The sequence below is a fragment of the Acromyrmex echinatior genome, chromosome 10, assembly GCF_024713525.1.
Source record: "Acromyrmex echinatior isolate Ae372 chromosome 10, ASM2471352v2, whole genome shotgun sequence".
Lineage (NCBI taxonomy): Eukaryota > Metazoa > Arthropoda > Insecta > Hymenoptera > Formicidae > Acromyrmex > Acromyrmex echinatior.
The window spans coordinates 12,777,352-12,903,515 of NC_141861.1; the positions used below are offsets into that span (position 1 = coordinate 12,777,352).

The following is a 126,164-nucleotide window of genomic DNA, read 5'->3' on the forward strand; positions in this document are numbered from 1 at the left end:
TTAAGACATCACATAGTTTCACAGGTTTCTGGTTTAATAGCTTTAATAATTCATACTGTTCTATATTTGAAACTATTGTATTATTTTCTATGCGTAACTCGTATGTTACATTTTTAATATTATGTTTCGAATATTATGGTATATATATGTGCATGTGCATCATCCAAATGAATGATCTGTTAACATATGTTATGGTCTTTTTATTGTGAGCATTTAATATTTTTATTTTATTATATTGCAATACCTTATTAAACTAATGATTTTTTTATTATATTAATGCTGCATAAATAAGTATGCATACTTGTAATGTTATAATATTTCATATATTGACGCAAAATTACATTATATTTTCTCTACAATTATCATCTTTATTGATAATTACACAGGCCGACAAAATTTAGGAAGCCTTGTACTTTGAACTTTGAAAGATGTTTTCATAGTATTTTGATGCGCTGAAAATGACTATGTTGTCCGTTTTTTTCCATTACTCTTCATTTTTTAAATAATCGCAAAAACAATTTTTTTCGGAAGTAAATTTTTTATTAATTTTTTCTGGTTAAACAAAAATAATATCGAGGTCTATTTTGCGGTCTGTTTTGTATTTAACTCAGATATGTTTCAAACAATACCAAAATATTTTTTTGATGCTTATAAAAATATTTTATGCAAACCGTAAACAAAAAATTTTGGAAATATCGTAAAACCGGAAAAATTGACAAATTTTGAAATATAAAACTAAATAATTCGAAAGAAAAAAATCGTAAAAAATATTTGATTTATACTTATAGTTGTATGTTTCTAGTTCAAATCCTTTTTTGAAAAATTAATTTTCGATTATTTGTTCAGAAGTTATTGAATTTAAAACGCAAAGCAGACCGTGAACAAACGGAAATTAGTTTTTCAAAAAAGGATTTGAACTAGAAACATACAGCTATAAGTATAAATTGTGAGATATATTGTACGATTTTTTTTTTCGAATTATTCTGTTTATATTTTATAATTTGTCAATTTTTTCCGGTTTTTACAATTTTTCCAAAGTTTTTTGTATGTGGTTTGCATAAAATATTTTTATAAGTATAAAAAAAATATGTTTGGTATTGTTGGAACATTTCTGAATTAAATGTTGTAAAAAATATCGATATTCATTTTTTGTTTAGCCGGAAAAAATTAATAAACAATTTACTTTCGAAAAAAAAAACTGTTTTTGCGATTATTTAAAAAATGAAAAGTGATGAAAAAAACAGACTATGTAATCACTTTCAGCGCATCAAAATTTTACGGAAACATCTTTCAAAATTCAAAGCACAAGATCCTCCCTAAATTTTGTCTACCTGTGTGATCAAACTCTGACGATGACATTAAAATAAAACATAATTTTAAATAAAAATAGAGTATTACTCATTTGTAAACATATACATATATATGTTTACGAAATTAATCATAAAATTAGTACTATATTATCAATTTTTCACTCTTATAATCACTTAAATTTTAACAACCACACGAACTTTCGAACCGATCATTTTTAACACTAGGTCGATATTTACAAACTTTTTAAGCCTATTGATTGGTTGCAGAACAGAGACATCCGAGATCCTTTCTTTTCCGCAGCTAATCAACAGACTTGAAAAGCCTTATTGAGCGGTACGAAGTATTAAACTTTCTCGTTGGTGCAACACGTGAGTGCTTAAAATGAATGCAGCCTTTATGTATATTGTTATACATTTGTGTGTGTGTGTGCGTGTGCGTGTGTGCGCGCGCGCGTGTTGTGTGTGCGTGTGTGTGTGAGAAAGATATAATACACAGCCAATATGTTACTTACTGTACATCTTGTATGTTTATTTGCACATAATGAGTCCGTGATCTGGAATATATTAGGTGTAGTAAAAAGAAATCCATTATTTTTCCAATAGATCTCGTCTATGCGTGATACAAATTACTAAAGCCATCTATTGGAAAAATAATGGATTTCTTTTTACTACATCTAATATTAATCAATATTAACGAATCATTATGTGAAATTTAATATTTATTAAATATACGTAAATTTAATACTAAACCAAAATTGTTTATATATGGATTTTCATTTGGATGATATGCTATGATCTTTCCATCATCTAAAAGACTAGAAGTCATAGAATAACCCAGCAGAAGTACCCAGCAAACGAGAATGGATCAAAATGGATTGAAATTTTTTTTTATTCGAATGCGTATTTTAAATAGCAAATACTTTTTTTGGATTTAATTGAATTTAATTGGATTCAATCAGATTCAATTGGATGCAATTGGATTGAAAAACTGCATTTCCTATTTAAAATTTTGAATTGAGCAGCATTCACAATTGTGTTGTGCACAGAAAAAGCTAATATTATTTTTAGATTGAAAGGCATAGAGATATGCTTCATGCAATTCCTATAAATGAAAATGCATTCAAGATTAAAAAACATTTTAACATTCGTGAATATTTCTGAAAATCTGAATCCATTTCAATTCATTTCAATCCATTCTCATTTGCTGGGCAATTAAAGAATCGTGATAAATATTTTAATATTAATTCCAAACATGAAGAAATCTATATTTTAAACTGTTGCAGCAAATTCACTGTAATTAGAGAAAATACAACCATAATTAAGAAATACAAAATAAATTGTTACAAGTGAGGTTGTGACGCTAAATAGTATAAAAATTTTTGAAACGCTCTCCTGTAAAATGATTAAAGTTCTAATTTTTCATATTCTATTTTTCTATATAAATGTTTATGCAAATTTCTGTATACATTTCAAAATTTTTTACGAAGTGGAACAATTTTTCAAAAATGCTGCGAAAGTCTACAGTTTTTCTAAAATTTTTTTATATCGTACATATAAATTCTGAAATATTTTATGATTTCTTATTCTATAATTTCAGAAAAAAATTTATAAAATTCAAATTTATAAAATCTGAAAAAATTTGAGATATATTTTTTTAATCCTTTACAAAAGTAAAATTTAAAAAATTAAAGAATCATGATAAATATTTTAATATTAATTCCAACATGAAGAAATTCTATATTTTAAACTGTTGCAGCAAATTCACTGTAATTAGAGAAAATATAATCATAATTAAGAAATACAAAATAAATTGTTACAAGTGAGGTTGTGACGCTAAATAGTAATAAAAATTTTTGAAACGCTCTCCTGTAAAATAATTAAGATTCTAATTTTTCATATTCTATTTTTCTATATAAATTTTTATGTAAATTTCTGTATACATTTCAAAATTTTTTATGAAGTGGAACAATTTTTCAAAAATGCTGCGAAAGTCTACAGTTTTTCTAAAATTTTTTTATATCGTACATATGAATTCTGAAATATTTTATGATTTCTTATTCTATTATATAATTTCAGAAAAAAATTTATAAAATTTTAAAATTTTAAAAATTTTTTAAATGAGATGAAAATTTTTTTTCACCAGAAAAGAATCAAATTAATTTTTGTTTGTTAAATATTATAAATGAATGCATTGTGATTTGATTGTTCAGTTTTAAAATATCATAATTTATCAAACATCATCATTATCAAAAAAGTTATAAATATTAATTAAAAAAAAACTTTTTCAAATCATAGTTAAAATAATAGAAAAAATTATTTAAGGTCGGTTATTCACTTCCATCTTCGAATAAACTGTGTGACAATTTACCTACTAGATAAATAAAAGAGTAAAAAAGTAAGAGCATAAAAGAGTAAGGGCCGGTTGTCCACTTTTTGGTAAATTTTACCTGTGAGATAAAAAATAACGATTTGAATATATTAACTCATTAACGTGAAAAAGAATATAACAATAGATACACGGCAAAAATTTTCTTTTAAAATTTATCTTAAAAATATAGTAGTGGTGATACAATACAATATTTTAAAGATTTTTACCATGCATTTCGGTAAAATTAATCAAACTGATTTTATACTTTATTGTAGTTTTATTAACGAATAAGAAAGAGATTTATATTAAAATTCTTCTAAATACGATGTTGTCCCACGACTATCATATTTTCAGGGTGAACTCTCAGAAAGTGTTCCGTGTAGTTTTGACCTATCGTATATTTCGCGATTTTTTCTTAATGTTTGGTAGTTTAAAACATCTTATATATACGCATACAATACAGATCTACAGATCTTATTTACACTGATCACTTATATAGAGTATGTTCCAATATTCAATGCCAGTGCTGAAAATCTATAACGCACGTAACGTATACTATATAGTTTCAGCATTGGCAGTGAATGTCGGAACGCACCCAATAATATGCGTACTAATCAGTAACTTTCTATTAAATTATTTTAATTTCGACGATGCATATAGACGTATATACAATATGGTTATTTAATTAATTATAGATACATAATATATATATATATATATATTGTACCAGCTTAGTATACCGTTTTTTTTAAATGTATTGCCGAAATTAAAATAGAAAGTTAGTACATGTATCAATTAAACTCGATGTAAACTAGAACTATAGATATCTGTTTTTAACTGAAAAACTATTTATTTTTAACTTGCAACGCAACATATATTTAGATTGTGTTTCAAATTTACTGCCAGTGCTAAAAATCTATAGTTTATGTTACATACACTATGTATAGATTTTCAGCATTGTCAGTCAATTTTGGCATACTTTTGTGCAACCATAATATGTATAAAATATAATACGTATAAAAATATAATACGGAAACATATACAGCACAAGGAAAGATGATGCCTTTGAAGACTCTTGCTGTTTGTAATAGAAGTAGCGTATGTAAGTATGTACATACGTCGTCATCACGCAGCGTCCCGCTAAGCGTGCGCCGATACCATTGCGCAAACGAACAAGGAACGCGAGCGAATCGTGCTCAGCGCCGGTGACAAATCGGTGAGGTATCGGCGCTACGGTGGCGACTGCACTAGGCGACTGTGGTAAGGAGTGCGAGAACTGGCGAAGAGGCGCGGAGACGAGGCGAGACGAGGCGAGAACAGCCGAAATGGAGGAGAGTCAAACATCGGAAAGTGTCGCCGTGCTACCGGACATGTCCGAACCGTTGACGAGCGAGACCGAGGAGGCGGCTACGCTGACGAGTGAGCACGAGGCACATCCTGTCGCGGTCACGGCGAGTGTCACTACGGTATCAGGTGTTCCGGGCGTACCCGGGGTCGGCGTACCAGTCTCTCTTCCTGTGGGCTCCATCATCGGCGTAGCGAACTCGACCAATGGCACGACTTTCAACGTCATCACCTCGGATCAACTGCAGGTATGTCCATAGGGCTCGAACGCAAATACTTCTTGAGAATACTCGCGCGATTTTAAGACCGATATTCTTATTTTAAAACTATTTTAAATATCTTAATGCGACGCATCTCTGATTGATTCATAATATTTTAAGACTACTCGAGACATTCTTAAATATTATAAGAATCTCTCTCTTACGCGCGCGCGCGCGATTAAGTCCGATCTACATAGCACGCAAAACGAAGGTCGCAAAACTAGACACTAACCTAACAAACGTATTTTAATTATAATAGGTTGCAGGGGCGCAGGAGAGAACTTAGGTGTCTCTTTCAAATTATATTAACGCGTCTTTGTATCCTGCGGTCTGCAATCTATTATAATCTAAAAAACATATTCACCCTGCGACCTGTGTTGTGCATACTGGCTTTAAAAGTGCGTTCCATTTAACATTTGCAATACTTGCGAGTATCATTTTACTCTTGTCATCAAATATTAAACAAAGATGAAATAATACACGCGGGATTACGAATCGCATTAAGTAGCACCTTATGAATATCGACGCGACTAAGACGCGAGGAATTTAATCGGTGGACGTGACTTTTTGCCCTCCTACTGCTAAGGCCAGAATTCATAGTTGTTTCTTAAATGTCAAGTCTCATTCCAATCTCAAAACTCAGATTTCAAATCTCGAATCTGTAACCTAAATTTCAGTGGCTAATTATCAAATTCAGTTCTTCATGACTATTTGTGACTGAGAAATATGAAAATCATGGTGAGAATGAAATAAAGCGTGATGAAATAGTATAATAGGTTGAAAATCAATTTAGAGATTTTTAAGAAAGTGTGAGGTAAAGAATGCAAATATTTATAATATGTTTATAATATTTAAGGTTAAGTAGATATTTTAGAGTTACAAATAATGAATTTTATAGAAAATTTCAATTTTGATTGAATACATCGTGAATAGGAATCTATTTAATGTTACATTAAATAAAGATAGATTAAAATTTTTATGTATTATATAATTTGAAAATTATTATCTTTTTCAGATATAGCCATTTAGACATAGTATGTTCTCATCAAATGTGGCCTATGTTTCAAGACTTGCTCGCAGTATTCTCTACTTTAAATTACATTCATGTTGGCGATTAACCACTTTATTAGTGCAAGCTGACTTGACTTAAGCAATTAGACTTGACAAGCAGTTTTGACTTAATTTTCCATCAACGATACGTTTGAAATGAATGTCAGAAGTATTCAATTTTTATATCTTCAAGAACTGCTGATATCTTGTTAAATATATTAGGTGTTGGAATTAATTCGTAGCGTTTTACAAGTGATGGGAAGTACTTTCATTAATGTATTTTTTAATGCTCATGTGAAATAAATAACATTATTTCATTAAAAACGCTACGAATTAATTCCAACACCTAATAGATTTCAGGTAACAGTTGAATTTCTTCTGTGCGCGCGCGCGCGTGTAGTGTGTGTGTGTGTGTGTGTGTGTGTGTGTGTGTGTGTGTGTGTGTGTGTGTGTGTGTGTGTGTGTGTGTGTGTGTGTTCAGCTTTAACAAGCTGAGGCTTTTATAAGCAATTTTATTTATTGAATACAAATGGATAAAATTGCGAAAATTGGTAAGATTGTGAGAACTGTAAATTATTAATATGCGTCGCTGAAATGCATGTTAATAATTTACAGTTTCTGAAATCTTATTTACACTTATTACTTCTATGACCTTGCGTTTCGGCTCTGAAACTGAAGTTGGATAAGTCTGCTTTAAAGGATGCCTATTGAACATCAAATTATTAAATTAGTTGTAGTAGTTCAGTTGCATTTCTAAGCCCGAAAAATCAATTCGGCATGCAATTTAAATGACTACATACATAGTATATAAATTCAAATAGAATTATTTAAGCACTTAAGATACAGCTGCAATCATTATAGACATTATTGCTCACTTTGTATATTCAATAAATAAAATTGCCTATAAGACACACACATACGTACACACACACGCGCACACACACACACACACACACACACAGAGAGAGAGAGAGAGAGAGAGAGAGGAAGAAATTCAACTGTTATCTGAAATCCATATTCAACAAGTATGATATCAGCAGGGATCAGTGTTCTTGAAGGCGTAAGACTTAAATACTTCTGACATATTCATCCGAATATCGTTGATGGAAAGTCAAAACTATCAACTTTCACTAATAAAATGGTTAATCACAAGCCTACGTGAACGTAATTTAAAAGTAGAGAATACTGCGAGCAAGTCTTGAAACTAGGCCACATTTGCATCAAAATGTACTGAATAGCTATATCTGAAAAAGATAATAATTTTCAAATTACATAACACATAAAAATTTTAATCTATCTTCATTTAATGCAATGTTAAATAGATTCCTATTCATCATGTATTTAATTGAAATTAAAATTGAAATTTTTTATAAAATTCATTGTTTGTACCTCTAAAATATCATTACTTAATCTTATTATAAATATTTTCTTTACCTCAATATTTTCTCTTCCTTAAAAATCTTTAAATGGATTTTCGACCCATTATATTATGTAACCTCACCATGGTTTATCTCATTCTTCGCACTTCTTGCTTAATCACAAACAGTCATGAAGAACTGAATTTGATGATTAGCCATTAATACTGGAATTTATTTAGGTTGCAGATTCCAGATTTGAAATCTGAGTTTTGAGATTGGAACGAGACTTGAGATAGAGAGAAACCTGAGAGAGGATATGACGGCCCAAAACCTATAACGGCAAAATGCTGTCGCGCACTACTGCCCTCTGACAAAGTGAATGTAAATTACGTAGCAACGTCCACTTTTCTTAGGGTACATCGTCCAGTTTTTAAGGCTGGAGATAAATCAATATTTGATTCATATAATCGTGCTACATGTAGTCTTGAAAAGTGAACGATGTATACTAAAAGTGGACGTTGCTATGTAGTTTATATCCACTTTGTCAGAGGGCAGTAGTGCGCGGCAGCATTTTACGGTTACAAGTTTTGGGCCATCTCTCTTTTTTGTCCTCTCTCAGGTTTCTCTCTGCTTGAAATTCGACTATGAATTTAGTCCTTAAATATACTGTGCTTGATGACGATGACGAACGATATAAGGAAGCAGTAGAAGTATATTTATTTGGTGTACTGTTTGGACCAGATCGTCCGCGTCCTGTTGACAAAACTTTCCTTGGTATTAGGTGTTGGAATTAATTCGTAGCGTTTTACAAGTGATGGGAAGTACTTTCATTAATGTATTTTTTAATGCTCATGTGAAATAAATAACATTCTTTCATTAAAAAACGCTACGAATTAATTCCAACACCTAATAAAAAAAAATTGATAGGATTTCTATTAATTTCTATCATTTATATTATTTTCTATCATCGATCTCATGAACATCATAATTGATCGGATATGAATCCTATTGTATTTTATCAGGTTCTATGAGATTTATATTTAGTTCTATAAAATTCGTGTAAAATTTGATCAAATTAGTGAATTCACTAATCAGATTCTATATTCTTTCTTTTTTAAAACCCCTAATCTCTTTTAAGTCTTGATTTAGGGCCTAAGCACAAAGATAATCGTAACTGAATCATAGAACGTAAGTTGTAACTGTAGATTGGCCATACATTTTGCGTTGATCTACGACTACGACTCACGTTTCATGACTTAGTTACGACCATTTTTATGCTGAAGCCCTTAACCAGCTTTAATACATGTAAACATAAGTAGACGGCCTGAAGCTGTAAAGTATAAAGAAATACTGATAGATGACACGTGAGATTAAATGCGACTTACATTAGGCCCAAAAATAGGTCTTGATAGGGTAGACGCTCTGTTCGAAATCTCCTTTAAGTTAGGGTATAAATCAAGGTAAAAATCAGGTTGTTGGGTGTAAAATGACCGTTATTTTTTATTTAAAGGTAATGATAACGTCATTACATTTTTACAATACATAAAACACACACACACAAGAATACGATATAGTTATAGAATGTCCTACTTTAATTTATACAGCTGGTTTTCTCAAAATTCTTAAGTTTAAGAAATGTTTCAGATAAAAGTTTTATGGTTTCATAAGGGAAAAAAGTTGGTGACTTTAGTTAATTTTGAAAAGATGTCCTTAAGGCGATGCTAAAGCTGATAATAGTGACATCTTTGATTCATTTCTTATATTATATTATATATTATTCTGTCTTACTCAAACGCATATATATGTCCTTATTTAACATATGCCAGCACCATATATCACAAGCCGCGCAATTACTACACGAAATTTCGACTTCCAGTCTTCCCTATATACGTATTTTCCACTCGGTGGAAATACTTTTCTTCTAGACTTTCAATCTTAGTTTTACAAACTCGGTATCGTTCCAGTAATGTAACTTTAACTGCACGCTTATTTTTAAGATATGGACTCTAAAACTTTTATATTAAGCAAATATATATTTGAGGTGACAGCTGTACAGCTGGTCATAGAAAGGTTGCAATACTTTTTCTTTGATGGGTTTCGGAACGCAGCTTGCTCTCTGATTGATTCTTAGTCATGGATCTATAAATGAAAACTAATCGCTCGGTGAGTAAGCTGCATTCCGAAACCCATAAAAAAAAGTGTTGCAACCTTTCTGTGACTGGCTACACGAGTCAAAAGTAAATTTTTTAACTTTTTTTTTGGATTTTCTCATGAAATTCAGTGCAGCTGAAGTCTTGTTTGTGCGTATTTTAATTTTTGTAATAACATTTTTGCAATCCGTAAATCCAATTCGGAGATTTTTCACTAAGTGGAAATGTCGGCTTTAGCATCGTCTCAAGATTATTTAAAATGTTTTACTACTGTAGCTGATTTCAAGACTTTCGAAACACTATGAGTACTTTTCAATAAAAGACACAGATGACATAGTATAATACAGTGAATCCTTACATCCTTATTATTTTTAGATTAAATCAAGACAATGATCACTGTGTCACACTGTATCATTTGCTGAAAAGCAGCATAAAACATTATTTTTTATTAAGTATTTTTCAAGTTAATGAGGCTTCAAGGTAAATATGAATCTGATTTCTAAATTGTTCTATCACATCACAGTTTTGAAACCATAGCGCAGTTAATGTTGTAAAAAGGATTATTTTCACGTTATTGCAATTAAAATTAAATATGTTTGATTGTTTGGAGAGTACCATTAGTGCACATTCCGATAAGCTGCACATATCCATTCACATCGGTCGATGCTTAATAATTTTTTAGTGTGCGCGCACATCTTAGAACATACTAGAAAGGTTATAGGTGTCGATGATGATCTGTTCTTATCTAAATGCTTCACCGTATTGCGTATGCATCGATTATTATTATTATTTAGTGTTTAAGAATGTTATATTATCCCCGCTCTCGTTTTAGAATATACACATGTCATACAGGGTGCAAAATCCGGACAAATCGAACCATCTCTTTAAACAAAATGTTTTTAATGAAAAATTAAATATTACAAAAAATCGTTTTACATGGCACTTGGGGGATCCCTGTAGAGCACAATTATTCGATATATCTCCTATTAGTTTGAATGACGGCCTCTATTCTCGGTCTGAAGCGTTCGCACACACGCTATAATATAGCACTATCTATGCCGACGAATGCTGCCTCAATAGCGGTCCTTTCGAGTGATTCTTCCTCGCTGGCATACTGGAACCTTCGTTGGACTGTTCTAAAGCCGTATATTTTGCCACAATGTCATAAACGGTTGATCTCAGGTATCCAAAGAACCGAATTATTTCCGTTGCTGAGTGTCTAGCGCGAAGGCCTTCGATGATTGTGGCTCTTCGATTATACTCCGCACTTGGTTTCAACATCGCGGTCATTTTGAGAATATGACTGTTTACTAGAAGCATTAGGCTTTCTCGGACGCCAACAACTTCTGGCGGAGGCACAATATAGCGGAAAATTTAAATTGAAATTTATCCGGATGGACATTTTGGTGACGCACTCTGTACATACATACGTTCAAAGCCAAAGACATAGAGAATGGACTGCAACATCCATGTGTCAAAATGGTCAATAAAAGTAAGAGAGAGGAACCGTGGAAGATGGCCATCTCTGTCTTTTTCCATTCAATGGCGTAATGGGAGAAAGAATGAGAAGGAGATTGGTCGTCTTCCACAGTCCTTCTCTCATTATTGTCGACCACATTTGAATACTACTTAGATAGGGAGCAGTCCATTCTCTATGTCTTTGTTCAAAGCTCATATAAATCACGCGCAAGCGTACAACAAACCAACTTTCAGACAAGGACAAATAAATGTTAGAGATATTTTTATTACATTAGTTTGATACGATATGGCCTTTCAGTATGTATGTTCTAAGGCGTACGTGCTATCAATAAAAACATTTTGTAATTAGCCAATTAACGATATGGATAATCGGATCTCTTTCTTTAGGACTTTCAGATCTTCAAAAAGATTTTTAGTGTTGGCTTAGGATGAAATCGCACGATGCGAAAAACTACTATTCTACCATTCTGCGTTATTCCGAATAGCGCTAATTGGTTGTTTCACTGACGGTTGATTCTCTATCGGCAATGGCCGTTTCTACCAACGCCGTTTAAAGAGTTAAGGCTTGTCTACACGACAAGTCTAGTTCAGACTGGATGCAGCAAGCGTCCAGCAGCAGAGCAGCAATTGATCAGCGAGGCGATATTTACAGTAGCGTCAAAGATCGCATTGCTGGTTGGTTGCTGCGTTCAGTCTGAACTAGGCTTAACACGGCGTAAAGATGCAGGCACAGGCGTAAGAGAATTGTTCCCGGTCGTAGTGGCATGGCGCTATGGCGCAACGGAAATAAATTATAATTTCTGAAATCAATTAATTCATTTAAATGAATATATGTAATAGTTCAACATCTTAACATTCAAACCGTAGTGGCATTTCGTATTTAAAGTAATGAAAATAAATTAATTTTATTTTCAACACCTGCGTCCACGTTACCAGCTATTTTTGCTGGTGCGGTTATGTTATACGTGGTTACACGGTTTGGATCCTTAAAAACATGGACAAAGAAAATTATTATTAAGACACTAACATCTTAAGAGACAATAATGAGAAAGGTGATAATACTGAATCAATAGGGAATAATCTGTTAGAAGAATGTGTGATATATATGTATATATCCGTACGTTCATTAACTTTGTATCCTAATACACAACTGTATATTAAAACACTGCTAGCAAATATAAAAAATCACAGCAGTTTATTTTTCACCACCTGTTTGTATCAACGACAGCAATGTTTAAACATTCGTACGCGTCTTGCGCTTATTTTGTGCCTGCGTTCCCATGTAGAAAAGCATGGCACAGACTCTTGCATAACACATAATGCGTATATAAGAAAATGAACCAATCAAATCCTTTATTTCCTTCTTTTTCATAAAATGAAGGACTCTGGTTGATTTTCTTATGCCTCATGTTTTATGTGTTATGCAGAAGAAAATGTATCAATCAAAGTCCTTCGTTTCCTTCCTTTCCATGAAATAAAGAACTCTAATTGGTTGAATTTCTTATGCATTATGTGTTATGCGGTATGTAAAAGTCTGTGTTCCCGATCTTAAGCGGGGAGCACAGACTCTTGCATAACGCATAAAATATGAGGCATAAGAAAATCAACCAATCATGGTGCAGAATTGGCGGATCACTCGTTATTGGTCATGGCTTTATTCCGCCGATTCCGTCGTTTTCTGTTGCGCAAATTTATTTCTTTTGCGGATTCCGCCAATGCCTGCATGTGTGCGTGTACATATACTTATAAAAACTAACCTCATTAAGCTGATTTAAAATGAAGAAAATTCTCTCCAAACGCATTATTAAACATAAATTATACGTTAATCAACATACTGAGGCGTGTTCGGATTCCCACCTGGGTGTTCTCCAGGTGTTATATCATCCTTGTTTAACATTTGATAAATAATAAGAATAGAGTGATAATAGAATTTCAACATAATCCTGATAATTAATTAAGTCTCCAGATAAATGCGATGTGGTCAGAATATGAATGTATATATAGTATACAGTCGTCTATATAGTATACAGAAAGGCGAAAATATAAATCAAAATCAAAATGGGTACACAAAATGAAGTTGGGGCAATGTTCCTGTATGTATGTGTGATTTCTGATCCGCAGGAATTTAGTTTACTATGTCCTATGGAGCAGAACTTGCAGATGCGCAATCAATGCAAGTCAATGACAAACGCTATTCCGATGGATCTAATGAAACTGATCTAAGGGAAGGCTCTCGTGATTGGTCAACGCTAATTGCGTATTCCGGAAATTCCGTATCATGGGACATAGGAAAACACATTTTAACGGAATGGAATCGACGGAATGAAGCCACGACCAATCACAAATGTTTCGCCAATTCCGCATCATGGAATCCTCAGAGTCCTTTATTTTATGGAAAGAAAGGAAACGAAGGACTTTGATTGGTTCAATTTTTTGCATAATGCATTACGTGTTATGCATTATGCAAGAGTCTGTGTTCCCCGCTTTAAGCTTGCGCTGTGCCTTTACGCCGTATACATGAGCCTTTAATCCCTGATATACGTTAGCATAAGTTTTTATATAAAAATAATCTTTTGATTTTTATAGATTCTATGTATATTAATTCTATATATAGAATTATATACATAAATGTAATTGTTTATTGATATAAATAATGTATAAATTATTCAATGTTATATACATATAAGAAATGTATTTATCTTTTTCAGCTTGTAATAGAATATCAAATCTGTAAGGAATATGTTGAATAATATGAAAAGGAAATAAAATTATAAATAAATAAATTAACATAAATAAGTTAATAATAAGTTAACAGATAAATATTCATGTGTATGAAGCTAAAGGATTATATAAAAAGTTATAAATTATATTATGTAATTTATTATGATATAGTAAAATATGTTTTTAGCAATTTTTAGGATTTCTTAGTAAAATATGTATTTAACTCAAATGTATATTTTTTGTATATTATATAAAATAATTACATATATTATATTATATCTTATTATATTAGGTGTTGGAATTAATTCGTAGCGTTTTACAAGTGATGGGAAGTACTTTCATTAATGTATTTTTTAATGCTCATGTGAAATAAATAACATTCTTTCATTAAAAACGCTACGAATTAATTCCAACACCTAATAATTGTATAATTATTGTTCAACAGAATATGTTGATATTATTTCGAAATATTATTTCGAAAAATATTATATTACAAAATAGGAACATTTCTCCACAAATTATATTACTTTTTAAAATATATAAGTATATCTGAAATATGTAAGTTTCAGAATAATGTGAATATTTTTCTTAAAATATTTTTTACATAGAAATATTAGCGCAACATTTTGATTAAGAAAATGTGGAACTTCTACAAACAGATTTTATAATAAAAGATTATTGTCGGAAATGATATATATTAATAGACTGACAAATGGCTTGAACTTACAGACACAGATAACTTAAATCACACTTACATATTGAATTGCCGAATAACTGTAGGATGTGTCGTTTGACCGCGGTGTTATCTGTAGTTCGCTTTATTATTTAACTGTTAAACTGACAAGACATATCTTGATTATTCCAGAATGTTGTATTCAATCTTTTAAAATTTTAGTGTGTGACGAAAAAGAAAATCTTCAACTTCATCCTTAATTTACAATTATTAACTGGCTGTGGCCATTCTGGACTTTGTGAGGTGAGCTTGATCTCGGTTTTTAACAAATATATCTTTTTCCAACAATTTCTTTAATTTCAGCTTGAGTTCTTATAATCATTCAGTTTTGAAACCGTTGTTGGACATTAATTAATACTGAACATTAATTAATATTGAAATACGGCTTGTTATCTTCCATTTGACGACCACATTTGGAGATATTGATTTACGATATTTCGAATTAGCGGCATTACGTTCAAGAGTTATAGGCCAAAGATGACTCAAAGTTAAGTTGAAACGTTCCATTTTTTGTATTAATTTTATTAAAATTATCACGCATGTTTACAACCAGTGTTTTTTTACTCCTCAGCCTTCACAATTATATTTATTATTTTTATACAACATATTTGTAAGAATTCAATATTTTGTAGAGAAAAAACTTAAAATTATAATATTTTGGAATCTTATTGTGTTATATAAACAAAGCAAGTATTTTGAATAAAATGATTTAAAATTGTATTATGAAGTTGTAGTATACAAGATGTCCGGCGAGACTTCTACCAAACACTTTTTGTAGAGCGGACTAAACTAAGTCGAAAAGTCCTCTTTCAATTTTCGCAATAGTTAACAAAATATTAATTAATTACTAAAAATTGTCGAATATGGGTCTTTAATAATTTTTTACTCAAATACTATCAACTGTTTTTTTAATGCCGTCATCATTGGTAAAAATAGTTGCCAATAAGAAAATGCAGTACTAAAAAATTGTTGAAAAATTCTGAAAGGATTCTTAGAGCTCTATGAGAAAAAAATATAATAAGTAATTTTCGTCTCTTGCTGTTTTTCTGTAAAGTTGATAATATTTGAGCAAAAAATTATTGAAGACCAATATTTGACAATTTTTAGTAATTAATATTTCGTTAATCATTGTGAAAATTGCAAAATGGTAGAGGACTTTTCGACTCAGTTTAGTCCGTTCCATCTACAAAAAGCATTTGGCAGAAGACACCTATATATAAGGTGCATTAATTTCAGCCTTTTATATGAAAAATTTAAAATAGAAATTAACCATTAAAAATTACTTTTGTTGCTTGTTTTTTTTTAACTCCAGCTCTTTCCAATATTTGTATTTCCAATTTCTCTTTCTGTTGCGTTTCTAATTTTTTTTATTTCAGTTTCACTTTTCGCCTATAAATCTTCTATCTTCTATAAATGGCACAAGCTCAATTTTTGAGTCGCCTAATATGTTGTATTGTGATATTTTCGAATTATAGATTCTTGTCTTTTATATTGTTTGTTCCTTATTATTTCCCAGACTATTTGAAAGCTTTCTTTTTTTTTTTTGATACTTATGTTGCCAATTAGTATTTCTATTACAGACGTGTCACCAATGTTTCATTTTTATTATTTCTGCATTTTGTCCTTTTCCTTTGAATTCTTATTATCCGTGCATTACAACAAAACATGTACGTAGTACAATAAAAAGAAATGTGCATGTGGAAAATAAAATTTTATTTAAATTTATATGTAAATGATCTGTATCTAACTCTGTGCCATTTTGACTTTCATTAATATTATTTTATTGTTTATTGCTGTATATGATATATGTATATTTATGATATATGTATATTTAACATGTTGTTAGGCGACTTTTACCATATCAGCAGCATTTCGCTTTTTCAAAAACTCACTACAAATTAATACATTTAATGTATTATTACACTCGCGTTCATGTTTGGATGATGAAGTACATAGAAAATTATAACAAGCATTTCCATAAGTTTCTACTTTCGCTTTTTCTGCAAGATGTAGTAATACATTTAATTTCATGGATAATATGATAATATTTTAATATTTACATTTCAGTATATCTTCACGTATGCTGCTATTGAATTATCATTTTTATCTAACAATTTAATTACAGTTTTGTTTACTTGTTGTCATATAAATTTGTATTGGTATTTGAAATGTAGCAAGTTTGCACGAAGTCATCCTTTTGCACTTGTCATCCAAAAAAATAAAAATATATGCATATAATATAATATATTTGATATATACAGGGTCCGACAGATAATATTAAATAATATATTATATAAAAGCGGCCACGATTCTTTATAAAAAAAAAATATATATAGAATAAAATTTTTCGATTTTTTGCTTACAATTAGTTTTGAAGCGAGAAAATGCGTTTAGTGTTTATAAACAACGCTCTATGATGTCGAATACTCACGTCAGTTTTTATTTAAATATCACGACGATGAATTATACGAATAGGGAATGCATCGATATGATTCAGGGCTTTGAGAGTCTGTAATGATAATTTATCCACCGCTGCTTGCTACTACGAAGAATGATATCCTAATCGACGTATTCCGAATCGAAGAACGATTCAAGTGAAGCAAAGTCTTTTAGAACGTGCATCATTTCATCGAGATTGTGGCCGTATTTGTAGGCGAAGACAATGTTATTTATTAATTAGGATATTGCTCTCCGTAGTTCCGGCGAACAAATTATCATTACAAGGCTCTCAAAATCCGGATCATACCGACACACCTACCTGTTCATATGACTCATCATTGTGATATTCGAATAAAAACTGACATGAGTGTTCGACATCGTAGGTCATAAAAGTCATCGTAGGTTGTTTATAAACACTATACGCGTTTAAGGCGCAGGTACAATAGGGATTCGCAACTATAACATAAGAAATCGACTCCGTATAGTCTACAATGGCTGTTCGTAACCGTAACGTAAACCGTTAATTTAACGAATCGTAAAAGAATTGTTTCTAACCTGCTTCACAGTATTTTGCATTTTGACAGAAACTAAATCGAAAATTCATTTTGTATAATGAATGCTGAGCGAGTTAGAAATATAACTCTTCTGACTTTTTATTTGGTTGCAATAATGCTGCAATTACTGTAGAAAAAAAGGAAAACGATTTCAAAAAGAAGAAAATATTGGATTCGGCCAATGCTATTAGAACAAACAAAAAGATTATTTTTATACTCTTTTTCAATTCCTTAAAAATAATGATCACGAGCAATTTTTTAAGTTTAATTTTAATTTTAAGTTAATTTTTTGACTCACTTCGAGAAATTAAGTAACCTTATTTTATAATATTTATTTAAATCATTTATTTAGCGTTTAATTATGCATTATAACACTAATATTTTATTTTATATCTATTTTGTTCATAGTTGCAGTATGCAAACTACTACAATTAGCATTAACAACCCGGGAAAAAATGTTAATATAGATATATTTTATATATTATATTGGGTCATTTAAAAAGTATCCGCGGTTTTTTGTTCAATTTTTCTTTATTGAAAATCAATTTTAATCAAGTGTATATTGGCCATTATTATCTATAACCTTTTGCCATTTTTCGGGTAATTTCATAATTCCATCCGTGTAGAACTTCTGTGTGTTATCGACGAAAAACTTTTTCAAGTGATTTTCGGCAGCTCTTTTGTCGGCCAATGTTTTTCCATCAAGAGAGTTCTGCAGAGATCGAAACAAATGGTAGTCAGACGGTGCAAGATCCGGGTTATACAGTGGATGCATCAAAACTTCCCAACCAAGCCCCTTCAATTTTTGGCGCGTCATCAAAGATGTGTGTGGTCTGGCGTCGTCATGATGGAAGACAACACTTTTTCTGTTAATCAATTCTGGTCGTTTTTCCTTAATCGCTTTCCTTAATCTATCCAGTTGTGAACAGTAGAGCTCTGAATTAATCGTTAGGCCATGTGATAATATCTCATGATGGACGACTCCCTTCCAATCCCACCATACACACAGCATCACTTTATTTGTCGTCAACCCAGGCTTTGAAGTCGTTTGTGATGGTTCGCTGCGCTTACTCCATGATCTTTTACGAACGATATTCTTGTATTTCACCCATTTTTCATCGCCCGTGATGATTTGCTTCAGAAATGAGTCGATTTCGTTGCGTTTTAGTAGTGTTTCGCTGATAGAAATTCGATCAATCAAATTTCTTTGCGTTAATTCATGTGGCATCCAAACATCGAGTTTCTTGCGTAGCCAGCCTTTTTCAAATGATTCCAAACTGTCACATGGTTGATTCTTAGTGCATTGGCTATCTCCTGACAGCTCACATGCCGGTCTTGCTCGATCAGTTGCAAAATTTCATCGACTTTCAGTGACTGGCCGACCAGAGCGAGATCGATTTTTGACATCAAAATTTCCAGAACGAAATCGAATAAATCACTGCTGCGTCCTGCGTTCACTTACAGCATCCGTGCCGTAAACTTCACAAATTTTTCTGCATGTTTGTGCTGCGTTTTTGCCTTTTTTGTAGTAAAAAAGCATAGCGTATTTCTTCAGAAATTTCACTCATTTTCAAACCAATATAATTTTTGACACGATTGATGAATCACCAAACTTTTTGTTTACAAAAAATGTAACCTAAAATGTCATCTTTCAGACGCGCGTTCGTTTGACACAATCGGATTAGTGTTGCCCGATATATGACCATCAATACCATCTAGTGACAAAAAACCGCGGATACTTTTTAGATGACCCAATATATATGAAACATTTTTTCCAGGGAATATTAAAGTTATTTATTTATTATATATACAGAGTGTCATGAATATACGGCCCCACTTGTCCCGAGCAAATAGAGTGGACTAAATTGAGTAGAAAAATCCTCTACCATTTTATAATGCTCGCAATAATTAACGAGATATTAACGTTTAAAAATAGCCGAATACGCGCGTCCGCTCGACTTACTATTGTCAAAGGTAAGGCCCACCGAGCGCACGGCGCGCGGACCGCGAGGAGCGGGAATGGCTTAGCAGGCGCGCCGCGCCCTTTGAGCTTAAATACTCGCGACGGGAAGCCCCGCTCCTCGCGGCCCGCGCGCTCGGTGGGCCATACTTTCGGCAATAATTGGTTGGAAGGACGTGCATATTCGGCTAGCTTTAAACGTTAATATCTCGTTAATTATTGCGAGCATTACAAAATAATAGAGGACTTTTCTACTCAGTTTAGTCCACTCTGCTTGGAACGAGTATATTCATGACACCCTGTAGAGATACAATTTATTTGTTAAATTTACAGAAAACAGAACTCACAAAATACAGTCCCTCGATCATAGTCCCTAACCTAAATTCTTTCCTTAATATAATCGTAAGAGTTTAAATAATTAAACTCTTACAGAAGCGCTTCTATGGTGACCTACAGATTTCTTACGATAAGGTTACGAATTCCCATTGTACCTGCGCCTTTATACGTCGCTCGATGAACCACAGCCGTAACAGCATACGTATGGAGCGGATTTTCAAACTCGATCTTCTCGAAAACTAAACAGAAAATTGAAAAATCTTATTCTATATATATTTTTTTTTACTTTTTTATAAGAAATCGCGCCGTGCCTACTTTTACATGTTATTTAGCCGGACCATGTATATATACATACATATACATATACAACATTATATATCTTTATGATGATATCTATTTTCGATAGCATATTTACCTGTATTATCACAGTCAAAATTAGTTACGCCGTCAACTGAAGGTTTAATAATTTCTTGTACACGTTGAAAAAGCATGTCTAATTTTAATTCGTTTAAGATCCTTCTAAAATTTTCACAATAAAGGAACATATAACCACGACACAGGTTGTTTTTTGTGATATTTAATATATTACCAAGATTCAAATTAAACTTTGACGTTTCGGCCAACATTTGGCTATCTTCAGTAAGGATACAAAAAATCCCGCATTAGTACATCAAATAAAAACAATAAAAGAAGATTACAATTCTTCATCTGTTTTTTCAGCAATTCGATGAAATTTGTGCGTCATCACCGACAATGTAATGAATAATTAAATGGAACAATATTGTGATAGCGTGTCGATTTTGTTTGTCGTTACTTTGCTCTGTAACACATATTTATATGTACGCAAAGGCTGAGAACTTTCTCGAATTATTCTTTGGTAAGAGAGAGATCTTATTTTTAAAAAGACAGATAAACGTCGGGTAGTCCTTCAAGTATCATTTTATTTATTTATACCTCTCTTTTGATTTTTTATATGTATCATTTCAAATATCCTTTTTTTATGTAAGGATTGTTCTATTAGGTTGGTGCATATGAAATGTCGGATTTTCTTTACATATGAACGTTTGTCTCCCTGTTTTCGTTATGCTTTTGTTTTTGGCATAATCTCGTTTATAGTCATATTGTCCATTGTCAGAGGCACATTTCAACAAAGAAGATTTTCTTCAAAAGTGTTCCATTTTGTTATTTATTTTGAATTTCATAAAGATATGAATTCAACCGATATTCATGTAATTTTTTTATATGAGTATAAACTTGGTAATAATGCTGCAAAAGTTGCACGCAATATAAACCAGACATTTGGGGAGCATATTGTTAACGATCGAAAAGTGCAGCGTTGGTTTGAAAAATTTCGGTCTGGTGATTTTTTCCTACAAAATGAATCGCGTGGAAAACGTCTGTGAAAAATGACGCTATGAAAGCATTGGTGGAAACGAATCCAACTGTATCTATAACTTGCTACCAGAATGAAAGTTGACCATACAACGATATTGCGACACCTTTCTGAAATTGGCAAGGTGAAAAAAATGAATAAATGGGTACCGCACGAACTAACCGAGCGAAATAAGCTGGATCGATTGAACGTATGCTCATCATTACTAATCCGATTTCATCGAGAGCCATTTTTCGATCGGATTATTACTTGTGATAAAAAATGGGTTCTTTACGACAATAGGAAAAGGTGTGTTCGGTGACTTGATAGGAATGAGACTTGTGCTCATACTCCAAGGCCATCACTTCATCCACGGAAAATTTTAATAACAGTTTAATGGAATGTGACTGGAGTAATTCATTACTCATTTCTTCGAACTGGGGAGACAATTACGGCCGAAAAATGTACTGCCAGTACATTGATGAAATGCATGAAAAATTGAAAATTATACGCCCACTTGTTAATCGGCATGGCCCAATACTTCTCCACGACAACGCTCGGCCGCATACATCGTACAAAACAATTGCGAAATTAAATGAATTAAAATATGAAATTTTGCAGCACCCAGCTTATTCACCGGATTTTTCGCCAACCGATTTTCATTTTTTTTAACATTTAGAACAGTTTTTACGGGCTAAACATGAAAATGAAGACAGAAAATAAAGACTGAAAAATTCCATATCAGAGTTTATTGATTCTAAAGATCAGAATTTCTTTAAGACAGGCATCTATGCATTAAAATCTCGTTGAGTGTATTGTAAAAGCGTATTGAAACAAATGGAGCATATTTTGATTAAATAAACAGCTTTTGAAAAAAGATATGCATTTTATATATTCACTTAAAAATCCGACATGTGAATTAAGTTTGAGATATTTTCTAATCATCCAATGGTAAAAGAGGAATAATCATTGGGCAGCTTGACAGAGTATTATTTTTATCGTATCCAAAATTTCAGGAAAAAAATATCTCGAACTTAATTCACACCTTACTAACAATATTACTAACAATCTTACCCAGGAAAATTCCAATTGGATTTTGTTCTGGATAAACAGACCTACAATTTAAGGGAGGTAACAACCTATTTGAACGCTTAGAATCTTACTAAAATTAATCTTAAACTCGAAAAGACTTCCGAGTCACCAATCTTATATTGGATTTTGGCTCCCGGTGAGATTGTTTGAAAATTTAGTATGTTGTCTTTCTTATTGTCCTGAACAAATCAATGGGCATATTGTCCAAAAATGCTAATTTCGGCGATACTGTAATTTCCAAGCTTTATAACTTGAAAAGTACTTAATGGAAAATAACTTTATTATAGTATTTTGGAAAATTCTTGACACCACCTATTAGATTCTGAAATAAAAAAATAGGATGTTTCTTTTAAAATCGATTTGATCTGATCTTGGTGACGCCACCTAACAAGGAGACTTCACGATGTGATACCAATCGATTTCAACGAAACTCGTAACGATAAGTATTCACATCGAGTGTTACTGGATAAAAGAATAATAATCACTATTCAAGCGTTTGCTAGAAAATCAAGGTTGAAATTTTCGAGTGCCTAATAAGTCATTTCAGTAGATCATTTAATCTGCAGCCATGGTTTTGAGATCATAAGGTTCTCAATAATATTAGACACTTCTTCGTATTTTACACGAACACGCTACTTTATTACAAAAACATTAAGAGCATACGGCTCGGATCATCCGTAGTACAACGGCAGTAAAAAAGGCAAAAGTAAAAAGTTCTATTGGCGGGAACGGACAGCACTCACCCAGCTTGAGATCCGATCTCATCTTCTTCTATCACACACACGACCATTCCGGCACCTTCCTCTAACTCGCTGTTCGGCCGGTAACACGCGTCTCGCCCTCTATGTCAACGGTATTGAGAGCGCGCTTCCAACATAATCGAAGAGCTAATGTCGCAGTGGTAGCGTGTCTGACTAGTAACGTCGATGTCGTGGATTCGAATCCCGAACTTTTTTGACTTTTTTTTCTTTTGCAAAACACAATTTAATATACAATTATTACAATAATAAGATTGGAAATGAGATCGTTATGTTAGATACATTACTTTAAATACGAAGCACGTCTCGGTAGTCTAAAGGAACGTCTTAGGACACTCGCACGGAATGCAAGAGATCCGGGCTCGACTCCCGGCCGAAGCAATATTTTTCGCAATAAGTTTATTACAGTTTTTTTAAGATTAAATTTAGGAAATTTGGAGGGATTATTAATATTTCAGATAGATTGCGTTGAAAATCGAACAATCATATCGACACGGAATTATAATTTCTGAAATTAATTCATTTAAAACAATTATTACACACAATAAATGTATATCAATAGATTAATACATTTTGTATATTTATTGTACATTATAAATGCATTTTTCCGTTTGCATTCTCTGTCCAAAAAATCTGTTTATCATTTATTAATTATATCTATACTCAACACAAATAAATGTGAAATGTGTTTTATTTATTAGAAGTAGATGGTACAATAAGATGCACAAGATAAAATGTTGCGAAAATTATTGTTTTTCACACATGTTTTTATGATAAATATCATCCTCCTTATGATAAATATGTATTACCATCTATTTCTAATGAATAAAACACATTTCACATTTATTCATGTTGTGTATATAATTATCTGTTAAACATATTTCCTGGACAGAGAATGCAAACGGAAAAATGCATTTATAATGTATAATAAATATACAAAATGTGTGTATTAATCTATTGATATACATTTTTTTTGTGTAATATATTTTTTAAAAAATGTCAAAAAAGTTCGGGATTTGAATCCGCAACGTCGACGTTACTAGTCAGACGCGCTACCGCTACGCCATGAGCTCTTCGATCAAGCGATCTACTGAAATGGCTATTAGGCACTCGAAATTTTCAACTTTGATTTTCTCGCAAACGTTTGAGTAGTGACTAGAGGAGACCGGGGTCAGTTAACTATAAGGGTAAGTAAGAATCGAGGCTATATTAAAAACAAAACACGCGAGATACGCATAAACGTGTCCGAGCACACAGCAGCGACTGTCGCTCAGTCTGCTATAACATCTTATTGCTAACACATCTATGATGAAGTTATGCCACAATTTTAAAAAATCATATATTATATCTAAGTAAATATTTTTATTCTTAAAATTTTTGTTTTATAATCATATATTGTCTGAGATATATAATTTTTTCTGCTTAGATAGTAAGTGTAGTTCTTACTTAATAAAGTCCAACAGATTTATTTTGTTTATGTGTCTTTATTATCGTATATTGTTAATGTTTTTAAAAAATGAATGGATGGATAGCAAACTAATGGAACTGTATGACTCATTTAGTGACGACTCTTATAGTACTTACTCAAAATTTTTATTCCTTTAAAGAGATTTTCCTCAGTAGTAAATGTTATAAGTTTAGTTCCCTCATGTCCAATCTCGAAAACTAGGCTCATTCGAAGTGTTTTTGCATGAAATGAACAAATTTTGCAAAGATGTAGCTTAAAATACGTTAATCTTTATTTTAATAATCTTAGTCAAATTATCCCGAGGCTAGTTGAATCACATAGAATGCATTAGAAAAATGCATTTTTTTCGTATTAGTTATCAGTTTCCCTTTATTATTAAAATAGTCAAATGTAAAATTATTAGATAGTCAAATGTATGTAGTAACTGGTGTAGAATTCATTTTTTCGATAAGTCTCTTAATTTCGTCTGTAAAAATTCGAAACTGAAAAATGAGTCTATTAGCCCCGGTTTCTCCTATTATCCTTTTATCCAATAATATTCGATGTGAAAACCTATCGCTACAACGAATTTCGTTGAAATTGATTAGTATGAAGTCTCGGATCCCTTAAATATTTTGAAAAGTAAGCATTTTTGAGGAAAATGTTTCATACGAAAGTTTAAAATGGTCTATTTACTGATCTTATCAGTTTGATCTTACAAGGAGACTTCCAACATATACGTATATATAATATATATAATTAATATACCATATATATAATTCACATTGAATTATTTAAGTATTAAAGATCCCTTCGGCCAGTATAGGCTTCTAATTTATCAATTGTGTTTCCAATATTTGTCTTTGTTTTTTGAGGTTACCGAGTCAAACTTTTTATTTTCAAGAATGTCTTTATATTATAATTATTATTACTAAATTACTTATTATTACTAAAATTAACATCATTTTCTTTGCTTCGGAGAAATTCTGAACACGTTTACGTTGTGATTTATTTGCCATCTTTCCTTCATTCATTATATTACTTAATGCTTATTATAACACTACGGAGATTATGAGCAGTAGCATTCATAGTCAAATCTTATATTTAAGACCATCTTAAGTACAGCCTTAAGATGCCTTAATGAACCAATCAGAGAGCACTAGCATCTTAAAATATTACTTAAGATAGTTTATGGGAGCTGCTTTAAATATTTATAGAAAAAAAATGAATATAATAAAGAAAAGTTATGTGTAGTATTAACTAATGTTACTGCGGTAATAAAAGTAAAAATATACAATGCACTTTTTTTTCATTGTCCCAAAGATATCGACATATAAGTTAACTAACAAAAATGTTTCATTTATAATTACTATTAGTTTAAGTAAATTTGATACTTGACTTATTCTTAGTTTTTGTTATTTTCGAATTAATTTTGTTTATTATTTTATTTTTGTAAAATTTATTTAATTGTGACTGCATTATTACTTATGGGGCATCATATTCGGCCCTGGATTTTTGAAATGTTATAGTGGATCCTTGACACGGAGATTCAAAGGTACCGAAACGAAGTGTTCACGGTAGAAGGGATAACATGGTGTGCTCAGTGTCTCTCTTGGTTGCAAGCGTCTCTCTCTAAATCTCCGCCATCTCTGTCTATGAACGTCGCATAAGAGACAAAGGCTATCAACTGTGAAACGCGAAACATGAAGCGATATTCATAGTCCGTTTTTATTGTAAAACCATCTTAAATATAATATTGTTAGTAAGATTGTCTTAAGATGTTAATACAGTCTTCGAATTGACTTACATCTTAAAATTGACTTAAGACAGTCTTAAATGTAAGAATCGACTATGAATACCGATCTGTTTCGCGTCGTGAAGTCGGTACTTTTCTTGTTCAACATATTTTATGTCTTTCTATAGAAAGAGAACCTAAGATGCATTGTGAGATGATGTGTGTCAAACAAGGAAAGCAGCTTTGTCTCTTATGTGACATTCATAAGTAGAGACGGTGGAGATTTTTTAGAGAGAGAGACGCTTGCAAACTGAACACACCATGGAAGTGTCTCTATTAGTTATACTGTGGTACAATTATAAATCTCATTTCGCCTCTGACAGATTTCTTAATCTGTATAATCATTAACTTTAACGCTTAATATCTCGGTTTGCGGGGCAGGGCGACACTTTTTTCTGCCAGATTCGTTCATTTCGTGCAAAAACACATCAAATGATAATTTCATCGAAATCGATGAGAGGAAACCCATCTCCTTCACATCAACAAAAGTGCATATTTTCATAATTTTGAATTGTAACATATTCATAGCTTACAAATTAACTGTTGAAATTTTTTTAATTAAAGCGAATTCAAACGAGACTTCTTATTAATCTTGAACTAGGATGTACCCAGCAAAAAATGAAAATGGATTGAAATGGATTGAAAATTTTCAATCCATTTGAATTCGTATTTTAAATCCATAAAAATGAATTGGATTCCATATAAAAAAATTTTAAAATAAAATAAAAAGATAAAATCTTTATACGTGTAAAAGTTTAAATAAATTAAAGTAATAATTGCATGAAATTCTATAATTATTATTTTAAAACTTTTATACAAAAAAATATATGCTAGCTGTATAATGAAGGAAACGTATGAAATGTACATAAAAGCGATTAATTTATTAATTAAAAATAAGTAATTTATATATATAATATTTATTGTACATATTTACATAGTTCTTTTTTATATTTCTTTTAACTATTAAATGAAGTAAAATTCATGATATAATATTTTTATGGTACAACTTTTTTTTAACTCATTGTCAGTTGAATTAAAACGAAAAATTTCTTATTCATAATTCTGAATAAAGTAGTATTCATGCATTTTTGCATTTTTTAATGGAACAGTGGATTTTCTAATCACAATTTTATGTGAAGTTAGCACCCCAACTATAGTACTCAGGAGTTCTGATTAGAGTTCCCATTTCCTTTTGACGAGACAAAGAGTTCTATATAATTTATAACAAGAGTTCCGCTTAATAATTATTTTTAAATAATTTTTAAAAAATGGGGTGCTAATTTCTCATCGAAAATCGAGATCGAATAGTTTTGAGCGGCTCAATAGCTTCATTTCGTGAATACCTAGAGTTCCTGATGCATAAAAAAAATTTTGAAAAATCAAAAAAAATTTGTGAAAAATCAATTTTTAGATACAATAGTTCTGATTAGAGTTCCTGCTTCCTTTTAACGAAACAAAGAGTTCTCTATATTTTTTAATGCAAGATTCATTTAATAACAATTTTTAAATAATTTTTAAAAAATGGGATGCTAACTTCTCAGCGAAATTCGAGATCGAATAGTTCTGAGCAGCTTAATAGCTCTATTTTGTGAATATCTAGAGTTCCTGATATATAAAAAACAATTTTGACACACAAGAAAATTGATTAAAAAAAATTTTTTTTATAAAATAGTTCTGTGACACATTAATTGTGGTTCTAACAATTTCGAAGAGTGCTCAGCGATTAAAACCAACACAGACTCAAAAATAAAAGAGATATATACTTAAAACGAAATTTGAAAAATCGGTTGCAGAAGTATGTACAGGGTTGGCCATATTCGACGGAAAGATGTTTTTTTTTTTCAATCATGGGAAACGTCATTACTCGATCTAACATCTCTGTCAAAAGTTACAGTGTTGCCAGATCTTTCCGTCGAATATGGCCAACCCTGTATTTCCTTATGTAATCATCCAATCGCTTTCTCACCTTGATAGAACTCGTCGAGAACTGCCCAGAACTCTAATCAGAACTACTCAGTACTCTCAAAAAATGTTTCGACATCGGACTTAGAAAATTTTCGATGATAGAATTCAAATGTCTTCGTATCATACTTAAAGAAATATTTGGAGTTGAAACCTTCGATGTCAAATAACTTGTTAATTATTGATGGAATCGAATATAAATTTTGATTGTAGGGGTACTGATATGATTCTAGTTGTGATGAAAATAATGTCAACTGTAAATAAGTATGTATCTTTAATTGTGTTACATATATAAATACATGTATATATGTTTAATTATATAATATATAATTTATGTTTTATTAATTATATGAGTAATATTTTTTGTTCATCACTTGTATTGAATTTAATTTATATAATATAATATAATCACATTCTGTGTATCATATTCTGTGTGCGTTTGTACATAAAAGTAGTGTACATAAAATAAATATGTATGTGTAATAAAAAAAAACTATGTATTACAGTTTACGGAGTTTGCACTTAATAATAAACAATAAAATAAAGTAGAATAAAAAAAATATTGCTTGGAAAATAGCATATAATAAACTAAAAGAATCGCTTTTTGTGTTTTATACACTCTGTGTTACATAGATGATAATATGAGGTGTTACTATTTTTTACGGTAAAACAAAATTTCTTGTGTTTTTTAAATCGTCATACTCGTACCATTGAATTCCTGTATATACCATCGCTATATAGTGTCCTCGATTCAGTTTTTCTTTACAGTTACCGTACGAAATGTAATTAATTATTCCGCACAAAGTATTGTATTTTTGTTTTCAACGATAATAGATTTTGTAATACTATCTAACGTAGATTGGACGTGAGTTTCGTGTTCATAATTTGGGTCAGTTATTAAACTAGTATCTAAAAAAACATGTGGACCATATTCGTGCTTTCTAGTGATGAAACCATCACATTTGTTACATTTGTATGTATTTTCTGCATCGTTAAATTTGGTATCATTAATTGCTTCTTGTACTGCAGACCTTTTTTAGTAAGTATACCTATGTTAATATGTAAATGAGGAAAATATCTTGTTTGTTAAAATTACATACGTTGCAGCTTTTAATTTGTGTCGCAGTTGATAACTGTGTGTGTTGATAGCTTGTGTCGCAGTTGATAGTCTAATGAATTTGATCTTGGGTGGCGGCGCCAAGATCAAGTCAAAGTCACATCGATTTTTTTAAATAGGACACCTAATTTTTTATTCCACAATATAATAGTGAACTTTTCAAAACACTACAATAAAATTATTTTTCAGTAAGTAGTTTTCGAATTATGAAGCTTGAAAAGATTACAGTATCAACAATGTGACACAATCGAACAAATATGATCAGTAAATAGATCTTTTTAAATCCTATAACTTTTGTTTGAATCATTTTTTACAAGATATTTCATTGGTCCGTAATTTTATACTCAAACATATATATATTCAAAAATTAATTACATAGAGTAAATAAAATGTATTAATCTATCATTTTACAATTTCCAAAATAATTATGAACGAATTAATCAATACGAACAAATAAGAATGTGGAAAGAGATAAGACCTGATCTATCTATAATAATCTTTTCATTTTTATAATACATAAAAGCAAAAAATACCTTACTTACTAGTAGCGTAAATATATTAGTGTAATTATTTACAAAATATGTACATGAATATGTCTTCTCAAAATAAAAGCACTCGTTCTTTCAAAATAAAAGTACTTCAAACAGCGGGCCGAATGACAGGAGGAATGATTGTCCACAGCTAGAGCTAAGCAGGAACGATGCTCTTCAACGAAACGCAGCGTTTCAAAGTGAAACACCGCGCACCGACTTCAAAAGGCGCAAGTTTTTTGTTAAAACGTACGCGACAATAAGCGACGATAAGTGAGAAAACAAAGAAGAATTCTCCGAATTTATGTTGACCACATTTCGACAATTCGAGGCGCCATTCCATTTAATGTTTGCAATACTCACGTGCATTAGAGATCCTACATCAGAATCTAACGAATAATTTTATCAAAATCTTACGAAAAAGAAAAGTATATATAACTTTTCCCTGTATACTATTTAACTCTAATTTAGGGTAAAGTTGCCGAAATCGCACTGGCTTTTAAATCATATTACCTCGCTTAAAAATTCAATTATTGTAAGCGATTGGGCCAACAGTTTTCGAGATGTGGGGACATTTAAACTCTATCATTAAAAATTTTCTAAATCCGACGTCGAAAAATTTTTTGAGAGTACTGAATAGTTCTGATTAGAGTTCTATGTAGTTCTCGACGAGGTCTGTCAAAAAGTATTAGGTGAAAAAGCGATTGGGCCAACGATTTTCGAGGTGTGGAAACATTTGAACTCTATCGTTGAAAATTTTCTAAGTCCGACGTCGAAAAATTTTTTGAGAGTACTGAGTAATTCTAATTAGAGTTCTGGGCAATTCTCGACGAGTTCTGTCAAGGTGAGAAAGCGATTGGATGACTACATAAGGAAATACATACTTCTGCAACCGATTTTTCAAATTTTTTTTTAAGTATATATCTCTTTTATTTTTGAGTCTGTGTTGGTTTTAATCGCTGAGCACTATTCGAAATTGTTAGAATAACAATTAACGTGTCACAGAACTATTTTATTAAAAAAATTTTTTTTCAAAAAAAATTTTTTATAAATTTTCTTGTGTGTCAAAATTGTTTTTTATATATCAGGAACTCTAGATATTCACAAAATAGAGTTATTAAGCTGCTCAGAACTATTCGATCTCGAATTTCGCTGAGAAGTTAGCCCTATTTTTTAAAAATTATTAAAAAATTGTTATTAAATAAATCTTGCATTAAAAAATATAGAGAATTCTTCGTTTCGTTAAAAGGAAGCAGGAACTCTAATCAGAACTATTGTATCTAAAAATTGATTTTTCAAAATTTTTTTTTATGCATCAGGAACTCTAGGTATTCACGAAATGAAGCTATTGAGCCGCTCACAACTATTCGATTTTGATTTTCGATGAGAAGTTAGCCCATTTTTTAAAAATTATTTAAAAATAATTATTAAGCGGAACTCTTGTTATAAATTATATAGAACTCTTTGTCTGGTCAAAAGAAAACGGGAACTCTAATCAGAACTCCTGAGTACTATAGTTGGGATAACTTCACATACCCCAATTTTAAATTGATTAGCGTTCATGACTCATTTTTAATTCAATTGGATTAAAAAACTACATTTCGTATTCAGAATTTTGAATTGAGCAGTATTCATGATGCACAGAAATGGCTGATATTATTTTTAGATTCAACTGGATTGAAAAACTGCATTTTCTATTCACAATTTTGAATTGAGCAATATTCACGATGCACACAAAATATAATACTATAATATTATTTTTAGATTGAAAACTAGAAATATATTTCATGCCATTCCTTTAAATGAATAAAAATGCATTCAAGATTGCAAAGGAATAGACATTTGTTTCATGCAATTGCTATCAATGAATAAAAATGCATTCAGAATTGAAAAGGATTTATCTTAACATTCATGAATCCATATTTCTGAAAATCTAAATACATTTTAATTCATTTCGTTTACTGGATATTCATGGCTAACTTGTTTACGACATAAATATTTGGACTCAAATGAATAGAAATATGAAATATGCTATTCATTATGTTGAATTTAGATGTATTCATATCCGTATTATTTTTTGATTGAAATGAAGTAAAATACGAAAGAGTTATTCATCATGTCGAAAATCAGATAAATTCATGGATTCAAATGGATTCGAAAAATCAGAAGCGTGAATTCGATAATGTCGAAATTCATTTCTATCCATTTTTATTTATTCTCGTTTACTGGGAAGTTATAAGTTTAACTGAACGTTTTAGATGAAGTGTAAAAACCAATCAATATTAAACTGAGAGTTAACCTTAACTGAAATTTCACTAAACTGCAGTTAAAACCAAAATTGGTAAAAACAATCCTGTTAAATAAGATGTTTATGATTAAATATGGGGTCTATTGTAGGATCTATCAATTAGATCAGTGCTCGGAATTAGTTGCCCATTTCGGGCAGATTCTTGAAGCGACCCCCACTGCCACTCGAGACTCGGCGGTCGAGCCGCCGATCACTCACGTGACGCTGTGCTCCAGGAGCGTCGCGATACAAAAATATGCTGGGAGCATATCTTCCGGCAAATATTAAAATATTTTCTTTCCCACATGATTTTTATTTTAATAAATAATAAAATAAATAATTAAAATAAATTTTTTATTATTAACATATTTTATCATTAACATATTGTAGTCTGCAATAATATATAATTAAAAATTACAATATGATAATTATAATGTGGACAATGACTTTCCATATTATCTTGAAAATACTATTATTGATACGTTTTTCAAATAGTTTCTTTAGATTTATTTAACTAAATTTTAGTTAAATATATTCTGATTAATTCCGAGTACTGAATTAGATTATTGACGAATTTCTAAAGTTTTCAATTATATTCATTTAAACTTAAGTTTTTTTTTTAGATTGCATACGAATTCGATAGCAAATTTGACAAATTTAAAATCATGAAAGATCTATAGATATAAATTTTTATAACAATTGACATTTTTTAAGTTTTAACATCCATTATATTAAATAATATTTTAATATTAATATTAATATAAATATTAATATTTATTGATGCGTTTCGCGGGTTTCCTCCGCCCAAATCCATTCTTAGATTGTCAAGAGAATTGTAAGTGGGGCGAGGGGAGAGGTGGGGGAAATTGGTCGGTCTTCAATAACCGGGAAAAAATGATTTTCCATATTTTATTTATGTTGTAGCCATTATCTCTATTTAGATTATTAGGATGTTTTTTTCTCTATGGCTTCTCTATACTTTTTTTGAAAGTATGATGTAATGTTGACTATTGTGTTGAATATTGTCGTTTTGTCAAACAGTATTCGATGTTCTATTGTTTCGATGTTGTTCTATTGTTTCGATTGTGTTCTGATAATGCTAACTGCGTGGTGTGTTTTAGTCTGTGACATCACGTTGTAGTGTTCTTTTATTCGTACCTTTAAACTCCATCTATTCCTATCCGCCACGTTGCCGCATGATATCTGGCAAATCCTAGATCGTATTACATACGAACAAGCCACAAAGATCCACACACAATCCTCTGAAAGACAGAAACAGAAATACTTATAAACTTTGTCCCTCACAAAAATCCACAACCTTCTCTACTTAACGTCAAGAACTTATCCAACAAAGACCCATCTCAAGATACTATATCTGCGCTTGCCAAAGGCCTTAATTTCGCAGTGACACCTAGAAAAATTCTAAAAGAGATTATCAGCCAAATAGAGCCAACCATCTACCGATTCTCATCAGAACAAGCAGATAATATCCGCAGACAGGTAACCAATATTCTTTCTAAAGCCAAACTCTCTCCACCAAACATCACTAGACAAGAGCGATTGGGCCTTCAAGACCTGAATAGGGACACAGACATCATCATGCTTCCAGCCGACAAAGGCAACAGTCATGAAGACAATAGTCATGAACACATCAGACTATAAGAAAAAGATGAAGAACCTTCTTTCGGACAAAGCATACAAAAATTTGACAAAGATCCAACTAATATTATATAATCGTACAGGACACCAAGATCCTAGTGAAGAAAAACATTCCGAGTAAAACCAACATTAAAAAAAAAATCAAGATTAAATAAAACCTACAAATCTTCTCCTATCAAGACTATACGGGCTACCAAAAGTACACAAACCAAACATCCTCCTCAGACCGATTGTCAGCGCCATACTCCCCGACATACAACTTATCCTGCTTCCTAGCACCCTACAACCCCTCACTGGAAAATCCGAATTACACATAACCAACTCAACGGACTTCAACGGACTTCATAAGATTAAAAAATCCGACTACGTCCCACAGACCTGCTTGTAAATTTCGACGTAGAATCCCTTTTCACATAATAAAAGACATATTAAGCATAATAAAAGCCTCACCTGAAGTTCCCTCCGACCTTATCTCGCTAATAGAGCATTGCTTAACAACCACTTACTTCTCCTATAACAACAAATTTTATGAGCAAACTTCAGGAGCAGCAATGGGCTCTCCTATTTCTCCTGTAATCGCCAACATCTTCATGAAGCATTTTGAGAAAGAGACCTTCAACTAAATACCCATAAAACCAGAAGTTTGGTTCCGTTATGTAGACGACACACATTCGTGATATGGAGACACGCCAGAGCCGAACTCCGTAAATTTCTTATTTTCCTCAATCAACATCCAAATATCCACTTCACTATAGACATAGACGAAAACGGAAAACTCCTTTTCCTAGATATTCTTGTCTCTAAGAAAGTTGACTGTACTTTAGGCATCGAGTGTACAGAAAACCAATACACACAGATAGATATCTACATGCCGAGTCGCACCACCGCCCAGCACAAAAACAGTCTGCAATCAACTTACTTGTACATAGAGCTTTCACCATCTCTGACAAAGAACATCTACAGACAGAACTTATCTACCTAAAATTAATCTTACAGAAAAATAGACAAAAAAGACAACCAAAATAATCAATAAACAACGGTCTCTGACAAGCAGACGAAAGGATCCTATCCATTCTCTCATATATCAAAGGAATAACAAATCGGATTGACAGGATATTAAACAAACATAATATCCGAACTATCTTCAAACTACCTAAAAAGATAGGACAACTCTTAAGAATTCTAAAGATTAAAGACTTCCACTCAGCTTCGCAGGAATATACAGAATACTTTATTCCTGCAGATAAGTATACATTGGAGAAATCGGGAGAATGATCAATCTACGGATAAAAAAACACTAACATGATGTCAGGCTAAAACATGCCAGCATTATCAAAACACAATATCGAAACAGAACATCGAGTAATATTTGACAAAACGATCATATTACATCATACTTTCCAAGAAAGTATAGAGAAGCCATAGAACAAAAACACCCTAACAATCTAAATAGAGATAATGACTACAATATAAATGAAATATGGAAAACCATTCTCCCGATTATTGAAGACCGACCAATTTTTCCCACTTACAATTCTTTTCTTTTCCCCCCACCACTCCAACAAGTAGCATAATATAAAAAGAACGACCCGAAGGAACAGCTCAGTATCAGATTCCTCGCCCTGATGAAGTGGATTGCAAAGTTCACGAAACGTTGGCATTCCAAGAATGGATCTGGACACGGAGGAAACCCGCGAAATGCATAATCTTTATTTAATTTAATTTTTATTGCATTAAAACTTCTTCGATATGGTACATATCGATCTTCTTTGGTACATATCATAATTATAATATGAATAGTAAGTCGAAATATGTAAAAGTAGTTCTTTTGAATTGCGAATTTCTCAAAATTGATGGCGCAATTTGGAAAATGCATTCTAGAAAAATCGCCGGTCTTGTTCGAATATTCGAAAAAAGTAATTTTTTTATGCAACAGTTATCGATGGACATATTCAAAACTTTATCTACATTCAGTTATCTATAATTAAAAATGACTTCTTTTTCATGTTGAACTAAATTTAAAAAAAAGCAAAACAACCAACAAAAGACAAAATATGACAGCATCTCCACTTAAGCATCACAATTTCTAGGAATGTTCTGTTGTTGCCTTTATTTCTTTTAATTTTACTTCTCTTATATAAAAACAGGTAACTTATATTTCTGTTCCGACAAAGAGTAATATCGAGAAATATACTGGAACTTTTAGGGAAATAGACAAATAGAAACATAAATGTCACTTTATGTTCCTTTGATAGATACTTAACCCTCAACTATATGTCTCATTTTAGAATAATCTTAATTTACATGTCTGGATCCAAGTCACTTACGGCGTTTTGGATTCGATCTATAATTATAAATCTCAATGGAAAATTTTTTTCTCTTTTTTAATAAAATGCCAGAATGTATAGAATCAAAATACCAAAATATAAAAATGTTCTGATAATAATTGAAAAAATTATGCCAAAAAATACTAAGTACTACTATCTGTGAAAAGAGTGTAATAATCAATTTTTTTTAAATTATATCTTTATGATAAAAAAGGTACAAATAAAAAGTAATGTTTTGAATAGAAGAAAATATGAACTTAAAAAATACGTAATATTGATTCATTCCAAAAAATATAATTATTTGCGCGATTGAAGTGGGGACATTTTTACACATGGAAAAATGATATCGGAGGTATGTCGGTTATATTCTTTAGAAAAAAAATGCAATGAAAATATTTTATATTAAATATATAATGATATTATTTACTCAAATTTTATAACTCCGAGAAAATAAAGCAATTGTTTCACCAAGACATCTCTCGTAAAAATGCTTTTTTAACAATGAATATATGTTTTAATTATAAGAGAACACACATATATTTGAATACAACACTAATTAAGAGGCACTTACTAAAAACAAATTTTCACTTTCGGCAAAAATCTAATGAATTTACATTTGACGAGTCCAAGTCGTTCAAAATTGTACCTAGACATATTTTTCATTTCTAGCTGCCAGGTTCGGGACAGTTCAAGCAGATGCTATGTGTCGATAACGGGTTTATTTGTGAATCACGTCATGACAAAGATTCAGATCCTCTACGTTGGAATGGTGAGCTGAAAGCGACTCATATAGTGATTCAGAACAGCACAGATGAAACGGAATCAGAGCAAATACATGTATCCACACCCAGTTCTCAACCGATATATAACTGGTCAGATTCGGCAAATTTAGCAGTGCTTCCTATCAGATGTAAAAACACAAATGCGGAGTTGCACAAAAATAGATTCGGATCTGGTGGTAGGGGACGATGTATTAAACTCGGCTCGGATTGGTACACACCTAGCGAGTTTGAGGCTCTCTGCGGTAGAGCATCCAGCAAAGATTGGAAACGAAGTATTCGATTTGGCGGAAGAAGTTTGCAAACTCTTATTGACGAACAAATTTTAAAGCCTCACGCCACTTCTTGCACTTGCGCAGCGTGTTGTGATGACGAAAGTGCGGTAAGCAAATTATTTGTAATGTAATATTCCATACGTATCAATATATGAAGAGGAATTCGATAGTCCACATCATCAATTTGGCTAATTTGATATAAAAATTTCTGATTGTGTGTGGACAACGGAAAAGAGAGACTCCAGCCGATGTGTGCTCGGAATATACTAACGGGATCTTCCAATATTTGACATTGATTTATATACAGAGTGTCTCAAAAATAGGGTAAGAGCCGCATTGGGGGCAGATTAAAAATGGATCAAGGAGAACAAAAAGTCTTATACCATTTTGAGATATTCGCTGTAGTTTTCGAATGAAAAAAGGAAGCGCCATTGTCGAGTGAGGCGCGATGAGCCGTGCTACGAATTCTCGCGGCGCGACTTCACATTAGGCTTAGACGTTTCCCTTTTTAATTCGAAAACTACAGCGAATATCTCAAAATGGTATAACTTTTTGTTTCCCATTCTACGCCTCCAACGCTCTTACCCTATTTTTGAGACATCCTTATACTCGATATAAAATTGATAAACAGAGGTAAAAATACCGTCAAATTCAATTTTATGATTACTTACGGTAAAATTATAGTAAAATGCTAATTTATTAATTTAGTAATTTTGGCTATATTTATTGTCTTTTATATAGTTTTATGTACAAATAGGCTGTATTTCCCTACTTATGTATAAAATAAAACAACATTCTTTTAATGTTCCTAATAAAAATCGCTGATAGAATAACAGGGCTATTGACTAAATCTAAACATATTGTATAATTTAATCAACAAAACGTTTGTTTGACATATAGACGACTCATACTTAAGGGGATGCTGGAGTTACCAATGGAACGTCATTTCGTATTTCTCAAACCATTTCATTTTCTTTATACAGAACAAAAAATCCTCCAGAATAAAAGAAAAAAATATCCTTTGGAAAGTACAAATCGGTATAAAAATCTCCAAAAATTGTAAATTACAATTTTCTGTTACCATATAGGTTCGCTTCCTTCACATATATATATAAATAAATGCAAGACAATATCTAAACAAAAAGTATTTTTCCATATTTGAATAATTTATAAGAATAGACTTTTATTATGATTTTGAAGCTTATAGAGAAATGGCTTGAGAAGTACGATTTGAGTGTACATAATCTCGCATTCATGTGACATATAGGATATAGCAAAACAAGAAATGTACATAACTTTTACTTAATGATTTTGCTTAATGTACGTAATGTTTTAATTAATGTACGTAATATTTTCTTGATGTGTACGTAATATTTTATTTGAAATTAAAAATCTATTTTATCGACATCGATCAAGTTTGGCCGTCGCTCTAGCATTCCTTTTAAGTGTGTGGCTACTTGTCGCGCTAGGTCGCCGACTGATAGTGTTGATCGCGATGTCGTAAACGGATGTATATCAATTGCCCACATCACTAATTGGCTAATTAAAAATAATAATATAACTTATTAGTGAAGCAGTGAAAAATTACTAGGAACAGGCCGATGTGAGTAGTGTGTGCAATTAAACTGTGTTGCGCCACTCCCGTCGTAAATTGTCCCTAATTTGGCATCCCTGCCCCAAAGGGGCAGGTTGCAGTTGTGAGTTATCTAATTATTATATCAATATGTAGTATCAAAACAAAAAATTAAGTTAAAGCGTTTTTAACTTAATGACTAAATACTCTTATATCAAATTATTTTATTTTTCTAATCTTTTCTTTTAAAATTACTATTTTACCAGCCTCAAAAAATTACCAAGTAATTTACTATAATTACCGAATAAGTTATTGTCAAATTGAATCATTTTTATCTCTAATGATAAAATAAAATTTTCCATTTAAATTAATATAATTCAGACAGGACCAGTTCGCCTTTTTACTCCGTACAAACGTCGGAAAAGACCTAAGGATTCATCAGATGGAGAGACTCCCTCACGTAAGCACAAAATCGAGAATTCACGAGATGGTAGTAATAACGATGATAGTGGCGACGAGGTTGTTGTGCCTGACAAAGAGGTTTGGCCGCAATTTGTTTCTACGGATGGATTAGTTGTACAGCAACCCCAAGAACAGGATACGGTGCAGAATGCGCATCAAACAGAAAACAGTCAAAGCGATGAAGTTTTTAAAAAATTGGATGAAATGTCAAACAAAATGATAAAGTTGGCTTATGAATTTAGACGTATTTTGGAAGAAGCGAAGGAGTTAAATAGGCAGCAGAGAAGGGAGCAGGCATTGGTTGCGCAACTTGGAGGAAGGGCAGATGTCATCGAAACTGTTGGATTACAACCAGCATCCGATTCACATAACAAGAAGGTAAACAGTAAAATCATTTATAGAAAAAAATATTTTTTATTTGTATTCTATTTTCATTATTATATTCTCTGTATTATAAATATCTTTCCTCATAAATGTAATTAGAAGAGTTCAAACTCTAACTTGTAAGTATAGATAAAGTTAAGTGAGTCAAATTTTCAATATTGATGTTACAATTTCTATATGAACTCTCTAGACCTTCGACAGTTTATTTGAAAAATTGATGCCACATAAAAATAATAAAATTAAATATTGGAATAATATTTCTATATGTATTTTAAATATATTTATTTCAGATATATGATTGCGCGCCGATTGTTTTCGCAGTTGATCCTGTATCTGAAAGATTTCTTTCTATTTAAAATACGATAAATGGAATAAATATATTTAAAAAATAAAAAATAAAAGTAACATAAAAATAGAAATATTATTCCATCATCTTAGTTTGACCGTAGTTAGCGTCTCTTATTTAGGTGATTTATATAGAGCGGTCTAATTTATTAATTTTTTATTTATCAATTAGGAGAAAAGAAGATAAGATAACAAGCTAATAACATATGATGAGTCAATCAATTCATTAAACGTATGAGATACACATAATCAACTCTTGTAGTAATCAACTCTGTTTTATTTCAATATGTCTACAAAAGAAAATAATACAATAAAAAATATATTTTAGATACATTTATATATAATTTTTTTATTAGTTTATAAGGAATGACATAATTATAATAAATAGTTTCACTTTCTTTATAATAATATTTTTCGAAGCTAATACCATATGATGAGCCAATCAATTCATTAAACGTATGAAATACAGATAATCATCTCTTGTAGTTTTATTTCAATACAATAAAAAATATATTTTAGATACATCTATATATAATTTTTTTGTTTATAAGGAATACACATAATTACAGTAAATAGTTTCACTTTCTTTATAACAACAGCACATAAAGAGCGTATCAAACGTTTATGAAGTTAAATCGAATCGAATTTGAACTTTTTTCGAATCGAATCTTTTTGATTCGAAAATGAATCAAATTCAAATTAAATTTCCTTACATTAAAAGCTAACAAAGGCAAAAAATTATATTAAAAAAATAAATAATTTTCAATTTATGTTAAGTATATATACAAAAAAATAAACATGACAAAAGTGTATTTAAAAAAATCAGGAATCTGGACTGAAAGGTTTTTTCAGTTCAGTTCCAGTTACAGTTTTTAATAAAATGTCGAATAAGTGTTCCGGTTTCTTGACTGGTTTCAAGAAAACCGAAACCGAAAAAATTACGGTTTTTAACGGTTTTTTTTCTCCCATGCGGTAAGAGAGCAGTTTAAAACAATCATGAGGGGAGGAGTTTAAAATGACTGTTTTATTTATGCTATTGTATTTATGCTATGTATTCTTTTTCATTCTTAATATTTGTTTAATGAGAGAGAGAGGGGGGATATGGGAGAGGGGAGGAAGGGAGGGAGGGAGGAAAGGAGGAAGGAAGGAAGGAAGGAAGGAAGGAAGGAAGGAAGGAAGGAAGGAAGGAAGGAAGGAATCTAATTGAATCGAATTAAATCCAAAAAAAAAGTATTCGCTATTTAAAATACGCATTCGGATAGAAAAAAATTTCAATCCATTTTGCAATCCATTCTCATTTGCTGGGTGTGTAACATAGTGCACGATTCAATTGGAACAGATTGTGTATGGTTTCCATTTCGGATAGAATTAGATTGAAAGAAATGTAGCTTTTTCCGTCTAAATTATATTAAATAAAAAAAAGTAAAAGTACTGGTCACTCAACGTTCTCCAACCTCATTTATAGCCGTTGCGGTTAGTAACATTACCGACGAGATATTATTAAAGACGATATTATCAATCTTTGCAATTTTTGGGAGTATAAAAAGAACCCGGAGGTAATTGAAGACCTAACATTATCGACTATTGATAAAAAAATTGCAATTATTAACATAAATACATTTGGCTAATACATTATTAAATTCATGATTTTTTATTACATAAATGCTCTATAAATAAATATGCATACTTGTAAAACTATAATATCCTATCTATTGCCGAAAAATTACAATTTTTTTCTTTGCAATTATCATCTCTGTTGACAATTAAACTTTGACGACACACTGAAATCACAATTTTAAAGAAAAATAGAATATTATTGAGTTTTAAATATACACACCGATAAACACACAAAACTCCTATCCTATCTATCTATTGCCGAAAAATTACAATTTTTTTCTTTGCAATTATCATCTCTGTTGATAATTAAACTTTGACGACACACTGAAATCACAATTTTAAAGAAAAATAGAATATTATTGAGTTTTAAATATACACACCGATAAACACACAAAACTAATAAATCAAAATTAATACAATATTCAGTTTTTTACTCTTAATCACTTCAAAATTAACGCGAACTCCCGTAAGGATATCGGTCTTTAATAATATCTCGTCGATGATAACATGTAATTGTCACTAGAAAATACAAGCTTACACAGCCGACTTAGTAGCCCTCAACTGAGTACAGATGTGTTGCGTCTACGATAATGGACAATTGAAACGCAACTTGTGTCGCTGTGTGCAAAAAAGTGTCTAAGAATATTGCAATTGGAAAGCCCAGTGACCAGTCAAACTCCATACAGTTCATATTGGGAAGAATGACAATCATAATTTGAGCTAATGACAGCGGAGCATGTTACATTCAAAGTAACTCAGCGAAAAGTTAGTATCGAGCTCAGTAAAAAAGCGATTTAAAGATAAAATTCTATACTTTTACATGCATGTTGTTGCATTAAGCTGCGACACCGAATTCACGCCTTGCACTATTCCAAACTTGGACGTTTAATCAATTTTGCATTTTCTCATTTTGTTACTCACTTTGTTAACCATTTTGAAAATAATGATCCAGTATAATTCTCGTTAAAATATTCTTGAAAACATTTCAAACTTTATTTTACATTCTTAAACATATTTTTATCTTCATTACTTACCACGTTATGATTATTTGAAATTTGATATTTTTCAAAATTTTTAATATATCGCTTTTTGGGGGAATGAGTGTATAATATAATTTGAAAATTGAAGTATATAGGACATATATTCATATGAATTTTTTTTTACTTATGTTTAGTGTGTAGATTTACCTCTCGAAGTAATGAAATGTATTTATGTGAATTCCTATATGTCTATTAAAATTTGTTCAGTTACTTCCAACTAATATCATTTTAAACAGGACACTCGACATCATGAGTCTATAGGTGCGATCCATGTAACACTGAAGATTTTAAATCGGAAGAAAAAATTTTACTAATTGACCAATCAAAAAATGCTTCGTCGAAGAGCATTTGTAGTATTAAGTGGACTAAATCTATTCTATAAATTGCATATTTTGTACATTTATTAGTTATAAAGAATCTATTTTATCTGTTTTGCAGAATAAATAATTAAGACTATTTCATTATTTACTGCGAGTATTGAAAATCTATAATTCACGCGCGTAATTCAATTATGCGTATTATAGATTTTCAGAATTTGCAATGAATAATGGAACTTAAATATATATAACGCAACTTAAATATAAATATATAAGAGTACAATAAAAAATAAAATATAATACTATAAGTATAAAATAAAAATATATATATGTAATAAATTTCAGTGTGCCAACTGTAATAGAGAAGCGTTTGCAGAATGCTCTTTATGCAGACGTACGCCGTATTGTTCCACGTTTTGCCAGCGTAAAGACTGGGGTAGCCACCAGATAGAATGTGTGAGGGGTGCGGCCGAAACCGTGATGCTCATAGTCGAAAGCGGCAACGGGGATACGAGCGCTCTTCCAACGACTGCGACAGATCAATAGCTAGTATTTCTTACACCGATTCAAAAGATTGCAGAAAACGAAGAATCTGAGGATGTAGAAACATTGAAATTCAAAGAAGAGTATAAGATTTGAAAAATTCGTGTTGTACGAAAATAACGTGCACAATTGCGTGTACATGTATAATAGATAAATATTTTATGTGTATATGTAATACTATAATGTACGGTATACGTACGTGCGTGCGCAGATACGTACGGGCTGCATTCGGTTTAGACGCTTTCAGTACTTCTTCAATGTCCAAACCGAACGCAGCCATATGTACGTTTGTATGTATAATATATGTATGTATGTATGCGTGTACACAGTATTAATGATTATCAGATTCTGAAATACGCAATTGACAAAGAGAGATAAGAAAGGGCAATAACAACTTCTTGTAAAAATGCATAATTATATTGTTTGCATAATTGGTTGTATAATACTAAATTTGTATTAATATGAAATTGTATTGATTGTATTAATTTGTAATAATACAAATTTTATATTAATTATGTTTATTAACTATAACAATTTATTTGAACAAATTAAATGTCTTAATTCAAACGTGGCCTTCCTGAGCAATAATCGAAAATAAAAAAAGCAAGATCTTATTAATTACTCACCTGATGTCAAACAAAATAAAAACACTTACAAAACTTACACTTATAAAACTAAAACGAAATAAGTAATGTGAATAAATGTAGAATTGAAAATACTTACGGGACACTTTGTATATCGTATATTGCGATGATGTAGCACTTCAATTATAAGCTGAATTACATATGAAAGCATTTTTCATTTTTACGACTCTTAAAAGAATTCTGTATTTTCAGTTCTATATTTATTCACATTACTTATTTCGTAAACTTACGGGACTGTATATTATCTGATGATTACATAACATTTATCATTGTTTAAAAAGTTGTTTTATTTTTTTTATGCATTCGATTATTTTTTTATAATTTTATGAACATTACATACATTACAGTTGCATTTTTGTTACTGTTAATGATTCAGAATTTTTTTTTAGTCCTCGAATTTATTCTTAGTTATAATATAATTTGCTTGATACAAATATTTACTTCACCATCATTATATATCATCTAATGAATGAGTAGCATTGCTTCAAAAAATTACATTGTAAATATCAGATTTCTATTATTGTCATAAAAATTCTTAATTAAATTTTTATATTCTATTAATATATTTCTAAACTTATCATATTGCTTTTGCATATGCATTTTATTCTACCTAATTTTGTATGCATAGATGTAATAAGATTCTGTTTTTTATTTTTTTCGGTTAAAAGTAATGAGCGATTGAAAAAAAAACTATACCGCAAATTATGAACATAAGTTACTATGTAAAAATTATTTTCAGAAAATTATATTTTCTTTAATTACTTTTAATAAAAATCTAATTTAAATAGTCATCTGCCCGTATTCATAGTCAGGCCTTATATTTAAGGCTTCAGATGCTCTGTAGACTCTATAACCAATAAAAATAAGACGTGGTCTTAGACTTAGATAGAATAGACTTCCTTAAATTTATCTTCAGATGCTTCGTAGAGCATGCTTACTGATGAATATGGGCAATGACATACAAGGTTAAAAATTGAGAAACTGCGATAAATGACAATTTTTGACGATATCGTATCATTAAATAAAAAATGTGTAACATTCTACTCAATAAAACTTTAAAATAATTTAATGACTGAAAAATTTATACGTAAAATATTAAAATCATTTGTACTTTTTAAAAAATAAAATAAAATGTGTCTTTCATATTTATTTTAATAATCTCTTTCTATCTATTGAGACAATATCAATGATGCAAAGTTGTTAAAAATCATTCAAGCTTATGGGTCAGTTCTAAAGAATCATAAGACTCGTAACTTGTTCTCATAAAACTCATCAAAACTTATAACAGATATTGTAATTCTATGCGTATATATGATCATAAATATTTTACGATTTCTCGTAAATTTTACTACTAGCAAGAAGCTAGTAGCTTGCTTAGAACGACTCGTTAAACAAACACATAAATATATTAATTTTCCAATTTTCAAGTTCTTTTTTCCTCCATAAAGTTTTTTTTAATTATACTATCAATTGACAAAATTGTATATGTAAATTGGGGAAACTTTTGAAATAAGCAAAAATATACAATAAAAAATGAAGGGTTCTATTTGAAAAATTCAATCTCTCTAACCTTCACATATGATCTTGTGGACTCCATCCAAAGTTAAATTATTACTATTAGATATGTACATTTTATATAGCAACTACAATTTCTTACATATTTTGTATATAGAGTTGATCGTTTTCAAGATCGACTTTAACGTTTCTAGACTTTTAGAAGGTTCTGTATATGTACATACAGTGTCCCAAAATTCACGAATCAAAATACAATAAGTTTTCAAAAAATTAAGTAACAAAGTTATTTGCAAATTTTTATTTTTTAAGCAATAGTTTGTGAAACAATAAGGGTTTAAATATAGTCAATTATGGATTACGCTTAGCAGACTATGTTTAAACGCTAAAGTGTGCATTTACTAATATTATCGCACGCGCGATTCATGGGCAGATGGTCGTCTAAATACATATAATTTGTAATTAGTTGACTATATTTAAACATATCTTAAAAATACTGCTTGAAATAAAAATATACATATAACTTTTTGAATTAATTTTTCGAAAACTTTTGGCTGTGGTATTTTAATTCATGAGAATTTCGAGGCATCCTGTATACATTATTTAGGATCATTTGCAGGTTGCTAAATAAGTTTGTAATAACTCGATATTTAAAAAAAATATCGAGATATATTGGGTCATCTAAAAAATATCCGTGGTACTTTGTCACTAGATATATGACCATCAACACACATCTAGTGACAAAAAACCGCGGATACTTTTTAGATGATCCAATAAATAACGAAACAATAATATGTATATCTTGTATGCCCCATAGCATATAAAGATACATTTTATATGTGTGTGTGTGTGTGTGTGTGTGTGTGTATTTATGTATACTTGTATATATGTTTGTTACTTTAAAAATATTTGATTCTTAATTGTTTATTACCATGAAATGTACATAGTTCTGGACTTACTTTCAATGAATAACCAAAGGTGATAATCTCCAAAATTCTGTAAGATGAATCTGTAATTTAAAAGTTATATTTTTCGAATATACCCTGAAATATGTCATTCATTGTACATTATACATATATATCTTGCTTTTCTGAACATTCATTTACAATATTATCCGAATATTTACATATCTATGTAAAATACATAATATCATTCTTTACTTATATGTAGTACAAATATATATAAATATTAATATAGATATAAAAAAAATTAGATGTGCAGTAAATATTTTAATGCGTACAAAATCTATATATCATATATAATGTGCAAAAATCTGAAATAAGTTATAAAATATACACATATTAAGATATTTAAATAGAAAAAAAAATTAGTTGATAATCTTTATTACTTTATACAAGAATTTTCATGCCAAGATATATTATTTGCAGGATTAAATAAGTTAATTTTTTTTTAATTATGTTAAATTAAAGTTAACAGCCCTAAAATTTTAACTTACAAGGGGAACACCATGTGACAGGGTCGGGGATTTTAATGCGAGACTTTTTATAGGCTATTTTTGAGTGAAAAAAAAACGATATGTGTCTGGCCGTTTCAGCCATTAGCATATAGTATTGAAGAAATCGATTTTTTAAATAATTATCGTAATAATTTAAAAAACATACTGTAATAATGAAAATATCAACATCTTTAATTTTATTTTAACTTTATGTTATTAGTTTTAATTACTTTTTGATTGTAATGGAATTCATGAAATTACGTATTAATACACATAGATAATATACACTCATTTATGGAATATTTATTATTATCATCGTTATCGTCGTCGTTGTTGCTATTCACATGAACGCATAAATAAGATTGTAATGAAAACTGTTGTAGTTCCTGATGAAATTAGAAATTGGAAGTTATGATTAGGAACAAGTAAGTCATACGTTTATAATCTTCGTTTGATTAATATTAATCGATTTATTAATTATATATATATATATATATCGAAAATTAATCATGTTTGTAGACGTACATTGTACGGGACGATATAATTCATAAAAACAAGAAAAACAAATATTTATTGTATTATGAACATCTTACAAATAAATTTTTGTTGCAGACACAATAACTTTTCCTAATATCTGGCAAAAAGCAGATTTGACATATTATGGAAATAGCTTCTTTCAGAAATCAATTTTGATGAGAACCAAATTTTTCATTCTAAAATGAAATTCATTCTAAAATTCATTCGTAAGATGTTCACAATGCAATAAATATTTATGTATTTTTCTTATTTTTATAATTTATATCATCTTATTTATGTGAATAGCAACGACGATGATAATAATGATAATAATAAATATTCCTTAATGAATGTTTAATTATCTATAAAATTAATATGTAATTTCATAAAATTTCATTATAATCAAAAATAATTAGAACTAATAACATTAAATTAAAATGAAATTTATAAAGATACTGATATTTTCATTTATACGTATACTTTCATTAGTAATTTCAAATTGTTACAATAATTATTTAAAAAATCGATTTTTTCAAAACTATGGCTGAAATGGCCAGACACGTATTGTTTTTTTTTTCGCTCAAGAACTTGTAAAAAGCGCATTAAAATCTCCGACTCCGTCACCTGATGTCACCTGTTCTCCTTGTTAGTTAAGATAAAAGTTAATCCATGGTGACATTAATTGAATTAAAAATTAAGTTAATGAAAAAAAGTAATTGAAAAGTTAAAAGATAAATTAATTGTATTTCATAATTTCAAGCTAACCTTTTTTTAACTAAATTAAAAAAACTAAGTTAAAAAGTTAACTTTTTTAACAAACAAGGAGAACTCACATACATGTATGTATTTCACGGATCAGCTTTTGCATGATTATTCTGTGGCACCAAAAAAATAAAGACATAAATGTATGAGCATATAATCCGAGTATAAGATCCGTATAATGCCAACTGAGTCAGCATGCGATTCAAAATCAGTCGGCGGCCTGGCGAAATGTAGCGAAATCGGTAGCCACACACAAGCACGAACCCAAGTACATGTGCTCTCGGCGCGCCGAAAGCGAGCACTTGCTCAACTTTGATTATTTGTATATAATCATTTATGTCTTATTGAAAGCAGGCGGTATTAACAAATTTAAAAAATCTTATCTTGATAAGAGAAAGAGATAGAGATAGAGTGAAGGCGATTTAAATGTAATATCTGTTCCTTTACAAAGAGAAATTATAATTATAATACTTAATGTTAAAAAGTTACACTTTTTAATAAATAAAAAATTAACGTAAAAATAAAGGCAGAAAAAAAAATTAACATCCTACATAATGAATACGAAACAAAAGTATAACTTGACATGTGATACTATAATATAAACAAAAATTTAAACAATTTTGTTTTTTGAACATGAAATTTTATAATTTCTCATGTATAACATATGTATAATGTATTAGTATCTTTCTTAACTTTCGTAGCTTTGCACTGTAATAATATTAACTGTATAAAAATAAATTATAGCACTAAGTAGGTTAAAGTAATTAAGATATAATAGTTAATATAACAGATTACACTGATTATTACATTAATCTCATACAGATTTTTTTATACTATAAAAATGTTACAAAAAATTGTTTTATCAATATAATTAATAATTTCCATAATGTCTTAATCTATACAGTAAAGCAGAACCCGTTCTATTTGAAATACTGAGATAACCACTACCAGGGGAAAAATTAATCGTTTGCGACATGCCTATATTAGTTTGAAGCGTTGGAAAATTTGAGAATACGGTAAACGATGGTAGATGCATCATTCTAAATGCGTTGTATTTATCAACTGACGCCGCAGTCAGTATCTCGGAGGTCAGATTAAATTTCAGGCTTGTAACACTAGTGACAAGATTCATCCAAATCTTTAGAGGCGCGGGACTTTGATCCTCCAATACAGTTTTCATATCATAGAGATTGACTACGCCCTGTGCACTACCTGTGGCTACGAACTGTCCGCTTGGAGATACGGCGAGCGATGTACAAGATAAGCTTCCATCATCTATGGCACGATTGATGCATGTGCGAGTATTCAAATCCCATATATACATTTCACTGCCATCTACGATATGAATAACGAGGAAAGAGAGAATTTAATATACCAATCTTTGAAAATCTCGTTGGAAGATTTATATCGAAGTAACTATAAAAGCTTATACTTACCACCGTGTGAGATAAGTGTTTTACTATCTGGCGTGAATGCTAGTACCCTACATTTCGAATTCATTCTGAATGTACCGACAAGTTCTTTAGTAAAACTATGTAACAAATATATCTCGCCCAATCTTCCGCATAATGCTATTAATTTGCCATCAGGGGATACTTCGTAACGCTGAAAATATTAAAATGTATACTACAGCATCAATCTGCAAATTTATTTCTAATATGACAGTCACAGTTTTATAAACCTTCATATTTGTAATCCTGTGTGGCAAAGAGAATTTATATGTCTTGCCATTCATTAAATCGTAAGTATGACAATACGGATAATATTGGGAACCAAGCAAAATTTCTGTTCCTTCCTTCATGAATATCGCTTTGCTAATTGGATATTTTTTAAATTGCATGCTATGTAATTTATTATTCGTATGACCATCCACCTATAAAACGGAAACAATTTATTTATTAATAGTAGTCCATACTGAATAATCTAATAATTTGATTAATTTAAGACTCCTGAGTACTTAGCTAAGAACTCTGCGTTGATGGTGGCGACACAGAATCAGACAGCGACCTGGCGAAATCGGCTACACACACAAGCACAAGCCCATATGCTTGTCATGTTACATGTGCTTGTCTTGCTATAAGTTTTAATAAATTGTAATAATACTTCTCCCATTAATCCAGAATAATATAAATTATATCAAAACGCTACAGTTTACGAGATTTAATCGTTTACGATTTTTCATGCGCATTATATATCTCCTTCATAAACTCGAGTAACAAGAAGTTCGTGTGGTTGAGCTCGTAAGATACGTTATCGGAATGCTGAAGATCTCAAAATCAAATATCTTGCTTTTTTGCCTTTTTTTCAAGTTTCTTTTTCGAAATAAGTAATCAAGTTAGTAATAAACATACAGGGTGCGGCGCTAGAATCCGGACGTAAAAATGTTTCTTTGAAAAAACCTTTTTTATTTTAATTTTTATTTTAATGTAATATAAAATATGCTTTTGTATGTTTGTTGAGAGATTTTTTCGGAGCCCTCCTCGATATAATCCTCCTGCACTGTTACCTTCTCAATTCGATCTCTGAAGCGCGTGGCCTTTAATTGCGCGCAATTCACGACAGCTGCTTCCCAGAAGGGAGTTACATGGAGGTTTCTTCGCATTGGTAATTCTTTCAACAACGTATAATAATCTAAAGGATTCAAGTTAAGGCTGTTAAGCGACCAGAAATCTTTAGACTAAAAGAGCTCTACATGATCCGAGAGCTAATTTTACACCAAAAGGCTTTCGATTATCGCTGCTCTTCGATTATACTCTGCACTATTCTATATTTGTTCCGCCATTTTAGGTTATTAATACCTATATATGTAATCACATTAATGCCATATGATTTTCGGCGGGACTATAAAATAATGAGAATATCGAATTTAATTTTGTCTGGATTCTAGCACCGCACTCTGTATATTAGGTCAAATATATTTTTATGTAATTTTTGAAATAATTCATGTATGGGAGTTTTAAAGCAACAATTGTAGAAAAAAAACCCATTTCGCTTTCCAATTGACAAATAAAAAATTATTTATAATATTTTTATCATATTAATCATCATTTATCATATTATCATTATAATATTAATATCATCAGTTAAGACTTAGTAACAGTCGAAACGTTTCAGAGTGGCCAGCGATTCATTTTTTCAAATTCAAGATTTTTTATCAGTTTTTCAGGTCCAAAAATAGTAATTTTCAAAGTTCTTAATATTAAAAAATTACACACGTTATACATACAAAATATATATAATACACATAACATATACTATAGCATATAGAGTAAAATTTTCCTCGGAGGACGTTTTGAAATGTAGCTTAGGAATAGAAGATTTCTATACACGACGCAGAAAATTCACTCTGTATTTTTCATTCCGACTGCTGCACTATAAATCACAAAATCACTTACATTAATCTAAGAAGAGTTCCAAATTTTTCGGACATCTGACTGCCTGTAGAAACAGAGACGTTTAATAAAATACCTGAATTTGTGCATCATTTGTTGGTAACAAATAAAACGCAGCGCGCCAAACGATTAGAACAACGATGAACGGAAAGAATGTTGGTACACCGTCAATAATTCTGCAGTAGTCCTAACTCATCGACCTGATTTATCCATAGGATCGAGAAAGTCAATAACGGAAGTTTTCTATATCAAATTATCAATCTTGTGATCAATATATCAGATTGATAAGTTAGAGTTACTGCACGAACCTTCGAATCATTAACTGTCAGTCACGTATGGCATGTTAGACAAATTCACAAAGTAAATTCCTGGTTTTTTTCCCGGTTTTCAAGATATTCAAGATATTCGTTGGCTATCCTGCATTTCTTATGAATTTACTGATGAAAAATTAGTTTAATTCTTAATGTATTAGTTTATACATATTTAAAGATCCAATAAACGTTGCTCGTGTATTTTGATCTTACTAATTTTTGCTTAGCAATCTCGAATTAGAAAATCTTATATATTTTAAAATAGTTTTTTTCAATTTAAATCTGACAGGATAACAATGCATATAAAACAAATTTCACTGTCTAAATTGATTTTTAAAATATTGCTTTTAACATTTGACAAATTCTTTTGTATTGTTGACATTATCAGCAATATTTCGATGGAGGTGCGCAATTATTCAGGCATCCAACTAATTAAGTGTAAAAGAGATACTGATCACCTCAGGAAGAAACATTTCTATAAAATGATATGAAAATATTCTTGATCTAAGTATGTTTATTTCTCACTTGATTATTTATTTCAGAAAAGAAATTATAAAAAAGGCAAAAAAAGCAGGATTCGATCTTGGATCTCCAGCATTTCGATCTCGTATCTTACGAGCTCGACCACACGAACTTCTTACTACTCGAGTTATGAAGGAGGTATATAACGTGCATGAAAAATCGTAAACAATTAAATATCTCGTGTTGCGTTTTGACCTGATTTATACTATTCTAAGAGTATACTATTACTACAATTTATAAAAACTTATATGTTATTTAGAATGCTTCTCACCTCTTACCAATATACACCGAACGGCCGAGATTGCCGAGAAAACATTTTCAATCGCTTGAAGCGACTAGAGCAAGAAGAATGTACTCTCGCTGTCTCATTCACTCTTGGCGCGCTGAAGGCGAGCACATGTACATGAGTTCGTGCTTGTACGTGTTACAGCACCTCACTACGATAAATGGCTGAACTTATAGATGTGAAAAGTGACGTTTTGACGACGAAATTTATGTTGCATGCCATTTCGTTATTATTTGCTTAATTATGAAAATGTGACTTGTCTCGTACCTATGAAAATCCTAAGAATGGCGGACACAGTTATCTTGGAATTTTATATATAAAAGCGTATTCTCACTTATTTCAATAGCTGTTAAACCGTGTGTTCTGCCCGGGTATAGGCTCACTTTACGTATCTTTTACGACCATTTACTGACTATCAAGGAAGGAAAGAATAATTCTCGTCCATTTTTATAAATGTTTTAAAGTAATCTCGTCATTTAAATTTATCCAAATTGTCTTTATTTACAAATGGCATACAACATAAATTAACGTGTCATTCCTCGCTTCTGACGTCACGATTCCAACATGGTCGTAGTGACTACTCAGGAGCCTTAATAAGATTTCATTCAATATAGGAGAACCAGAATCAATTGACTTTGATGTATATTGTCAAGATCATAAGTAACTTTCAGAAGATTTTAGCCGTCACTCGTTGTTTATTAAAAAATTAATAACAATCAAAGTTGATTATTCTCTTTCATATTTTGAATAATACAATGTAAATTTTTACGTGAAAAGTTATAAATCCGGAACCTCATGAGTTTTCGCATTGTAAAGTATATGCATAAAGCACAGATTTCTATAAATTATACTAGACCGCTCTTTTCCTTATGTAAAAGCGTTGCCTGCACGAAATAGATGCACGAAATATATGCGAAATATATCACGTACAGAAAAAAAGATGCTACCATTTACTCCACATTTCTCATGGGGCAAAACGAGATTTATGATTCTATTGTTTCACATGAGTTTATAATAAATAATAATGAATAAAATTACAGAGTTAGATACATTTATATTGTCAACTTTATCATGGTATCCAGCAAAATCAATTTAAAGATAATTCCAGGACATTCCAGTTTCTTCTGATTCCAAAAATTCTGGTTTTTTTCAGGATTACCGAGAAAGCATTTTCAGTCGCTTGTTTCAACCTGAAAAAAACTAGAATTTTTGGAATCAGAAGAAACTGAGAGCAAGAAGGATGTACTCTCGCTATCTCGTTCATTCTTGGCGCGCACATGTACATGAGTTCGTGCTTGTGCGTGTTACAGCGCCTCACTACGATTTAGCCCATCAATTAATTTCCATTATTTGATTAATTTCATCGATTCGCGCAATATTATATACTTTATATTTAAGATCCAGCTAGAGCATTTAAGGCTTTGATTTCTATAGTTTGTGTTACCACATATATATGGCCCTATAATATATTATATTGTTTATTTACGTCACCTAAAGAGACGTTGTTCCTTCATATGTCAATTATTACGAGGAATATTACTAAGGCCTCACAATCTAAAAGCTTAGGACGCTCGCACGGAATGCAAGAGATCCGGATTCGACTCTTGGCCGAGGTAATATTTTTCGCAATAAGAATTAATTATTTACGGATTTTAATATGTTATTCAACATCATTAAGATCGTTTTGAAGATGCGAATAAACATCAAAAACTTGTTAAATTGTTAGTCAATTTAACTCGTGATATTACTGCGATAATTTAGTAGAGTTAGCATTTTCAAAACCGAAAAATCATTTCACGGTGCGCGTTTCTGGAGACTACATATGTAAATATAATATAAATTCACTTTATATTTGAGTTAGAATGCTATACGAATGAGTTAAAATGCTAACAAGTTTGAAACAATATTATTTATTGCTTTATAAATAATATCAAACGAACATTCCGTCAACACACAATTTTTCTACTATATTCTATTTTAGACATTAAAGTCCAAAATTTCTATTGATAATTTATTGCACTTTTAAGAGGGGACTTATACCCAAACAACTTTTCTTTTTATTATTTCTTTTTTTCACGCTCTGATTTTTTTTAGCGTAAAAGAATGATAATAAATTCCAAACTAACCCTGGAATTTTAGAGATTTTCCAGAATACATAAAATTTCAGTATAATTCCAAAGATATTCAATCGGTGGACATCATGTTTATTTATATCTTTTTAACAAACAACGAGTGATGGTTAAAATTTTTAAAAATCATTCAAGAAACAATATATCAAGGTCAAAGTGACTAACTGTTTCTCCTATACGCTAGCTGCGTATCTTAGGTAACACTATCTACAGTTATTTGCGCAACTTTTAAGTCTGAGAATTTAAATGTCAAATTATAGTAATCCGTTAATTAGTCAACATTTCTATAAAAAATGAATCACTCTACTTGACAGTATTGTGTTTCTGAATTATTGCAAGAACAATAAGTTAAAAAATCTTGAGCATTTGTATTCATTTCTCGATAAGAAATAGAAATTTGAACAAAAAAAATGAATTCGATTTGTGAATCGTTTAGAGTAAATACTTAGTTATTTTTGCATTAAAATTAATTTGATCAATGAAGACGCTGGTCGACACCGTTTTAGCCTTAAAATAAATGAAATTTTTTTTTAGTAGATTTTGATGCGCTGATTACGAATCTGATTCTGAAAATGTCATATCATGTCAAGTTTTTGAAATATTTTAACCTACAGATGCAATAAAAGAGGTTTTGATCATTTTCAACGACTTAGAAAATATCTAATAATTTTTTTTCAGCATCCACGTGGATGTTATATTAAAGTGTATATTAAAGTGCTATTAACCTTTTCAATGCATATTCAATTTTCATCGCTACTTTTTGCTGAGATAGAGATTAATATTATCAAATTTTTTTGCTGAGATAGAACAAATTGAATTTCTTTAGTTTTTCAACGCGAGAGGATATATCTACATGCGGGAACGGTTCACTTGCATACTGTAGCAATTGTCCACTGCCAGTTACAGCGACTTCTGCGTAGTTTTTTTTTTATTTTTTTCTAGCGCTATGATTGCGCTTGTGCGCAATTGGTTCGTGTACAATTGCTATACACTCCCTACATGCAGAGAAAGTACAAGAATTCTTAAATAATGTCTTGAAGAGGTTGGGTTTGAAAACAACATTCATTTAAAGATTATGCAAATTTTTAATTTTATTTAAAAAAAACATTCATTTAAAGTATAAACAAATTTTCAATGCATAATCTTTAAATGAATGTTCTTTTTTCTCAAACCTAACTTCTTTATGGTAGTACTATTAGGTGTTGGAATTAATTCGTAGCGTTTTACAAGTGATGGGAAGTACTTTCATTAATGTATTTTTTAATGCTCATGTGAAATAAATAACATTCTTTCATTAAAAACGCTACGAATTAATTCCAACACCTAATAGTATGAAATCATTTTCTTACGAATGTGCTAAAATTTAAAATACAAATTGAAAAGCTCTCTTTGTGTGCAATTAGAAACATATTGATCTAGTTTTTATAATTGCGATTAAAATATACAGTTTTAACATATGATGCATATACGTAACTTAAATTAACATCGGATTTTTATAGTATCCATACTATTCTTAGGCTTGTTAAAACAAGCACGTGATGGAGAAATATGAAATGGATATTATAAAAAAAAGTTATAATTTTTTATTGTTTAGTTAGGAAAATAGAGCTGCGAAAAGAATGCAATGTTTCAATTTTCTTTGGCATATAGTGGCGACTGAAGGGAGTGATGGGGAGAGGACGACCAGCATCTGATAGTACCGGCGCGGCGTTAGTCTGCGTCTATCTATATTCAGTTTCTTTCCTCGTGTGCGTGCGGCTTTGGACAGACACAATCGAAAGTTTTCTTTCTCTGATGGAAGTATAAAGAGCCTCACAGGGAGAGTGGCAAATTGCATCACATGACCGGTCGGTTTGCAATTTGCTCACTTTTTACATTTCTTTAATTTATAAAAAAAATAAAATTTGAATTAAATTTTACATAATTTTACATCTTAAAGCTTATTAAATTCCCTTCCTAATGACTATTTTTTTAATAGCGTTTTTTCTTGGCACTATCGCCCACTAGTGCAATACTCAGACAGTGTACCGTGTTTCTTTGGCTACGGTGTAGTCCAAATTTTATGCACAAAGTGGGATTTTGCTATACCGTTTGCTATATCAAAGGGTGTAGAGTCAGTGTGACATTTAAAATTTGAAAATAGAAGTCAAGTGGGAACAGGGTTTTAGCGCAATAATGATGTAATGTATATCATGCTGTGCACCACTAGTGTAGTGTAGCTGAGTGTAGCACTTACACGCAACTGGTGCGGTGCGAGGTTGCACCCAGTGTATCCTAGAGAAAACGCTGTAAATTCTGTTCATAGATTTCTAGCATTTATCCAAAATAAACTCGATATCTCATAATAGGGGCCTTTCTTCTATGTACAATAGAGGAAAGTATATACTTTCAAAATTAATAATATGTATCACTTACAATATTTACAAAGACCTTACCAATTAAGAAGGAAATTGCAGCATAAGCATACTGCGACTTTTCAGCAGTTGTCTAATTTAAATACCATGAATGGCATACCTCCACCATGATTTTATGGAATTTTGATGCCCAGGTCAGGAGACCAGATCAGAGGAGACCAGATCACGTGATGCAATTTGCCTCTCTCCCTGTGAGGCTCTTTAGTGAAGAGCGTCGCAATGGAACCTAAACTTTTGGATGGTATTGTCGCGCTAATACTACTTAAGACGTTTATGAATCCTTATACTTCCTCGATATGTAGATATATCCTCTCGCGTTGAAAAATCAAAAATTATTATATTCTTTATTATATTTTTTAGAATTTAAGCAATACATATCCCAATAAATTTACCACACTTTAATTCGAAAAACTTAATCGTAAGAGAAAAGACAAAAATGACACTAAGACCGAAAGTCATAAAAGATGTAAATTGAATATATTGTTTGAAAAATTAATTTGGTTACAATTCACGACAGATGGATTATCGGAAAACAAAGACCAAGAGATATCTTAGCAACCATTTTCTATGTTTATTAAGATCTTTTGGCTTACTTTTTGTTGTTCTATCCCTCAAAGTCTGTGACTTTTTTTTGGAACACTCTATAAATCGGGCATTGAACATCTATTTTTATTTATATTTATTTCCAAAAAATGTTTTCTTTAGATTTTAAACGAGATAAATGAGGAAAAGAATTTAAATTATTTGTTGTATCAATAAGACATAATGGAGATTTTGTTTTTCTCTCTTTTTTTATTCGAATTTTTTATTAAAGTTTCAATTTCATCCACATTCAAATCACTCTTTTTATAGCATAATGAAAAGACAAAGATACTTTTTGGATTATTTAATATTTTAATCTTTGTAAGCTGATTCCATATTTTTAGTAAATATTATTTAGCTTGAGCAATTTCTTGTGATGATAATACAATATTGTATTTGACATTCAGAAATATTCCTGCGAGAGACATCATTTTGAAGTAATTGTTACTTGATTATGTTGAATTCTTGTAATTTTTTGTAACTATATGTGCTGATATTAAACTATCTATAGATTTTAATTTATTCCATATTTCAAGTGCCAAATATAAATCTCTATTTGTAGATTCATTGCAACAGGGTTTTAATTCTATCAAGCGTTCTGTCATATCAACAGCTAAATGCCATCTCATACCACGATCTAATATTGATTTCCTTTTCTGCATCGCTATTAAAACATCTATTGTTGGTCGAACATTTTCTATTGTTTATGTTATTTCTTTATTTCTTAACTTTTATTATTTTCTTTATTTTTTAACACATCAACAATCGGTAAAGTATATATGAGCAGCACATTTTACAGATTTTATGCTATATTTAAATGTAATTCTAGACTGTATCTGTTTTTAATACAGAAACGTCAATTTCTTTGATTCCTTCATTGTTATTTTCAGTTTCAAGAGACATCTTCAAAAGACAATAAGTACAGTAATATTGATTGGACTGTCTTTTTTGACCACTTTGAGTATCCTTTTTCGTTGTTAACCGAAGAATTAGTTTGGATCTACATTTTATATACGTTTTATAATTTGGCTCAATATAACATGGCTGAATAAGTAACGCATATTGTGATTGTGGATGAGATGATCCGATTAATACATTTTTTATACCGTTATCGAAATTAATTCTTAAGTTTAATATGTTCATTATTGTTAAGGGTTTTATTTCATTTTTAAACACGATTGATGAGGACTTAATATGATCGAAACGTTCCGTGAAATGATAGAAAAAAAATAATAAAGGTTTAATGTTTACATCTTTTAAAGCTCGTTTATTGTAATGACCTGGTAGAAGCCCTTTATTTCAGTTAAAACAGTTTCCAATGTCGTAAATGCGTCATGGTTATCATGTAATTCTTAAACTGTTAACGTATGAATTGTGATTAGTAGAGTTATCATCGGATAGAAATTGTATATTTATACTTAAAAATGAATGATCCATGCATGTAGCTGCATCTAATTTAAGAGACATTAGTTTTTCATTTAATACGCAAGTTTTTCATTTATCTCGCAACGTATTTTATTGCAAATATATTCAGCTTCAGATATGATCAATTCTCAAATTTTATTAGCATTGACATAATTTCTTTTTTTAGAATCAAGAGATATCATTTCAATAATATTGCGAAATGCAAAATTTATAAGTGAAAATGATCCGCGGTAGACTGTAATCAAATTAATACATTTTTTCAATAATATATACAATTTACATCTTTTATGACTTTTTAGAGATTAATATCATTTTTGTTTTTTTTTATCTCTTAGGATTAAATTTTTTGAATTAAAATTTAGTAAATTTATTAGGATGAATGTTGCTTAAATAAAATTCCAAAGTTACTCTGTATTTTCTCTACGATAATTAACATAAACATAATTCATTCTTAATTAAATTTCGTTGGATATTTTAATTTTATATGAAGTATATTTGTTTTTATATTAAAGTATATTGATCATTATATTTATTGTATGTATATTTATTATTATATTAAAGTATATTGAGGCCCAGTTTCACAATTCAGTTAACTTTTAACTTTTTCAATTTATTCTTCATCTATGTATTTCCAATTCTAAAATTGAAAAGAGATAAAAAAATTAATTAAACCTCGGTTAAGAATTAAACTGGGCCTAAGGGAATACTGGAGTGACTGCCGAACTTGATCGATATCGATAGTACAGATTTTTTTTAACTTCAAATAAAAAAAGTCTATAATAATGACATCTTTAGTTCATTTCTTACATTATTGTTCTGTCTCACTCAAACACATACATCTGTCCTTATCTAACATATTGCAATGCCATCTCTTGCAAGATCGAACATAATTATTGCTTTGTTTATCATTCCGAATCTTCCGCTCAACATTCATACATGTCATTTACAAATCGATATAAATTTTTCTTTTTAAGTTTTTAATCTAGTTTCATAAACTCAGTATTGTTTGTACACGTAAAGCGTTGGGTACTGAACTGCCGTTTTGTATTAAGGATACATCTACATCAGGTGACAGCTCTACGAGTTGAAAAAATGTAAGTTTGTAACTTTTTTTTTATTTTAATATAAAGTCCACTGCAGCACCACCAAATTTTGCGTCTACTTTAATTCTATAAAAGGATTTTTGATTCCGTCAGTAAATTCGGAGATTTATATCAATCTGCAATGTCCTCACAATTTGGTCACTCCAGCATCCCTTTAAAGTGTTTGTATTTGCTTTTACAACCACAAATATCACTTTTTAAAAAAATCTTATCACTTAATACTTCTATATATAAAATTGTAATCGATTTAGACAGGAAATAGAAGTAATGTAATGTAACTCGTTACTTGTAACGAAGTTACAGTTACAAGTAATTTTACTGATAACTGCGTTACTTTCTTTTTGATAACTGTAACGGTAAAGTAGTTATATTTTTTGTAACGGTAACGAATTTTATAGTTACTTTTATCTTACTTTGCAGTTTGGATACAAGTCACTTATAATGCTTAAGATTAAGAAAGTCCCTAGGCATCTGTCTGCTGTGATAGTCAATTCAAAAAAAATAACGGAAAAGCAATGAAAAGTTCTTTCTCAAGTAATGATAACGGTAACTGTAACGGGTCACTTTTAAAAATCGGTAACTATTATAGTAACAGTTACTTTTTCTATTTGGTAATTGATAACTGTAACTACCCACATAGCATGTAATATCACAACAATATCGTTTTTCCATTGCAATATTACAATGAATCTAGCAAAAATATTGTTGAAATATTACTGAGATGTCATAGAATATTACAATGTCAGCGAAAATGAATCATAAGAATATTACTAGGATATATTCCAGAAATATCACTGTAATATTATGTGATAATATTATGTAATATTATGTAATATTAGATGTACAAATAAGTTTCCGTCGTTTGACAAAAGACGATGCCACTAACAAGCTATGGTTAAAATTGTCTGATGTAAAACATTATATCGTAAGGTTGGACATCTGTCAATAACATAATCTTGAAATACTAGCGATTTTGTATCAGCATCATATATTTTTTTTTGTGCGAAAATGCCGAGTTTTGAGCCGAATAAGCGTCATTTGCGGGAACTTTTGATTTACTTCTTTAATTTGAAGAAATCTGCAGCTGAGGCTCATCGATTGCTTGTAGAAGCATATGGTGAGGCTGCCTTAAGTGAGAGAAGTTGTCGTGAATGGTTTCAAAAATTTAAGAATGGTGAATTTGACGTCGAAGACAAAGAACGTAGCGGAAGGCCGAAAGTGTACGAAGACGCGGAATTGGAAGCATTATTGAATGAAGATTCGTGCCAAACGCAAAAAGAACTTGCACTTACATTAGAAGCGACTCAACAAGCAATTTCACATCATTTGAAATCATTGGGAATGATTCAAAAGCAAGGGAATTGGGTTTCATATGAACTGAAGCCGAGAAACGTTGAACGCCGATTTTCCATATGTGAAATGCTGCTTGTCAGGCATAAACGAAAAGGTTTTTTACATCGTATAGTCACTGGTGATGAAAAATGGATCCACTACGATGACCCAAAAAAGGGGAAACCATGGGGATCACCTGACTATGCTTCAACATCGACAGCCAAGCCGAATATTCATTGAAAAAAACTCATGTTGTGTATTTGGTGGGATCAGCTTGGTGTCGTGTATTATGAATTGCTCAAACCGAACGAAACCGTTACTGAGGCTCTCTACCGAACACAATTGATAAGATTGAGCCGAGCACTCAAGGAAAAACGCGCCCACTATTACTCCAGGCATGACAAAATTATTCTCCTGCATGATAATGCTCGACCACATGTTGCGACGCCGATCAACACCTACATGGAAACACTCAATTGGAAAGTTCCACCCGCCGTATTCACCAGACATTGCTCCTTCCGATTACCATCTATTTCGATCGATGGCACATAGCCTGTCTGAGCAGCACTTCACATCATATGAAGATATCAAAAATTGGATCGATAATTGGATAGCCTCAAAAGATGAAGCGTTCTTCCAACGCGGTATACGTATGCTACTAGAAAGATGAGAAAAAGTAGTGGCTAGCGATGGACAATACTTTCAATAAAACATTATGTATCGTTCTTTCACAATAAATGTTTAATTTTTGATTAAAAACAACGGAAACTTATTTGTACACTTAATATTTTTGTGACATATTTATGTAATAAATGTTTATATTTATATAACATTTATTGGGAAAAATTAAAACATTTTAAAGAATTTTTAAAAGAAATTATTGAATTGATATATTTAATGTTATTTTAAAAATTATTCCATATGATATTAACTGAGAAAATAATATTAGAAAATAATATTAATGATTGTCAATACGATAACTATTACATGATATTGGGTCATCTAAAAAGTATCCGCGGTTTTTTGTCACTATATGGTGTTGATGGTCACACATCTAGTGACAAAAAAACGCGGATACTTTTTAGATGACCCAATATTATAATAAACTGAAAAAATTATAATTAACTAAATATCGCTTATAAAATTATGTGTGTGTACATATTATTTTTTTATAACAGCTTAATGATGTCTCTAACGTCAATAAAACATCATAAAAACGATATTAATTGTCACTCTATTACTTAAGACGTCATATTGTCACAATATTACTGTGATATTTTAATGTTGGTTATATCAATGTTTAATATATATATATATGTATGTATATTGTAATATGCAATATTTCTGGTACATTGCAATATTACGTGATATTATGCAGGTATTTTGAAAAGTAACTTTCCATTTCCTAAATTTAGGTAATTATGACGAAGACGGGCTTATTCACTGATTTTATTGAAATTATAATTATTTTATGTGTTTTTGTACAAAATAAATGAATGGCAAAAAAGTGTTCTGTCCCATGAATCGAAATATTAAGAGTTAAACCGAAAAATTATTTACAAAATGTTTTTAAAGCAAAAATTGTATTTTTAAAATAGAGAATTTATTTATATTTTTGAAACAGAAAATTTATTTTTAAAGTAAAGAATTTGTGTTTATAAAACAGAGAATTTGTGTAACCCTCTATACCACAGATTTCCTAACATGAATAGTCGTCAATTTTAACGCTTAATATTTTGATTCATTTTGGGGCAGAGCGACACTTTTTTTCTATCAGATTTGTTTATTTCGTACAAAAACGCATCGAATGATTAATTTCATTAAAATCGATGAATAAGCTCTCCTTCATAATTATCTCGTTAAAAGACATATATGATTTAAATTTAAAAAATCAAATTGACTATAATCAAAATAAAATTAAAAATTAAATTCAGAGTAAATTTGATTTTAATTATTAGGTGTACAATTTTGTTTCCGTCGTTTTTTTTCCAAAATTCGAGGCTTTATTGTAAAAACTGGTTATACATTTATGATTCAAAGTCCATCGCTGGCCACTACTTTCTCCCATCTTTCGGACAGCGTACGAATCCCGCGGCGAAAAAACTGGTCATCTTTTGAGGCGATCCACGAATCAATTCAATTTTTTACTTCTTCATAAGACCGGAAGTGCTGGTCAGCCAGGCCGTGTGCCATTGATCGAAACAAATGATAGTCAGAGGGAGCAACGTCTGGAGAATACGGTAGGTGAGGTAGAACTTCCCATTTCAACGTTTCCAAGTATGTCTTGACCACTTTCGCAACATGGGGTCGAGTATTGTCATGCTGCAAAATCACTTTATCGTGTCTCTCGTTGTATTGCGGCGTTTGTCTTTCAATGCTCGGCTCAAACGCATCAATTGCGTTCGATACTGATCGCCTGTGATTGTTTCAGTCGATTTTAACAGCTCATAATACACTACGCCGAGCTGGTCCCATCAAATACAGAGTATGACTTTGGAGCCGTGAATATTCGGTTTGGCTGTCGACATAGAAGCATGGCCGGGAACTCCCCATGATTTTCTGCGCTTGGAGTTATCGTAATGAATCCATTTTTTGTCCCCAGTTACAATGCGATGCAGAAATCCCTTCCGTCTTTGCCTTTCAAGCAGCTGTTCTCAAACGTTCAACATATCTCGGCTTCAACTCATACACCCAATTTCCTTGCTTCTGAATCATTCCCATGACTTTGAGGCGTTTTGAAATGGCTTGTTGAGTCACTCCCAATGATCGTGCCAATTCTTCTTGATTTTGACACGAGTCTTGATCAAGTAATGTCTCCAATTCTGCATCTTCGAAAACCTTCTCTCTTCCACCGCTATGCCAGTCTTCGACGTCAAAATCACCGTTCTTGAAACGTTGAAACCACTCACGATACGTTCTTTCACTAATAGCGGCCTCACTATAAGTATTTGAGAACATTCGATGAGCCTCAGCCGCAGATTTCTTCAATTATTGAAGCAGAAAATTAAAACCTCCCGCAAATGACGAGAATTTGATTCGTAAACTGACATTTTCAATCGAGAATAACTTTATGATGCAGACACAAATCGACTAATGTTTCTATGGGGTTATGTTGACAGATGCCCAAGTTTATTGTATGACGTCTATGATCTATTTATTTCAACCACCACTTACTGCTAAAGCCATCTATAGGAAAACGGCGGAAGCAAAGTTGTACACCTAATAAATCATATATAACTAAGATAAGAAAGACGTGTGCCCAGAAAGTTGGAAAGTCAGGCTTTAAATCCTGTCTCAGATGATATTTTTCAACATAAATATGAATCTTCATAATATTTTTCGCAATAATTATATTTACATATCTTTAAATAGATGCTCATTAGCATCAATAATATTAAATTGCTTATCAATTTAACTCGTGATACGCTGGATTCAGTTTAGAACTATTTCAAGACTAATAGAATATTCGATGCGTAGAGTTTGTTTGAATTAGAAATTGTAAGATTTACATTCTCATTTTAGTTATGTTTGAATATTTCACAATCGATTTTCATATTATTGTTTAAGTTATAAATTATATATATTATTTATAAACTTACAACATATTCGCATTATATTTTCTATTAAACAGACAGACACATTATATTCCGTATCATAAGAAAAATAATCATATACAGGATTTATTGATATTTTTTCCATATTTTATTATGCAAACAAATATCAATATTATCGTTAAAAAGAACGTAATATAAATATGAAGTTAAGATTTTGTTGATTGTGAAATGAGCTTTACCTACTCATATGTCAAAGCTATATACATTTACAATCTTTTATAAACTATACTTGTATAAAAGTTCTTAAGTATAAAATAATATTTTATATAAATACTGATATATCAGTATTACCAAAAAATTATATATATGCTGGTATTATAAAAATTTCAGTTAAATATTAATATTTGACATAATACTAGTATTTGGTCTCAATTTTTTCTATACTGCTATTATAGAATAGAGGTATGGTTGATACTAGTAAATATAATTGATATAGTTACTAGCAAAATTATTTAGATATTAAATTCCTGTAAAATAATTTCTATTTATATTTAAATACCTGAAACAGAGACAAGACACCTGATGTACCAGCAACCAGAGCCACAGTGGATGATGGATGAAATTCTACACTTGTAATAATAGGGCCTTCTGTATGAGTGCTCTTATTCAAAGCTTTGAGCACTTTGATGTCAATAACATTTTTTGGTAGATTTTTTATTTTTGGTGTTTCCAAATGGCAACTATGCTAAATATGAAAAAATGAAGAAAGAAAATTAAGATTCAACCCATTGAGAAAAAAGTTTCAAGAGACTGAGAAAAAGAGAAATACCTTCAAGATATTATTATCCAAGTCATCAGCTTCATCTTTTCTTTCAAGTTTAGCCCATTTGGGAGTACCCACAAATAATTTGTACTTGTTCTCTAAATATGTTGCATATAATTTTTCCGGTCTCTCACATGATAAATTGTGATTTTGTGGATTTAGAGTCAAATCTACACTGTCATAAAAAATAAAAACTCATATAATAGAAAAGAAATATACAATATAAAATATAAAATATTTTTTCTTTTTACGTGTGAATGTAATCGTCTTCATCTATCCATGCCGGTTTCTTTTTCTCCTTTTTTGTATTATTACTATGATTTAAAATTGAAATATTTTGATCTGATTCATCCTCGCTATCTTCACTGTTCATCTCATCATCCATGTTATCATTTCTAACCTTTTCACAAATATCATCTTTTGTCTTCGTTTTAGACTTGTCATCTAATAAATTATTTATAATATCACTAGGATTACCAAAAACTATTTTTTCTAACCTGTAAATGGAATATATTAAATATTTGTAGAAAAAATTTAAAAAAAATCACTGTGCGCATATCTTAAATCGGCATCACACAATGCTTTTTTCCCTGCTAGATTAGAAAAAAAGTTTTGTGTGCCGTTGACTTTATTTTACCTAGCTTCTTCATTAGCATCATATTCATTTTTTCGTTTTTTCCTCAAAGGCGCCATGAACTTCCGACTATACGATACTTTAAACTGTGTGTGCCCTTCGACTTCATACTTGTCATTCGTATTATGTTTAAAGGTATTTTTATATTTAATCATTTTATTCATTTCACTTTATCCGACTTATAGGACTATAAGTTTAAGATTATAACCGATTTTAACAAAACTTACGAAACAGATACGGCCAGAACAAAGGTAATTTGAGAAACAAGATATTACAATTCACGTACTGCTAAAATAAAGGTAATTATACAGTTTACCACTGAGTACCTCCAAATCAATACAAGTTAAAGTTAATCGTTTTCGCATGAAACGAAAGAATCTGGCAAAAAAAAGTGTCGCTCTGCTCCATGAACCGAGATATTAAGCGCTAAAGTCGATGAGGTTGGGAAATTTGTCTGCCGCGAAATACTGCAATCAGAGAGAAACCTGAGAGAGGATATGACGACTCAAAACCGCAAAATGCTGCCGCGCACTACTGCCCTCTGACAAAGTGGATATAAATTACATAGCAACGTTCGATCACTTTTCTTATGCCTCCGCACACAGCAGGAGTACATTCCAAAACTCGACTCCGAGTAATGACTCCTGCACACTGGACGCGGAAACGCTTGCCGCGCGGCAAAATGAGACGCGGACCAATGAACATTAGGAGTTGAAGGCTTATGGGTTACCGCATCACAATTTACCACACGGCGTTTCCGCGTCCAGTGTGCAGAAGCCATAACAGAGTTAACTCTACGCCGTTCCAAACTGATCATATAGGCGGAACCTATTTGGAAACTATTCGTTCCAAAAGTATAAATAAACCTACTTCGGAGTCAACTTTATGAACCCTGCTTCCGAAGTGAGTTGAAAGAGTGCGATAAACGAAATTTGAATAACGTATGAAAGATATACCTATTACCTGTGACATGAAAGATACCATGATAAAGAGCAATTCTAAAATGGCTCTAAAATTAATTAAGGATGTGCATATATTAACAAATAATAACGGAACACCGTTACAAGAAAATAATTCATTGTGGGTAATGGACACAAGAGGTAAGTAGAAAATGTGATTCAAAAGCTTCAAAGTATCAAAGTTAGATATGCATGTACATGCATACATATATGATTTATCTCAGTTTATCTCTTTCTACTAAATAAATAAAATATTAAATATAATATTACATGTATATGTATGTATGTATGTGTGTGTGCGTGTGTTTGTGGGTATGTGTGTGTGTAACGAAAGATGAATCATTCAATAAATAGCCTTAATTTCCTCGAAAATCAAAGATATATTAAGATTATTGACTCACATACATTGATTTAGACATTATATTGTATAAATGATGTGATTTTAATATTATTTATTAATTGTCTTTTTCATTTAGAAAAAATTTTATTATTAACATAATATATGATCTGTATATATTGGGTCATCTAAAAAGTATCCGCGGTTTTTTGTCACTAGATGTGTGTTGATGGTCATATATCTAGTGACAAAGTACCGCGGATACTTTTTAGATGACCCAATATAATACACAGATCATAACAACTTCGTCTCTAATGACTTCATCTCTAACGACTTCATCTCTCTTACTTTTTCACATTCCAAATTTATTCAACTCGAGTAACGTACTCTTTCCCCCCCACTACTCCGGGTTCTTTAGAGTTGGCAGAGTCGAGTTTTGGAACGCGATGTTCATTGCGCGACACGCAAAATCCAATTAGAGAGCCTATAATCAGAGTGGCGCCATACGAGAGATGACGCCATGTTTTAGCGAAATTCTGCAAGAGAGAAAGAGATATACGGTCCCAGTCTATCCAACAGACTGTCAGTTTTAGGGTTAGGTGCAACAGCATTGAATGACATAGATACGTAAAGATACATTGATAAAAATAAAGTTATCGAAATTATTTTAGAAATATGGTTGGATATACAATACAGTTTTGTAACAATTCATTAAAAAAAGGACATGTTATAAGAATAATTCTAAAAGACACAGAACGCCGAATGAATTGGTTAGAGTATAAATGGCAAATATAAAAATTGGACAAAGTCAAAAAATTCATCTGTATGTGAGGTAAAGTAATTTATTCTTTATAAATAATATATTTAAAATATTAAAATAAAAATGTATTATAACATAAAATATACACTAATTAATTATAATATCTGAAGACACGGCAGTGTCTTGGCACTAAGTATATGTATAGTCATCACATTGGTTACGAATTTAATTCTTTCTCTTTTTGTCGTAATCTTTTCAATTATATATCATTGCATTGTGAGTCTAAATCAAATAATATGATAATTACGATATTTAATATATGATATTTTATGAAATGGTATATACATATATTGTAATATTTTTCTGAATTTTTTATTTCTTTTATATTATTACAAATGCATTTTGCTCCTAAAATGTGAAGCAGGAACAGAGAATGGATAATAAACTAGCACATTTAATAGCGCAAATAATGTGCAATAAATATTTTGTATAAAGTAATGTGCAATATTATAATACAAAATATACAATATTGCAATAGTACAAAATAAATGAAATTTTATAATAAATAATATATGTAAAAGTTTTATTATTTTATATACAATATTTATTTATTATCATTTTTTAATTTGTCACAATTTTTGAGCATTTTTTAGCATGAATTCAAAATTTAAAAAATAATGCATTTAAAAAACTGGAGGGAATGGCTAAACATGGCGGACCAATCACAAGTGATACTCATATGGCGCCACTCTGATTATAGGCTCTCTATATCCAATGTGTAGTTTTACCGATATTTTCATTCTAAAGGTATACTATCATTGAATATCGCGCGACAAACACCATAACATGGTGTGTCGAAGCCATTAGAGACCTCGTCCACTTTTTAAGACTGAAGATAATAAATTAATATTTGGTTCATATATGTCCGTATTCATAGTCATTAAGTTCCTTAAATTTATTTTTAGATGCTCAGCAGCCAATAAAATAATTCGTAAAGTACCTAAAGATAAATTTAAGGAAGCCTTAAATATAAGGCCTAATTATGAATATGAGTAATAATCGTGCTACATGTAAGGCTGCTTCTACATTAGTTGCAAGCCGATGCGACAGCCAATCTGAAGTTTGCATTTTAAAATCAACACTTCATATTGTCGCAACAAACTTGCGATCAGCTTGCAACTAATGTAGAACCGCCTTAAGGTTTGTTCGCGTCGCCGGTTTACATTAGTAAAGCCGGTTCTACATTAGTTAAAAGTCGATCGCAAATATGTAGCAACAGCCAATATGAAGTGTTGATTTCAAAATGCAAGCTTCAGATTGGTTGTCACAACTTGCGATCGGCTTGCAACTAATGTAAAACCGACTTTAGAGCATACTCCATGGATCAATTAAGAGCACGCTCCAATTGCCTCACCTCAGAAGATGGTACAATTGAAGCATGTTACGCACGCATGCGTAATGGTTGAAAATGTACTGTATCGAAAAAAGTATTTCAAATTCATTTTGTATAAAAATGCATTTAATAAATGCATTTTTGATAAAAATATAATATGACAATATAATATAATATTATTAAAATAAAATAATAAAATAAAATAAAAAATAAAATAAAATAAATAAAATAAAACCAATAAATAAATAAAATAAATAAAATTAGAAAAATTTTTTAAATAAAAGAAAATAATATTAATGCAATAAAATATAATATAATATAATATAATATAATATAATATAAAAATATAATATAACTTTTATATTTATTAAAAACTATTTACTTTGTATATGTGCGAGAGCGCACCGCGCGGAAAAAGGTTCGAGTGAGAGAACGGCACAAGGTTGATATGATGCACGACAGTAAAATCAACTCCGTTTCTTTTAATTTAACAAAAGAATTTCTTTAATGTATTCAGTTACAAAGTCAAAAGATATAATTAATTAAAATTAGATTAACAAAATATTAAAAGCGGTCACCTTTTCCAAATTGAGTTTGGAATCGCGGTGATGGAAAATCTCGGCGATTTTTCTCGACGCTTCTCGAAAGTTTCGGTTTATAGCGATTTCACTAAACGGTTAGCACGGCGATTTTACGAAGCGAGATTACGACTCTAAGAACTCTAAGAACTTTTTTGGAAGTAAGAAGGAGGACGGCGAGATCGAAGCATTTATTGCTTTCGATCTGAGCTTTCCCTTTTGGGAAAAATCCAATAAAATTTTGCCACAATCGTGATTATTACGTGGCATTAGGTGTACAAAATTGATTGGCGCTTTGGATTCGTTTCTAGCGACGTTCAACGTAACAGTCATGCGCGGCAGAAAATCCGTGCGTGGGATTGGTGACAGCGCGTGACGTATTCGTCGGAGCGCGGCGCTCGCGTGCGCGAATTGAATTGTTCTAGAACCTTCGATCCGTTGCCGGTAACGACAACTTGTTTGCGTGTAACGAATTGTTTTTAAAAGGAACAAAGAACGACGAATTTGATGATTTTAACGAAGATTAAAATCATGTTTGAGATGAAATCACGAGCTCAATTTGTGCATGCGTTCAATGACAATTAACGTCGATCGACTGAAAGAATTCTTGCTTTCCTTTCGAATTACCGATCTCAAACAGTATAATAACGCTTTTCAAATAATCGAGGTATTACAAAATACCCGAAACGAAACGAGGCACATGTCTGACCCGTTTAGATTAGGTGACATGACCATTTGTCCCAAATCCATTCGTGTCACTGAACATTGGAGCACATGAATGCAACTGTTCCAACCGCCATTTACCTGTGATCTAAGTGCTCTCTAGATTAATTTGGAGCATGCGACGCGAACAAACCTCTAATCTTGAAAAGTGGACGATGTACACGCACCGGCAGAAATGGCATTCGGCACGCGACGCTACAAAAAGTTAGTACCAAAGCGCACACATGCATGTTACTGGAAACGCGGAGGAGGCGAGGAGTGAAAAGCGAGAAAATAGTGGAGGGCGCTCCGATATTATGTCCTTAACAAGGCGCACGATTGAGAGAGAAAGCATTGGACATGATGCCGGCTCGCGGTGTCCTTTCGCTGTCTTACACATTTGTTACTAGTAAGATACCCCGGTGTCTTTCACTCGCCAATATTAATAATAATACTTTTATTATGCACAAAATGTTGTAATTATGCATAAAAATGTTTAATACTATAAAAAATTTTGCACAATTACAACATTACGTGTAATTTTAAAACTCGTTATAATAATTTTGCATGCATTTATAAATTTGCAGTGTGCAAATGAAATTAATATTTTTATCGCAAGATTGCAAAATTAAATTTACAGTTAAATGTAAAAACATATAATAAAATAAATAAAAAAAATATGATATAATATAATGTAATGCCGCGCGCCGAACTCCAGGGGATCGATTCTATATCTTGAAATGAGGTGAAAATTATAAGTAAGCGAATTTACTAGAATACTGATTATTTCATTGGTCAACATCTAATAAATTTGCTCGATTTTGTAATTTTCACCTTGTTTGAAGATACAGAATCGATCCCCAAGAGTCACCATTCCTGCCGGTGTGTACACTAAAAAAAGTGGACGTTGCTTCACGTAATTTATTGGTTCATCTAAAAAGTATCCGCGGTTTTTTGTCACTAGATGGTCAACATCATCTAGTGACAAAAAACCGCGGATACTTTTTAGATGGCCCAATACATTCACTTTGTCAGAGGGCAGTAGTGCATAGCAGCATTTTACGATTATAGGTTTTGAGTCGTCCTCTCTCAGATTTCTTTCTGCTGCAATGCAAGCATACATTGCAAGAGTTCAACAGTTCCACTGAACTATTGGATCATCTAAAAAGTATCCGCGATACTTTGTCACTAGATATATGACCATCAACACACATCTAGTGACAAAAAACCGCGAATACTTTTTAGATGACCCAATATATATATACACTGGAATAGGCAACTAGAAAAATTCGTGGCCATAATTGATCAGCCGCTATTTCAGTTAGGTCAATATTTGAGCGAATTAGAAGTGTTCGGGCGTTGCAATCGATGTATCGATCGATGTACTATCAATGTATGGAAATTTATATGGACATGAATGGTATATAAATAAAAATAATATCACTTTAATTTTATTAGTATATTTAGTATTTTCATTAGTACATTCAGACTGTGGTCAAAATCTCGTTACAAATGCTTTAAAGTGTTTGATGGACCAATTAGAAGAAAAAATTTTACAAACTGACCAATTAAAAAATGCTTCAAAGCGTTTGCAGCATCGCGTTGACCGTACCCTCATTCGCGCGCGCGTTGCGCTTTTAAGAGGAACAACATTTGCATAGAAATATTGACTTTTATGTGATTATCGAGAACAAGAGGAACAGTGGAAAGAAAATTTTAATGTAAAAATGTGGAATAATATTGGGTCATCTAAAAAGTATCCGCGTTTTTTGTCATTAGATGGAGTTGACCATCAACACTATCTAGTAACAAAAAACCGCGGATACTTTTTAGATGACCCAATATATTATTCTTAATTTTAAATACTACAAAATGTGAAAAGTATATACATGTTCGGTATACGTACATAATGTGTTTATTTATACACTTATTTATACATTTAAGAAAATGACAAATCGCGATAGTTTCTTTCGTTTTCCAATGTTTGTCAGCGTTTCTGTAATCTTTTTGCCTTCATAAAATATTTTTATCCTAATATAATACAAAGATATTGTCTTTGTTAGACTATATATTGGGTCATCTAAAAAGTATCCGCGGTACTTTGTCACTAGATATATGACCATCAACACACATCTAGTGACAAAAAACCGCGGATACTTTTTAGATGATCCAATATATGATTTTCCTCTTTTGACATATCAAATATGTCGTGATGATTATGTGGTTCTGGAAACAAATTTTTCGTGATTAAATTAGCAAATACTGCATTTGCTACAATGTGATTAAATCCTGGTGTGTCCATATTTCTTGTTAACTCTCTCTTCAGTAACCGACTGAAAATTGAGTGATACATGCAGCTAGTTAAATGTGACGCCACGCGGGAGCGCGGCTGGAGCGAGACAGTGGTCCCCCGGCGCAGATGTTTTTTTAGATTTGTTATGACGTCAAATTCAGCTATGCGTGCGATCGCGGCCGTTTTTCTTTTAAAAAATTTTGAAGGAAGTGCAAGTGCTCTAGTCTGTGGACGAACGTTGTGGACACCAATGACACTGACGTAGGATCTTAGGAATAGCTAATAGTAAGTACGGAAGGATGCGGCCTTCCAGTATCATATGCTGCTTATCGCCAAGCGGCATGGCATCTGATGCAACCGTTATTCTTGGCTCTTTGGCCAACCTCTGCCTGACAATTCGTCTCAGGCGATTAGTTGCTCTCACCAATGAGTATCCGATGAACTGGCTCGGATAGGTCATCTAAAAACTCACTCTCACGGTAACTCGGCGAACATCCATCCAGGTGTATTGCATGCCTGACGAAGAATTTCAGGCGATGCTTAGCAGATACCATTGCCACGATATCTGACGAGCGGCTCAGACGGTGCTGTGTGCACGCTCATGTTTTCAAATCCTGAGGATGGCTTAGGCAATGGTTCATGCATTCCTTGACGGAGCCTGAGACACGACTCAGGCGGCGGCCCGCTCTCTTATCTAATAGATCTGGTATAACCTTTGACCGTGCGGGAAAAGAAATTTCTTAATGTCAATACGGTAGGAGAACAAAATGGCGGAGGCGCCATGAGTGATATTTCTACAATGCCAGTTTAATGTGTTCACAAATTCTTTGTTCTAATACTTCAATATATGGAAATATAACTGTTAATCTCATTGAATTGTGATTCTCTTGCCTTTCGCTAGCGTCCCCTCCGGCCAGATTTATTATCAGTGTATTAAACGAACACTCTCTTTGTACCAGCGTTATTTATTTGAATGTACCTTTCATAAAGTTGTAGAGAAGCTTCAAATACTTGCTCCAAATGGTCTACGAGTTCCGGTCTAGCGATCTTTTCTTTCCTCATAAACTTCATCAAATTTTATAACTGTGACACTTTTATTGTCGATCGACGAAATTTCTTTATTGTATTACGTTTTTGTTCTTTCATCATAATTACTTCGGCTTGCGAAAAAAATATGACTTTCGTCGCAAGCTTCGTGGAATGCTTGCATAAGTGATCATTTTCTTTGCTGTGTTGTTCTGGTTGGAGTACTTGATCTTTGCGACAATTCTTCATGATGAAGAATTATCGCAAATGCATCTTTCATTAAAGAATTTCAGCTAAATGACATTTTTTCCAGCTATCTTTTTCTATAACTTTATCAATCTCCACTTTTGGAAGAATGTAGTGCAATCGAAGTGCAGGTGAGCTTAACTTATGCCGTTTTTTCTGTCGAGCATACTGTAGTACATAAAAATGCTGCTTTAATATCTTGTAAATTGTGTGATTAAAAATAGTTTTAAAACTGAGACTAACATTTACACTATCCCGTTTACCTGTCTATCCTACGAATTATTAGATTTCGAGTTACTTTTTTCTCAAATGAAACCGAAATTTATGTGCCTACAATCTACTCACATTACCCTATTGCTATTGTTTCGTAATATCTTTGTAATCGGTTCCATAAGATGGATGTTTCATTTTCAAATGAAACCGAAGTTTATGTGCCTACAATCTACTCACGTTACCTTATTGCTATTGTTTCGTAATATCTTTGTAATCGGTTCCATAAGATGGCGTAGCGGAGCGAGAGAGATGGCGCGTTTTCAGTTTAAATTGATACAGGATGACGGGAGAGAGAGACGAGTAATACTAACAATAAGAAGAGATCGTTGTACGAAGAGAAAAATTTTACAAATAAAGAAACCATTGGACACTTTTATTTTATTAGTCTCAACAGAGATTCGATCCAATTGAACGAGAAATCAAACATTTTTATGGTCCTTTGAGTCGAATTGAGTAGCATTTGTTCACGTTAGAAACAAAAAAGGAAGCATTCATCATAGGTTACGTCAGATATATTCAAAAAGCGAGTTGTATGCACAAGCAGAGGCCACTAAGAACATTTAGTGAGAATAGATCACATACGAGAATCTGTAAGTAACACATTTAAGATGAATGAGAATCGCATAAGAGATCATGCCGGAAGAAATTACAACATTGGTTAAACATCGAGCGACCATCAAGGGTCAATTAATGCACATTTACAATTTTGTCGTCGCGTTACTGCGCGGAAAAACATTAGGCCATATGACCAAGAGAAATAAAGAGCAAATCAATCAAGCGAATCCGTTCTGCCACTATTTACTACACTACGCGGTCGTAAAGGAAGACAGTTCGATCACGAGATTAAGGATTGTATCTGAAGCCTCCTGTAAAACCTCCTCGTACAAGTCATTAAATGATATTCTGAGAGAGGCCCACAATACAATAAGAGTTATTTGTCATTCTCATTCGTTTTAGATAACATCCTTACGTGTTAACCGGGGATCAAGAAGATGTTTAGACAGATTTATATACACGAAGAGCATCGAGGGCTACAAAGGATTTTATGAAAGGAAGACTCAAACGCACTAATCGAAGAGTTCACGTTAAACACAGTTACATTTGGATTAGCGACGTCTCCGTTCATAGTAGTGTGTTATTTATTAATTTGCCTATGATCACCAGGAGACTGCTCCAGAAATTAATCAGATTATTCTCAGAAACACCAGTAGCATAATCGAACTACAACACATTCAGAGTAGAATCAAGGAAATCCTAGGCACCGGAGGATTTTGCATGCGCAAATGGAGATCCAATGTATCAGAGATTTCAAGAACCGATCCGCAAGACAAGAGCAATTGATGAGCAGCAAGCAATGGGAGAGGAGGTCAGGACGCTACTCTATTCGCAACCTACCACATTATCTTATAAGGTGAAACTTCCAGACAATTGCCTAGCAACGAAGAGAACCATCTTATTGTTTGTCATACAGATTTTTGATCCATTAGGTTTAATTAGTCCAATCTACATTCGAGCTAAGATTATCTTGTAAATGTTGTGGCGAGATAAGAGGCAGTGAAACGAGTCATTGTCCGACTTACACACTATATGGTTGTCTTATTATCGATCCTTGACAGGACTTCAAAAAATTAAAGTTCCCAGACTCATGGTTAACGTCTCATTTACAAATTTGTGATCCACGAATTTTGTGACGCTTCAGAAAGCGCATATGATGCATGTTTATACTTACAATCGAAAGGTAGAGACAGCTATTTTATACAATTTACCAAAAAGACTGAAGCTTTTTAATATGGCCGCTTATTGTAATAACGACATATGGTATGTCAGTAACATCATTTTACTAAAGAGCATTAAACGTAAGTGCATGAGCATCTAAAAGCTTCTGATTCGTTTTTATATTGACCTAATTAAAATGGCGCTGATTAATTGATGCTACCTTCTATGGAAACATATTTTCTATGTTTCACAGCGGAGATGCCCATTCCAGTCTAGTATAATGAACAGCTCTTATTGAAAAAATTTGTCGTTGACTTCTTCTTGTTCTTGTTCGATGTTAATTGGCCCTTGCCGCGGAGCAGCAGCAATTCCGACCAGGGTGAACCTAGTAGCTGAAACAAGTAACCAGGCGGGGGCGCCGCCTGAGAGAAGAGGAGAGAAACAAAGTTCTCCGCCCCTCCCTTAAAACAAAAAATATGTTCATGGAAATCAGATACTGAGGTTTAGTTAAAGATTTGAGTAATTAAACGACACAAGGTAGAGGGGGGATTGTTAATCATACAATGAATATTAAGGGGATGAAACGGAAAGTGTTTTTTCAGGTAATCACGAAATTTAGTTGATTTATGAATACAGAGTTTACAATAAAAGAGGATATGATTAATGTCCTGATTTGGATCACAGGGACATGTAGGCGAATTGACAATATTTTTACGATGCAGGCTGTATGTTAGATTATAATGGTTAGATCTAATTCTGGAGATGGAGAATCTCCTCTCTTTTAAGATTCTTAGAACCAAAGCTTAGCTGAGTTACTTGTATGAAAATCATCATATAGCTGCCCTTTAAATGTTGCGCAGTGATCTAAGTGCGCTTGAAATTTAGTGTTGAGGGATTACTTGGAAATCATAAAAAAGTCTTGAAATGGTATTTTAAATTTAGGCCGGTGTCCACTAAGGGCGACCTAAATTGACGAAGTAATCTGCAGTCTCGTTACCGATTATACCTTTATGACCAGAAGTCCAAATAAAATTAATTTTGAAACCATGTTGCGTTAAAAAGGACAGACGATCCTTAATATCTAATAATATGGTTCGCATTTCTAGAGTTGTAAGACGGTATAGCCTGAAGAGCACTTACAGAATCAGGACAGATGGAAGCCTCGTCACAACATCAATCTTCAATAAGATTAATCGCCTGAAGAGTAGCCCAAGACTCGGCCGAGAAAATTGAAGTCTTTGGGGGAAGCTTGAATTTGAGCGCAACGTTAAGATCTGGTGAATAGATTGCGGAGCCCACGCGATCCTCGCTAACGGACTTAGAGCCATCGGTGTAAATAATGGGACCGCGATTGGCGTATGTGGTTATAGTTTCTAGGAATCGAGCTTGGTATATTCAGTTATTCGCTTTCTTAGGAACATTGATGAGGGAACTGTCAAATTGATGGACATAAGTATAGCTTTCATAACTGTGTTTATAAAGCAAGTTGGATCAGATGATTTTAAGTGAGTATTTCTGCATTACACAGTACTAACGCAGGTACAGTAGCTAGGGCCCGCTGTCTTCTTGGGGGGAGAGTATGCAGCCTGTTCCAAGCTTTCAAAGCTGTGTAGCACTGGGGAGTTCTTCCTGGAGAAAGCCTTATAAATGAACTTCGAGGTCATATAGCCAAATCTGATGTTAAGAGGGGTTTCCTTTGCTTCGGCCATAATGACGCTAATAGGTGTAGATAGTCGGTATCCGAGAGCAAGACGCAGGTTTCTGTTAACTAACCTTTCCAGTTGTAAAAATTCAGTCTTATTGCCCTTGAGCTTGAACACTTGACATCCGTATTCGATAGCAGAGCGAAATACAGCTTTATAAAGGGTGAGAAGTAAGCTTGGATGAGATCCCCATTTAGCCTGCGAGAACAGCTAGTATATTATTATAGTAAGATTGCGTCTCTTATTGACCAAGGTTTTTAGGTGCTCTTTGCCGCTCAACTTGGAGTCGAGAGTGAAGCCCAGAAAGATAGCAAATTGTACTCTAGGAATTTCTACGTTCTGAATGTGTAATTTAATATCCGGATGTGATTGTCTCTTCCTTATAAAGAGCATCTATTGGGTTTTTGAGGGGGAAATTTCCAAGCCTCTGTTTCTCAAGTAAGCATGTATATGCTTGTTTATTGAAGATGGATCGACGATCTAGCATCTTCAGCGTTTTAGTTTGATGAGAAGATAACAACGTCGTCCGCATATTCTAAGAGAAGGGTGTCCTCATGTAGACATTTATTAATATCCGCACAGTAGAGGTTGAAGAGCAAAGGGCTAAGAATGGACCCTTGAGGTACCTTTCAAAGCGATGTATGGACCTTTAAGCACGCCATCACAGATGAACGTAATTTGTCTGTTGGAAAGAAGATTACTTATGAATTTAGCGGTTTTGGGATCCCAAGACGTTGTAAATCTTTTATCAAAATAGAAGGAATCACATTGTCGAACGCTCCCTCGATGTCTAAAAATGCACATGTAGTAAGGGTGTTATTAATGAAGGCGCCCTGAATATAATTTGTCAGAGCAACAAGATTGTCAGAGCAGGCACACTGGGGGCGGAAGCCTGTTTGGTTAAGTGGCAATATGGCATTGGATTCGGTAAACTACTTCAGATAGATAATTTTTTCCATAATCTTTAAGAGGCACGAGAGAAGAGAGATCAATCTGACACCTTTTCCATTTAATTTAGGGATAAGGACGACCATTGACTTATTCCATTCCGCAGGGAAAATTCCTTGACAAAAAAGGTTGTTATAGATTTGTAATAGCACGGAAAGACTATCCGGTGTTAAGTTCTTAATGATGTTATAGTCAATCTGGTCGACCCCTGGAGCTGATCTAATTTTGGCTGAATCAATAGCTAAGAGTAACTCCTTCATAATGAAAGGATTGTCCAAGAATTTAGCGTTTTCGCACTGCGTGGGGGTATTTTCTTTGAGAAGGATACACTCTGAGACGGTATCTCGAGACCGACAAGAGGGAGGACAGATTTTATTAATTGCATTTTCCTGTGCAGTTGACAGCGATTGGCCAGATGATATAACGGAAACTAAACGTCGGTTTTTAAAAGCTTTGACTAACCTCCAAATTTTAGCAGAGTATGAGCGTTAAAACTGTTGCATAGTTCCTTTCATTTCCTTCTCTTGGTTCTTCTGAGGACGCATCTACTATGCCGAAGCAGTGCGCTTATAAGCGTTATAGTTTTCTGAACTTGACTGGCGGTTCCAGAGTCTCTTTGCCTCGCGTCTGACATCAACCGCGGCCTGACATTCTTCGGTCCACCAAGAGGGAGGGGGGGAGACATTTCTCAACCATCGATTTTGATTTCGGAGTACGTGATCCAGGAGGGAACAGAGAGTTTAAAGTGCTTTTGAGCTCTTTTACAAAACTATCGTACTGAAAGATAGCATCGTCTGTGATTACTAAAATAGAGGTAAAGTCAATACAAGTTAACTTGTGAATAAAGACCTTTATTTGAAGAGAATTAAGTTTAATTTTATACTTGAATGTTTCTTAGGCAAAGGAGAATATTCAGGTTAATAACAACAGGAAAGTGATCACTAGAAATGGAGTCGAGTTCTGTATAACAGTTATTAAGAATCAGGACAGAAGGCATTACAACAATAAGATGACTGATATTTGCGAGTCGAGAGGGGTCAAAAGGATAGGTTTATGATCGTTGCAGATAATAAGATTATGATCTTCGAGGAAGTTTAAAAGGCATCTGCCAAGAGAATCAGTAATCGAACAGCCCCAAACTACGTTATGCAAGTTGAAATCGCCTAGGAGAATGGCATGGGATTGATTCGCAACATAATCAAGCAGGCCCTCAATAACCGTAGGAGGGGTTCGTGACGGATGTCTGTATATGTTAATAATGATAAAGGAGAGACCTTGAATGTAAAGCTTGATACCGATGAGCTCGATTGAATGATGGCGAAGATGAGTAAGGTCAAGAAGATCGAAACGGAGAGATTTTTTAATAGCAATAGCTACCCCGCGTTGGCCAGGGCGGCAGATGTCACCTTTAACAAAATTAAAGATGTTAGAGTGTAAGTAAGTATTTTCGGTGATGACCATAATCTCTTGGAGACACCAGAGATCGTATATATAATCATTAGCCTGAATTTCCGGAAGCTTCCCCCGTAAACCTCTACAATTCCAACTAGCGATAGAAACAGGCTTGTTAGGAGACATAAGTGAAATTGGATTATGAAAGTGGAAGGTGATTTAAAATAAAGTAACAGAAAAATTAGTAATAATGTAAGCGCGATCGTTAGAAAAAGCGGGAGGGTCAGCTTGATGATTATCATAATAAGTGCGCGGGTCGTATATATGCATAGTCAATCGGCTGTCGGTAGAAGCGAGGGGGGTGCGGTTCTATATATGAGCTTATATGGTTTAAAAATTGCTTAAAGAGCACAGAGAACATGGCCACATCTATGTGTCCGGCAGGAAGGGCATCATGTTCGTAATGATAGTTATCTCGCGAATGATTAGCTCGATCATGATTAAGAAGGACGCCGTCTCTCGATATATTGGGAGATCTGCCGTTCGGAGATATCAGATATTCTCTCCTGGCTTCTTCCAATGACTTAGAGTTATTATTAGTATTATTAGTATTACGAGAGGGAATGACTTGGATATCGGGGAGGTCCTGTACGAGTTTATAGTTATTTCGCGACGAAGATGGGAGAGGGGATTGTGATCGGAAGACATCTGCTTTCTGACGTAAGGACTGAGGATGTTCGGATGAAGTGCGAGGAGTAGAACTTTTAGCAGAGGCTTTGGCGTATAATCTAGAGATGTCTGCATTTTCTAGAGGGGAAAACTTATTATAACTGGCGAACGAATGAGGAATGCTACCGTTCTTTGGTGGAAGTAAAGGGAAATTATGATAATCATCATCTGCAAAGTGAACGCTACGCGTACTATCTAAGTCAGTACTGGATCTAAAGGTAGATCGAGAATCCGTAGACGATAACCTATTCCTAGCATCCGCAAGAGAGATATTTTCGGTGGCTGCGATCGTCTGTACTTTTTTCTGTTTAATAAAGAGAGGACAATTTGTCGACGTGGTGATATGATCTCTAGAACAATTGATACATTTGGGGGGGAGGTTTTGCCTCTCATACGTCTCGTCTTCTTTGTGAACATCCTTACCACACAGCCTGCATCTCGGACGACTCTTACAAAACTTCCGAATGTGGCCAACTCTGAAGCAAGAAAAGCATGTTTTAACTCTAGGGACAAAAGATAGGACTTCGTGGGAATTATAGAAAAGAAATACTTGCCTGGAAAGAATCTGCCCAGCAAATTTAAGGTTAACTGAAGTGGAAGGGATGTATTCGACACCGCTTTCCTTAACAACGTACCTGTTAAGTCTTTTAATTTCAGTTACAAGAAGATTTAAGATTTAATTTAAGTTCTTGATCCGTTACAGAAGTCGGAACGCCTCTTATTATACCTGAGCGCATTATCTTAAATATAGGAATAAAGATTGAGTATCCTGCCTTGATGAGGTCAGGGTTAGTCACAAGGTTATTGGCTGCTTCATAAGTGCGCATTTCAACCGAAATTTTGCCACGCGAGACCTTTTTCATAAATACTATGTCCGAGTGCACAACTTGAGCGACTTGTCTCTTCATTAAAACTTCGAACGCGCTCTCGGTTATGCAATCGCTGCTCACCTGCATATGGACAATAAAAGGTGATCCGTCGGACCATACCTATATTGCCAGAGAGGTTGTGAGAAGCTTGTTGAGCACGTGCCGAACTGTCAGATAGAGGGACAGAGACAGAGACAGAAGTAACTTTGTCCGGGCCCGGTCCATTACGGCGTTTGGCATATTCGTGTTCGCGCTCAAGCACCAAGCTCTCATTGGCTCTTTTGGCAGCGCGGTCAATTGTAACATCCATCTGCTCACACATGTCGTTCGTTGCCCCAATAAGTATTTCTTTAGCGAAGGTATCAAAATGTTCGACCGAAACACTAGTGAGGGTGACGCCGTTTGCAAAAACCAGGGGAGGGAGAGAGAGAGACCCACCGGGATCCCCCGGCCCGCCTCTCATGGGAGGCACACTCATAGCCTCCCAAAATACCGCTAAAAGTATGGACAAGGAGAGTTAGGCGCAAATAGAAAGGAGATGAGTGAGAATGCGAGTCAATTAATGACTCAAAAGACACAGATCGCTCTGAAAAGAGCGGATAATGCAACACACGACGCGAACTAAACGCAGACACGTCCGTACCGGTACAAGCCAGACACGCGCCGAACTCGTCGTTGACTTGATACCATCTAACATAGTACAATAAACTATGAAGTTAGAAAAGCAATATGGCGTCTTAATCACATAGGCCCTGCGCACAATAAAGGAAATATTAGGATTAGGAATAAATATTAAGATTTCAATCTATCAGAAACCGTATTCTGATGCAATTGATATCTGATAGGATGAAATCTTAATATTTATTTCTGTTCCTATCTTATTTGTTCTATTGCGCAAGCTCTTAGCCCTTGAAATCAAACGGTCTGGAATAGGACTGCAGAATAGAGTATGGTGGAAATAATAATATAAGGTGAAGTACTTTCGTGAATGTGCAGTAGGAAAGTGAATTTGGGTAATATTTGATTGTGTTGCGGATCTACTCTTTTAAAGATTGCGCGTGTGTTTTTATATGTGGTCACGAATGTTTTTATGTGATTACGTGTTCATGCGAGTTTGTAATGCCGCGCGCATTTAAAGCCAACGTTCACGCTGGAAAGCATTGCTAGAATAACAAAATGGTGTTATCTTAATAATTGGCGATCGGAGCGATTGTCTTTCTGGAAAGAACTGTTCTGCTTCCTCCTTTTCGCACGTGTATATGCGTTTGCTCTAAAAAAGTTGTTTAAGAAGGTTGCATCAAAAAAAGTTACTTATAATTTGGCTTGAATTTTGTCTGATTGTATTTTTAGGATTCTAAATTTTGCATCCACAGTAGGTAAACAAGGGGGATTCTAACCCGAGAGCTCTGAGGGGGAGTGAGGAGCGAGAGGATACCTGCGGCGCGGGGGGGTCTGCGGGAAGGGGATGACGTCACAGAGGGAGAGGGGATGACGTCACATGGGGAGGGGATAACGTCACAGGAGGTGACGTCACTAGGCGAGGGGGATTACGTCGCAGGAGAAGGAGGAGAAGGAGGATGACATCACAGGAGGTAACGTCACTAGACGAGGGGGGTGACGTGACAGGAGGAGGAAGAAATGACGGCATAGAGGGTGACGTCGCAGGGATGGCGGTGCGGGGGACGAGGATGTCTCGGGTGCGGGAAATTACGTAGCCAGAAATTACGTAGCAGAGATGTGGAAATTTGTATTCGCGGTGAAGACGTGGTGCGGGATTAAGGGCCGCCGGTCTCTCCCACCGTCTCCGAGCGCGGTCCGCCGGTCCCTTCCACCAGGCGCAATCCCTGCGCGCTATACCATACGTATCATATCTCAAGCGTTGCCATCTTCTTCTTACATAATTTTTCCTTCAGCGTTTATTATTACATGCGATTATTCATGCAGAAATATTTTTTATTCTGCTGAATTACATTATTATTTTAGAAAGCGCGGTGATACGGTCGCACGCGATAATATCGCGCGTGATGACGCGCGCATAATACAATGAATGCCTCGAAGAAGAAACGATTAATTGCGGACATAGAGGTATTTTTATTTTAGACATATTTATTTTTCATGTAATGTATTATATACAATATTATCGACAGTATATACTATTAATTCACATTCAATATATGAATTTTTATCGTAAATCCTACGCAAAGTATGTATAGCAACGCTATTGTTATTTATACAATTTTGACGTAAATGAGTCACAAAATATTTAAATTTATTACTTATAATATTAGTATATTGACCCATATTGAAATATATATGCTCGATACATTCGAGTTCAAGCATAAAAAGTATAACCGACGGTTTTGTATATAAACACTTTTCACTTAAAGATAATTTCACATTGTCAACATCACGTATTTAACAAGTTCAATGGCCAGTATCATTACTTTCGATGACGTAGATGACTGCACCAATCGCTGGATATCAATTCGTTTTTCGATGAACGCCATCCACGTAGCATGCAGTGGATTAATTAATGCGGTTAGGTTACCTCTGAGGTATCGCCAATCGCAATTTCTATAAAGGGTTGGCCCCACGACGATTCCAATCTTCAAAAATTTGTAAACCGTCGAAATCAACGTTAATAGTTTTGTCAAAATGGTATGGGAAGACGCGCTGCAATTGAGAAGAACAAAAGAATAAGCAATATATAGAGAAAAAAATCTTTACAAACAAATATAATTGAAATACTTATTTGCTCGACTCATATTAAACGTATAAATCCATAGCGCTGGAAATCACTGCAAAACGAATTTGTCTGAGTATCATTGCTTCAATCTATTTAAATCTTACCTCCTCCAACAATTTCTGTAACAAAAGATTTTTAAAAACATCCGGTAATGACATTAATGTAATCTGACACCACAAATTGCAGTGTCAACAAATTTGCAAATTTCAATATGACCTTGTCAGCGTAACATAAAAATTTTTTCCAAAGACGTTAGTAGGGGAGATCGGGGCTAATAGACTCATTTTTTAGTTTCGAATTTTTACAGGCAAAATTAAGAGACTTATCGAAAAAATGAATTCTACACCAGTTACTACATACATTTGACTACTTAATAATATTTTAAAAATAAGGGGAAACTGATAACTAATATGAAAAAAATGCATTTTTCTAATGCATTCCATCTGATTCAACTAGCCCCAGGACCAGGTAATTCGACTAAGATTATTAAAATAAAGATTAATGTATTTTAAGCTATATCTTTGGCTACATATTAATAAAACTTTTATAAAAATATATATTAAACACAAACATTTGCTTCGCAGGGCAAACAATACTTCTTTTTGCAAAATTTGTTCATTTCGTGCAAAAACACGTCGAATAAGCCTAGTTTTTGAGATTGGACATGAGGGAACTAAACTTATAACATTTATCACTGAGGAAAATCTCTTTAAAAGAATAAAATTTTGAGTAAATACTATAAGAGTCGTCACTAAATGAGTCATATAGTTTCATGCTGTGGTTAGTCTACTATCTCCATCATTATTTTTTAAAAATATTAACTATATAACAAAGACATATAAAAAAAAATCTGTTGGACTTTATTAAGTAAGAAACACTTACTATCTAAGTAGAAATCAAATATCTCAGACAATCATATACGATTGTAAAACAAAAACTTCAAGAATAAAAATATTTACTTAGGCGTACTATTTTTTAAAATTGTGGCAAAACTTCTATCATAGATGTATTCGCAACAAGATGTTACAGCAGACGCCGCTTCGTGCTCAGACACGTTTAGGCATGTTTCGCGTATTTGATTTTTAATGTAGCCTCGATTATTCTATTTATATTCAACTGATCCCTTATATTCAACTGATCCCGGTCTCTCCTATGTTTTGCAATGACAATGATAATGTACGAAGGCAAGTCAATAAATTCTTAGAAAATCTCTCAGAGGACATTCGCAGTGTCATGTCATATTAGTTTTTGACAAGTAGCATCTTTCAGCTGATTACTGTCAAATTTTGAGCGGAATTTACCGCATTTCATTTTCGTAAACGATTAAAGCAAACAATCTTTGTATTTTTTGCAAAATGGAAAAAAACGAACGAAGTGCATCACATGTGGATGTACGACCACGTTTAAATTCATTCACCCAATTATATACAGTCGCAAAGACTGGTGCAGATGTGCTATTGAACATTATCCAATTCGGCTTTGATTTCTTTCAGCGTTAAATCTTTCATATGTAGATATTTGATCACTGCACAAAACTCTTTTTTTCCATTTTATAAAAAATACAAAGGTTGTTCGCTTTAATCGTCTACAGAAATGAAACTACGCGATGAATTCCACTCAAAATTTGACAGTAATTAACTGAAAGATGCTACTTGTCAAAAAGTAATGTGACATGACACTGCGAGTGCCTTCTGACAGATTTTCTAAGAACTTGACTTGCCCTCATACATACAGCAATGTTTACAATGTCAATTAAAAAACTAATTTGAATAAAAATCAAACAACCTATGGTATCACTGATGTACTAGGATCATCTTTTGATAAAGTAGCCATGGATATCAGCAATGTAGGCATAGATAGGACAATGACGGCGCATGTACCGGTAGTGCTTATTTCGATCTGTTCGGTACCCTTATCGTTCATGGCGTCTAGTCATCGCCCGATAAAGAATCGATCAATCCACGAGATGTCGATTGTTAAGCGATGCGCGTAATCGATCAGGTACACTCAGATCATAATGGCCGCTCTGATTGTCTCGTCGACAGCACGTGTTTCGCCTCGCGCTGAATAGTTTTTATCGCGCTACCGCACCATTGAGATCCTTTCCGCATCTACTGTGAAACACGTTCGCCCGTATTTGAGGTCTGTTTAAATAAAGTTTGGAAAGCAAGAAAAATCTCATTTTTCTTGACCAAGTGTCCTCGAAGCAATCATATCGCGGGAACGCTTGAAACGGTGATCGCATGGCCGTGCCACCACAAATTCATCCTGCACGCAGCAAGATCGCCAACACGATCCTTATGGAAATTAGAGTAATGTTATTGTATTATGCAGTCTCAAAATTATCTTACGAGATTACATCGCCGATGTTCAGATAAACACAAACCGTGTACATCTCAGGAGTAACTTGTGAACTAAGTTTCATTCATTGCACTGACATAAGAAGGAGGGAATATGTATTTTTTGGGATCCCGTACCTGTCGATCATTGCAGAGCTTCTGATTATGGCATATTATAATGATACGATAATAAAATACTTGATGTTACAATGAGCAATCTCAAACAGTCTACTCAATAACCACGACAAATATGATTCTCTCTTTAACTAGCACTGGAACATATACTACCTGCGGACATACATTTACCAGAATCGAATATCCAAAATTAATAATTTTCGAAACGACGTTTGGTGCCGAAGTTTTTAAAAGCTCTGGCTTTATAGCAGTAAACATCGATATCTTCATATATAAATTCAAAATTCGTATACATAGAAAGACACGTTCGTACTCAAATTAATCAACATACAGAAATATATTATTGCAACAATATCAATTTAAATATCGTATGATGCAGAATGCATAGCCACTAGATCATAGCTGACGTCATAGCTGACGTCTTCGTGTATCATTTTATGAAGGGACCGGGATATATGCACTTTTGGCAGGAGAAGTAATTCACATGATAAAATGTATACCAGTCAAAGTAGAATTAGCTCGAATCACATGTTACGAGCAGCTTTCAGTAATACGAGGAAACGAAATATATTTTCTGACCCCGCAAACGCATATATATATTAACACGGAATTCAGATTACCTGTAATTCTTTTACATCTACCTTTTGAGAGAATCATGGTATAAAATTGTGCCTAAACCGTGAAGACATTACCACTCACCATTATAAAGCCTTTAACTAAACCGTCATGGAAATACATCAGCCCAGAGACATTAGCGATCAGTGGAATATATTCACAAACCAATCTCGAAGAACACAAGGATCACATAATGTTCCCTGCGGAGTGACCTGCAATCCTCAATACCATGGCAAGAGGCATATTAGGGCGTTCAACCGTAATAAATGGAGCATCACTCTGTAATCTCATAGACGAAGCATCGATAGAAAGAATCGCTATCTTCGCTTGGGAAAAATTCTGGAATAAATTTTTAATCTTTGATAATATCAGCGCTGGATTAACCGGGATATACCTAATTGCTAGAGTTATCAAATTGCTATTAGACACATTCGTACATCGATACGTTCTACACACTGTGTACGGTTGGTCGGTGTATCTACTGGGAGCCGTATGGGATTCACTTATTCAATTTTTATTACATTTAGGAAGGAATAAAATGTAGACCCTAGCGCTCCAGATTTCAAATTATAGGAACATAACGAAACTGAGACTAAATTATCCTTTTTATCCTCAATTTAAATATATATTTATCCTATTTAGAACCTATTTATCCTCTCCTTCCCCCGAGGGAAAAATCCAACTATACTTTTGAATTGAAAGACTCAGCAATTAAAAAGAAAATCCAACACGTCACAATTTTCCTTTTTCCTCTCTCAATATATAAATAAATACATATATATAAATAAATAAGTAAATAAATAAATAAATAAATAAGTAAATAGATAAATAAATAAAAATTACAAATACACACACACATATATATATATATGGATAAACAAGAGCATGCGGTGCCATACAGGCATTTTAAAATACCACGGTAATTTTCTTAATAGACGATATGGAAATCGAATGCATTAACACCAAACTGTTGGCACGGAATTCAATGGCAGTGAAAGTCGTGAAAGTGGACTCACCTATGATATTCTATCCAATTGAAGATCGGCAGCGAAGACTTCCAGGACTTGCTTGAGGAACTGACACGGATGACACGAAAGGGGCAATGCTGCGCCATCGTCCCGACCACATCATTGTCGGAGAAGTCGTGGCTATTCGTGAAAAACGAGAATGACAACGCGGAATTATAACGGAGACGGAACGGTTGATTTCTCTACGAGACTGAGGCCGTAATATGGAGCGCCGACTATTCGAAGTGTACATTCTGGAGGACAGATTTTGTCAGCTAAAATGGCAAGGGATTCCCTGTGGATTGGCTCACACTGCTCCCTTCTTTGGCTCATCTTGGCCAAGGAAGGCAAGGGACCTGATCAGATTTCTTATAAATTAACAAAAGGAATGGATGTCCATCTTAGGGACCATAAAAAACGAACACTAAATAAGCTAAAAATCCGAAACGGAGATGATGCTCGTGAGTATCCAAATTTAAAGGAAACATTGATTACATTAGGCTATGCCCAACATAATGATAAGTTGATAACGGACATGTACCCTTCTATATAATAATAAGAAAAAAAAAATATATATATAAGAAAAAATAAAAAAATAATAATAAAAATAATAACAAAAATAAAATAGTGATAAATGTATACGTAGGCTGCTGGAAAAGTTTCTGCAACAATATGAAAAGAAACATGTAAAATTCGGTAAATCGCTTTATTATTTTTCGAAGTATTCGCCTTTAAGATCGATACATTTTTGCATACACTCAAACCAATTTTCGAAGCATTTTTTCCACTCTGAGGCTGTAACCTTAGAAATCAGTGTACGAAATGTTTCAACAGCTGCTTCAGGCGATTCAAATCGCTCACCACGCATCTTCTTTTTAATGTTTGAGAACAAAAAAAAGTCATTAGGTGATAAATCAAGTGAATACGGACAATGAATCATCAATTCAACATTTTTACTGGAAAAAAAATCAATGGTTTGACGTGCTGTGTGACAGCTGGCTTGTCATGATGAAGGATGATGCGACGATTTGAGTTTGTTCTACGCAATTCATTTATGATTTCTGACAAACAAATTGTTGTATACCAATCAGTATTTACAGTCCTTCGATCCTCTAAAGCCACGGTTGCCACATCCGATATAACTGAAGAAACAAGCAATTTGCTTGACAGCACTGCGTGAATGAACAACTTTTATTGGTTTCGGTTCATTTGAAATACCCAAACAGTGGATTGTTGTTTACTTTCGGGCTCATACGAATAGATCCATGTTTCGTCCCCAGTAACGATGTTGTAGACCAAATTTGACCGACCTCGGTTGAATTTCTTGAACATTTCTTTGCTTCATTTAACACAAGCCTGTTTTTGAGCTTCGGTCAAATTGTATGGGATCCAACGATGCAAAGTTTCCATACGCTCAAATGATCATGCAAAAGCATCGTATGTATTGCTTTCATGTCAATGCCTAAGGATGCCTGAATCTCGCGGTATGTCATGCCGGTCTCGCTCAATCATTTCACGCACAGCATCAACATTAGTAGCAACAACAGACGTGGATGGACGACCTTCACGGAATTCGTCATAAAGAAAGGTACGTCCACGCTGGAATTCGGCAAACCAATTATAAACAGTCCTATTGGATAGTGCTTCATCCCCAAAAGCCAAATGAAGTCAATCGATGCATTGTTTCGGAGTTAGATTACATTTGTAATCGTAAAAAGTCATTGCCCGAAAATTTTTAATTGAAATTTTCATTTTCTCACAAAATAACTTCTTTTAAAATACTATGCAAACAAAACTAGTTGGCTTAAGTACAAACTGTCAACTGAATTATAGGTTAAAAACGTCTAATTTTACAGATATGATAGTAGCAGAACGTTGGCGCCATTGGAAGTATTAGATTGCAGAAGCTTTTTCAGCAGCCTACGTATATTATGAAGATTTTGTATACATAATAGTAAAGGAAGTTTTCAAAATTTTAAGGAAAGGTAAAATTTTTTGAGAATCACTATGCTGGACAAAACTAACAACAAAGATTTATATTTACAGACAAAAGATTTATATGATTTATTTGATTCTTGCTAGAATAAGATTAATTAAGAACAATATTTTTCCTTTATTCTTAGGTAAATTGTCCTGCTTTCCTCTTCCTTCTTAAAAGGATTTTCTTTGTCGTTTTCTTATGTATGCAAAGCTATCTGATCATCAGTCACAATATATAACTTGCCAATACATCACCATCTCCAGATCGCTAGATCGTATAAAGATTTTCGTACTCTAATTAAATGGAAAGATTGAGTTGACAATTTCGATATTTGACCGAAATCCCGGTGCATCACTAAGGAGATACCGGGTCTGCTAAAGCGTCTCGATAAAAATCTGCGACTATTGCCATGCAGAAATCTCAAACAAAGGATGCTACACGGTCCTTGCCTCGTTCATAGAGAGTCTGTGGATGATTGCAAAAACTGTTCAACCTGCGGTGACAATAAATGTCAAGCCCGCAGAGGAATGAGTATCGAGACCATATCTAAAGATTTTGGTCCACCGACAAAACAATTTAGACCGGAGATGGGGAGTACCTCTGACTATTGCACATCGACGTAATAAACCTTTTTTTTGGGTTGGCGATTTCAGGATGATCATTCTTATAAATATTCCTAATCGCAATATTCATTTGCAAATACTAAAAGAAGAGGAAAAAGGAAAAACAAAAAAAAAAACAAAAATTTAACATTAAAATAAATATATATCTATTATAGTTACACAATTTTTTTTTAGCAAATTTGGTAAATTTTAGCGTTAACTAGATTATATGTGCAAGGGTATCTTTCGATAAGCACTTAAGTATAGTTGCAAGTAAGCATAACAAGAAGTACGAAGGAGTGCTGAAAGAAACCCTATCCTTCCTTCCTTCTTAATGACAATAAGTTACAAACTTAGATGTATATCAAAATGTTAATCCCCTTTATATGTAATACGCGTACATGTATACCAGGATATTGACATTTGTAAAATGGAAGGACGAAAGAAGTGAAGAGACGAATTTTAGAAATGTCGATTATTTTCTGCTCCTCTAATAAACCAAAGGACGCACATGTAAGAAATAACATTTAAATGTGGGTCCTACGTATCTACGCGGATACCATGTAGTCAAACCCATCAAATCATCAAAAGAAAAAAATCGATACTTTTTTTTTCTCTTCTCTTTTTGTAAATGTTGCGTTCTCACACCCCGACATTTGTTTAAAGCTGAGAGTGTTATGTCCTATGCCACGATTCTTTTCTTTTGAAAGAGTCGTCTTCATCGCGACTACGGTTGGCATCTATGAGACTCGAGTGAAGTCCTCTGATAACAATCTGAAAACGGTCTAGAATTGAAAAGAGGGACCAGACATACTCCACGAAAACTCGTAAACGCCAATCAACCTAGAAGGAATAATAACTTTAATGTCCGAAAAGATAAGATTGCGAAAGACATTATTAATGCACCTAAGTCACGCAATAGTAAAAATCCAAGCTCAATCGTCCCAGGCTGACCAACAATTTCATCTTAAGAAAACAGGCGCCACATCGCGCTCAAAAAATCATAAAATGCATGGGATAACTTCCCACAGTAGTTATCTAAGATCGGACTCGCAATTGACAATGATTGCCCTACACACAAAACTAGTTGTGCACGATAACCGTCTGTTTACCTAGTCATATTTTCTGCGAGGATAATAGAATTCGTTATCCATCTGGAGCAATCTTGTCTCTTTAAAGAAAAACGTTAATCATTTCTTTTCTTCTCAAAATCCTTCTAACGATACACTTTAAATTAACAATGATAGGACGCTATAAAAATCGATCTCACGTGACATTACAACTAACTATTGCATCCTAGACAAAGGGCACTACGCTCTTTTTTCGGGGTATAGAGATCCCGCGGAAGCGCAGAGCGTCAGTACCAAAATCAAGCTAACCCGATTCACATCTGTACACAAAAAAGTTTCAGTTTGCATCAGTTCGTGCAGAGCCTTGGCTCATCGCGCATCTCAGTGTTCAATTACGCCGTGTGCTCTCTGAGATCATCTAGTCTTGACTCACTGGATTACCCTCCTGGCGCTCTTGCGTGGACAGCGGGCTTTCTCATCATCGAGCAACTCCACCTGAGGGTTTGTGAATCAGCATAAGTAATCCCGTACAGCTAAACAGTTAAGTCGGCTTGTCATTCCATCCATACCTATCCATACATTTCCTTGTATGGGTACACACACGTAAATATATATATACACACAGTGAGGAAAAAGTATGGAAATCCTGAAAAATCTCAAAAAATATAAGTTTTACAGAAAAATTTTCAAATAAAAATTGTAGGATTTAGGAAAAAGATCTATTCAATAGTCTTATCAGTTTGACCCTAGCTGGCGTTGAGGTCAAGTCAAAGTCACCTTGAATTTTTTAAATTGAACATCCTATTTTTTATTGCATATTCTTATAGTTCTTCTCAATACCTTTTCAAAGTACTATAATTTTATTCATTTTGGCCCGTTTCAAAATTATTGAATATTTTACAGTAAGAAGTCATAGACATCCCGAAGACAAGGTCGGAATATGATCCAGCCAATTAAGGCAAGGTTGGAGGATGATCCAGCCAACTAAGGCAAAGTCGGAGGATAATCCAGGCAACTAAGGCAAGGTCGGAGGATAATCTAAGAGTTTAGTTCCCTCCCCCTCCTCCTCTTGATGAATGATTCCCTCTCCTTTCTCCTCTCGAAGAGCAATTCCCTCTCTTTCCTTCTTTAAATCAGCTCCCATCTCCTCCATATTTGGCAGGTCCCGTGCGATCGACTGGGCCGATCTCCAATGAAAGAGACAGGTTGGTGACTATTTATATTCCAGGAAACTCCACCCCTTACATCATTTTCTATAAGCACCTCATCCCAATGTGCTCCTGCATCACCTTCCTCGCCTCCTAATAACCCTATTTTTCTCTTCTATTCACCCCCCCCCCCACACACACACACACACACACACACACACACACACACACACACATACACACATAGTTATAAATTTTTCTGTATTTAAATCTAAGTCCCTACTTATGTAAATCGCGACGCACGCATGCACGCACACCTCCATAAGTTCATTAGGCTAAACAAAATATTGAAATTGATTTTAAACATAAACAAACTTGACTGTAAAAAACTTAATAATGATACGTTTTATATATGTATTTTATGTATATATATATATATATATATATATATATATATATATATATACATATATTGGGTCATCTAAAAAGTATCCGCGGTTTTTTATCACTAGATGTGTGTTGATGATCATATATCTAGTGACAAAGTACCGCGGATACTTTTTAGATGACTCAATATATGTGTAAGTTTTATATGACAAAGTCAAGATTTATATATTTAATATTAAGTATTGCGCTAATTAATAATCAGCTTTGACTCCTATCGCCTATACTACATGTTATATATTTCTGAATTTATTGTTTTATATGAAACTTGATATCTTTTTTCTTTTAATAAATATAAGTTTATATTATAAATGAAGATCTTGTCAGCTTACATTTATTTTAAATCACCACTCGTATTCCGTTTCCTTTAATACCTGAGGTTGCACAAGGTCCAGTTCCGGGTCAAAAGGATTAAATTCTTTGATCTAAAAAGTAGGACCGACGTTCGCACTGTCCATCCGAACAGGTGTCATAGTGTCCTTTCGGAACGTTGACCCATATTCCGGGATCGAAAAGGTGCATACGACTCACAGCTGTTCGCCTCTGTGCATATACTATATCTGTGAGATTGAATTTAACCGTCCTTCCATATCCTCTCCATTCTCCCTCATTGTCTTCTTGACCAAATTCTCAAGGATTTGGACGTAACAATAAATAAAACATAAATAAAACATAAATATAAACATAACATTTTAAATATTAAATAAATATTATAATAAAAAATATTGTTATATTAATTTTATATTGATATTTAAAAATAGTATAATAATAGTATAATAATATTATATATTATATTGATATTTAAACTTTAAAAATAGTACAAGAAAATTATTTTATCGAATCTAAAAATTAAATATAGATAAGAAAAAATTAAAAACGTAAGAGACATAATGTTAGATATATTGGGTCATCTAAAAAGTATCCGCGGTTTTTTGTCACTAGATCGTATTGATGGTCATATATCGAGCAACACTAATCCGATTGTGTCAAACGAACGCGCGTCTGAAAGATGACATAGGTTACATTTTTTGTAAACAAAGTTTGGTGATTCATCAATCGTGTCAAAAGTTATATTGATTTGAAAATGAGTGAAATATCTGAAGAAATACGCTATGTGATGCTTTTTTACTATTAAAAAGGCAAAAACGCAGCACAAACATGCAGACAAATTTGTGAAGTTTACGGCGCGGATGCTGTAAGTGAACGCAGGACGCAGGAGTGGTTTGTTCGATTTCGTTCTGGAAATTTTGATGTCAAAAATCGACCTCGCTCTGGTCGGCCAGTCAATGAAAAAGTCGATGAAATTGTGATCTGTCAGGAGATAGCCAATGCACTAAGAATCAACCATATGACAGTTTGGAATCATTTGAAAAAGGCTGGCTACGCAAAGAAACTCGATGTTTGGGTGCCACATGAATTAACGCAAAGAAATTTGATTGATCGAATTTCCATCAGCGAAACACTACTAAAACGCAACGAAATCGACTCATTTCTGCAGTGAAGCAAATCATCACAGGCGATGAAAAATGGGTGAAATGCAAGAATATTATTCGTAAAAGATCATGGAATAAGCGCGGCGAACCACCACAAACGACTTCAAAGTCTGGATTGATGGCAAATAAGGTAATGCTGTGTGTATGGTGGGATTGGAAGGAAATCGTCCATCATGAGATGTTACCATGGTCTAACGATTAATTCAGAGCTCTATTGTTCACAACTGGATAGATTACAGGAAGCGATTAAGGAAAAACGACCAGAATTGATTAACAGAAAAGGTGTTGTCTTCCATCATGATAACGCCAGACCACACACATCTTTGATGACGCGCCAAAAATTGAGGAAACTTGGTTGGGAAGTTTTGATGCATCCACCGTATAGCCCGAACCTTGCACTGTCTGACTACCATTTGTTTCGATCTCTGCAGAACTCTCTTGATAGAAAAACATTGGACGACAAAAGAGCTGCCGAAAATCACTTGAAAAAGTTTTTCGCCGATAAACCACAAAAGTTCTACACGGATGGAATTATGAAATTACTCGAAAAATGGCAAAAGGTTATAAATAATAATGGCCAATATATACTTGATTAAAATTGATTTTCAATAAAGAAAAATTTTATTCAAAAATTGAACAAAAAACCGCGGATATTTTTTAGATGACCCAATATAATACATCTAACATTAAAATGTAATATAAACGTAATGTTATAAATATTAATATCATGTACATATTATTATAATAATCAATATTATCATATTTTACATTATACTGATCTTTAAAAATAATATGAGAAAATGATTTTGCTAATATATTAAAAAATTTTTTAAATACAGATGAAAAAATAATTTTATTGGACAATCGTCAAAATAATTATGTAGGATTCTTTAATATAGTAGTAAGCAATGTTGCAAGAATTTTGATATTCTATAAGTAACTAACATAATTTAAGCATTATACATAATTATTTTGATAGTTCAACAAAATTAAAAATAAAGATCACTTTTATTATCATAGATTTATATATTGTATCTTTAAATGTCTTGTTTGTCTTTATATGTCTATTTATATATCTTTATATCCATTTTATATATTTTTTAATTTTTGATTTCATAAAATTAATATTTTGCACAAATAAAAATTTCGGCTATCGGTTGTTTGAATTAATAAAATAATGATCGATATTTTAATTCTTGGGTAAAGAGCATGGTGGCACTGTTTCTATATTCATTACTCATGTAAATTTTGCTGCTAGCAGTCTAGATTTTTATGATCAAAGTACTTCGATACTCGCAAAAGAGGCGTGATTTGCCTAAACTAAATCATGTCAATCCCTTTCACTATGCTCTGAATCTACAATAGGTGTTTTAAGCCTTAAGGCTGCCGCACACAAAATTCCGCGATAATGACCTACTTTCCACCGAGGGTTTAAACCGAATGTAAGAACCAATCAAATACAATTAGTATTTTCCTGTTACAAGGGAATGCTCGACTGTTGATTGGTTCTTACATTTTGATCCGGTTTAAACCCTCGGTGGAAAGGCCAATCAATGTCAGATGTCATATGACGGATGTCGTACGTAGTGTGAATCCTATATTTCAAATACGGTGGGTTCATTCGGAGTGATCCCAAGCAATTCCCGAGAGACAAAACGAACAATACTAAAGATATTACTATTGGGCGCTTTAGCATCGCCTTAAAGTTTAAACTATTGTAAATCCGAACTAAACCCCGATATACAATAATGGATGCTTTCCATTTGATGATACAAGTCGATACAAGTATTGTTCTATCTTTGCCACTCTCTGAATGTCAAGAAGGATAGAACAATGCTTATGTCATCAAAGGGAAAGCACCTATTAGATTTTTAAGCCTTAAGCCATTAGGATGCAATCATGGTATAATAATATAAGATATTGGGTCATCTAAAAAGTATCCGCGGTTTTTTGTCGCTAGATGTGTTGACCATCAACACCATTTAGTGACAAAAAACCGCGATACTTTTTAGATGACTCAATATTTCATTGCGCATAATGAAAAGTACTAGAACAACCAATCAGAAATTTGTCCAAAATTTAGCGCCAAATTCAAATGCAGTATAGATAAAAATACGTACATAATAAATGTAAAAATAAAATTAAAATTTGAAAAAATACAAAAGCTTGTGAATGAATAAAATAATGGAGTATAAAATAAACAATAACAATAATTATATTAGAACTCTCGAATTTTAAACAATAAAAAAGATAAATATAATAGGCTAATGAGAGTCAGCGATGATAAACGACGCAATTATTTAGTGAACAATCGATACTCAGATATTGGATATTAATGTCTTCTTTATTTTGAATGTTTCGATTCTCTTTAGAGTCCTCCTCAGCAAGAATGATACAAGTATAATTACTCACATAATGCCTACGTCACTCGCAAATTGACAAAGATGCAGCATTGTTAATAAAAACATTTTTTTAAAATCAAATCTTATTAAAGTGATATGCGTAAACGATTTAAATGACTTATCATCACGGAACATGAAGCATTGTACTGAAGCTTTGTTGAACATGTTAAAACTTAAAAAGTAAAAATGTTAAAATCAAATATAAAGATCACACATTTTTACAACATACGTCCGTATACGACGACGTGTCATTCAGATATGAACTATTCTCGAAGTAAAAGGTCACACAGTGAATATTAAGGCAATTATGAAGAACAAAATATTGGGTGTAGTAAAAATAATGAATTTCTTTTTACTACACCTAATACATGTATATTGTTATTAAGTCAAATCGATAAGAATCGAAATAAATTATTGTATAATAATTGTATAAAAACTATTTTATAAAAACTGTTCTATTCTCGAAATAAGAGGTCACACAGTACGTAATTGTGGCAATTCTTGTCGTTCCAACAATCATTTTAACATTAAAGTAGATCCTATTGAATTTATTGAAACAACATCAAAGTCTTCATTATTTAAAATCAAAGGAGATTGGTTTACAAATTTATCTGACTTTATAATTCCTGAAAAAGTTCAATATTTGTTGCAATTAGGGGAAACTTGGCCGTACCTTCATTTAATAAAAAAAGAACATTATTAGAATTTATTAAAAATATAGAAAATAATTTTAAGAAAATTAAACCTAATAATATTTTGAGTATTAGAAATTGTATCACACCGATATTGAGAAATTATTTATATCATCCTTTATTCAAAATAACATAATCAATAAACGATTAACTCAACTAGTACGATACACAAACAATTTTGCACTAATAATCCAGACATTATTTTCACGAAAGCAGACAAGAGAAATATTACTATGGCTCTAAACAGAAATGCATAATCTTTATATAGAAAACACTCATGGAAGTTTCAAGAATATAGAAATACATTTTGAAACTTATATTTTGAAAGTCAAAGAAATGCTTGAAGATCTGGACACCTATACCAAAGTAAAACTCTATAAAAAAAATCTTATCAATATTCTCACAAAATTTCTCACAAAAAAAATGCACGAATTATTATCACATTGGAAAAATAAAAATTACATTTCAAATAGTACAAAAAATATCATGTAGCGAAGGTAACTTATCTCGTGCATATACACTTCCAAAAGTGTATAAATCTAATAATCCCTTTAGGGTCATAATATCTTCAACTGACAGTCCTCTATATTCATTAGCTTCATTTTTACACGACATTATTTCTAAAAAATCCCCTAAATCTTTTCAGTAAAATCGAATAGTTTTCATCTTGCACAGAAGTTAAGAGGGAGGTGGTTGGAAACTAATTATTCTTAAATTTCTCTTGACGTTATCTCTTTGTTTACTAATATTTCATTAGATTTGAAAGTGTGGTTAATAAATGTGTTTGAGATCGGTAATTCGAAAAGAAAAGCAAGAATTCTTTTAGTTGACCGACAGTAATTGTCATTGAACGCATGCATAAATTGAGCTCGTGATTTCATCTCGAGCATGATCTTAATCCTCGTTAAAATCATCGAATTCGTCGTTCTTTGTTCTTTTTAAAAACAATTCGTTACACGCAAACAAGTTGTCGTTACCGGCAACGGACAATCGAAAGTTCTAGAACGATTCAATTCGCGCACGCGAGCGCCGCGCTCCGACGAATACGTCACGCGCTGTCACCAATCCCACGCACGGATTTTCTGTCGCACATGACTGTTACGTTGAACGTCGCTAGAAAAGAATCCAAAGCGCCAATCAATTTTGTACACCTAATGCCACGTAATAATTACGATTGTGGCAAATTTTTATTGGATTTTTCCCAAAAAAGAAAGCTCAGGCCGAAAGCAATAAATGCTTCGATCTCGCCGTCCTCCTTTTTACTTCGAAAAAAGTTCTTACTTCTAAAAGTTCTTAGAGTTCTTAGAGTCATAGTCTTGCTACTATATCGCTTCGTAAAATCGCCGTGCTAATCGTTTAGTGAAATCGCGATAAAACGAATCTTTCGAGAAGTGCCGAGAAAATCGCCGAGATTTTCCATTACCGCGATTCCAAAATATCATTTGGAAAAGGTGACTGCATTTAATATTCTGTTAATTTAATATTTAATTAATTATATTTTTTGACTTTGTAACTGAGCATATTAAAGAAAATTCTTTTGTTAAATTACAAAGAAACGAAGTTCTCTTTACTGTCGCTTATTATATCAACCTTGTGCCGTTTTCTCACTCGAATCTTTCGCGCGGTGCGCTCTCGCTCAAAATGGAATTATAAAAAAAAAGACTATTCCGGAAAAAGAATTTTTTATAGCATTAGAATTAGTATTCAACTCGACGTATTTCACTATTAATGCTGAGATATACAAACAAAATTTTGACACTCCAATAAAATCGCCCTTATCTGCTATCATAGTAGATTTAGTCATGCAAGATTTAGGGACTAGCAGTAGCATTGTTAGGCTTTCAATTGCCCTTTTACTTCAGATATGTTGATGATATCGTAATGGCTGTTCCGTCTGATATGATTGATTTTATTTTGACAACTTTTAATTCGTTTCATCCGAGATTACAATTCACATAGGAGGCAATAGGAAATAGGAGGCAATAGTACTAATTTCTTAGATGTAACCATTATTAACAACAATAACTATTTAGAGTTAGATTGATATCACAAACCAACATTCTCAGGACGGTATCTGAACTGAATTTATTGTTACATCCTATTTCTCATAAAAAAGATGTTATAATAGGTATGTTGGACAGAGCTACGAGGGCAAGTCAATAAGTTCTTAGAAAATCTGTCAGAGGGCACTCGCATTGTCATGTCACATTACTTTTTGACAAGTAATATCTTTCAGCTGATTACTGTCAAATTTTGAACGGAATTCATCGCGTAGTTTTCGTAAACAATTAAAGCAAACAATCTTTGTATTTTTTGCAAAATGGAAAAAAACGAGTTTCGTGCAATGATCAAACATCTATAAAAGGTTTAACGCCGAAAGAAATCAAAGCCGAGTTGGATAATGTTCATAGCACATCTGCACCAGCATTTGCGACTTATACAATTGGATGAACGTGATCGTTTGCAACCAACTGGAATGCAACGAATCATAATAACAATCTTATTGCGATATTGATGTCAATCGGCTGATGTACGGATCAGCTGCTCGACACGTCGCTAGATGTGTTACTTTAGACAAAGCAATGCAAAGCTTATAATGCGGCTTTTAAATTTCGAAATATCGAGTTGTTGAAAATAACATAAACTTATCTTATAACTGTTTATAAAATTTAAATCAACGGATAATTCCTTTTTATTAATTTCATTGTTCTTTCCATATCAAAACTCTTTTCGCATTTTAATGAAATGTTTTTATTCTTCTTTCTTCTTAAGGAAATTCTAATTCTACAATTTTCAGGACTTTCACAGTGCTGTAGGTTTCAGGACATTTCTCCAAGTTATCATCTAGAACGGTTAAGAAACAGCATATTTTCCAGAACACAGATTAGAATGGCAGTTTCCGGGATAAAATATTTTTCAAGGCAATGACTAGAATGGCAGCTTCCGGGACAACACATTTTGGATACTGACAAGATACTGACAAAAACGGCAACTTCCGAGACAGTACAAAATCTTTCCATCATATGACATCTTCGGTAAAAATGATTGTTTCAGGTGCATTTCGTTATTCACATATAGTGCAGTACTTAAATCACTTGACTGTATATACAAAATGTTTCGTAAGGGATAGTAATTATTATTCTGGATTCTTGTAATTAGTTTAAAACTTTATTATTGAAAGAGCTGTCTGAAGAAAAGATTATATTAAATTAAATGTTATAACCTTAGTGTCTTGATATTAACCTTTTAAAATTGTCTCATGTGTCTATCCCATAGACATAGTATAGATAGATCGAGCATTGCCATATTTCAGACAAGGATATCGATCTCTGGCGCGAGCAAGGAGGGAACACAATTGGATCTTTCGTTTTCTTTCTAACAGAAAAAAGTAGGGGAGCGGGGTGCATCGTGCGCAATCGTGCATCTACTTCATAGACATAATATAGAGAGTAGATGCATGATCATGATTCACTTTACTTTCTTCTGTAGAGAGAGAACAAAAAATCCAATTGTGTTGTCTTCTTCTCGAACATGACTGTCATGTCTCGCGCTATATGCTCAGTCTATCTATTTTTGACCCGACTGAGTTAATGGTCTGTTTTTTTTAACTGCATTACTTGCACGGATTAGCTCTTCTTTTGCAGCTAAACAAAATAGATTCGGAGTCGGGTCGAGTCAGAAAATCGAATACGCTATAAGATTATGTCATACAAGGATAGAGGCGGAACAAATCGGTCACGATTTAATGATATAACTTCTTCGACTGTTTTAATGAAATAATTTATTTTTATATAATTATTTATTATATAATTTTATTATGTATATTAATTTAATAATATATTAATACTATTAATATAATATATAAATAATTTATTATATAATTTTATTATATATTAACAAAAAAGTTTTATTTAAAAATAGTCAAAATTACATTGTATTTAAATATAACTATATTTATTCAAAATACTTTTATAAGTGACTGCTACATAGTCGTTATTCAAATTTGCCGCTTAATGTGACATAGGCTTGGAATCCCTGATTTTCGGAAATATGCGCAAGAACATATTCTTATCTTTATTTTTGATAGTGAAAGTTTTACACGCCACGATGCCATGTCACTATTGCACTTTCGGACCTAACATTCTCTTTTGCTTGTAAGCGTAAAATAAATTAACAAAATTTATTGCAAAGGCGTGAAAGATGTCCAAAAAGAAATCGATTTTAGAGGTATATACCTTTTTCTTTTATCTATTTATATTTTTTATTCTTCACTTTAATCTACATTTGCGTTGTATGCTCCAATATTTTTTTTTGGTAACGCAGTGGAATGCTTAAGCGTTCTTCCCCCCCTCCCCTGGCGAAGGGACGGGGTTATGTGGGACTTCCCCGGCAACGCGCACCGGCAATACCGGTACACGCTAGTATATTGGGGACCTACCCACTAAACCACTGCGAGCGTCCGGACTCAGGGCGATGAGTTTGTGTCAAACCGAGTTCTTCGCATCTACAGTTCAACCGGCCTGACCCAAAACGTTCATCAGCGCCATGACGCGCTGTGCATGCTGCGTTGTCCATTCCTAATACCGGCAGAAGGGGACACTACCGCCTCCCGCTGTCTTCCTGTCGGGCCGTTACAGGGTGGCATCGAGTCACCCGCTCGACAACCCTTCGGACGGCTCCCAAAGAAGTTGTACGCGGCGCATACATCCGGCCCCACCAGGAACCATTCTACCTCAATTGGACACGATGATGTCCCGCACATAGGCCCGTGAAGCGGGCAGATGCGCGATCACGCGAGGAGGAGAGTGCAGCAATCGGGGAACACGAAAAATGCTCCTTCCTGTTCCCGCGCCCCTCTCCTAGTTCCAATCATAACTGGAACTCCCTTCGCAAGGAAGTCGATCACTCGTTTCTCCTGCCACGTCCCGCTGCCGCATGCATGTCGACCTTCTTCTCGATGCGCTCTTTTGTTGTCTTCCTTTAGAACCATGATCTCTCCACAAAATATAAAGATGGCCTGCCTCTTCTCTTCGGAACTCAGCATGGCCTCGACTATCGTGCGCAAAGACAGATCGCTCCCAACGGCCTTGACCAGCTGCCTTCTCTGTCGATCCCACGCCTGGACACACCTCTAACGTATGTCTGTTTTCCCTTCCGATACGGCACAGATATCGACCGAAGCATACATGGTCGGATAGTATCTGCGTCGTATGGAAGGAAATCCCGCCTCTGGCGTCCGCCCAATCCTGCAGATGGAGCCGTATTGCGTTTACAATCTCCTCGCCCAAGTGGCTTGAGAACAACTTCCTCCATGAGTCCATCATCTTCAGACGTGTCTGATATTAGTCAGGTCGACGATCTTCGCGGGGACCTGGGTAAGTCCTTCCCGACGCCGCACCTCCTTGACGCTGTCAAACATCTCCGCGTGCATATCAACAACCAGCTCGAGGGGGGAACCTCCGCCAGTGTAGTTGCAGCCGCAAAGGATATGATTCTATAGGCCTGTATCGTTCTCGTGGCCAGTCTTCTCTGCGAGGCGTGCAGTATCCTTTGGATGGTCTTACCTTTCCTTGCCTCTTCCGCACACAGGCACCGCGTAGAGAGCTACCGAGTGGACTACTTATTGAAGAGCCTGCGGACTTTCTCTCCTGGACCGCCCACATTGAGGAGGAGCCCGCTCAGGCTCATCGCCATACGCTCGAGTCTTGGCGCCAGCGGAAGTGTTCTTGAAAGTTCCATCTCGAGTTAATTATCAGTTCGAGATATTTGATGCTGGTTTTTATCGGTATCGACACTCCAGCCACCATTGTCTCGGTTTTCGGCATCCTTCCACATTTCCCTCCTGAAAGAAGATGGCCTCGGATATTTCTGAGAGGCTACCCGGAGATCCAGCGCTCATATTTCCCGCACCACACTGTTCACCGCCTCATTGGCATTGATGCAAGCTTCCTCCCAATCCCTTCCTGGTGCGATCCACCATGGTGTCATCCGCATAACAGATAATCCGACAATCCTGGGGAAACTCCGCCTGCCTCAGGTGGTCATATTCTAGGCACTTGGTCATATCCTAAGTTCCACAAAAGTGGACCCAGGACCAACTCCTGTGGCACCTCTTAATTACCGTTTTTCGGATGAGATTTCCTTTGGCATCTCCAGCTCTCTGTCATCGAGATAGTTCCGGAGGATCCTGCGCAGATACGAGGGGGGATTCGGATATCGGTGAGGATCGAGCGCCCTACCAATACGGTCCTAGGAGAGGGAGTTGAATGCGTTGGAGATATCCAGCGCAACACTAAACACCATCACCCCCCCCCCCTCCGGAGACCGTTTCATCCATGGCTCGCACTCGGAGGATAGTATCCACAGTGCTGCGCCCCGGGCAAAATCCAAATTGCTCGACATGCAGGTTCGGACTCCTCCTATCCAGGTACTGAACGACTCTCCTGGTTACAATTCTTTCCAGGAGTTTTAGCCTCGTCGTCGAGCAGACAGATTGGACGATACCCAGAGGGGCTATCCTCCGGTTTGCCCTCCTTCCTCAGTAAGATCAATTTAGCCTTTTTCCAAATTTTTGGGAAGACGCTTTGTTTCAGGCATTCCGTAAATGCCTCTCTGAGACCCTCTCCTAGGTCGGCTCTGCAGGCCGCGATCGCCCAAATTTTGCAACATTTTTATGGATTCCGCTTGGTCCGGGAGCTGCTTCCAGTAGGCCCTCGTCCAACTGTTTTCATCTTTGTGGCCTAATTTGACCGCGCTTTGTGGCCTGCACCTGAGTCTCCCTCAGAGCCTACTCTATGTAAAGGTGCACCTACCTCTATATAAAGATGATCCGAGTGCGTTTCGTCTGGAAGTATCCTCCAGCTCGTATTCATGAGGATCGCCGACGGAGAAGCCCACGTGATGTCTATAATGGATTTCCCGATCGTTCTCACGAGTATATTCACTTCTCCCTGGTTCAGGCAGCAAAGCCCTGCCACTGTCGCCCATTCTTCAAGGATTCTTCCTTTGACAATCAATGGGTGGAGCCCCAGAGAAAGGACTTGGCATTGAAATCCCCAGCGAGAATAGTTGGTCTGCTGGATAGTCTGCCTAGGCACTCTGCTTCGAGCAGTTCAAGGCTTTCTTCGAACTGGAAGACGCCGATGCTCGGCAATATGTAGATGCCAATTATGTACATTTCTCCCTATTTTACTGCCACGTACTCCTCACTAGCTTTTATAGGGGCTCCCTCGTCTGCCTTCAAGTTATGGCCACTGATCCCAGTTTATCCACGGTCCAGCGCGGATGATTCACTGAAATTCTATATAGTTTCGAGATAACGGCCAACGCAGTCGCGTTTCGCCATCGTTTGCAGGATCAAGTCCTGCGCGACGCGGGCGTGGTTGAGGTTCGCCTGGAGCAGCCTATTATCATTGTTCCAGGTCTCTCCTCCCAAGACCCTCTCCCGATTTAACGACTCTTCCCATCCATCTTCCGTTTCCATTTGCAGTATCCATACCGTATCCTGCGGACTATGGGACTACTCGATTTGGAATATGGTTCCTTCCACGGGTTTCCCAGTTCCGGGGCCTGTAGGCTCGATATTGCCGTTGCTGAGCGTGAGGGGATCCTCGTTCGCAGACACCTTTGATGATGTGATCTTTGCGCTCCCTCTGAGCTTGTCCGTAGGGGCACTGTTCCTTCTGCTCTCCCTTTGTGAGAGCGGCGCCTCCGTGTCTACCTCCATCCTTTCCCTTCTTAGCCTCAGGGCCGTGGTGCTAACTCCGGCCAGGAGATCGACCCTCGTGGACGTCCATCCCATTCTCCTTAGCCATGCGACCTTGATAGCTGCCACTAAGGGGCATTTGGCCCATCTGCTGTGCCCAGTCCATTCGGGGTTCTTTTCATAGGACTCACCTTTATATCTCCAGCGTCTCTCATCAACATGCTATTATTAGTATATATAGCTTTTACTCACTCTAACACACAAGTGCGTTCGACTGAGAGAGAATTATGGTAGAAGCATATTGGAACATGTTGGAGCATGCGACGTGACCAAACCTATATTGATACGTTTAACTATGTACTTTTCAACAAAAATTTTCATTGTGACAAATCGGCTAAAAAAAAAATCGTTAAAGTCGTATAAAAGTATGAGAATTTTATAAATATTAATAACTATTATTTTATTAAAGATGAATTTTAACTTTTTTCCCTCTTAACTGATTTTCTATTCGCAATGGAAATTTTTGCTAACGATAATATCATTAGCATACACTTCTTCAGTTATACATAATTATTATGTGTATAATACATATAATATATATTTTTACGCAGAATGAAGAGAAATATGAGAATGTGTACAAACTCGTACAGTTTGTAGAAGGATATGAGAACGAACGATATATTGACATCGTGCTAAATTCGTGAATAACACATGATGTTACGGCTGATCATTTGATGACAATCTTTATGCCACTATTGTACACAACAGAGTCAGCTGAGATTCTTCATTGCCTTGTTAAATCCAAGTCAAATCCATCGTCTTCTTGGTCGTCATATAAAATAAATCTCATAGGTGATACTAGTAAGTTTATTCTTATTTCGACTAATCCTATATGTCATACGAATATAAATTCTGATAATTTGAAAATTAATGTTTTTTTTTTTTTAGAGAATTACTAATCGGCTGTAATTTAAAACTGTTAAATTCAAAAGAGTATGCATATTTAACCAGCAATGATCACGGTAAAATAAGATCACTTGCCGATAAAAAAGCTACCAATTAAAAGCAGTGAAATCTAATAAAGACCTTAAAAAAAACTATTAATGTTCCGTCATTAGATAGTGAGTCAAATAACAACAGCGACTGTAGTGAAATGACTGACTGTAAGTGTTACTAATTACAGTAATAATTGTTCAGTTTAGTTTTCAATGCAATATTTTTTCTACTAACAATTTTTAAATATTTTTTTTATACAGGTTGGCCATATTCGACGGAAAGATGTTTTTTTTTTCAATCATGGGAAAGAGATGTTAGATCGAGTAACGACGTTTCCCATGATTGAAAAAAAAACATCTTTCCGTCGAATATGGCCAACCCTGTACATTTTAACTTTTGTAAATTCTTATGAAGGGGCTAACAATCTTCGGACAATGATTACGGCAAAAAACTCTGTAGGTGTAGCAAAAATAATGGTAAAAATTTTATTTATTAACACGCACGTATTATATTATACTTACATATACTATATTTATTTTTTAAAATAAGATATCTTAATTTTTTCTTATTATTTATTCTATTATTTATTCTATTATATTATTTATTCTATTTGACCCTTTGGAATTCAGAGCTAAAGCAACGCAAAAGAAATGCTCATATATTGTACAATAGTCTAATTATCATTGGCGCTATTATAATTATATTTTCATTTATTTATACATATTTATTTTCTGTTTATTTTAGTGACCTCTAAAAATCCGTCTGAAAAATCATCTTTAAAATCAATGAAAATAGCCTCCAAAAAGAGATAGCATATTGCTCAATTAATGAATATATAATTTTATTTTATTAATATATATTAATTATATGTTTATTTTAATGATCTCTAAATCCGTCTCGTCGGCATGGACAGCGCTACATTACAGCATGCGTGCGAACACTTCAGACCGAGAATAGAAGTCATCATTCAAGCTAATGGGGGATATATCGAATAATTGTGATCCACAGGGATTCCCCAAGTGTCATGTAAAAAGATATTTTGTAACATTTAATTTTTCATTAAAAACATAACATTTTATTTAAGGAAATATAGGATTGTTCAATTTGTCCGGATTTTGGTGACACACTATGTACATCATTAAGGATCAATAAATAAATTAACAATAGAAATTTTTTTGTTAATAGAAATAAATTATTTAATAAAAAACATGCTTCAATAATAATTTGACGGAAGATGCACTCCCAGTATATTTCTGGTATAGAGACGCTCCTGAGCTAGGGCATCACGGGAGCGCTCGATGGGTTGGCCGCCGAACCTCGAGCGATGGTAAGGGTCGCTCGCCGGAATTAGCCCGAAATGTACAAATCTTTGCGAGCACTGTTTTAAGAGGTTACTAAAATAAACAGATAAATTAATATATATATATATATATTGCAACCGCACTCACGAGCGTGGCGCAACTTCGTCGCACATTCACAGCTAAGGTTCTCGTAGGCGATCGGATGACGGGTGGCGTTAAACGAAACGTGACCGAAATGCGTCTTCCCGCGACCGCTCTCACGGGCGGCGCATAATCACAAGACAATAGTTGGGCGCCAGGCACGAGCGAGCGTGCCACTCTTTCCAGAAATTACGTGATTTTCTTTATGCCATCTTTAATGAGCTGCGAATGTCGACGGGCTCTCAACCGGTAGCTCAGCCTCGGAAATGGAGAGGGGGCGGTTCGCGATCGAGGATAGCAGATCATTTGGAGGAGCGAATAGGGGCGAGAATAAAGTACACATGAATTAACAATAACAAAAATAACAAATATATTAAATGAGTTTTCGACTCTCATTTACATTTGACAATACAATCGAGACGATAAACTCTACTTGAGCGCAATAACTGATTTACATAGTCCCCGCGGTTTTACGCTAGGCGTATCAACTTCGTTAAATTCTCGCGACACGAGCTCACGCCACACGGGAATACTCTCGCGAATTATAAGAACCATACTTCATCGCCTCACGAATGCTAAGGAATTCGGCAGCTTGTAACGTGGACACGGCGTGATCTCGTGCGCGCTCGCGGAACCTCGCGCCGCTCAGCTGAGATGCAGAGAAGGCTCGAATATGCAAACTCAACACTACGCAGTCTCGATACGACAGGATACGCACTCTTATCAATGGCTATTATAAATTGACTTTACTGGCTATGACACAGAAGACCGAATAAACATGCAAATCTTACGTTATAGACGCTCGAGACGACACGATACGCGACAATACTACGGCACGGAACTTCGACGCAACATATGATCCGCGATAAAAAAAAACCGACAACGAGTGACGAGGCTGTGGACTTGGCGGACGCCTTAGAGTTATCCCGACGACAAGGGCCGTTCCGGGAAGCGACACGCGTACTCGAATCCCGCGAAACTCTAGTGCACGGTAATGCCACGTGCACTCACTATTATACGCCCGATGGAAATCCGATAAGTTACGCCTCCCGAACGCGGAAACCGGCGACTTTACAGGGATGACGCTTGTCTCACCGTGACTCCCTCGCAGGTGCTCGTCCCAGTTGACCTTGGAAGGCTCTCAATCCGCTGACGTCCCGCGTCCTCTCGCGTGCTCTCTCCAAGCGGGTCACAGCTCAAGTGCCGGGCGCCAATCCTCCCGGGCGCACGCAGGGCTCGTTCTCCCCGCGAGGGAGCCTTATCGCGCCTGATTGGCGCGTAGCCCCGCGGCTCCGCTAATCGTGGAAACCGCGTCGCATGTCCTGGCGCGCGAAATTTGAGAGATCGCGGTAGTCCTTTTCAGGCCGCCTCGTGGCCTCCGGGGCTCGCCGTCTTTGGGGCATAGAGTGGCCTTTCCCGTCATGCCGTACCGGCTCTCGATCTGCCTTGCGCCTGGAAGAGGATGCGATAAAAAATGCTTTGCGATAATCAAAAGGGCGTAACAATGAAGGAAGGATATCACCTGCGTGCAACCCAGGGTCAGGTGTCGTGTGCCCCCCGGCGGGTCTGTCATCAGCGGTCGTCTTTCAACCCCCAATCCTGTTCGTTCTTCCTCCTCTTCTCTCCGCGGGAAAAGCGCAGGTGCGTCCGGCTCCAAAATGTGAGAGGACCCAGGACGCTATACTGCACTGTTCGGTCAGGCCATGTGACCCTTGTGACGGACGTCACGTCACGTCACAATATATATACATATATATATACATATATATATATATATATATATATATATATATATATATTAATTAAAATAAAATCATATTAATTGTGAGCAATTTACCATTTCTTTTTGGAGTGCTGTTTTCTTTTATTATCAATTTTAAAAATAATGCAATCGGATTTTTAGATATCACTAAATAAACATATAATTAATATATGAAGATTATGCATTTCGCGGGTTTTCACCGTGTCCAGATCCATTCTTGGAATGCCCACATTTGGAATGGATCTGAACACGGAGGAAATCCGCGATACGCATAATCTTCATATAGAAAGCACCCGTGAAGGTCTCAAGAATATTATATAATTAATATACAGGGTGCGTCATCAAAATCCGGACAAATCGAACAATTTCTTGTCATGGTAGCCTCGGAGAGCCTCTTTAATGTGTACGATTTGTATCGAAGGTCCTCCTCGGCAATTCGACGCATTGTTGGCTCGCTTACACCAACAATCGATGCTAATTTTCGCAACGATTGCCTTGGGTCATCCGAAATCAGCGTTTGAGCCCTTTCAACGACTGCAGGGATCCTCGCGATGCGTTCTTTCGAGTGACTCTTCCTCGCTGGCATACTGGAACCTTCGTTGGACTGTTCTAAAGCCGCTATATATTGCCACAACGTCATAAACAGTAGATCTCGGGTATCCAAAGAACCGAATTATTTCCGTTGCTGAGCGCCCGGCGCGAAGGTCTTCGATGATCCCGGCTCTTCGATTATACTCCGCACTTGGTTTCAACATCGCGGCCATTTTGAGAATATGACTGTTTACTAGAAGCATCAGGCTTTCTTGGACGCCAATAACAATCTCTGGCAGAAGCACAGTATAGCGGAAAATTTGAATTGAAATTTGTCCGGATTTTGGTGACGCACCCTGTATATTAATAGTAATAAGGCTCAATAAATTTAAAAAACAGAAAGAAAAAGGGCTACGAGCCTAAAACAATCGTTATAAAATAAAAAATTTTTAAACCATTAATAAATAAAACATGTCATCTAGTTAAAATATAAACTTTAATTTGCCGGTAACAAACAAAACAACAAACGTTTCGATCCCTGTTGGATCATTATCAATGTAAACAAAAAACGGTGGAAATATTATATAGTTAAGACATATAAAATCAAAGTTCGCTCTCGATCGCATCATTAATAATCAAATTCGTTCGATTTAGAATAAATGTTACAGGATTGTTGTAATCGAAAACCATGTATTCCTCTTGATTGTGTATGTAGATTATAGACAAACATAACTTATTTCTGTTAAAAGTACAGATATAATATAAAATTGTAATTGGAATAAGTAATCAAATCTAATAAAAGAAATACAAACTAAGAAGCAAGGAATACAAATAAAAATAAAAAAGTAAAAAGTAATCTAATATTATGCGAAATGTACATTAAATGTACATTAAAGTCATTAAAACGAATTGCAATTGTGTGATGAAAAGTCATAAATTATATATCTTTAATTTAGTAACAGCTAAATCAAATGAGAATAAATACCTTCTATTGCGTGTCGATATAATATAAATGTCGTCTATTGTTAGGCAATGCGATGAGATTGAAAATATATAGTCATTACTCTAAGATGCTCAGAGAGACAATATAAAATCCACATATCAAGACAAGAAAATTGAAGTGATAAATTAGAAAGGAAGGGGAATATAAGAGGGAGAAAATAAAGTAGAAGGAAGAGAAAGTGGGGAGCGGGGAATATTTGTCCTCGTTAAAATGTAAATCATCTTCTACTGATGCTATTTAATGCTAGATCAACAGGAATATTAGTAAAAAGGGGTACTAATTTAACGAAGCCAAAACATACTGAATCAAAAATATTTAATTTTTCAACTGGAAACTGTCTTTAATATGACTAGGAGTTTTTAGTATGCTGTCATTAATTACATTGTGTAAAAAAACAGAAAGATAATATAGTGGATTGTTAATAGAGGATACAATCACTCTCGCACGCACGCACGCACTCACGCACGCACATATATATATGTCAATCGGCTATTTTAACGACGATTTTTGGCAAGCATTGGTTACTTCGACGACATGTGGCTACTTTGACGACCGTCATCAAAGTTTTTATAGATCAATTTTTATAAATCGTATACTTCGATGACCATCGTCAAAGTAACAGTATATGCGTAATGATTATTTTGGCGATATTGTGAAGTTTGTCGACACTACATAAATTGATGATTTTGACGACAGTAAATAAAAATTGTTAAAAAGCAGATATTTTTTCATATAAAAAGTGCAATGGAATGAATTTTTGAAAATAATCAATTTTTAAAAATATTATTGTAAATATTATTAATTAAAAATTATTTAAGATATAAAAAAAATGCTTTATGTAATGTTTTATATAACGTTTCGTAAATTATATAATGACCCATATTTTATCTTTGACTAATATTTTTAATATTATAAATTAATAATATAAAAATATAGTAAATATTTTTAAAAAATAACTATCTTTATCCATTTTTGGCATTAATATTGTACTGGAATTGAGTCCCTTTTTTTTTGAACATTAAAATATATAATTGGTTCAGTCTAAAAAGTTTTGTAAATGTTTAGTATAAATCATATGTTTTAGATTTTGATGAAAGTATACTCATGCATTCGATATTTTTATTATATGTAAAAAAATTTGACTAACAAAAAAGTCACATGCGACTAAAAGTAGATATTAATAGCTAAAGTAGTTGTGTTTAAATTATTAAAAAAATAAAATAATAGCACGATTAAGAAAAGTCGTAATGCGCAAAATTTAAAATATGCAATTATAATTTCATATACATTACCTAGTAGATTTAATGCAAAACAAGAGGAGAGAAAATATTATTTAACTAGTTATAGACATTCAAGGTATCATAAAGTAATAAAAAATTATATAAATTTTTTAAGATACATATACCGAAGGCACATGCTTTACCAAAAATACAAGAAAGGCGTTCCCTTTAGAATTATTATTTTTTCAATCAACACAGCTCTATATTTATTAGCTGGTTATTTGCAAAATATTATCTCTGAGAGTATCCCTTCTGCAAAAAAGTAGAATAAAAAATAGCTTTGAATTTCACAATAAATTAACTGGAATGACGAAAAATTGACAAAATTGACGATGAATTGACAAAATAGAGATAATGGTTTCATTAGATAATTACTTCTCTGTTCATTAATGTGCTATTGGATGTTGCGGTGGATGGATTGGTGGAAAAGTGAGACTCCATCAAAGGTGCCACAAACATTCCAAAGAATGAATTCATTAATGCGGTCAAATTTGTCTTAACATCGATATATTTTACTTTTAATGGGATTATTTACAAACAAATTTTTGGCACACCTATGGGTTCTCCCCTTTTTCCTATCATTTCTGACATTGTTATAGAGGATTTAGAAGAGAGAATGTTAAATTTTTTACAATTTCGGGTTTCTGCATATTTCAGATATATTGATGATGTCTTTATGATTGCATCTAAAGATAAGGTCACTCAAATTTTAAATTCATTCAATGATCAGCATGATAGACTTAAATTCACTATTGAATATGAGGAAAATCATTGTCTAAATTTTTTTGATTTATCGATCATCAATAAAGACAATACTATTATTTTAGATTAGTACCATAAGAAAATGTTTTCGGATAGATATTTATCATTCTATTCGAATTATTTCGCACGTCATAAAATAGGAACCATACATATAGCTTAGTTGATAAAGCGATCTTATTGTCAAATTCTACATTCTATAATAACATAGAATTTATAATAGAGAATTTGAAGGATAACGGTTATCCTCTAGGAATGATTTTTTATTACATTAATAAAAGGATAAAAAGTTGGCTTGTAAAAATCCACGATGGTTAATAACACCATTGCAGATAATGTTGACACTGATGGAGTTTTGAGAGAGATAATGGTTTTCCTGTATATAAGATCTATTTCTAATAAAATTACTAAGTCTATTAATAAATCCAAAAACATAATTGATTATAGGTGCTTAAACAAGTTTAATAAATTTATTAGAGTTCATAAAAACAAAAATCAACATAAAAATAATGTCATATATAAAGTAAATTGTAATAACTGCGATATTGTCCAAACGAAGAGACAATTGCAGACAAGAATTAAAGAACATCGTAATAATATAAAATTAGACCAGTCCAAGTATTCAGTAATCTCGAAACATATCACAGAAACTAATCACGACTTTGATTGGGAGAAAGTATTCTTGATTTTTAAAAGAATTATCGTAAAAGAAATATTCTTTCTGAAATACACATTAAAAAACAAAAAAACGATTTAAATTTAATTTTAATTTAAATTTATGAAAGATACTGAGTTATTGGATAACTCTTATTTTAATTTGACGATATACGAGAGAATATAAATGGTCACAGTTTTGAATAGACTTGTTTTTACTGTTTACTATTCGATTTTATTGACTTACTTTTATTTGACTTACACTTCACATTAGTTAATTTTCAAACGAGCAACAGTCATTATCTTTATTGTACTTAACCGGATTTTTTATGGAGAGTTTAGATTACAGTATTTTATATAAATTACCGTAAGTTATTATTTGATTCTGAACCTCTTTTTCACATTAATAATATATTATCTTAAATCTATTTGTTCTACAGAATATCATAAAACTCATAATTAAAGAATCAAATCGTTTGATACAAGTCTGTGACAAATTGGATTCTCGATCTCAATCTAGGAATTTGGCAAATCTATTTTATCGATAAACATAATTGATCTACTGTTGACTGAAGTATCCAAATGTTTCTAGCTTTTTATCATCTGGCGGAAATAATAAGCATAATCGCGTGCCTATCGTTCAAGTAAACTTTTGCGAGTCAACATCACATATAGCTTTTATGTTAGATATCGGTTTCGGGCCAAACATAATCAAGGAAAACTTTGCACCTAAAGACAGTATTGTCAATTATAACAGTATTCTAAAATTAAATAACATACTAACACAATGTCATGGCTATAATTAAATTAATATAATTAACAGACATTTCGGTTTACAAAGCCTTCTTCAGTGCTACAAATTCAGAAATACTTCAGTACAGAAATACAATCTTACATTAACGAATAAAGAATAACGGATACAAAATTTAAAAACCCTCAATGGTGAAGTGTCAAAGTATAAAAAAATATAAAAGAATATAAAAAAATATAAAAAAATTCGAACGTCAATAAGTTCCGCCAGAATCAAATCACAGTTACGTATTTCTAACGCGTTTTTGCTTATTGACCTTTTTTCGAAGTCGACGGGTGTGAGACTCGCTGTGTGAGGACCCCTGTGCCACACCCGACTTCGAGGGGTCGCCTTATTCATTTATCTTTCTCCGGTTGCTTACGATTCGTAATTCACAACTTTCAAGAAGATGCCCTTGTCCTTTACAGTACCGGCAGAATAATGAGTCTGAGGATGCTGCATTTTGCCTTATCTTAAATCGACAATATTTAGCATTATGCCCAAAATTGTTACAGATTTGACAGACAATTTTTATTTTATTAACTGCATTATGTTGCTCATTTTGTTTTTTCCAACAGTTATTAACTAAATGACTCGGCTTATCACATCACTGACAGATTACGGAGGATCTATTTTGATTATTGTTATTATTAATTCGACAACTTTTAGCGTTATGCCCTAATTTAGAACATATTTGACAAATAATATTATTTTCCTGTAAAATATTAACGGATTATCGTGCTTGAGAGCGAAATGTCGCGAAGCGACATTTGTCAGCGCTGTGTCCGCGTTTCTTGTAGATTTGATATATTAAAATCTCTGCTCCAAAATTAGTTAATTTTCTACAATTTAGAGCTAAATGTCTTTCTTTATAACAAATCTCAGACAGGTTTCTCGTAATTTATTCGTATTCAGCGCTTTACTCGGTGTACTTTTTTGATTCTGTCGTAAATCTGTCATCGAATAGAATTCTCTTTCTATTCGTAACGTATCGGTTACCATTTCTTAAACATCTGAATTTCTCAAAGTTAATCTTTGCTCAATGATTTTAATCCTCTAATAAAGCACTTACACATGTCTTTTTTTAAACATGATTTAATACTTTGATCGGAAAGGGCATTTCCCGAAATTTTAAGGGCTTCCATTATTTGTTTTCCTGAAATCTTTATCCAATTCGCGTATGTGATTACGTCCTCTTCATTCTTTAATAAATAAGACCTAACTCGCCTTGCAGTTAGTACATATTTTTTGAAGCGCTATAAACTTGTTTTAAATATTTGGTTAATTGTGCCACACTGTTGAAGTCCTGATCTTGTATAGTGCGACACGCTTCACCCGCAATTCTCATTCTTATGATTTTTGTGAATTGCGATTCGTTCAGTAACATGGATTTTGCTTCCTTGCATCCCTCGATAAAGTAGTTAAAAAGGATGTTTTTGTCGTCGAAAAGGGGTACAGCTTCGACAGCATATTTTAAAGTAGTCTATATATATATATACGAGGGGTATCCAGAAAATAAGTTCCGTTTGTATTATACGTTTAGTAAGGTCGATGTATGAGCGAGCTGGCAACACAGCATTGAAGAGAGGAAGCTACCGAATAGAATGAGCGGTGTTCGGCGTCAGTAGCTCGTGAAACACGGTCAGGAGAGGTTATCAAAATGGAGTCCTCCACTTCGCGTCCCGCCACCTCCATTCCGATTCCTTCTCGAGTTGTTTTGCGCGGCATCATTCAGTTTCTTTTTGCTCAAGATTTTAAATCGGTTGATATTCACAAACAGCTTGTTTCTGTATATGGAGAGAGTGTGATGAGTGAATCTATGGTGCGGAGATGGGTCCGAGAATTTAAGGCAGGAAGACATTCGCTTGAAGACGAAAGTGGGAGAGGCAGACCCTCCCTTATCACGGATGAGTTGACGACAAAAATTGAAAATGCGATTCGCAATGATCGTCGTTTAACTTTAGATGAACTCCACAACCTTTTTCCAGAGATATCCCGAAGTCTTATCCATGAGATCGTTTCAGAAAAACGCTGCTTCAACAACTGCACTTTTGAATCAGTTTAGTTGGGATGTTTTGACCCACCCACCGTATAGCCCGGATCTAGCATCATCGGACTACCATCTTTTTACGAAACTGAAGGAGTCCTTGGCCGGAAAACGCTTCCAAAGCGACGAGGAAGTTCAGACAGCTGTAACTAACTGGACTAAAGAACTGGCGGGAAGTTTCTATGCAGAAGGGATTTCGAAGCTTGTTTCCAGATATACAAAATGTATTGAGATTGACGGGAATTATGTAGAAAAAGACTAGAAGTTGTCAAGTATTATCCATGTAAATTTTAGATTTTTTCAATAAAAACTTTATTTGTAAAAAAAAAACGGAACTTATTTTCTGGATACCCCTCGTATATATATATATATATATATATATATATATATATATATTGTATATATAAAGCATATTGTTATTAAGTTTCTTTACAGTCAAATTTGTTTATGTTTAAAATCAAATACAATAGTTCGTTTAGCCTAATAAACTTGTGGAGGTGTGCGTGTGTGTATGTGTGCGTCGCGATTTACATAAGTATGGATCTAGATTTAAATTCAGAAAAATTTATAACTATGTGTGTGTGTGTGTGTGTGTGTGTGTGTGTGTGTGTATGTGTGTGTGTGTAGGGGTGAATAGGAGAAGAGGAAAATAGGGTTATTGGGAATTGGAGACGAAGAAGATGGTGCAGGAGCACATTGGGATGAGGTGCTTATAGAAAACGGTGTAAGAGTTTCCTGGAATATAGATAGTCACTAACTTATCTCCTTCATTGGAAGTGGAGGAATACAGTCTAAAGAGCCGATCGACACGAGATCTGCCTGATATGGAGGAGATAGGAGTTGATTTAAAGGAGGAAAGGGAGGGAATCGCTCTTCGAGAGGAGGGAGAAGAAATTGTTCTTCGAAAAAAGGAGGGGGAGGGAATCATTCTTCGAGAGGAGGAAGGAAATAATTGAGGATTTCCTGGATAATGGGGTCGATGACAGCGGGAATGGTCTATGAGTTGTGATTGTTCTGAGACTAGCGATATTTCTAAGTAATCATCATTGGTCGATTGTGGCGGCACGCTTCGGCTAGGTGGACGGCTCCGCTTATTTCTTCTGACATAAGAGATTCGTCCCGATGGTTTTTTGGAAAAACGAACACGCACTATAATCGAACCGAAGGATTTAATATATGTATGGGTCCGTTAATTACGTATGAGTATGTATTCATACATATACATAGGCTGCTGGAAAAGTTTCTGCAATCTAATACTTCTAATGGCACCAATATTCTGCTACTATCATATCCGTAAAATTAGACGTTTTTAACCTATAATTCAGTTGACAGTTTGTACCCAAGCCAACTAGTTTTGTTTGCATAGTATTTTAAAAGAAGTTATTTTGTGAGAAAATGAAAATTTCAACTAAAAATTTTCGGGCAATGACTTTTTACGATTACAAATGTAATCTAACTCCGAAACAATGCATCGATCGACTTTATTTGGCTTTTGGGGATGAAGCACCATCCAATAGGACTGTTTATAATTGGTTTGCCGAATTCCAGCATGGACGTACCTTTCTTTATGATGAATTCCGTGAAGGTCGTCCATCCACGTCTGTTGTTGCTACTAATGTTGATGCTGTGCGTGAAATGATTGAGCGAGACCGGCATATGACATACCGCGAGATTCAGGCATCCTTAGGCATTGATATGAAAGCAATACATACGATGCTTTTGCATGATCACTTGAGCGCACGGAAACTTCGCATCGTTGGATCCCATACAATTTGACCGAAGCTCAAAAACAGGCTTGTGTTAAATGGAGCAAAGAAATGTTCAAGAAATTCAACCGAGATCGGTCAAATTTGGTCTACAACATCGTTACTGGAGACGAAACATGGATCTATTTGTATAAGCCCGAAAGTAAACAACAATCCACTGTTTGGGTATTTCAAAATGAACCGAAACTAACAAAAGTTATTCGTTCACGCAGTGCTGCCAAGCAAATTGCTTGTTTCTTCAGTTATATCGGATATGTGGCAACCGTGGCTTTAGAGGATCGAAGGACTGTAAATACTGATTGGTATACAACAATTTGTTTGTCAGAAATCATAAATGAATTGCGTAGAACAAAATCGTCGCATCATCCTTCATCATGACAAGCCAGCTGTCACACAGCACGTCAAACCGTTGATTTTTTTTCCAGTAAAAATGTTGAATTGATGATTCATTGTCCGTATTCACTTGATTTATCACCTAATGACTTCTTTTTGTTCTCAAACATTAAAAAGAAGATGCGTGGTGAGCGATTTGAATCGCTTGAAGCAGCTGTTGAAACATTTCGTACACTGATTTCTAAGGTTACAGCCTCAGAGTGGAAAAAATGCTTCGAAAATTGGTTTGAGTGTATGCAAAAATATATCGATCTTAAAGGCGAATACTTCGAAAAATAATAAAGCGATTTACCGAATTTTACATATTTCTTTTCATATTGTTGCAGAAACTTTTCCAGCAACCTACATATATAAATGTACATATATATATATATATATATATATATATATATATATATATATACATACAGAATACGTCACCAAAATCCGTCAACGTACGTCAACAAATTTTAATTTAAATTTTCTAATTTCGCTATATTGTGCCTCCGCCAGAGGTTGTTATTGGCGTCCGAGAAAGTCTGATGCTTCTAATAAACAGTCATATTCTCAAAATGGCCGCGATGTTGAAACCAAGTGCGGAGTATAATCGAAGAGCCGCGATCATCGAAGGCCTTCGCGCTGGACGCTCAGCAATGGAAATAATTCGGTTCTTTGGATACCCGAGATCAACCGTTTATGACGTTGTAGCAAAATATACAGCTTTAGAACAATCCAACGAAAATTTCAGTATGCCAGTGAGGAAAAGTCAAAAAAACGCACCGCGAAAATCCCCGCAGTCATTGAAAGGGCTCAAACGCTGATTTCGAATAACTCAGGGCAATCGTTGTGAAAATTAACATTGATTGTTGGTGTAAGTGAGCCAACAATGCGTCGAATTGGAGCAGGACCTTCGATACAAATCATTAAAGATACCTCTCTGAGGCTGCCAAGATAAGCCGAACTGCTCGCCTTGGCTCCCATTCTGGTCTTCCAGCAGCTCAGATTTAAATCCCTTGAACTACTACGTATGGAGCGTAGTTGAAAGGATCACAAATAAATCTCTGCATCCCATGTAGCGCTGTCCATGCCGACGAATGCTGCCTAATAGCGGTCCTTAATGACGTCACATTGGGATGCCGAGACTTATTTGTGATCTTTTTAACTACGTAGTAAAAAAGATCACGAATAAAACTCCGTACGTAATAGTCCAAGGGATTTAAATCCACACATCTCCTCGTATAGGTACATACACGTAAATATATATATATATATATATATATATATATATATATATTAAATATATATATATATATACTCATACAAGATGTGTGGATAAGTGGATGAGACCGACTTAAATTGTTTAGCTGCGCGAGATTACTTGGTTACATCCACAAACCCTCGGGTAAATGTTGAGAAGGCCCGCTTTCCATACAAGAGTGCCAGGAGGGGTAGTCCAGTGAGTCAAGATGGTTTCAGAGAGCACACGGCGTAATTGAACACTGAGATGCGCGACGAGCCAAAGCTCTGATTTGTACGAACTGACGCGAACTGACTTTTTTGTGTACTGACGTGAACCGGGTTAGCTTGATTTTGGTACTAACGCTCTGCGCCTCTGCGGGATCTCTATTCATATCCCAAAAAAAGGGCGTATCCTTTGTCTAGGATGCAATAATTAGTTGCGATGTCACGCGAGATTTTTATAGCGTCCTATCGTTGTTAATCTAAAGTGCGTCGTTAGAGGGATTTTGAGGAGAAAAGAAATGATTTACGTTTTTTTTTTAAAGAGGCAAGATTGCCCCAGACGGATGACGAATATCCTTGCGGAAAATATGACTAGATAAACAGATGATTACCGTGCACAACTAGTTTTGCGTGCAGAGCAAACATGATCAATCCAATCTTAAATAACACTACCGTGGGAAGTTATCCCATAAGTTTTATGATTTTTTTTAAATACGTGGCGCCTGTTTTCTTAAGATGAAATTGTTGATCAACCTGGGATGACAAAGCTTGGATTTTTACAATTGCGTGACTTAGATGCATTTATAATGTCTTTCGCAATCTTGTCACTTTTTGGGCCTGCATTAAAGTTGTTATTCCTTCTGGGTTGATTGGCATTTACGAGTTTTCGCGGAGCTTGTCCGGTCCCTCTTTTCAGTTCTGTCAGACCGTTATCAGAGGACTCCACTCGAGTCTTATAGACGCCAACTGTAGTTGCAACATAGAGCTGACTCTTTCGAAAGAAAAGAATCGTAGCGTTTATAGAATGTAACATTATATTATATTCTCTTTTTACAATAAATTATACAATCTGAGATAATATAATATATTTTTAATTAACCACGAATCTACTATTCTCCGATATTGACATTTGAATTTCCCGCGTTTTGAACAAAAGGCGGAGCTATGATATAGAATATTACGCTGGTTTCAAGAATAAAAGGAGCAGGGACTAGCAGTCCAGTTTTCTGTAGTCAAAAGTCGAAGTATCGTTCGTAGATCCAGGCCAACTGCGAAGAAATAAATAATGTTACTACATCTGATCTCTGCATCTTCGTCAGATCCCACTATGTCTTTTTCTCTTTTTGTTTCGATGCATGGGGCAACATCAAATGTCAAGCAAAGATCAAACGTAATTTTAAGAGTTTATTAGAGTACGTATTACGACATTATTCAAAATTGATTTCTATTGGAATTATTCAATTATTCCTTAGATTTCTATTGTGTTTTCTAGAACAAACGGAATATTCCGTAGTGTCTTGAGAATTCCGCCAAGCTATACATTGGTATAAATATTGTTGGTACAAATTTGTATTTATTTATTTATTTATATTTATATATTGATTTGTTCATTTATCAGGAAAATATGCTTTAAATATAATTGTATATATATTGACATCATAACCCAGACAGCACAACGTCCATTGGATATCCAAATCTGGTCTTCATTTAGTCCGAATATCAATGGACTTAGTACGAATGTTTTAAAATTTTCAACGTACAAAATAAACATTTGAACATTTAAAAGATGTTCATCTCATGCAAAATTTTTTTAAATCTGTTCACGACATGTTGCTTTCGTTGATTTGACAAGTGAAAATTTTTTTAAGCTCGAGCGAGAAGTTTCACTTTTATTAGTATGTACGGACGTCTTTTGAACGTCCCATAGACATTCCTAAGACATCTGTGCTGTATTGAAAATTTTCAACGACAAAAAATTTATAGTGGATGGCGGTATGCAATTGGATGGATGACCGTTTCGAAGCACTAAAATTAGTTTCCCGAATTCAGGGAAAAATATTTTTTTTTAATTATATTGTAATTTTATGATTATGTATTCTAGAATAAGATATTAATCAATAATTATACTCATATAAAAGTTATTTTATCTTGATTGTGGTTTAAAATTCGTTTAATATATTAATTTAGTCCATTGCGCCCTAAATGGACTTTTTAAAAACGTTCATTTTAGGTCGCAATGGACTAAATTAATATGTTAAACAAATTTTAAACCACAATTAAGACGAAAAAGAAGTATTGCCTTTCTGTGACCGGCTGTACAATTATAGAAAATTATTAAAAATTACACAAATCTTGCAATATTTTATAATTTACATATGAAAATTCTGAATTTTTAGAATTTCTGTATTATTTTATAATTCAGAAAATATTTCAAATTTTTTTACGAATCTTATGTACAATCTTTCAGAATTCATATATATATGAAAAATTTTATATAAAAGTATAGATATTTTGAGTATATATTTCTGAAATGTTTTTTTTTCAATTTTTATTATAACTTCTACTCACTCCAATGAACGTGTTAAAGTGAATAGAAGCTAGGGTAGGACAGAGTCTCTCTAGTAAGAATCAAATTATAAGAGGCACCGATCTCTGATTGGTCAGATTTCGAGTCTTTTTAAACGCCGCCATTTGCAGATACTTTCGATAGGGTAGTGAATCTGTGAATTGGTGTTTTATCGTGTAAAAGGCGCGAACGCAAAATCGGACTATCAACTGTCAACCAAATTGTGAAATTGTGCTGCTTCCGGCCGGTACTTGACATCCGGCAATGACGTCTTTCCGGTCTTATGTCTTAACTCTTATTTAGAGGAATTCTAAGATAGGAGCATGCGACGCGAATAAACGTTGGTAATACTACGCAGTACATGATAAAAAGAGAATCTAAATGATGTATGTGCGACGAAGACAACTAAGGTTGGCTAAACTGAATTTACGAACGATCACTGAGCAAGCGAGAATGAGACGCTTGCAAACTGAGCACACCTATAGCGTATTCGATTTACTGATTCGACCCGACTCCGAGTCAATGGTCTGTTCTGTTTAGCTGCAAAAGAAGAGCAGCTAAAAAGAACAGAATGTTGATTCACAGTTGAGTCAACTCAGTAATAGCGTTTTCCATTAGGAAAACTGATGGAACACTGCATATTGATTGCAATTGTGTTGTTTCTTTGTGAAAACTAGTTCAGTGTTTAATGTTTAATTGATAAACTGGTGCAAAAAACTTGCACTGAGTTCAACTTTTGCTCTACTGTCTTCGAAGTCGATGAAGACTAGTGTGAGTTGAAATTGAGGTGGATTTAGTCCGTAGCGTATCACTACGAAAACCTTTCGTGCATAGTAATGCGTTTATTATAGACTTTAATACTTGAAAAATGTAATAAAAATCCACAAAGCAATTGTTTTTTATGTAATGCAATTCGTGAAACTTATAGAGAAAAGAAAATTTATCTGAAATGCCACATTAGCCTCCTGGAGGATTGCTGAATAATATATATTTCTTGCATTTCACGCCAAGATTCGTACATCCTATTGTCACCGTTTTTTTTCCACGGAGATATGGTGTTGAGGATTTGTGAACCTCACTGATTAGACTGGTTCTAATTGCAGAAATTTTTATTTATTGCATATTTTATTTATTATATATAATGATCTCTAAACTGCATATCAGCTTTTCTTTACATGCTTCTTCACATTGACGACCATGATCGATCTTTTTACATCTCGATCAATGCGAGCTCTCGCGCGCTGCTCCCTCTGGTGATCTAATTATTTCTCATACGCTCGAGCACTATGGCCGCTAGGCGTCTCAGTTCCAATTAATCTATGGTTCTCTAATAGATTTAAAATTAAATTATATCTTATAACAAAATCTGAAATTAAAATAAAATTAGAAAGAGTATCACCCTTACATTCTGGCCCACCATGAAAGGCCAACTTTCAAATAAAACGTCAGCGATCCACGAAAATTTCGGTAAAGATTAACTATCTAATATTAAAATATAAAAACAATATAGA

At 33.5% G+C, this 126,164-nt stretch overlaps 3 protein-coding genes and 2 long non-coding RNA genes across 7 annotated transcripts; 2 read left to right on the forward strand and 3 right to left on the reverse strand.

Moving 5' to 3' along the window:
• The first annotated feature begins 2,235 nt into the window (after positions 1-2,235).
• Positions 2,236-45,530, forward strand: Deaf1 (deformed epidermal autoregulatory factor 1). Of its 2 annotated transcripts, none has more exons than XM_011051441.2 (4): positions 2,236-5,270; positions 37,078-37,569; positions 39,417-39,875; positions 40,399-42,173. In XM_011051441.2, the coding sequence occupies exons 1-4, from the start codon at positions 5,004-5,006 to the stop codon at positions 40,411-40,413; spliced, it is 1,233 nt and encodes a 410-aa protein (XP_011049743.1). In that variant the 5' UTR covers positions 2,236-5,003; the 3' UTR covers positions 40,414-42,173. The 2 variants fall into 2 exon arrangements, with proteins under 2 accessions (XP_011049743.1, XP_011049742.1); XM_011051440.2 differs by lacking the exon at positions 40,399-42,173 and adding an exon at positions 43,546-45,530 and having other exon boundaries at positions 3,459-5,270.
• Positions 45,531-49,251: 3,721 nt separating this feature from the next.
• On the reverse strand, positions 49,252-67,643 carry wcd (U3 small nucleolar RNA-associated protein 18 homolog wicked). 2 transcript variants are annotated; one of them, XM_011051443.2, is made up of 8 exons: positions 67,427-67,643; positions 67,144-67,327; positions 66,758-67,003; positions 66,513-66,681; positions 66,243-66,428; positions 50,315-50,506; positions 50,070-50,238; positions 49,252-49,968 (listed from the first exon to the last, which is right to left on the reverse strand). In XM_011051443.2, exons 2-8 carry the CDS (start codon positions 67,302-67,304, stop codon positions 49,505-49,507), a joined length of 1,587 nt encoding a protein of 528 aa, XP_011049745.1. In that variant the 5' UTR covers positions 67,305-67,327; positions 67,427-67,643; the 3' UTR covers positions 49,252-49,504. The 2 variants fall into 2 exon arrangements, with proteins under 2 accessions (XP_011049745.1, XP_011049744.1); XM_011051442.2 differs by having other exon boundaries at positions 67,144-67,642.
• On the reverse strand, positions 61,397-66,236 carry LOC147908388 (uncharacterized). The gene is made up of 2 exons (XR_015546543.1): positions 65,178-66,236; positions 61,397-61,736 (listed from the first exon to the last, which is right to left on the reverse strand). It is a non-coding gene; the product is annotated as an uncharacterized LOC147908388 (long non-coding RNA).
• Positions 67,644-67,829: 186 nt separating the features above from the next.
• On the forward strand, positions 67,830-92,632 carry LOC147908389 (uncharacterized). The gene is made up of 2 exons (XR_015546536.1): positions 67,830-68,240; positions 89,835-92,632. It is a non-coding gene; the product is annotated as an uncharacterized LOC147908389 (long non-coding RNA).
• On the reverse strand, positions 77,893-87,733 carry LOC147908390 (uncharacterized). Its single transcript, XM_087410492.1, is given in 6 exon segments — positions 77,893-78,201; positions 78,512-78,815; positions 78,959-79,324; positions 82,619-82,671; positions 83,146-83,559; positions 87,616-87,733. Coding segments are annotated over 6 exon segments (1,530 nt in total). The 3' UTR covers positions 77,893-77,926.
• Positions 92,633-126,164: the final 33,532 nt, after the last annotated feature.

Bases quoted from the DNA above. Each gene is read 5' to 3' on its own strand.
- Deaf1 (XM_011051440.2), top strand. From the start codon at position 5,004: ATGGAGGAGAGTCAAACATCGGAAAGTGTCGCCGTGCTACCGGACATG. The intron at 5,271-37,077 runs GTATGTCCATAG...TTTCATTTCTAG, and splicing joins TCACCTCGGATCAACTGCAG to CTGCCAGGTTCGGGACAGTT. The intron at 39,876-43,545 runs GTAAACAGTAAA...AATAAATTTCAG, and splicing joins CCGATTCACATAACAAGAAG to TGTGCCAACTGTAATAGAGA.
- wcd (XM_011051443.2), bottom strand. From the start codon at position 67,304: ATGAATAAAATGATTAAATATAAAAATACCTTTAAACATAATACGAAT. The intron at 66,429-66,512 runs GTATTTCTCTTT...TTTCATATTTAG, and splicing joins TGGATAATAATATCTTGAAG to CATAGTTGCCATTTGGAAAC. The intron at 50,507-66,242 runs GTATTTAAATAT...TCCGTTTTATAG, and splicing joins GTGTCTTGTCTCTGTTTCAG to GTGGATGGTCATACGAATAA.